The sequence below is a fragment of the Gymnodraco acuticeps genome, unplaced genomic scaffold (genome assembly GCF_902827175.1).
Source record: "Gymnodraco acuticeps unplaced genomic scaffold, fGymAcu1.1, whole genome shotgun sequence".
Taxonomy (NCBI): domain Eukaryota; kingdom Metazoa; phylum Chordata; class Actinopteri; order Perciformes; family Bathydraconidae; genus Gymnodraco; species Gymnodraco acuticeps.
In genome coordinates this window covers 1-140,804 of record NW_022990213.1, presented here as the reverse complement: position 1 = coordinate 140,804, position 140,804 = coordinate 1, and the positions used below count along the sequence as shown (strand labels likewise).

Below are 140,804 nucleotides of genomic sequence, written 5' to 3'. Positions count from 1 at the left end.
TAGAATGCAGACAGTGCAAAGCTGCAGAGCATCCTATTCTGGCTGGTCGCTCTTTGCAAAATATTAGAGACTTCGTCAGGAGCCAAGGCACGACTCAGAAGAAAAAAGCACTGCTACACAAATGATGATGAAATTTAATCGAACATGCAATGAGGACAGTTCACAGTTCAACTTTTCATTATTATGTTACATGTAGGAGCAATATTTTATTATAAGGATAATTACGAGATTAAAGCTGTTATGTTAGGAGAATAACGATGAAATCATTCCGGGGGCTGAGGTGTCGTTGCAGCAGATAGTTATATTGAAGGATTGGAACTTCACGGATCAAACACTCATAAACAAACGTTGCTAAAACAGAAACTAACTACCGTAATAAGGTAAACAACTATCCACAATCCAATTTAATCAAAACAACTTCACACCCGCTGCCCTCTGAGCTGGACACATCACACAGGTGTCCTCTGTCTGCAGCTGGAGGAGAGAGGAGGGGTTAGGGACCGTCTACAAAGTGCAACACTGAATAAAGATATACTCAATAACTCCTCTGTTATAAAGCTACAAACATCACATTTTAAATCACACAATAATATACTGTTGCTTAAACTACACATGCAACTTTGCGAAAATAGGTGGTTTTAGTAGTTTATTTGCAGTATTTTTTTCAGTATTGCACTTTGTAGATGGTCCATGACCCCTCCTCTCTCCTCCGGCTGCAGACAGACACCTGTGTGATGTGTCCAGCTCAGAGGGCGGCGGATGTGAGGTTGTTTTGATTAAATTGGATTGTGGATAGTTGTTTACCTTATTACGGTAGTTAGTTTGTGTTTTAGCAACGTTTGTTTATGAGTTATTGATCCGTTCCAGTTCCAATCTGTCAATATAACTTTCTTAAAGATCTGCTGCAACGACCCCTCAGCCCCCGGGATAATTTCACCCTTTATTCTCCTAACATAGCGACTTTAATCTCGTAATTATGACTTTATTCTCCTATCTGTTCTTTTTTGTGTGGCCCTAATCCTCTGTCGTACCAAGGTAATGCTGGAAGGAGAGTAGTATATGTTTAAAATAATAAAGATTTAGTCTTAGCTCAATTTTCATGTGAGAAAATGTTATGTGAAAATAACCATTCAAACTTGGCTCATTGCTCACTGTGCAAGGTGCAATGTGTCCTTTTGTATCAGCTTTTGAAAGGTAATGCTCCAGTAGATTAGCAGTCTTGTAGGGCAAATAGCATTTTGTATTAGTGATAAACCAGTTCGGTCACTTTGCTATAAATGGTTATCGGTTATTTTCATATCGATGAGTAATTGCAATTAGCAGTGCTGCAAATATAAGCATTTTACTTGCAAATGGATTGAATTCGTCTCGGAAGACCTGCTTGTAGTATACCCCTCTGGAGAGTATTAGAATGTGGTTCTACATTTGCATGAAAACAACAGATTGCAAACAGGAGGCAAGCAATAACCAAACACATTAACATACTTTTAAGCTATATATCTATGGTGCACTATATTGTCTATTAAAATATTACATCACAAATCAGGTATTCCTATGCTGTATACATTTTGTCCGTTTATAAAAGGTTTGTTCTTGTAATGCACAATCCAACACTTGTCTGTGTAAAGTTATGTTCCATTTAATCATGTTTGTCCCTTTAATACACTTCAGTGACATGTTTGTGTGTTGTATAGCTACTGTCCTCACAAATAACCATTGTGTCATGGGCGGGGCTTATGCAGCTCATTAGCTGCTGTCCTCATAATTAAGCATGGTGTCAGGTTGTTGTTGTATTTTGAGTTGTGCTATGTGTATTGACATTTGAAGTGGGATTTGTGTTGTATGGCTCAAACTAGATTTTTTGATATCAAAACATCTTTGTAAAGTGTTAGAGTTTATTGAAGGATAAATGTGTTTTCATAATGTATTCTCATAAATGTGTTACAAGAAGCATAATGGAGGAACATAGAACAGTCTGTTCAAATGGCACACATACACACACACACAGATTCACATGACTGAGAGTCACAAGATTCACACTAACAAATAAGGCGTTGGTCAACACCACATGATTGTCATGTTACTGTATTGTTGAAATAAAAAGAATGCACTGAGAGAGAAGGCGAGGTTAGAGTTGGTTAAGGAGTGGACAGTGCATGTCACTAGCCGATTCTCTTGCAGCAAGTAAACTTGAAACTCGAGTACTGTTATCTCTGTTCACTGGATTTTGGTTATTGAACCGAGCTGGGGTGTTTTACCCTTACAAAGTAATATAGATGCCCCACATTAATTGGTCCTTCGAGCGGATTTCCCAATACATCGTGACGGGAAGGAGGAGGGAAAAGACACGCCGCAGTCTGTCGACAGCCGGGATCATCAAGCCGACCCCGAGAAAGACCCGGGACGCAGAAATTCGTGGCCGGGGGCCGGTGCTATATGTCCAACCTCCCTCATCCGAGGCACGATTGACGGAATCCAAACCGGACCAGTGACCACAGATAACGGGTAAGATAAAACGTTGATATACACGGTTACTCCGCCATTAAGGAGGTTGATAAAACGTTGATATACACGGTTACTCCGCCATTAAGGAGGTTGATAAACGTTGATAGAGATAAAACGTTGATATACACGGTTACTCCGCCATTAAGGGAGGTGATAAAACGTTGATATACACGGTTACTCCGCCATTAAGGAGGGTGATAAAACGTTGATATACACGGTTACTCCGCCATTAAGGAGGTTGATAAAACGTTGATATACACGGTTACTCCACCATTAAGGAGGTTGATAAACGTTGATAGAGAAGGCTACTCCGCCCTAGAAGGAGGATCGACGTGCCTTTTGGGTACACTTATGAGTGATTGAGTGAAAGCGGTGTGTAAAAGTGTCACCAGTGGAATCAGCCACAGAGTGGAAACCTAACGGTGATAACACAACTCTGTGGTCTGTTGAAGTACACGCAGGGGCGTAGCTGGGGGGGGAGGTTAGGATGATTCCAAGGGGCCCAGCACTGGGGGGGGCCCAGAGAACACTATTATATCTTTTTATTAATATGGTTTATTATTATCCTAAAGTAAGTTAATGTAGATGACTCAAAGTATAATTGCCTGCATTAAAAAAAACGTCACAAAGAAACAAACAGGTGCTTGTTACTCTGTTTTGACAGAATGAGCACCCCTCCCTTCATTCATTGCATGGTATGGCGCCCTGAGCAATGGAGCAAGCAGAGGCAGGTGCATCCCCACAATTTGACCTTGGGGGAAGCAAACGTGTGCTTTTGCACCCCCACTTTTTGATCATATGAAAAATATGATATGTCCCCCCCAATATATCACTGTAAACATAAGTATGTAATTTCAATCGAATTAATAATACGCAATGAAAGAACTTGTGCTGATTATAGACACTTAATAGCGAGTTTTTTAAGTTTCAAAGATTGTGAACCCCCCCCCCCCCCCCCCCCCCCCCCGCATTTCGCTCACAATGGTTTGATCAACTGCCCTCCCCACCCACAGCATTCCATGCAGGTAGGCTGAGTGTAAATCACCGCGACCAGTCTGTCATTGGTGGCAGAGGCAGACCTTTTCAGTAAGTTGTTCAAACAAAGAATATGCTAGACATGTCTTTACTTCTACCACTCAATACAATAAAACACATTTATAATCATCATCTTCTCTTCATTTTCGCTGCATTGAATTACAGGTCACTCTTTATGTTAGCTAGCGGTTTAGCTGACGTTGCTAGCTAGCTAGTAACATCAACCAGTGTGTGTGTTTGACTAGCTAGCTACCTGGTAGACTCGAAGCCCATTAGAGTTCGAGTTTATTAGGGTCCCCATAGCTGTTGCATGACAACAACTAGTCTTCCTGGGGTCCACACAAAACATAAAACATTACATTCGACAAGACTTTTACAGAACAGTACATACAAAATAAAAACTGATTTCCGAAGTCCATTTTCCTTCAAGCATTGACTTTCATATTTTCCATCATATACCACTTATTTTCTGATTTCATTTAATTGGAAAGAAAATAATGATAATGATAATAAAATAAGAATAAAGTACTTATATCTATCTGCATTTTACAGATGCCAGCCTTCAATTCTCTTAAGGTACAAACTAGGGATGCACCGAATATTCGGCCACCGAAAATTATCGGCCCGAAAATGGTTTTAAAAGGCCCTTTCGGCTTTCGGCCGAAAGGGCACCGAAAAAATATCACCGAATGTCAGAACAGGCTTACGTTGGTAACCTAACGTGTGTTGTGATGACGTAATAAAGACCGGGACGGCGACCATGCTCGCGGCTGGCTCACAGGGGGGGGGGACATTGACCTTTGTCATCGAGATTGCCCCTGAGCCTTTAACCAAATCGTATTAAATAATCTGATGACAGACTGTAAACAGAATAGCTAAAATTTTAACAAACTAAATAACTCAGTTTCCTCTAATCATTAAACCCATGTTGTATCATGTAGTTAACTCCGTGTGTTGCTGCTAAGCATACATAACACCCTGACGTGGAAACGTTACTCGTGGATGGGGCTACAGAGCTGCTAGAAAGACGGTCGACCCGGTACATTCCCTCCGTCTGCATGCGGTGCACTTTTGCTAAATGTTTAGAACAAATTGCCTCGTTGCTTACATGCTAAACTCTTATTGCACTTATGGTAACAAGTATTCTCCACATCGAGACGGGTAAAGTTTAACCACACCTCGGAGCGCGTTCTCTCCGCCATCTCCGCAGTGTGCTCCGCTGCATGTAGCAGATGCGTGTGTGTAAACTGCCCAGCCCCCTCGCACACAGACGGGGGAGAGAGATCTCGTCTGATCGAAAATACATCATAGACGCATTTGTTGTCTTTGCATATTAGAAACGAGTTGGCGACACTAAGACTGCGACATAATGTTTTTAAGCAATAATGCATGACATATATAAATGTACTGTATGCATTCCAAAAGTGCTGAATAAATGTTTTATGGACCCATTAATAGTGATTATTATTTAAGTTAAGTTTTGCCATAATCATGTCTATTTCCATAATCAGGTAGCTGAACAACATTGGTAAAAATGTATACATTATATATATATATTTCGATTAATAATTTTCGCCTTTCGGCATTCGGTTTTTCGGCCAACTGTTTCCTATTTTCGGTATCGGTTTCGGCCAAGAATTTCCCATTCGGTGCACCCCTAGGTACAACTACCTGAAATGAAAATAAAAGAAGAATGAATTATAGAATGATAGAAGATAATATGATAGAAGCCCATCTCCTACTGTAACTAACCTGCACACTGTGTGTCGTGTAGCCAGCCAACCAGGTGATAGAACATGGCAGAAAAAAGAAAAAATCATGTATTCAACCCAGTTCAGTGTATTCATACGTGTATTATTGCTCTCCTGTGTATAATGATGTGGTGGTGACAGTGCAGACTCAGGGAGGAGGCAGAGAAGGAGAGAAAGAGACACAAGAGTTACAGGTAATGGAAATATCAGTCAGCTTAAAGTGTAGGATAACATAACAAAATTAAGACACAAATACTTGGATAATATATTCCCCCCCTCTCCCTTTCTTTACAGAGTAGCATAAAGATTGTGTATTCAAACCAGTTCAGTGTACTCATAAGTGTATTGCTCTCCTTAATGTAGAATGATGTGGTGACAGTGCAGACTCAGGGAGGAGGCAGAGGAAGTGAGAAAGAGACCCAAGAGTTACAGGTAATGGGATATCAGACAGCTTAAAGTGTAGGATAACATCCCTAGTCAAAAAATGCTATAGGAATCTCTATACGTTTTTGGAACCCTATAGGAATCCTTTAGGATCCCATAGGATTTTGAGACAGTTCTGTGCTCTATATTGCAGGAAATTGCACGTACAGGTGTTCATTAAATTATGCCATGGAGGTGGTCGTGCCTGACCCACTCTAAACCACCCCTTGCCTGCCAGTTACTAATCTTGCACCCCCACTTTCAACTATAACTAGGCGGCACAGCAGCGCACCAGCAGCTTGCAGCTTCAACAGACTGACAGGAAAATGTCCTCTACAGCTCATGAATCAGGAGCTCAGAAACTAAAGAAAAAACGTCAGCAAGAGGAAATAATAAAAGAGGTCGACACAGCTAGTCACCAAGTATTTTCACAAGAAAGGTATTTATTCACAGAATTTGTTTTGAAGCCCATAACAGCTTGGCCAACATTTTGTGGCTGACGTTAGCTACCTGTTGCTATCAAAAATTAGATGAGTGTAGATGAGCCCAGTGAATTTGTATCCAGCAGCTATGCCCTTTTTGCTATGGCTAGCTAACCTAACCTGTATAATGTTACATGCTAATCACATCTGCTCTAATGCACAGATGCGGCTTCAGGATCAGTACCCCTTCCCTCAGGCCAGCTCCCCGTTGAAGGAGAGGGAGGTAAAGCAGCAGGGCTTGGGGTTAACAAACAGATTTTAAATATGCTTACCATGCATTGAATACAACTTTAGGTAATATTCACATTTAGTTACTCTAGTTCTTCCAGTAATTGCAATACCATTGACCACTGGCACATTACATTGAGGTTGTTACAGTAGCTATAGCTAGATTTGAGCAATTGGAAAATATCTATACAATTATTATTATATTATTATTATTATTATTATTATAAACAATTAAGAGATAGCTCGAGCTGTACTGTGTTATTACTATTATAGGGCATTTTATAAATTATGTACACTATGGATACTCTAGAGCCAGGGCCCTCGAGCAAGGCAGCCAACGAGGAGAGCAGAGGTGAAGAGGCAGAAGTACCAGTACAAGAAGAGGTCGAGGACCATGAAAGCAGCACAGATGAGGAGGGAAGCAGCTATGACAGTCAATGTCAGGGACAAAGTGAGGCTCCGACACAGGATGCCACAGATACTGAGCCACCTGTAGTGGTGTCTGAGGTAGAAGATCTGCTATCACTTGACCCAGGGTTGTTCCCAGCTAGGATGAGTGACAAGGACAGGGCAACTATTGTAAAGAAATTAGCAATGCGAGAAACAGATCAAGAATTTCACATGATTCAAAGGGAAAGAGATTTCCAGATTACTTGAAATACACCAAAGCAGATAAGGGTAGGGGGAAAAAGTGAAAAGGGACTGGTTGATTCACAGTGAAGTGCAATGCACTGTTCTGCATACCATGTGTTCTTTTCTCCAAGGAGCAAAAAATACCCTCTCTTAGTGCTTTGAGTAGTGACCAGGGATACAAGATGTGTGACATCGGAGTGGCGTCGCATGTATGATAAATTCCCAAGCCATGAAACAAGTAGGAATCACAGGGACTGTTATTTGCGATGGAAACACCTACAGTGTTCGGTTATGACTGCATGTGGCGTGATCATCAGTTGCAGAGAGAGCTACAGTCTGAAATTGAGAAAAACAAAGCTATCTTGCAGAGACTCCTTGATGTCACTCTGCACTTGGCAACGAGGAATTTAGCTTTCCGAGGTAAAGCGCATGCTTTGGGCGATGTCCACAATGGCAATTTTGTAGGTACGCTAGAACTTTTTGTCACGATATGATCCACTCTTGAAAGACCACTTAGACAAAATCAGGACATCCAAAAAGGAAGCCAGCTAACTCATTATCTGAGCCCAGACATCCAGAACGAGTTTATTGAATTGTGTGGGGGAAAGGTTTTAAAAACCATTCTGACGGAAAGGGAGGATGCCATATACTATGGAATCATTTGTGATGCAACGCCTGACATTTCCCACACGGAGCAAAATGTTGTGCTCATAAGATATGTACATTATAATGAAGACACAGGCGAATGGGAGATCACTGAAAGATTTATTGAATTCAAAGATTTCAACGGAAAAACAGGATGTGAAATAGCAGGCATGATGGAGAGTGTGCTTCTGGATCTAGGGATATACATTAGTGATTGCAGGGGGCAAGGGTATGATAATGAGGCGAATATGTCAGGGAAAATCAAGGGAGTCCAAGCCCAATACTGAAAAAGAATAATCTTGCTACTTTCTCACCTTGTGCCTCCCACACGTTGAATCTGGTAGGCGTGCATGCTGCAGAATCGAGCCCTGAAGTGTCCAACTTTTTTGGTTACATTAACCGCCTCTACACATTTGTAAGTGCCAGTCCATCTCGTTGGTCTATATACAAAAATAAAACAGGTTGCTCTGTACATAGGCTATCGGACACTCGCTGGAGTGCGAGAATTGATTCTGTGAAACCTGTAGCAAAGCACCTACCTGGTGTCATTGAAGCCCTTGCTACCATACTGAGCTCATGCAGTCTCACAGGTGAGGCCAGATCTGAAGCTGTTGGTCTGAGGAACTACCTCATGTCATTTGATGCCATTGTCCTTCTCACCATTTGGGTGAAAGTATTGCAATCTATTGATGACAGAAATGTGATACTCCAGTCAGGGAAAATCTCAATAGAGGTGGAGGCAGGTAATGTTACTGCACTAAGAGATGAGATGCAGACTCTCAGAAATGGATGGGATGCTATTCTGTCTGAGGCATCAATGGTAGCTAAGGAAATGGAGGTTCCACCTCATTTAAATAAATAACTTTGCCGTGAGAGGAGGAGGAAGAGGTTTCATGATGAAACTGCTGAAGGAACAGGTCAGGAGGATAGGCCATAAACAACATTCCGTAACACTGTGTTTTTCACTGCCATGGACCAGATCATAAGTGACTTGGACACTCGGTTCCAAACAACAGCAAATATTGTTGAAGAATTTGCTGCCATACTTAAAATTGGGAAGTTGAGTGACAGTGTCATGGCTTCTGTGTGTCAGCCACTGAGGGAGAAATACTCACAGGATCTCACAGATCAGTTTGAGAGTGAGATAAGGCATCTCAATAAAATATTTTCTGCCACTTTCCCCCCTGATTGTAGCTCTCTTGATCTACTGAATGCAATATACAAGATGGAACTCCAGAGCATTTTTGGAGACGTTTGCATTGCCCTCAGAATTTTCTTGACGCTCCCAGTTATCGTAGCTGGTGGTGAAAGATCATTTAGTAAGTTGAAACTTATCAAGAGCTATTTAAGATCTACCATATCGCAAGAGAGGTTGAACAGCCTTGCAATGTTATCGATTGAAAGCAAGCTGGCTCTGTCACTTGATTTCAAAGAGCTCGTAAAAGATTTTGCCACCAAGAAGGTCCGGCGATTTCGGGATACAAATCCAGTCTATGACAGGATTGTGGGATGTTTCCCTATAGTAAGCTGACAGGTGTAGAGTTATATTTGTATTTATTCATGTTAGCAAACTATGGATAAGCTTAAAATGAGAATAATTTGGGTAAAACTGTGAGCTGCATTTGGGGCCTGTTGACATGTGTTTTTGAGGACAAAGGAAGATGGGTGAAGGTGAGAGCATGTCCTGATTTGCATTCAACTTAGAACGAGCTACAGTGGTTGTGATATTAAGGGAGGTCCCTTGGGTTTCTCTGGTGGTTATCAATAGTAGCAGTTAAGTGAATACTGTTCAACAATACCTGTGTTTGTGTTTTATATTGATTTCTCTGTTTTATCCTTTCATAAATGTAAGGACTACAAATGGCTATAAACATTCTGGGCTGGTTGGAGTAAACAGGGTTTTATTGCTCTGTGGGGGAGGTGTAGGTATGCAGGCCTTGAGACCTTTTGTTGGAAAGTGAGCCTGTTTGGTTTCCTGCTGGCCAGCGTTGCGTCTCCCAATGAGATGACCTGAAAAGATGACCAGCTGACCTAACACCAAACCCCTCCTTCTTACTCTGGTATATATCCGGTGGATCCCTGGCGTTCGGCCTCTTCTTCACATGCTGCCCTCGGGTGAAAGTAGCTCTGCAGTATGCGAACCAGGGCAGGAGTAAGCCGGTATTACTCCTTAAGCATTACAATATAACTGTAATATATCATGTTGTATTGTAATGATTGTATTGCATTGTCATATTGCCATTAAAGTAGATTATTGTTAACGGTTACTTTGTAGATATGGATTCCTTCCTGTATTATAACCAGCTTCATAGGAACGCGCGGAGATTTGAAAAGCGGACCAGTTATCCCTCCAAATCTCTAACAAAATGGTGACCCGACGTCTAGAGATAACGAAGCTGAGGAAGAATTCAGACGCTTTCAAACATCTCAGACAATCAGCAGGACTCTGCAACTTTGCAAATAAGGTAAGCAGACGATGAAAGTCGCCTGTCTGTAATTGGATACGCTAAAACTTTAGGATTGTCTGTAGGCGTTTCACAGTGTTTTTATAGTTTTAAATGGAATATACAATGCATATTTTACTATGTTAGGAAAGTTATATACAAAACGTAAACGTTGATCGACAGGTAGACGAAAGTCCTGCGTGACGTAAAATAGAGCAGTTTGGCGTGGATCTGCAGGTAGATTATTCCTGAGTGTTGTAGAGATGGTGCAGTTTGTTATGCGAGGTTTGATTCCTGCACGACAAAACCTGGAAACTCGATAAATCAGATCGAGTCGCCGTTTAAAACTGGGGTTTAAATAACAGACCAATGCTAAAAGCTTAAAGCCAGAGGTATGTTATATATTAAACCAAGGTAGAGCGTTTCCCTTTGTCTGGAAACTTCTGCTGCTGCCATCTAGTGGCTGAAAGGGGGTATCACACCCTTGAAACTTCTGCTGCTGCCATCTAGTGGCTGAAAGGGGGTATCACACCCTTGAAACTTATGCGAGCTTAGAGTTTAATCATTACATTGCTGGCCGGTATTGAAGACGGGAAGCACGTTCCCAGTATATTAATTATAACTGATTTTGGTAAACTGGTACAAAACAATAAGGGATTGAACATTTTTTACAACGACAGCACCAGGAGATGAGTAAACTCAAGAATCTGTAGAGTGTAAATACATTGTGCAAAACACATTTTACACTCGAACTGTTTTGCACAATGTAGACAATATAAATAAATGTTCAGAAAGAAGACATAGGCCTACACTTGATTCAAATTTCATTACTGTGATCCGATTGGTGTGCTCTGCAGGTTTACTATTGTTCGAAGTAACAGTGGGATTTAAAATGAGAGAAGATATGGAGATGTTCTTTCATAGTGTGTGGAATATGTGATGCTGGAAACATGTAAGTATTTCAGAGTTGTGTTGGGTAAATATGTAACAATGGATGAAACAATTTTTGGAGTGAGTTTTTGTAATATCATAAGTAGACATTAATTATGTTGTTTAGATGGCATTTAACAACTAAGACAGATAGTATGATTAGAAAGAGACAGAGTGGAAAGGGTTGGATTTATTTAACATCAGTGTGCTAGACTTCTTATAGGTAATGTGTACCGGGACCTGGACTCCCCCTCTGAGTTAGAAAGGCTTTGATCCCGACCCTCCAAGCAGACAACGAGACCTAACCCAACAGGAGACTCCTCCTTCTCCATCGTACAGACAGAGAACCAGAGCTGAACCAACAACAACAACAAGACTACATCAAGACTGCAGCCAGAACTGTCTCCACCTGTGGCATCCAGAACCAAACCAGCATGCTGACATACAGAGAGATACTCTCATCGGTCCCTCAAACAGGACATGAAGTTCCAAACTGTGCCGCGAGATTTGGCACAATAGACATGAGAGCAGAATCCGCCCTCCATAAAAACAGCAGAGAGACTGTAAAGGAGGAGTGCAACAACAGTGGCATGATGGGGCTGCAGATGTGACTGGGCCAATGGCTGCCTACAAAAGTTACAGCGGATGGATTCAACAGCTGATGGACTGAAGAGAAGACAGAATCAGAGGAGTTGGCATGGTCGATTAGAAGTGAGGAGGCCGGGGTCACGGCTTGAGAAAACCAGGGGAGGAGGAAAGGAGAACGGGAATGAGTGAGTTACACATAAACACACTTATTCACAAAACGCACATTTAAATAACTTGAATTAACTTCATAAATACGTAAAGACAGAAGGATTTGTTAATCAATTGGTCAATTGAAAATAGCAGTAAAGAGGAAACTATTAAAGTAAAATGATAATCATCCTAAAACACACTGACAGAGTAGAACCATATTCTTCAATATTTTCATTATGTTAACAAATCATTCTTTAAGACATTTTTATTCACGTGTGAATAAAGTAGTGATCTCATTGGTTACAATATTGATCACCATTAAAAGGATAGTTTTAGGAACCACTCTATAAGACAAATCTTTATTTGTATTAATAATGTTAAAAAGGGAGCTGGTGCCAAGCCACATATTAAATTCCAATCTAAAGTGTTGATTTCACCATTGTGGCATAGTTATTACCAGACTTCGGTTTTAAATCCTTGATAAAGGAGGGAGTAATTGTTGCATGTTCGGACACCCAAGGTTCCACACACTGCTAAAAGACTTTAACATTGTTTTTTAAGTAGACCAGAATTATAATGAGCTATGAAATGCAGAGCGACACAGATCCTAGTAATGTTTTGACTCAAGATAATAGTTATTGTACAAAAGTTTCTGAAATAGATCATTAGACATTTTAATACTAATTAGGTGTAATTGGATTGCAGTAATAGTGGTACTCGAAGGAAGTGAGTTTTGTACCAAGTTTCAGGAAAAGTGGGAGGCGGAAGTCCCAATGACAAGTGAGAATCATCTTGAAAATTATAGTTGAAATCGTGACATATTTTTGTAGACAAAGGATACTGGCCTATGCTGAAATGTCAAAGTCTCTGCAGAGCACGACACATGGCCAAAAAAGACGGAGACCAACTGACCTTTGACCCTGACCGACAGTGTAACTTGACAAGGCACTGTGGATGACTGACTCTGGGGTGAACCTGACCAAACTTGACATGACAACCAGACAGTGTGAGTGTGAATGAATGCCGGCATGTGATCAGTGTAACTGCATGATTCTAAAACAATAACTAACCAAGCATGTTTTTGGACTAACATATTATTTTGGAGCTCCAAGGGAAACGAGAGGTTTCCTAAAAATTCCACAAAAAGGGGAAACCGCACATGTGATATTTTACTCCCACATGAGTTGGCGGTTTGCAAATGTAAAACTAAAATCTGAAGATTCTGTTTCTTTTAGGCCTGAAGGACGGAGAGGAACACTTCTTTTCACTGAAGTGTTCACTGTGGAAATAATGATAATGGATGTCAAATTGAAAATAATGTTCGTTATGTCCCTAACCAATTACCTGACAGTTTTTGTTCCCCTCCCATTACAGGCTTTTGTTACACATGATTTCATGTGTAAAAGGGGGGAGTGAGTATAAGGTATAAATGTCAACATGGCTGTAAAATTCACAATTTAAATTTTTCTTTTAAGGATTGACAGAAACCTTCCGCCCCAACCCAGATGTTCAAACTGAGCATTGAATGTAATTAACCTGCTCCATATCTGGGGATAAGATACTGTTTGATGAATGTTGAGATGTTTCTAAATGTTGATTTGAATTATAGCAGGTAACAAAGAAGCAGTGGCCAAGGGGCTACTGTGAAACCGAAGAAGTTGACCTGTGATAATGAAACAATTTTGTAATATTTTAACAGACATTAGAGTAACTGAGGTTTGAAATGTAGAAAGAACATATTACAGTTAAAGCTAAAACATAGTAGTGTATTGAGACAGAATTTAATTTAGACAACATCATGTAACTAGCCTGGTAAAGGAGTAAAAGCCATATACTTTAATCCATAACATTAGTGTGTTTCTTTACCAGAAACATTAGCAGTTCATATTATATTTGGATTTTAAATAGGATTTCATTTAAAAATAAACACGGATGCTTGTCAGAAATTCAGAGCTATTGAAATATGTTATTTAGTTTACCTAAAGATGTTGGGGTTCTTATTTAGTTGGCACAATCCAAGTATTAAGATTCTGAAGCTGCACTGGCAGATAGGAGGTCTACAATTAATTTGGAAAACCTGTTCACAGACGGCTGTTGTTTCAAGACACCCCACCAACAGGCTCCAAGTGGGTCAAAACAGCTGAGCGTAGGCTTGAGGGAGTTGTATCAGATTTCTCCACACAGGTCGCTGGCGCCAAAAGGGGGACCCGAGAAGCACGAGGCCGACAGCAGAGTTCGTCTGGCTGAAAGTCATCAGGACAAAGTGGCTCAACCCCAGGCTCTCCGACCCCGACCGAGTGACCCAGCGGACCTCTTATGCCGTCTGCCTGGGAGAAAAGGGGGACAGCTCGTACCACGGGAGCCAGTGTGCGGCGGGGAAACCACCTACTAGGACCAGGGGACGACATCAGGACGGACGTGGCCCTGGCAGACGTGGACTACTCAGAAGCAGCAGACTGGAGAAGGAGGACCCTGGAGACATCTCTACAGCATCGACCCGGAAGCCGCCATCAGCGGGCCGGAGGACGAGGAGGAGGAAGACATCTCTCTAGCAGGCAGCCCAGAAGCTGCCGTCAGCGGATTGGGGGGCAAAGACACGACAAGCCAGGACGGCACAGGGGACTTTTCGAGGCAGCAGAGGAGTCTACTTCGCTCTGATCAGTTCTACCCGTGAAGGGAAAGCTGCATCTCCCCCTCCCTATTAGCTGTCCTTGTGGGCTATTCCTCCGAGGGGGGGGGGGGGGCTGATGATTCTAGCACTCAGCTACCCCCTCATGGTTCCTTCACTGCCATGGAAAGTGGTGTTCTGTCTCCATGAAGGTTTCAAGTACTCTAAATACCAGCTTCGGATGGATTTACGGACACAGTAGAAAAGAATGACAGTGGGTATATTTCAAAATGCCTTGTCTAAGTTTATCTCTGGAGAAGGAGATAAAAAGGGGGATTTGTAGAGTTATATTTGTATTTATTCATGTTAGCAAACTATGGATAAGCTTAAAATGAGAATAATTTGGGTAAAACTGTGAGCTGCATTTGGGGCCTGTTGACATGTGTTTTTGAGGACAAAGGAAGATGGGGGAAGGTGAGAGCATGTCCTGATTTGCATTCAACTTAGAACGAGCTACAGTGGTTGTGATATTAAGGGAGGTCCCTTGGGTTTCTCTGGTGGTTATCAATAGTAGCAGTTAAGTGAATACTGTTCAAACAATACCTGTGTTTGTGTTTTATATTGATTTCTCTGTTTTATCCTTTCATAAATGTAAGGACTACAAATGGCTATAAACATTCTGGGCTGGTTGGAGTAAACAGGGTTGTATTGGTCTGTGGGGGAGGTGTAGGTATGCAGGCCTTGAGACCTTTTGTTGGAAAGTGAGCCTGTTTGGTTTCCTGCTGGCCAGCGTTGCGTCTCCCAATGAGATGACCTGAAAAGATGACCAGCTGACCTAACACCAAACCCCTCCTTCTTACTCTGGTATATATCCGGTGGATCCCTGGCGTTCGGCCTCTTCTTCACATGCTGCCCTCGGGTGAAAGTAGCTCTGCAGTATGCGGACCAGGGCAGGAGTAAGCCGGCATTACTCCTTAAGCATTACAATATAACTGTAATATATCATGTTGTATTGTAATGATTGTATTGCATTGTCATATTGCCATTAAAGTAGATTATTGTTAACTGTTACTTTGTAGATATGGATTCCTTCCTGTATTATAACCAGCTTCATAGGAACGCGCGGAGATTTGAAAAGCGGACCAGTTATCCCTCCAAATCTCTAACACAGGCTACAGCCCACATTGTGAACAATTACTATCTGATGCATAGTCCTCTAGCACTACATTTTTCATTGTTTGCTGTAATTGTGTTCATGTCCTGAGAGTTTATTGTTTTATAATTGTGTTCAAATCTTCAGTTAATTTATACTTTTGTACTTGTGTTGTTCAAATCTTAATTTAATAAGTCAAAGAATGTTGAGATTTTTTGTTTGTTCATTCCCGTATTGGGTGTAATTTTCAATTAAATAGACAGAAGATAAAGTCGATAGTCAGTGCATGTTGATTTCTTGCAGTCCATTACAGTTCATTAACTTCAACAGGGTTTTCGAGGTTGGGTTTCATCGTGTCGTTTAGGGGGTGGACGCAAGGTCATGACCCCACCAGTATCCAAGAATCCTGAATTGTCCCCACCAATAGCTCAACACTTGTCACTCGCGCCTCCTCGAATTACTTGCGCGTGTAACAGGTAGGGCTTTAGCACTCTGCTGAGAAAGGCAGCAACCTGGCCGCTACAGCAAAAAAGCTAGTGCAATGCAATAAATAAATGGCCACATTTTTTTTAGCGTGCGCGCTAACGCGCACTCGCATGGATTGGGGGCCCACAAATAGATTATTTCATGGGGCCCAGAATTTCCAGCTACGCCCCTGAGTACACGTAGTGGTGAATTAGGAATTAGGTTCTGACCGGCACGTTGTCCAGTAGGAACACCAAGCTAGAATTAAGCGACAAATTGAGAGCAGCAACAGCTGGAACAACACAAGGCAAGAAAAGAAAGAAGTTAGAAGCTCAACTGCGGGTTGCAGCTTTATGGGCTGAACAAAACCATAAAAGGACAGGTGGAGCAGAAGAAGGTATGATAGCAGCGGATGTTTCAGTGAAAGCAGATGAGGAGACAGGGCGTTCAGGATCAGTTGACGCTGTACGCCGCGAGAAAGAGAGAGCGATAGTGGAAGAACACAAAGCGCAGGAACAAAGAATAAAAAGGAAGCAAGAGAAAGAGAGAAAAGATAGGGAAAGAGAGACACAAAAACGCATCGACAAAGAAATGGCAGATGCATTAAGCCCACTGCACACCAGAAAAAATAAGGGGGAAACCAAGTTATATCCTGTTGAAGAATTAAGAGAAGCAGAAAAAATCCTTCGACGGAACAGCATATCAGGGTGACGCTTATCCATTAGTACAAGTGGCCAACCCGCACTATGGAGTTGGCGGTGACCTAGAAAGAATGTTAAGAGTGTTCCGCCCATGGACAATGGATGAGTGTAAAAAGGCTTGTGAGGGACTGACTCCATACAAACAGGACCCGGCGCAGTTTGTCCTTGACCATACTGCATTAATAGCGTCATATGGTTTAAATGGACATGAAGTTTTAAGAACCCTTATGACAATCTTTGGCCACGAATGGGCCAGGGTAAAGGGAGATTTCACCGGGTCCTGGCCCAATGGAAACCCCCTGGAACCAGGTCAGCAGGACCTCATCAATGCACTCGCTCCCGTAAATATCTCAATCGAGAGGGTTTTTGCACTGAGACGAGACTTTACTAAAGTCTCAGGGTGTAGACAGGGAGAAAAAGAGTCAGTACAAGATTTCAGAATCAGAATGGAAGATTGTTTCCGTATCCATAGCGGAATTCCACCCAACAATGCTGTTGACTCCCCATATGTGCAGCAGCTGAAACAAAGCCTGATGAATGGGTTCCACCCAGGTATTGCTGACTTTATCCGCAAGCATAATGTTAACCATAGGACATGCGACTTACAAGAGTGCCTAAATTATGTAGAACATGCAGCAACCCAGATCAAAGAAAAAAGACATAAGAAAGCGTCAGCATCAGCTTTCTTCATAGGAGAAGATGGGGAAGAAAATCAGATTTTCTTTGTGGGACCAGGACAGGGGAGAGGCGGGTTTAACAGAGGACGAGGGAATGGTAGAGGAACAGGCAGAGGCAGAGGAGGAGGCAGAAACGCAGAAGGCAAATTCCTCTGCTACAGGTGCGGAAAGGAAGGGCACATGGCGAGAGACTGTGAGGAACAGAGACCACAGAACAAAGAAGGGGGACAAAAGGGACAGTACAAAGACGAAAGACATGGCCCCCCCCCTTCACATAACCTACATAGTTATGACAACTGACTAGACGTAGAAAAGGAAGAAGAGGACGTCCACACACATCACATTGACCTTTCTGAAGTATTACTGAATCTGTCAGACAACAGTATTAAACCTACCAGGACAATCGAAATCAATGGGGAAAAAATAGAATTATTATGTGACAGCGGTGCAGACTCATCAGTAGTGAACAAAGAGGTCCAAAGAATGTGGCCACCAACTGGCACTATGTTTGTAAAATCAGCAAATGGACACATAAATCAGAGGTCGATTTCAAAGCCACTTTTTATGGAAGATAGAAGGTCAGGCCTCCAGGCATCCCTCAAATTTGTGTTCATCTCAAACTGCCCTGTCAATTTGCTAGGGAGAGACGGCATGGAAATGTTAAAAATCAGTGTAGTACCAGTCAAAGGGGGAATGCGAGCAGTAGGGCCCGGAGAAAAGGTGGAAGACCAGGTCTTCCTTCAAAAATCCATAAACACCCCCAACTGGTCACTAGACATGCCACAACCTGACGTGACAAACACAGGTGAACACCTGTTAACACTATTCACCCCACAACATGGCCAAGAAGTAATGAAACCTGACGCATTGCACGTTACACTAAAGTACAAGAACACCCCTGGCCCAGACAAAGACTATGATGTGCTCGTGCATCGACTGACACCACAGAGGGTAGTGTTCCACTCGATGTATGCAAACCAACACGGGGATGTTGTAATTGACGCTAGGGTCCCATCAACCACTGCCTTGATAATGGAACCAGGTTCCACGCCACACATATCAGTAGCTAGGGGCCCAGGGACTTCATGGAGAGACTTAGGTTTATTAGTGGCTAGAGGTAACAGGATAACAAAATGGACAGATGACAAAAACGGTTGGCAAACTGGAGGCGGGTTAAAGCGCAAAACTCTAGGGTTTACCCTAGTGATGACACCACGCGCCCACCTAGACGACCCTGAACAACAATGATGTATGCTAAGTGAAGTGGCCTTAGAGATCCTGAAAACGGTGCCGCCATGCGTATGGTCACAAGGAAAATGTGATGTAGGTCGCATGGTGAACGCAAAACCTGTACACGTTAGACCAAAAACTAACCACAGACCCTGAGGGAACATTCAGAATATACAACAAGATAGTACTCCCTGTTAGTCTCTACAAAACAGCAGCTCATTTGAGTCATGGGCCGTGCCATGTCTCAACAGGAGGGATGGTGATAATAATAAATGAACACTTCCATACATACAACTACATTACATTTTCTAAAAACTTTTGTAGAGCCTGTGTAGTATGTTGCAGACACAATGCTCAAGGCAATGAGCGACCACAGAGAGGAAAGTTCCCTCCACCAACATACCCGTTTCAACACATGCATATGGACTTCATCGAACTAAACACCATGCCAAGGGTACAAATACTGTTTGGTAATGATATGTCCGTTTTCAAAGTGGGTTGAAATATTCCCAGCAAAACATGCAGATGCTATTACCGTAGCAAAAGCCATATGCAAGACAATAATACCAAACAGAGGTATTCCAGAGAAACTGTACAGTGATAATGGTTCCCATTTTGTAAATCAGGTTATTACCAAACTGTCCGAACATATGGGGATAACATTAAAAAACCATTGTGCATATCATCCACAGAGTGCAGGCTTAGTGGAAAGAACAAACGGAACAGTAAAGTTAAGACTAAGGAAAACAATGAAGGAAACAGGAAGACCATGGGTGGAATGTGTGTCTCTAGTAGAAACATGCATGAGAATCACACCCACGGCAAAAGGGTTGTCTCCCTTTGAGATCATAACAGGAAGGCAATTCAGATTACCAATCACAGACGAGGTGAGGGAGGAGGATGATGCTGAGGCAGACTACATTAACTGAATGGATGAGCAGACTCTTCAGAAGCAACGAGATAGCTCGAACAAATAACTTGCCAGACATTTCTACTCCCTTACAGGATACTCGAGTGCAGACTGGTGACCAGGTCCTCGTGAAGGTGATTAAGAGGAAGCATTGGCACTGTCCACGGTGGGACGGTCCCTACACGGTACTGCTGACAACACCGACTGCACTAAAAATCGCCGAAGGAACTACGTGGATACATCAGAGCCACTGCAAAAAGATAATATCTCTCCAACTTAACGACGGATAAGTGGTGGAAGTTCGGCTACAAAGGGCGGTGTTTCATTAGGAAATACTGGTCTCAACCCCGGTGAAGAAAACAACAGAACCACTATCACAAATAGACTATGTTGGGAAAGGTGTTGTTTGTAGTGACCCTGCTGGGTCTGACGCTAATGACTATAAGACAATTGAGTGAGGAATCCTCAACAAAAGAAGAAGTCCATCGAGAGAAAAAATGGTCACTACTCAACGATGTTGCAACAGACAGATAACGGTGACTATATGACACAGACCCCTCTCAGAAGGACGAATATACTCACCTAACCTCCAATGTGTAAGACTTAAAGCTAGGTTACTGTCTGTCATATGACGAATGGTTCGAAAATGTCAAAAACAAGTGAATTAATTCTGAAAGTAATAAAGACATTGTAACCAGCTAGTAATTATGAAAAACAGGAGGGAATGTTAGAGTTTATTGAAGGATAAATGTGTTTTCATAATGTATTCTCATAAATGTGTTAATGGAGGAACAGAGAACAGTCTGTTCAAATGGCACAGATACACACACACACAGATTCACATGACTGAGAGTCACAAGATTCACACTAACAAATAAGGCGTTGGTCAACACCACATGATTGTCATGTTACTGTATTGTTGAAATAAAAAGACTGCACTGAGAGAAGACGAGTAGAGTTGGTTAAGGAGTGGACATTGCATGTCACTCGCCGATTCTCCTTGCAGCAAGTAAACTTGAAACTCGAGTACTGTTATCTCTGTTCACTGGATTTTGGTTATTGAACCGAGCTGGGGTTTTACCCTTACAAAGTAATATAGATACCCCACATAAAGCTAGTGGAAAGGGGTGTCCTTCTAATGAAGGAAAAAACGTGTTTGGGTCAAAGTGTCCTTTTAGTTCACAAAAACCTGTATGTGTGTGTGTGTGTGTGTGTGTGTGTGTGTGTGTGTGTGTGTGTGTGTGTGTGTATGTGTGTGTGTGTGTGTGTGTGTGTGTGTGTGTGTGTGTGTGCAGCAGATACCATACTCTTACATTTTAACACAGAAAAGCTGCAATATATTGCAGGTTTTTTAGGTGGTATTAGATATTTTTGAAATATTGTTTTTAGTTTTGCTTCTTATGCAAAAGGTTTTACAACAGATAGAATGCCATAAACTCCCCTTAAGGGCAACAACAGCAAATATTTCACAAAAAACAATCAATACTGTTTGAATAACTATTGGGTTTATTTATGTTACTGTGGCAATATAAAGAAAATAACAATACATGCATTTGTTACTATTATTATATAAATAAAACTGATTTATTTACTAGGGCTGGTAGAACATTTATTTTGGTGCACATATTGACTAGCCATAAGAATGTGTGCAACCTGGCTAACCTGTAAAAGCAAAAGGAACATCTAATGCCAACTGCAGTAAGCACACACCTGTCATGAAACAACATTTTAATTGAAATGAAATGCTCTTATTTCCCCCTTGTCTACAAACACACACCATCTAAAACCACTTGTGGGGCCAAGGATGAGATCACTTCCAATTTGGATAGCTTCTTAAAATGTAAGATTTGAGATTACTTTTTGAAAATATCTAAAAATTATTTTTATCACATTGATAGCGTTGTAACTGCTCTATGTAAAGCTTGGTGTAACATTTACCAAGCTCTAAGTCTGAGAAGAGGCAATTTTAGAGTCACAGATATCCATCCATCCATCCATCTTCTCCCGCTTATCCGTGGTCGGGTCGCGGGGGTAGCAGTTCCAGCAGAGAGCCCCAAACTTTCTTTTCCCTGGCGATATCAACCAGCTCTGACTGGGGGATCCCAAGGCGCTCCCAGGCCAGCGAAGAGATATAATCCCTCCACCTGGTCCTAGGTCTACCCCTTGGTCTCTTCCCAGCTGGACGTGCCTGGAACACCTCCCTAGGGAGGCGCCCAGGTGGCATCCTAACTAGGTGCCCGAACCACCTCAACTGGCTCCTTTCGACGCGAAGGAGGAGCGGCTCAACTCCGAGTCCCTCCCTGATGACCGAACTTCTCACCTTATCCCTAAGGGAGACACCAGCCACCCTGCGGAGAAAACCCATCTCGGCCGCTTGTATCCGCGATCTCGTTCTTTCGGTCATGACCCATCCTTCATGACCATAGGTGAGGGTAGGAACGAAAATGGCCCGGTAGACAGAGAGCTTTGCCTTCTGGCTCAGCTCCCTTTTCGTCACAACGGTGCGGTAAAGCGACTGCAGTACCGCTCCCGCTGCTCCGATTCTCCGGCCCATCTCACGCTCCATTGTTCCCTCACTCGAGAACAAGACCCCGAGATACTTGAACTCCTTCACTTGGGGTAAGGACTCATTCCCTACTTGAAGTGGACAGTCCATCGGTTTCCTGCTGAGAACCATGGCCTCAGATTTGGAGGTGCTGATCCTCATCCCAGCCGCTTCACACTCGGTTGCGAACCGATCCAGTGAGTGCTGAAGGTCGCAGACCGATGAAGCCATTAGAACCACATCATCTGCAAAAAGCAGTGGTGCAATCCTTAGTCCACCGAACTGCAGACCCCCTCCCCCATGACTACGCCTCGAAATCCGATCCATGTATATTACAAACAGGATTGGTGACAAAGCGCAGCCCTGGCGGAGGCCAACCCTCACCGGAAATGGGTCCGACTTACTGCCGAGGACCCGGACACAGCTCTCGCTTTGGGAGTACAGAGATTGGATGGCCCTGAGTAGAGACCCCCTCACCCCATACTCCCGCAGCACCTCCCACAGTAACTCCCTGGGAACTCGGTCATACGCCTTCTCCAAGTCTACAAAACACATGTAGACCGGATAAGCGTATTCCCAGGCCCCCTCCAGGATCCTTGCGAGAGTAAAAAGCTGATCCGTCGTTCCACGACCAGGACGGAATCCGCATTGTTCCTCCTCAATCTGAGGTTCGACAATCGGCCTGACCCTCCTTTCGAGTACCTTAGAGTAAACTTTCCCGGGGAGGCTGAGTAGTGTGATGCCTCTGTAATTGGCACACACCCTCTGATCCCCCTTTTTAAAAAGGGGAACCACCACCCCGGTCTGCCACTCCTTCGGTACTGTTTCCGACTTCCACGCAACGTTGATGAGACGTGTCAACCATGACAGTCCCTCAACACCCAGAGCCTTCAGCATTTCCGGGCGGATCTCATCCACCCCCGGGGCCTTGCCACTGTGGAGTTGTTTGACGACCTCAGTGACCTCCCCCGGGAGATTGGTGTTGATCCCCCGTCATACTCCAGCTCTTTCTCTAACATAGAGGGCGGAGTTGTCGGGTTCAGGAGTTCCTCAAAGTGTTCCTTCCAACGCCCTAACACTCCATCAGTTGAGGTCAACAACGTCCCATCCTTACTGTACACAGCTTGGATGGTTCCCTGCTTCCCCCTCCTGAGGTGTCGGACAGTTTTCCAGAACAACTTTGGTGCCGCCCGAAAGTCCTTCTCCATGTCTTCTCCGAACTTCTCCCACACCCGCTGCTTTGCCTCGGCCACGGATGAGGCTGCTGCCCTTCGGGCCTGTCGGTACCTTGCAACTGCCTCGGGAGTCCCCCGGGATAACAAATCCCTGAAGGCCTCCTTCTTCAGTCGGACGGCTTCCCTGACCACCGGTGTCCACCAGGAGGTTCGAGGGTTACCGCCCCTTGAGGCACCTAGGACCTTGAGACCACAGCTCCCCGCCGCGGCTTCGGCAATAGAGGCTTTGAACACCGACCACTCTGGTTCAATGTCCCCAACCTCCACAGGAATGCCCGAAAAGCTCCACCGGAGGTGTGAGTTGAAGGCCTCCTGATATTGGGCCTCCTCCAGACGTTCCCAGTTCACCCGAACTACACGTTTGGGCTTACCAGGTCTATCCAGAGGCTTCCCCCGCCACTCGACCCAACTCACCACCAGATGGTGATCAGTTGACAACTCCGCCCCTCTCTTTACCCGAGTGTCCAAAACATACGGCCTCAGGTCCGATGATACGATAACGAAATCGATCATGGACCTTCTGCCTAGGGTGCTCTGGTACCACGTACACTTATGAGCATCCTTATGTTCGAACATGGTGTTTGTTATGGCCAATCCATGACTAGCACAGAAGTCCAGTAACAAACCACCACTCCGGTTCAGATCAGAGGGGCCGTTCCTCCCAATCACGCCCCTCCAAGTGTCTCCATCATTGCCCACATGTACGTTGAAGTCTCCCAGCACAGATATTCACACCGCTATTATTGCAGCACATGCACGGCAAAATAAAATAGCTAACACTGGTCACGCAACCCAGTCTCACGGTATTTCGTGTTATAGTCACGACATTTCATCTATTGATTCGTGTTCACCAACACGATTTTCCCCTTTTTTTCGTGTCACACAGAACGATTTTAAAAGCAATGTATTTCTATTGGTAGTGTGTTTCGTGCCTGCACCACTTATTTTTGTCCGTTCGGGTCGTGGAAGACCGGACGCTGTGTGGTTCATAAAAACATGTTTTTACTCAATATCAAGCCACGATTATTGTTTTTATTTTAAATCGTATAATGACTTTTTTTGCCGTCCGTGAGGAAAATAAATGGAGCTCAGAATATTGAAATATGTATTTTTTGTATCTTTTTTTCCTTCCAATTTGTTATTATTTTCTAAATAACACACTGTTATTTACTCGACAATAACACACTTCCTTGTTTTTATTTATTTGTTTAATTCTATAATCTCTGGCTTTTTTGCCGTCCGTCAGGAACTGAATTTCAAAATAAAGTCACCGGAAACAGACGTAGGCCTATATATATATTAGGGCTGTCAAGTTAACGCGTTAATAACGTGTTAACGCAAAAAATAAATAACGCCACTAATTATTTTAACGCGATTAACGCATGTGTATTTTTTTTCCTCGGCCGCCCCGTAGTTTCAGAGCGCATCGAGTTTAAAATACCATCTACAAGCTGATGCTGACAGCCCCGCTCCTGCAGCCCGCTTGTGGCAGACCACACTTCCACGCTCACCGGCAGGCACCGACTGGCTGTTGGGAGGACCGGGAGGGCGTAGACGTAGGCCTATATATATATTAGGGCTGTCAAGTTAACGCGTTAATAACGTGTTAACGCAAAAAATAAATAACGCCACTAATTATTTTAACGCGATTAACGCATGTGTATTTTTTTTCCTCGGCCGCCCCGTAGTTTCAGAGCGCATCGAGTTTAAAATACCATCTACAAGCTGATGCTGACAGCCCCGCTCCTGCAGCCCGCTTGTGGCAGACCACACTTCCACGCTCACCGGCAGGCACCGACTGGCTGTTGGGAGGACCGGGAGGGCATAGACGTAGGCCTATATATATATTAGGGCTGTCAAGTTAACGCGTTAATAACGTGTTAACGCAAAAAATAAATAACGCCACTAATTATTTTAACGCGATTAACGCATGTGTATTTTTTTTCCTCGGCCGCCCCGTAGTTTCAGAGCGCATCGAGTTTAAAATACCATCTACAAGCTGATGCTGACAGCCCCGCTCCTGCAGCCCGCTTGTGGCAGACCACACTTCCACGCTCACCGGCAGGCACCGACTGGCTGTTGGGAGGACCGGGAGGGTGTGTGTATGTGTGGCCCGACCGAGCGAGAGAGAGACCTTACGTGCATTGTTGTTGTTAGCATCTTTAATTTATATTAGTTGACGATTCAAAGATGAACATTTGGTTTGGTTTAGGTAAAGCCCCTAGTTTTGGTAGTGGTACTTGAAATCCTTCTTTCAACATTGAACGTATTTTTCCTTGGTTCAATTTTATTTCATTTACATTCGGAGAGAAGAAATTGAAATGTTCATGTAATAACGGCTCCCCAGTCCCTATTTGTTAGGGCTTGAGGTTCGGCAGAGATACAATCCTCACATGCATCTTTCCCTGGAACCTGGTTCTTGATTGTCCATTTCGTAACCCAAGTGTTGTTCCACAGCAGCACTTTCTGCTGACGTCCAGCTGCGTTTCACAAACGTTTGTTTCCCTAGGTGGACAAATAATAACATGTCATAGGTTTAAGAAGTTTAAGAGCCAGTTATTATCATACAGTTAAGAATCTTATAAAACATTTAAAAAGTACCCATATTGCAGATCTGAAAGAATGTTAATGGTGCGACACCTTCTGATCACTTTATTCCATCACAATCAGACACGCCATTTTGTTTGGTACTAAGAGTTTGATTATCAACAAAATGATTGGTCAATTTATCTGTAAGCTCCCATTCATTGTGCAGATACAAACTAGCGTCTGGCATAATTTATAGAATTTATCAAAGTTGCAAAATGCTATTCCAGAAGATGTCCGTGTGGCTCATTTACAGTCCTGCTCCAGTGTAGTTTGTGACATCCAAGGCAAATACTTGAAAATGTCTAATTAAATCTATTATGTCTCCTGCTATGTTGCAGAGTAAATTAATACACTTAATTTATTACAGACAGAATACTTACTTAAATGTACATAATAATACATGTAAACATTGTAAAATGTAAAAGGTCTTATCTTGGTACATAGTGAAAAGGAAAGAATAAACATATTGTGGAGACGGCTCCATATTACTGAATTACCTCGATAGTAGCACAGTCACTGTTTGATGCTTATGTAGACATAAAGTTCCAAGGAGAGCGTCTCGTCCTCAACTCCTTCCCTGGATTAGTCTGCCCGTTTGTCACCTGGAACTGAGATACAAAAAGAATACACTAAGAAGATAGTAACCATGCATATAATCATTAGTTGCTGAAGTTAGCTAAATGACAAACTATCTTAAACTGGATTTGGATCAAAACAAAGGCATGGCATTATTTAGTCCTGTGGTCTCAATACATTTTACAATATCAAAAAGGGGTTGCAATGGACTGCTTTCAAATTACCCTTTCAAACATGCACAGGCTCAGGAAGTGTAGAATTATACATACAATGACCTACTATTAGATGTGATAAAGGTACTTTAGAAATAATTGTATTCATTTTAGGTCCTAACCAAACGGGAGGGCCCCATAAGGACAAGACTAGAAACAGGCTAACGTAAATGATAACCGTTTTAACCATACTTATGCTCACAAAGTGTTAACTTATACCTACAACAACTAGAGTTTAGATTCTAAAAGGTGTTGCACAAATGTTTTTAAATGACTTTAAGTTATAACCAAACGGGAGGGCCCCATAAGGACAAGACTAGAAACCAGTATGTGTGACAGGTTTGAGTAACTACTCCCATCGAGGCTAAGGTAAATGATAACAGTTGTAACCATGCTTATGCTCACAAAGTGTTAACTTACACCTACAACAACTAGAGTTTAGATTCTAAAAGGTGTTTCACAAATGTTTTTAAATTACTTTAAGTTATAACCAAACGGGAGGGCCCCATAAGGACAAGACTAGAAACCAGTGTGTGTGACAGGTTTATGTAACTACTCCCATCGAGGCTAAGGTAAATGATAACCGTTTTAACCATGCTTATGCTCACAAAGTGTTAACTTACGCCTACAACAACTAGAGTATAGATTCTAAAAGGTGTTGCACAAATGTTTTAAAATTACTTTAAGTTATAACCAAACGGGAGGGCCCCATAAGGACAAGACTAGAAACCAGTGTGTGTGACAGGTTTAAGTAACAAATCCCATTATAGCTAGTCTAAAAATATGTTCAATTTAGTTTCCTCAGTCAGATCTACACAAATCACTCAATTAGTAACAGGATTAAAGCTGTATCAGAAAAGAGTTTTAAAAAAAAAGGTCCTCTCTTGAAAAGGACAACATTAACATATTGTGGAGACAGCTCCATATTACTGAATTACCTCGGTAGTAGCACAGTCACTTGTTGATGTTTCGGGGAAAGTCAAGTCTAAGGGGAGCCTCTCCTCCTCAACTCCCTCTGGATTAGTCTGCCCGTTTGTCACCTGGAACTGAGATACAACAAGAATGCACTAAGAAGATAGTAACCATGTATATAATTATTAGTTGCTGAAGTTAGTTACATGACAAACTATCTGAAACTGGATTTGGATCAAAACAAAGGCATGGCATTATTTAGTCCTGTGGTCTCAATACATTTTACAATATCAACAAGGGGTTGCAATGGACTGCTTTCAAATTACCCTTTCAAACATGCATAGGCTCAGGAAGAGTAGAATTATACATACAATGACCTACTATTAGATGTTAAAAAAGGTACTTTAGAAATCTTTTAATTCATTTGATGTTATAACCAAACGGGAGGGCCCCATAAGGACAAGACTAGAAACCAGTGTGTGTGACAGGGTTATGTAACTACTCCCATCGAGGCTAAGGTAAATGATAACCGTTTTAACCATGCTTATGCTCACAAAGTGTTAACTTACGCCTACAACAACTTGAGTTTAGATTCCAAAAGGTGTTGCACAAATGTTTTTAAATGACTTTAAGTTATAACCAAATGGGAAGGCCCCATAAGGACAAGACTAGAAACCAGTGTGTGTGACAGGTTTAAGTAACAAATCCCATTATAGCTAGTCTAAAAATATGTTCAATTTAGTTTCTTCAGTCAGATCTACACAAATTACTCAATTAGTAACAGGATTAAAGCTGTATCAGAAAATAGTTTTTTTAAAAAAGGTCCTCTCTTGAAAAGGACAACATTAACATATTGTGGGGACAGCTCCATATTACTGAATTACCTCAATATCAAAAAGGGGTTGCAATGGACTGCTTTCAAATTACCCTTTCAAACATGCACAGGCTTAGGAAGTGTAGAATTATACGTACAATGAACCTATAACACAAGAATGCACTAAGAGAAGATCTCAAAAGGTATAGCTATCCAATGATAAACAAATTAATCACGTACTATAATTATTTGGACGGAAACAATAAAATGTGTTGAATCACGTGTTATTGTTGAGTTATATGTGTAAATATACCTGTTTGCGCAAAGGCCAGTCAGCATCCCCGTAACTGCAGGTTATTTCTTCTTCTGGGGAGTTGTCTCTGCAAACAGGCAGAGATGTGGCATCCAATCAATGACAATAGTTTTCATCTTGCAGTTTGGTGTTTGCCCAGTAACTTGTCTTCAAGAGATGCATCAAGGGGTCAAGACTTAAATAAATAGAGATTGAATGTTAGTAGTATAATTTGCATACTTGGATTGGATACAGTGTTGAAAGTAACATTTAAAAATAAAAATAATTATTATTATTATAGACTTCAGAAAACACCGTCCAGAACCCGCCCCCCTTCACCTCAATGGAGAGAGAGTGGAGAGGGTCCCCACCTTTAAGTTCCTGAGGGTTCAAATTTCGGAGAGCCTCAGCTGCACACACCACTGCAGCAGTTAAAAAGGCCCAGCAGCGACTGCACTTCATGAGGGTGCTTCGGAGGAACAGACTGAACAAGAAGCTGCTGGTGTCCTTCTACCGGGCGACCATCGAGAGCGTGCTGTCATTCTCCATCTCTGTGTGGTATGCTGGATGTTCACTCAGCTGCGGACAAGAAAGCCCTGCAGAGAGTGATTAGGATGGCAGAGAAAACCGTCGGCGGCTTTTGCACACTGGGACAGAGTTGCACTCTGAATCTCGTTGTATTTTTTGTATAATGACAATAAAAGGCTTTAACTTTAACTAAAACCAAGTGTACACTAAAGTGCATTTCCAGTCACTAAAACAAAGATGTGCTCTGCTCCCACATAGTTTTCCTTGCAAAAGTATCCAAAAGACTAAGGGCAGCAATAGACAATGCTGGAGACAACAGTGTGAAATCTATTTGACTACACATTATTATAAATAAACTACGGTCATGTTGCCGGTTAGAATGCTATGTTTACATATTCACTCACCTGTGTCTGAGACACATTACATTCAAATGTTTATCAACAAAGTTTGATTAAAACATCCAAAGGGTTATGTTTAAATCATCACAACTGACGTCAACAAATAAGAAATAATAACTCAATTGGCCCCAGAGATGCTTATTTAATTATATATGATTTATTCTGAATAATAACTGTTTGACTAAAACAGTTATTGAGATAACTTTGTATTATTATATGGGAACATGCTCAACTTCCATGTGGCCCATTTATATGATGCCCAGAGTCTGTAACAGGCATATGGTGTTTCTTTTGTTTTAAACACTCACATTTGACTTTTGTAAGTGGCTTATTTATTGATGAATGAATATTTAGAAAATGTTACCAAATATTACAAAATTATCTTATCTTAAATAATTGCATATCTTTTTGCTTTTACCTAGCTTTAAATGTTAATACTGACAGTAAAAAGTAACTTTTTGGAGTTAAGATTCCCATGGGAAGCAATGTTGGGATTATAAATTAAGATATTGTGATTTAATTTGCACTATTTGCTTGTGTTTATTTAAAACATACAACATTGTAAGCACTTACCTTTAAACGGTGTGTTAAAAATGTGATCCTGGCATCCTGTTGAAGACCAAGCCGTCTCTTCCTCACTGAACTCTGTTTTCTTAATTGTCAGCCATCTCACCTGTTAGACAGAAGAATAGCCTTAATTATTAATTACACCCTGATCCTGTTCAGGATATTTCAATGTTAGCAGGTTCTCAGTCAGTTCAGTCATTCTGATTTAATGATGACCATTGTCACATAACTTATTGAAGCTAATGTTATCCCAACTTAATTGAATAAGAAAGTTAATAGCTAGCTTACGTTATCTGGCTAAGAAGGTATAATATTACGTATTATTTACACCACTTTTACAAAGAGAAGTGCCACATGAAAGCCATGTGCACTAAAAGACTTAATGGTGTGCTGTTCACTCTCTCAGTCTTCTAACCTCATCATGTTTAGCTGAAGCTGTGAATATTTTTCAGCCAAACTCAACTCTTCAGCTGTTTGCAGGCTGTTCTGTGCTTTGCTCTCTGTTGTATCCATATCATCACTGTTGCCAGTATTTTTCATTATTTGCTCAATGAGTTTTAGCAATTTCCTTAGATGATACATTGAAATATCCTCTTCTTCATCATTTATTACATTATCCACGGATTCTGTTATTAGTCTTATTAAAGCTCGCCTTGTAATGACATTTCCACTTGAGACTTTAGCTTCATCACACACCTCTTTGAGCTGATCCAGTTGCAACCTGCTGTGCGCGTCCGGTGCTCCAGCCCTGCTCGCTCCCGTCAGGGGAAAACTCAGTCCAAGTTGGTGTCACACACAGAAACGGCGAAACATTAATACCTCAGCAGTGCCTCCAATATTTGTTGCACACGTGGACACAAGAGGGATTTCCAGGCGTGCATACGTTTAAAAAACAAGACGATCTTTACTTCAGTTCTTCAATTTACGTAAAAGCAAGACTTTACATCACGTGTCTGCATGCACTCCTCTCATCCCCCGACCCCCGAGCTGCCCCCCCCCCCCCCCCCCCACGTGCCTGTGTAAACTTCACTAATTTAGGCATTGCACATGAATACAGTGCATACATATCCAAAATCCTATGGAGGAGAAATCACGTTGCTTACTTCCGGGTTTTAGGACGCGTCACTGCATCACTGCTCTGTCCTGTTTCTGAACTGACAGCACAGCTTAGTAAGAGTGGGGGAGGGGAGGGCAATCAGGTGCACGTGCACCATGCTCTGCAAATGCACGGGGAAACGAACCACAGGAATATTGCCATTGTTAACTCCCTGCATCCTGATGCTATCTTTACTTGTACTCAAGCACAATATCTGAATACTTCTACTTGTACTCAAGTACAAGATCTGAATACTTCTACTTTTGCTCAAGTACAAGATCTGAGTACTTCTACATTTACTCAAATATAATATCTGAGTACTTCTACTTTTACTACAATATCTGAGTACTTCTACATTTACTCAATTACAAGACCTGAGTACTTCTACTTTTACTAAAGTACCAGACCTGGGTACTTATACTTTTACTCAAGTACAAGATCTGAGTACTTATACTTTTACTCCAGTACAATATCTGAGTACTTTTACTTTTACTCAAGTACCAGATAGAGTACTTCTACTTTTACTACAAGATCTGAGTACTTCTATTTTACTTAAGTACAAGATCTGAGTACTTCTACTTTTAATCAAGTACAAGATCTGAGTACTTCTACTTTTACTAAAGTACCAGACCTGAGTACTTCTACTTTTACTTTACTACAAGATCTGAGTACTTATACTTTTACTCAAGTACAAGATCTGAGTACTTATACTCAAGTCCAAGATCTGTGTACTTTTACTCAAGTAGAATATCTGAGTACTTCTATATGTACTACAAGATCTGAGTACTTCTACTTTTACTCAAGTACAAGATCTGAGTACTTATACTCAAGTCCAATATCTGAGTACTTCTATATCTACTACAAGATCGGAGTACTTGTACTTTTACTAAAGTACAAGATGAATACACTGCATACATATCCAAAATCCTATGGAGGAGAAATCATGTTGCGAGGGAACCAGCATCTTATTTCCGGGTTTTAGGATGCGTCACTGCATCACTGCTCTGTCCTGTTTCTGAACAGACAGCACAGCTTAGTAAGAGTGGGGGAGGGGAGGGCAATCAGGTGCACGTGCACACCATGCTCTGCAAATGCACGGGGAAACGAACCACAGGAATATTGCCATTGTTAACTCCCTGCATCCTAATGCTATCTTTACTTGTACTCAAGTACACGATCTGAATAATTCTACTTTTACTAAAGTACCAGACCTGGGTACTTATACTTTTACTCAAGTACAATATCTGAATAATTCTACTTTTACTCAAGTACAAGATCTGAGTACTTCTACTTTTACTCAATTACAATATCTGAGTACTTTTACTCAAGTACCAGATAGAGTACTTCTACTTTTACTACAATATCTGAGTACTTCTACATTTACTCAAGTACAAGATCTGAGTACTTCTACTTTTACTACAAGATCTGAGTACTTCTACTTTAACTCAAGTACAATATCTGAGTACTTCTACTTTTACTCCAGTACAATATCTGAGTACTTTTACTTTTACTCAAGTACCAGATAGAGTACTTCTACTTTTACTACAAGATCTGAGTACTTCTACATTTACTCAAGTACAAGATCTGAGTACTTCTACTTTTACTACAAGAACTGAGTACTTCTACTTTAACTCAAGTACAATATCTGAGTACTTCTACATGTACTCAAGTACAATATCTGAGTACTTCTACTTTTACTCCAGTACAATATCTGAGTACTTTTACTTTTACTCAAGTACCAGATAGAGTACTTCTACTTTTACTACAAGATCTGAGTACTTCTACATTTACTCAAGTACAAGATCTGAGTACTTCTACTTTTACTACAAGATCTGAGTACTTCTACTTTTACTCAAGTACATATCTGAGTACTTTTACTCAAGTACCAGATCTGAGTACTTCTATTTTACTCAAGTACAAGATCTGAGTACTTCTACTTTTAATCAAGTACAAGATCTGAGTACTTCTACTTTTACTAAAGTACCAGACCTGAGTACTTCTACTTTTACTTTACTACAAGATCTGAGTACTTATACTTTTACTCAAGTACAATATCTGAGTACTTATACTCAAGTCCAATATCTGAGTACTTTTACTCAAGTACAAGATCTGAGTACTTCTATATTTACTACAAGATCTGAGTACTTATACTCAAGTACAAGATCTGAGTACTTATACTTTTACTAAAGTACAAGATGAATACACTGCATACTAGAGATGTTGAGATTCACCGATTCGCATCGGTGCACCGGCATAAACGTTCAAGATGCGAGTGCACCGGTTGAAAGAGTGCACATCGGCTACAGTTTGGGTTGAACCGGGTTGAACTCGCGATGCATCGATGGCGTAGCGTCTTTGCATCGGTAAAAAAACGATTCATTCATATAAAATCCCCTCATCTTGTCAACGCTCAGCAGAGACGATCTTTGATATTTGCTTCGCCACTACGGAGGCCGAGAGTCTCAGTTATCAACACACACGGAAGTTGAGGAGAAAGAGAAACACAGCGCACTGAAAAATACCTACATATCAAACGTTTGGCAACACTTCGGATTGTTCAAGAAAGACGGTGTAATAGTCCTTTATGCTATATAGTTGACCGCAGGTCATGGAGAGTAATAAGGTATCTGTAGACCTTTGTATGAGGTATCTTTATTACTTAACAGGTCTACAGCCATGATACATAGATCCGTCCTAGATGCGGGCTTGTATACAGACAGTATCACTCCGCAGCCGCACCCCATCAGTAACGTCCTGATGGTATATGTGCGCGGCACTATATACTACAGACGGTCAACTTGAAAAATCGCTCGCAAATTGTTAACGATGCCGAGCCGCTTTAAAGTACACAAGTAGTACGAGGAACTTAGCGACGCACATAAAGAGGCGACATGGGGTCTGCGGCTGAAAAGAGAAACCTGAAAGTTAGACATATGAGTTAAATCACTCAGTGAGGTGTTCTGTCAGAGAGAGTGGTGTTTAGTTTACAGCAGCCTGTGACGGCCAATAATAGTTTAAATGTCTTCCTTACTGTAAGCAGTTATGAAATACCTGTTTGTGAAAGGTTATTTTCTTTATTGTTCATATAGAAACCACTGCTTTCTGCTCACTGGTGAGTTAGCCTATGAATGAGTGTTAAGCACATCAGGCTGGCAGCTGTATGGGCATTGCTCTATGGTAGCTGTTATTTGCACATTGTTAATCATGAGCAATGCATCCTTACATTGTGTAACTGTGAGGTGTTATAGAATTGTACTCTGGAGAGCTTTTAAAGGCAAAAAAATAAACGGCATGATGGGATGTGCAGTACCAAATATATAAAGCACTTTTTTGTTAATGTATGATTTGCTGCATATAAGGAATAAAACAAAAATCCTCTGTCATACCATATTGAAGTATTATTTTTGCATCGTGTTGAATCGTATCGCACCGAATCGCATAATGTTGAATCAAATCGTATCGAACTGTATCGCAACAGGGGTGAATCGTATCGTATCGCATCGCCTGGTGTTTCAAATGTATCGTTAATGTATCGTATCGTGGCAACGTATCGAGATGCGCATCGCATCGGCCTCAGTGATGGAGATGCACATCCCTACTGCATACATATCCAAAATCATATGGAGGAGAAATCACGTTGCGAGGGAACCAGCATCTTATTTCCGGGTTTTAGGACGCGTCACTGCATCACTGCTCTGTCCTGTTTCTGAATTCACAGCACAGCTTAGTAAGAGTGGGGGAGGGGAGGGCAATCAGGTGCACGTGCACACCATGCTCTGCAAATGCACGGGGAAACGAACCACAGGAATATTGCCGTTGTTAACTCCCTGCATCCTGATGCTATCTTTACTTGTACTCAAGTACAAGATCTGAATAATTCTACTTTTACTCAAGTACAAGATCTGAGTACTTCTACTTTTACTCAATTACAAGACCTGAGTACTTCTACTTTTACTAAAGTACCAGACCTGGGTACTTATACTTTTACTCAAGTACAATATCTGAATAATTCTACTTTTACTCAAGTACAAGATCTGAGTACTTCTACTTTTACTCAATTACAAGACCTGAGTACTTCTACTTTTACTAAAGTACCAGACCTGGGTACTTATACTTTTACTCAAGTACAAGATCTGAGTACTTCTACTTTTACTCCAGTACAATATCTGAGTACTCAAGTACCAGATAGAGTACTTCTACTTTTACTACAAGATCTGAGTACTTCTACATTTATTCAAGTACAAGATCTGAGTACTTTTACTCAAGTACCAGATAGCGTACTTCTACTTTTACTACAAGATCTGAGTACTTCTACATTTACTCAAGTGCAAGATCTGAGTACTTCTACTTTTACTACAATATCTGAGTACTTCTACATTTACTCAAGTACAATATCTGAGTACTTATACTTTTACTCAAGTATAATATCTGAGTACTTATACTTTTACTCCAGTACAATATCTGAGTACTTTTACTCAAGTACCAGATAGAATACTTCTACTTTTACTACAAGATCTGAGTACTTCTACATTTACTCAAGTACAAGATCTGAGTACTTCTACTTTTACTACAAGATCTGAGTACTTCTACTTTTACTCAAGTACAATATCTGAGTACTTCTACATTTACTCAAGTACAATATCTGAGTACTTCTACTTTTACTCCAGTACAATATCTGAGTACTTTTACTCAAGTACCAGATTGAGTACTTCTACTTTTACTACAAGATCTGAGTACTTCTACATTTACTCAAGTACAAGATCTGAGTACTTCTACTTGTACTACAAGATCTGAGTGCTTCTACATTTACTCAAGTACATATCTGAGTACTTTTACTCAAGTACCAGATCTGAGTACTTCTATTTTACTCAAGTACAAGATCTGAGTACTTCTACTTTTAATCAAGTACAAGATCTGAGTACTTCTACTTTTACTAAAGTACCAGATCTGAGTACTTCTACTTTTACTTTACTACAAGATCTGAGTACTTATACTTTTACTCAAGTACAAGATCTGAGTACTTCTACTTTTACTAAAGTACCAGACCTGGGTACTTATACTTTTACTCAAGTACAATATCTGAATAATTCTACTTTTACTCAAGTACAAGATCTGAGTACTTCTACTTTTACTCAATTACAAGACCTGAGTACTTCTACTTTTACTAAAGTACCAGACCTGGGTACTTATACTTTTACTCAAGTACAAGATCTGAGTACTTCTACTTTTACTACAAGATCTGAGTACTTCTACATTTATTCAAGTACAAGATCTGAGTACTTTTACTCAAGTACCAGATAGCGTACTTCTACTTTTACTACAAGATCTGAGTACTTCTACATTTACTCAAGTGCAATATCTGAGTACTTCTACTTTTACTACAATATCTGAGTACTTCTACATTTACTCAAGTACAATATCTGAGTACTTATACTTTTACTCAAGTATAATATCTGAGTACTTATACTTTTACTCCAGTACAATATCTGAGTACTTTTACTCAAGTACCAGATAGAATACTTCTACTTTTACTACAAGATCTGAGTACTTCTACATTTACTCAAGTACAAGATCTGAGTACTTCTACTTTTACTACAAGATCTGAGTACTTCTACTTTTACTCAAGTACAATATCTGAGTACTTCTACATTTACTCAAGTACAATATCTGAGTACTTCTACTTTTACTCCAGTACAATATCTGAGTACTTTTACTCAAGTACCAGATTGAGTACTTCTACTTTTACTACAAGATTTGAGTACTTCTACATTTACTCAAGTACAAGATCTGAGTACTTCTACTTGTACTACAAGATCTGAGTGCTTCTACATTTACTCAAGTACATATCTGAGTACTTTTACTCAAGTACCAGATCTGAGTACTTCTATTTTACTCAAGTACAAGATCTGAGTACTTCTACTTTTAATCAAGTACAAGATCTGAGTACTTCTACTTTTACTAAAGTACCAGATCTGAGTACTTCTACTTTTACTTTACTACAAGATCTGAGTACTTATACTTTTACTCAAGTACAAGATCTGAGTACTTATACTCAAGTCCAATATCTGAGTACTTTTACTCAAGTACAAGATCTGAGTACTTCTATATTTACTACAAGATCTGAGTACTTATACTCAAGTACAATATCTGAGTACTTATACTTTTACTAAAGTACAAGATGAATACACTGCATACATATCCAAAATCATATGGAAGAGAAATCACGTTGCGAGGGAACCAGCATCTTATTTCCGGGTTTTAGGACGCGTCACTGCATCACTGCTCTGTCCTGTTTCTGAACTGACAGCACAGCTTAGTAAGAGTGGGGGAGGGGAGGGCAATCAGGTGCACGTGCACACCATGCTCTGCAAATGCACGGGGAAACGAACCGCAGGAATATTGCCGTTGTTAACTCCCTGCATCCTGATGCTATCTTTACTTGTACTCAAGTACAAGATCTGAATTATTCTACTTTTACTCAAGTACAAGATCTGAGTACTTCTACTCAATTACAAGACCTGAGTACTTCTACTTTTACTAAAGTACCAGACCTGGGTACTTATACTTTTACTCAAGTGCAAGATCTGAGTACTTCTACTTTTACTCAATTACAAGACCTGAGTAGTTCTACTTTTACTAAAGTACCAGAGCTGGGTACTTATACTTTTACTCAAGTACAATATCTGAGTACTTATACTTTTACTCCAGTACAAGATCTGAGTACTTATACTTTTACTACAAGATCTGAGTACTTCTACTTTTACTCAAGTACAATATCTGAGTACTTCTACATTTACTCAAGTACAATATCTGAGTACTTCTACTTTTACTCCAGTACAATATCTGAGTACTTTTACTCAAGTACCAGATAGAGTACTTCTACTTTTACTACAAGATCTGAGTACTTCTACATTTACTCAAGTACAAGATCTGAGTACTTCTACTTTTACTACAAGATCTGAGTACTTCTACTTTTACTCAAGTACAATATCTAAGTACTTCTACATTTACTCAAGTACAATATCTGAGTACATTTACTCAAGTACAAGATCTGAGTACTTCTACTTTTACTCATGTACAAGATCTCAGTACTTCTACTTTTACTCAAGTACAATATCTGAGTACTTCTACTTTTACTCAAGTACAAGTTCTGAGTACTTCTATATTTACTACAAGATCTGAATACTTCTATTTTTACTCAAGTACAAGATCTGAGTACTTTTACTCAAGTACAAGATCTGTGTACTTCTACATTTACTCAAGTACAAGATCTGAGTACTTCTACTTTTACTACAAGATCTGAGTATGTCTACATTTACTCAAGTACAAGATCGGAGTACTTCTACATTTACTACAAGATCTCAGTACTTCTATTTTTACTCAAGTCCAAGATCTGAGTACTTCTACTTTTACTCAAGTACAATATATGAGTACTTCTACATTTACTACAAGATCTCAGTACTTCTACTTTTACTCAAGTACAAGTTCTGAGTACTTCTATATTTACTACAATATCTGAATACTTCTACTTTTACTCAAGTACAAGATCTGAGTACTTTTACTCAAGTACAAGATCTGAGTACTTCTATATTTAATACAAGATCTCAGTACTTCTACTTTTACTCAAGTACAAGATCTGAGTACTTCTACTTTTACTCAATTACAAGACCTGAGTACTTCTACTTTTACTAAAGTACCAGACCTGGGTACTTATACTTTTACTCAAGTACAAGATCTGAGTACTTCTACTTTTACTCCAGTACAATATCTGAGTACTCAAGTACCAGATAGAGTACTTCTACTTTTACTACAAGATCTGAGTACTTCTACATTTATTCAAGTACAAGATCTGAGTACTTTTACTCAAGTACCAGATAGCGTACTTCTACTTTTACTACAAGATCTGAGTACTTCTACATTTACTCAAGTGCAAGATCTGAGTACTTCTACTTTTACTACAATATCTGAGTACTTCTACATTTACTCAAGTACAATATCTGAGTACTTATACTTTTACTCAAGTACAATATCTGAGTACTTATACTTTTACTCCAGTACAATATCTGAGTACTTTTACTCAAGTACCAGATAGAATACTTCTACTTTTACTACAAGATCTGAGTACTTCTACATTTACTCAAGTACAAGATCTGAGTACTTCTACTTTTACTACAAGATCTGAGTACTTCTACTTTTACTCAAGTACAATATCTGAGTACTTCTACATTTACTCAAGTACAATATCTGAGTACTTCTACTTTTACTCCAGTACAATATCTGAGTACTTTTACTCAAGTACCAGATTGAGTACTTCTACTTTTACTACAAGATCTGAGTACTTCTACATTTACTCAAGTACAAGATCTGAGTACTTCTACTTGTACTACAAGATCTGAGTGCTTCTACATTTACTCAAGTACATATCTGAGTACTTTTACTCAAGTACCAGATCTGAGTACTTCTATTTTACTCAAGTACAATATCTGAGTACTTCTACTTTTAATCAAGTACAAGATCTGAGTACTTCTACTTTTACTAAAGTACCAGATCTGAGTACTTCTACTTTTACTTTACTACAAGATCTGAGTACTTATACTTTTACTCAAGTACAAGATCTGAGTACTTATACTCAAGTCCAATATCTGAGTACTTTTACTCAAGTACAAGATCTGAGTACTTCTATATTTACTACAAGATCTGAGTACTTATACTCAAGTACAAGATCTGAGTACTTTTACTCAAGTACAAGATCTGAGTACTTCTATATTTAATACAAGATCTCAGTACTTCTACTTTTACTCAAGTACAATATCTGAGTACTTATACTCAAGTACAATATCTGAGTAGGCTACTTATACTTTTACTAAAGAACAAGATCTGTGTACTTCTACTTGTACTCATGTACAATATCTGAGTAATTCTACATTTACTACAAGATCTCAGTACTTATACTAAAGAACAATATCTGTGTACTTCTACTTGTACTCATGTACAATATCTGAGTACTTCTACATTTACTACAAGATCTCAGTACTTATACTCAAGTACAAGATCTGAGTACTTCTACATTTACTCAAGCACAAGATCTGAGTACTTCGACATTTACTATAGCCCTTTGCTGCTATGCTTAACACTTAGCTGCTTTGCTTAGCAATTGCTGCTAAGTAGCTGCTAATATTAGCACCTCTGACTTTACCCACCTCGGACCAAAGGCCTGAATATGGTAAATAATGTCTCTTAATTCACCACACTGTAGCACCCCGATTGTAAATTCTTAGCACTTAGCTGCTACACTTAGCACTGCTAAGTAGCTGATAATATTAGCAGCTACGTAGGTAGCTAAAGCCTACTGAGCAGTTACAAATATTACTTACTTAATCACAATTAGAAACATATCAAGAAACAACTGCAATAAATGTGGAGGGAAACTTTGTTATAAACCAAATAATTACAATATTAAACCAAAACATATTAAATAACTTACCTGTTGCTCAAAGCAAAGTCCATGTGTTGTCATTCATGTAAGTAATTCAATGCATGGGAAATGGCTGCATGAGATCTCGCAATATCTCGCGGGATTACGCACATCACACGTGATTTGGTTGCCGGCATCTGATTGGCTTAAATGTTACACACTTTCAGGAAGGCTGTATAACTGTAGTTACACCAAATGGCCTCCGGGGAAAAAAATAGTTTACACACGTTTCTAAATTTTGTGACATTGTGGGCCAAGTGAAAAAAAAGCAAGAGGCATATAAGGGGAAGCTCTAGAGCTCATTTATAGCTTTAATATTTGTGGGGCCCACCATTTTGGTCCCCACAACGCACCTGGGCCCCACAACGTGAGTGTTCTCCCTGTTTACTGGCCTCACAAAGTAATAAGAACAAGTACACACACACACACACCATTTGTATTGTATTATTGTATGAGAGAGGTTCCAGGTTGAATTGAGGCGAATATTTGTAATGTTCAGAGGTTGTTGTGTTTAATATTCATGAGAATATTTGTCATTGTTCAAATGATAATAAACATTAGCATAAAGCATATTTGTCCACTCATATGTTGATAAGAGTATTCAAAACTTGAAAAATATTCCTCTAAGGTACATTTAGAACAGATCAAAAATGTGCGATTAATTAACTATGGACAATCATGCGATTAATCGCGATTACATATTTTAATCGACTGACAGCCCTAATATATATATATATATATATATGGGACATTTCGAGCATCATTGCGATACACACCCACTGAACTGATTACCCAAGATCCTCAGTGATTGGATGTTTTAGCCGCAATGCACGATGGGATATGGTGTTAATGAGATATGAAATCCGAAAAACATTTTTAAAAAATGAAAATAATACTTTATTCTGAGTGTGCTTGCTTTTCTCTTTGAAAGTCATCACATAACGGCATTGTAATACACGGTTTGGCTGCATTAAATAGTACACATCTGCCGTAGTTCTTTATTTATAGAGCCCTGATGAGAAGACCTTTGGAAAAACTGGAAGAACTGCCGCCTAAACTGAATACGCGACATGGATCATAAATATATCAGCAATTAAACTAAATCTTCCATTTCTCTTCACACAATAAGTATCCTTGTTGTATCAATATTAATTCGGCTGACTTTTATATTTGATCCAATTGGTAGATAGGCTATATTTACACCATAACGGTGCACAGCTGATAGAAAATGACTTGTAGTTTTTAAAGATATTACTGATTCTTTGAATTAAAGAATGTAAATACTGAGTCGTGGAGGAGGTATAGCGACTGTCTTTAGGAGCAGTTTATACTGCAAACCCACACCGTCTATCTCATTCTCCTCCTTTGAACTGAGCCTGTTTGAGCTGGGACGGATTAATCCTGTACTGTGTGCGGTGGTCTACCGACCGCCCAAGTACAACAAATACTTTATAAAGGAGTTCTCTGAACTATTGGCCGGTATCGTGACAAACTATGACAGCGTTTTAATTGTCTGGGATTTTAATGTGCATGTCTGTTGTATCTCGAAACCACTAGCTAAAGACTTTCTTGATGTTTTATATGCTTTTGACTTCATACAACATGTCTCTGGCCCCACGCAAGAGCATGGGCACACATTAGACCTTGTCTTATCCCATGGTCTGCCCATTTCAAATGTCAATGTGTGTGAGGCAGCTTTATCGGATCACCTGCCTGTGCTATTTCATTTTATTCTGCCCTGTCATAGTCTTAAATCATGCGCTCCTGTCCGTCACGGTCGTATGATGAAACCTTTCACTGCTGCTAGTTTCTCCCCTGCCTTTGTTAAATTAACACAGTCTGATAATATGTCCGCTGACTCCATGGACACTGAGCTATTAACCTCAGCCTTTCTCTCTTCCTGCACTGGAGCTCTTGACATTGTTGCTCCCCTGAAACTCATGCGCCCCAAAGTTAAATCTGAACCCTGGCTCAATGACGTCACTCGTGCTGCCAGGTGTGAGTCCCGGCAGGCTGAACGCAGGTGGAAGAAGGACAAGCTTCATGTAACTCGTGACATTTTGAAAGAGAGTTGGAGAAAGTATCAGAGCACTGTAAAAGCTGAAAAGATGAGTTACTTTTCTGATATTATTTCTAGTAATTTAAACAAACCTCGTGTTCTCTTCTCTAAAATAATCGATGCTATGTTAAACTCTCCTTTATCCACTTGTATTGATGCTTCAACTGAGATGTGTGAAAAATTCCTCTGCTATTTTATAGACAAGATCTCCACTATTAGAGCCAGTATCTCACCACCCTCTTTTGACCCCTCCATTGACTTCACATGCACTGCTGTCTTCCAGCAGTTTGGACGTGTGTCGTTGTCATCTCTCAGTGACATTGTTGCTAAATTAAAACCCTCATCTTGTCCCACAGACCCAGTCCCTCCTCGACTTTTTAAAGAGATATGGGACACTATTGGACCTAATGTCCATAACATTATAAATAGCAGCCTAGAGTCCGGTTCTGTGCCAGTTTATTTCAAACAAGCGGTTGTGGCACCCTTGATAAAGAAAACTAATCTGGACACTTCTGTCTTCTCAAATTACAGACCCATCTCGAAGCTTCCTTTTATTTCAAAGATATTGGAGAAAACCGTACTCTTACAGCTGCAGTCTTTTATACATGCACACAATATTTTCGATATTTTTCAATCCGGTTTTAAAGCGCTTCACAGTACTGAGTCTGCCCTTCTAAGAGTATTTAATGACTTCCTGGTCACTACAGACACTGGTGACTCTGCCATCCTTTTGCTCTTAGACCTCACAGCTGCTTTTGATACGATTGACCACTCCATCCTTATCCCTCGTCTAGAGCACTGTGTGGGTATTAGAGATCTTTCTCTGTTACGCTTGGTGACTTTACATCCTCTTCTGCCCCCTTATCCTGTGGAGTTCGCCAAGGTTCTATTTTGGGGCCTATTTTATTTTCCTTATACCTTCTCCCCCTTGGACTGATTTTTAGAAAATATGGCGTCTCCTACCACCTTTATGCGGACGACTCCCAATTATATCTACCCCTAAGAAAAACCACTAGCTCTCTGATGCCCCTGGTTGACTGTCTTAATGACATAAAGGCCTGGATGGCGCTAAACTTTTTAAATATAAATGAGAGCAAAACGGAGGTAATTGTGTTTGGACCAAATGGTGATGTTTCCATTGACCTGGGTTCCCTGCAACAGTTTGCAAAACCCATGGTCACAAATCTGGGTGTCAACATCGACAGTGCTTTTAAATTAGATAAACAGATAAACTCTGTGGTGAAATCCAGTTTTTATCACTTGAGGCTCCTGTCCAAAATTAAACCGGTTTTATCCTTTTTAAACTTTGAGCGTGTAATTCATGCCTTTGTTTCAACTCGTTCAGATTATTGTAATGCACTTTATGCCGGCCTAAATAAGATTTCGCTGGCCCGCCTGCAGCTTGTACAAAACGCTGCGGCGCGGCTGCTTACAGGAACCCGCAAGTTTGACCACATCACACCAGTTCTGGCTTCGCTCCACTGGCTTCCTGTCCATTTTAGAGTCCATTTTAAGATTTTATTGTTTGTTTTTAAATCTCTTAATGGGCTGGCCCCAGAGTACATCTGCGACCTCTTACAGGTGTACACCCCCTCAAGGGCTTTGAGGTCGGCTGATCAGCTGCTGCTTGTAGTCCCAAAAACAAAACAAAAGACCAGGGGAGACCGAGCGTTCTCATCGGTAGCCCCCAGGCTCTGGAACGACCTGCCCCCTCAGGTTAAATTGTCGCCCACTCTTGAAGTTTTTAAGTCCCGCCTAAAAACCCACCTCTTTTCCCTCGCTTACCAGTCAGTCTGAGCTATGTCTTACCTATTTGTATGCTTTTACTGTCTGTCCATAGCCTTTATGTGCCTTGTATTTATTCTTATGTGTGCTTTTTTATCTTTTCTTATGTGTGCTTTTTATCTATTCGTGTAATATTATATTTTATTATAATGTTATGTTCATTGTGAAGCACTTTGGCAAACCCTCTGTTTTTAAACTGTGCTATATAAATAAAGTGGATTGGATTGGATTGAGAGAATAGTCAGGGGTTTTGAGTGATGGGAGACACATCTATGGAATCAGAATTGCAATAGCTTACCATTAAATGATGGATATAACTTTCTGTCGATGATGTTTTACAAATCAGATATTAATGTGTAGAAGTACAATTTGTGAAACAATATAGCAATATCCTGTAAAATTATGTGACAACATGAATAAAACTACACATCTTCAGATGTTATACATACATAAGTGTCCTACACTAATAATACAAAGTTATTATGTTATTGTATGCTGTGTGTACCTTATTTGTAACATCTTCAGAAACTACCTTTTCAACTCCTCAACAGTTTCCTGTCTTTGACTGTTGCAGGTGTAGGTTCAAATATAAAAAAAATACATGTGTGGATAACAAAATACATCCGTCATGAACTAAGCTGGAAACTTATACTGGAATGTATACAATTTATTGTGTTAACACTTTAAACTTGACTGTTTTTTAACCAGCACCGCCTAGTGGTTAACCTTTTTTAGTCGACCGTCACGCCGGCATGATCAGATCACATAATAATACATTTAATTTATATAGCGCTTCTCATCTGCCAAGAAAAATCTCGAAGCGCTTCACAACAAAGGACACTGATACAATTTGAGAGATTAAACAAATAATAATAATAATTAAAACTGCGGTCGCACTTGTGCGCGCAGTGATGAGCGGGCATTCGCGTCCGTGCACCTGTCGGGGAGGGCAGCCGGTCGTCCCGGCGTCAAGCAGACGCGCGCAAGTCTACCGAAATGAGCCGTTTGTGATTTCTATCATTTTCGCGTCCCAGACTCCCAGGTCCTCCGACAGCGACCTGGAAACGGATGTCGGCGCGCCGTCTCGAAGGAAAACAAATTTCTCTAAAGGGTCATCGAAGATCGATTATCGAGGAGGCTGTCTGGAGGAGCCGTAACCGAGGATACACTGATTTAGAGGAGAGAGGATTCTCTCTGGAGGACCTATAACCGATGGTACACTGATGTATTCTCCGGAGTCGATTTCAGCCAACAGTGTTGTTTCCGTTGTGATTATAAGTTATTTAAGATGATCAAATGTGCATCAGACTTTCTGCCCTTTACCGTTTGTTTACTCACTAATCACATCTCCTCTGGATGTTAGGCTATCTATCATACAACTGCTTTCATTGTGAGGCGATGTTTACAGTGAGAACAGCTGCTGAGGTCAGTGCATAAAGCAGAACAGTGTGTATAATATATATCGCTCAATAATATATGTACAGTACCAGGCCTACATTTCACACTATTTGTAGGCTTTAGGAGATATCTACAAATAGACAGTAGGGTTAGGGTTAGGGAGTGTATAGGTGTCTGTTGTAATGAATATGCCGCCAGCAAAGGGCGTTGTTGGACTAACAGTAGGTGAGTGTGTGTGTGTGTCTCTTTGCAGCGGCGCCGGATTCATTTCAGAAGTGGGGGGGGCCAAAAAGTGCGTGTGTATCTGACATAGCCTACTTGCCAACCCTCCCGATTTTTGCAGGAGACTCCCGTTTTCCTCCCGGGGTCATATTTCTCACGCATTTCTCCCGATTTCTGACTAAATCTGATTTGTTTCATTCTAACATAACGCACCAAATGTTACTGTTTCCACTCGGACTCCAATACAGCTACACCATTGTTTGGTTTCCATGGTAACGTGTCTCTTTAATAGCGCAAGCAAATGAAAGTCTGAGAGGGTCTTCAGGAGGAAGATAGTCAGAGAAAACAGAACAAGAATGGACAACTCAACCCTCTGCTTACTCCTTTCCTGTAAATTAAACTATACAGACCAGCCATAGACTGTATATATAAATGGACGTAGGGTCCGTGACGTCACCCATAGGATTCTGCAGAGTTGCCGTGAAGCCCTTAGTAGGCGGAGTCGGCCACTAACGGCTCGACAGTGACGTCAGAGTTCAACTCCCGCCTGCTCCAAATAAGGGCAAAGAGGCGGAGCCGAGGCGGGACCTGCTGCCACCGAGCTGGAAGTTCCAGAGCTAGCTGAAGCTACCAAGCTAAGCTAACATGCTCCCCATCTGCACACTGCCGTCACATTTTACGTTTCTAAGGTAAGCGGACATGAAACTATTCAGCAAAACTATAAATAATAATCTAAGTTATTGAGTTTTTAGCATAATACTTCAGAATCTTAAAACCCCTTAACGTTTGTATGCAATTGTGCTAAATTCAACACTGGAATCAAGCAAATATTAATATGTTTGCAAGACATTAGTTATTTCTATTTTGATATCACTTAACTATACGTTTAATACATTTAAGTCAAGCTAAGGTACATGTGATGGTAGCTAGTTAGTGCTCTTACCTGTGAGGCCTCCTCCAAACAGCATAATAACCAGACTGTATCATTAAAACTAAGTACCAGTTCTAGATCCTTGACTTTAGACAAACAATTCAAAAGACAAAATGTATTGAAAGACCAATCTTTATTTGAATGTGCCTCTTAACCTGAGATATTAGTTATACAGTAATAGTATTGACAATCTAAAAAAACTGAGCAACTCAACTTTATGTTTCTTATTGTCTAAAGCATTTATTATTTTCATTTTCCCCTCTCATATTCAGTGTGGACGGATTGAGACAGCATGGTGTCCAGAGAGCAGCAGAGACTTCAGGGAGAAACCTCCGTGTGATGGATGTCCAGTCTGTTGGTTTGGAGAGGACTGAGGGTCTTTCCTCTGCGAAGAAGACCAGGCCTGATGGAGGAGCCCATGCTGGGCATAGCTGATACCAACTGCACAGGCCTAGGTCACTTTATTTGACTAAATGTGTTTACTTATACATTTAATAGGTTTACACCTTCTGTCCATATGTGCTTTTTATTTAAAACATGTTTGATTAACTTTTGGTTCACATTTCAATAAATTGTATTTGCACTCCTTTTGTCCATTATTCTTACTGAAAATGTTAGATTACACATTCACATCTGACTGAAGATTGGCCCCATTTATTTGTGACGTTGCAAACTCTGCGGTACAAGGCACAAGTGATGTGAAGCTCATCAAGTGAGGCAAATATAAATAATCAGCGGATGGAGTGTAGATGTGGAAATAGCTGCATTCGATCAGCTGACTGTTTTTACAATAAAAGTAGTTTCTTAGTGAATGTCCTGTACTGGTCTTAAAATCTCATAATATCAGCTTTTAATGTTCCTCTTGGATGTTCTTCTTGACCCTCAGAGAAGGAGAAAATGCCGTGTCTTTCAGGCATGTCCTTTCCTAACAAAAATGACAGGAAACATACAAAATATTATTGCAGAACAAGTGTGTTATTTATGAAAGCAGTGTGTTTGTGTGTTTAGGCAACACACTCTCACTCCCTAAGCGTCCAATAACGACGTTTGGTCAGTGTCCGTGGCGTCCAGTTGTGACGCTCCTAGGCTCCTTCAGCGTCATAAAGGGACGCAAATAGCGTTCAACTGATTGCAATGTATTCCCATCTGCGGCGGTATTTGACGCTCAGGGAAGCACGGCATTCGTTTGTGTCGGCTGCCCTTAAAGGCAATGTGAGCGTCCATTCCCATTGGATAACGGAGAATTGTACACCCGGAAGTAAGTATTCCTCTTACTGTCGATTGATTTTACAGTGATATCTGCACTACTCATCGACTAAAAAACACCAGATTATCCTTGTTAATTACACAACATTGATTGGTTTAAATTGTGTGCAATGCTTTTGTATTTTTCCCCTTCGATTCGGAGAAACAAATATTTTTTCTGAGTAAAGGATGGCAGAAGACACTACACTACCCAGAATCCCCAGCTATCGTTTGGACTACACCATGTGCTCTGTTTGACAAACCCGTTTTTTTTCACCATTCATTCCGATGGCTGGCGTCTATGTCACGTGATCTTCAAATTTCTCCCTGCAGAAAAACAAAACATGGCCGAACTTCGTTTTATTCTCGGTGGAAAATGCCTATTTTAAAGTTAGTTTGGCCATTAAAATGCGTTTTGATGTCATTTGATGCGAGAAATATGAGTTGTTATTTCAGATTATGTGTGCAGTGGATGTACATGATCTTTAGTTTGCCAATTATTACGAAGATTACTTCAGAAAATCGCGACGTTTTCATTGTTACCAAGGTGGTTGCTAGGGACGCTGCTATCGATATTATTTCTGTTATGTTGTGTAACTGTTTAATGGTGTTATCTTTATTGCTACCCCCTTCCCCGTCAATGTATAGTGTTGGTCCACAGCGCAAACATACTAGTTTAACAAAATCCGCATCTAAAGATAGCCTACGTTATTTTCCGCTGTGCAATTCCAGTCTCACATCTCACAGCACATCGTCATTAACAAATACGGGAAACAGACCGAAAACATTTAAAAAAAAATAATAATACTTTATTCCGAGTGTGCTTGATTTTCTCTTTGAAAGTCATCACATAACGGCATTGTAATACACGGTTCGGCTGCATTAAATATTACATATCTGCCGTAGTTCTCTATTTATAGAGCCCTGATGAGAAGACTTCTAGACAAACATGAGGAACTGAAAACGTGACGTGGGTCATAAATATATCAGCAATTAAACAACATCTTACATTTCTTTTCACACAATACGTCTCCTTGCAGTATCAACACTAATTCGGCTGACTTTTATATTTGATCCAATTGGTAGATAGGCTGTATTTACACCATAAAGGTGCACAGCTGATATAAAGGGACACCTAGTGGTTAAAGCATGTTATTGAATTTCATTATTTTTATTATTAGATATTAATAGGATCCCTATAAAGTATATTCATTACTCGTTATTCTCTACTAATAGTTCACTAAAGACTGTATATAATTACTATTTTGCACATCCCTTTCAAGATTTCAAGATTTTCTAAAGTTTATTGACATATCATATAGGCCTACACAACTATGGTGTAGTTCTGCATTTAATGAAAAACTTGGGTCGCAGGTTCCTCAATAGCGCATTACAAGACATCTATCAATATTTGTGCATACCTCCAGCAATGTTAACTATGTTGAAGCACTTATTTTAACTGATATTATACATCATGTATTATACTCTTATAAGATGTATGTAGATATTTCATCTCCGGCCTTGTCAGGTATTGAACAATCAATACATAAAGAACACAGAATTGTTAAATATAAAACACAGAATTTGTGTGATTATACTAAATGATTTACAAATAAACACCACTGCATAATGTACAACTGTAACACATGCTGATGTAACGCAAATGTTTCCAACCTGGGATCAATAAATTATATCTTATCTTAAGCTGATCGATGGCTACAGCCATATTTGCAAAATTTGCCTCTGAACCTTGACAAGTGCATGTTTCAGGCTTATCAATTAATGTAATGTAATGTAATGTTATCTATTAACAACAGGAGGGGTCAAAAACATAAGACCAGCTGTTAAATAAAGCTCTTCTGACCTTAGCTGGCATGTGTGTATATATATATTAATGCTGCCCATTATGGGCACAAGCAATTTTCACCCATTTATTAATTATATGTTTTACATTTGAGTGTTTCCTATCCCCTAAACCTCCAGGGATGTACACAGTTTAATACTGGCAACTTCTTATTATGGGAAATACGAAAACGTCTTTTAAAACTACAACTCCCAGTAGAGACGTGCCATAGATAGAGAGCATGTTGCGAAACAGAATAGCCAGCATGTGTAGTTCTGGGGACGGGGTGGGGGAGGGGGGGACGCGGTGGACCCGTTCAAATCCAGTTTTGGACAGTCTGACGTGGTTCCATCCCATTTCAAGTGCTGTTCGAGAATCGGCGTAACCCTCGGAGCACACTCACCAATCACAGAGCTTGAGGACTATCACGGGGTTTGTCAAACAGAGCACATGGTGTAGTCCAAACGATAGCTGGGAATTCTGGGTAGTGTAGTGTTTTCTGCCATCCTTTACTCAGAAAAAATATTTGTTTCTCCGAATCGAAGGGGAAAAATACAAAAGCATTGCACACAATTTAAACCAATCAATGTTGTGTAATTAACAAGGATAATCTGGTGTTTTTTAGTCGATGATTAGTGCAGATATCACTGTAAAATCAATCGACAGTAAGAGGAATACTTACTTCCGGGTGTACAATTCTCCATTATCCAATGGGAATGGACGCTCACATTGCCTTTAAGGGCAGCCGACACAAACGAATGCCGTGCTTCCCTGAGCGTCAAATACCGCCGCAGATGGGAATACATTGCAATCAGTTGAACGCTATTTGTGTCCCTTTATGACGCTGAAGGAGCCTAGGAGCGTCACAACTGGACGCCACGGACACTGACCAAACGTCGTTATTGGACGCTTAGGGAGTGAGAGTGTGTTGGAGTGTGACGTACGGCCACATTTACAGCAACGGGTTTCCCTTTGTATCCACTCCTGTATTTTCTCCTTCAAATCAAGTTTTATTTATATAGCACATTTATAAACGATTTTTGGTCGAGCCAAAGTGCTGTACATATAATAAAAATACCCAACAGTAGAGACACTTTACAGCTAATACAACAGCACAGATTGTTCAGAATATCAGTATGAGAAAAACGACACCCTCTATCCTTAGACCCTCACATCGTACAAGGAAAAACCTCCAGAGAAAACCCCACAGTTTAAAGGGAAAAAATGGGAGAAACCTCGGGGAGAGCAACAGAGGAGGGATCCCTCTCCCAGGACGGACAGACGTGCAATAGATGCCGTGTGTAAATCAAAGAGATAATATATTTTACAGCATAGGTAGGTAGACCGAATGTTAGTTTGGGCTTTGATATTTGAGCACTTCGTAAGATAATGATCATGGCTATGGCAGAAGAGACAGTAGACATTGGATTGGTTACGTGTAGTTGTAGAAGGTTTTGCTTGCCGAGTCAACTCGGTGACCTTGGCATAAGAAGGGTCAGCAGGATCCGCATCATAGTAGACAGCTGTCTGGCAGTGACGTGCGGTGAGGTTCATGGCTGGTGAGGCACTGACTCTTTCAGAGTCAGATTTACAAATGTTATGTTTGACCTTAATCGAAATATTCTGTTATTTTCAAAAGCTTTTTTAGTCTGATGCTTTGATTCATTTTAACACTAGAACCGCCAACGGGTAAATTTTACCCGCAGCTGTTTTTAGATTGTATGTAACTTTTTTTCAATAACATATTAAAGTCTCCCAGTCCGTGACTTTTCCTGAAAGTGCGTTATGTAGCACCCTCAGTTGTTAACAATTGTCAATATGAAGTCAGATTGAAAAAATCGCCAAAAAAAATGCCATTATACCTATATCCGCCAGCGGGTACATTTACCTCATAGAAAATGCAGCGTAAACATAACGTGTTGCTATAGCAACACCTTTTATCTACTGCGGTTCCTTATAGATAGAGAGATAGATTGAGAGAGATAGATAGATAGATATATATATTGATAGATGAATAGAGAGAGAAATAGACAGATAGATAGTTATAGATAGTGTAACATCTTGGAGAATACAAGATCTTGGATGACTGAGCTCACGTTGAGGACGTAATGCATGTGTGCAGGTTACGTGCCAGTTGAATAAAGATGGACACTCGGAATGAGAGAAGTAGTCCATGTCGTCTGTTTATGTAAACAATTATATGTCCATAGAACAGAACATTACAGATGGATCGATAGATAGTTATAGATAGAGAGATAGAGAGATTTGTACCTAAACAAAACACAAGTCTAACACCAAGCGTTTAAATCAGCACTCTTAGCGATATGTTATACTTCATGCTATCTGCACAAACGATATCAAATGAAGAGCTGAGAGTCCACAGATTATATTGGTATACATTTCATCCCTGTGCGATCAAAACTCACTGTTCTGTATGATAAATAAAAGAACATTGTACCTTGAAAATCAATAGCGGGTACATTTTACCCGTTGGCGGTTTTAGGTATACAGTGACCTCTGGTGGTTCTAGTGTTAAACAGACTGTTCAACAAAAGGATACCCGAAATGTAAATATTGGATTGTTCTTTCTTAGTAAGATCCCATTTTCATTACAATTGGGGTCTTACCTTGACTTGAAGATGAAGTCCATGCTATCCTTCTGGACAACAATCTCTATTACTTTTTTGAAAAAGTCCTCCTTATCTTCCTCTAGTTTCAAAAGTCTAGTTTGTTGTTTGCGTCTACCGTCTCTGCGTAGAATAACAGTGCACTCTAAAAACGAATTCAGGCGACCTTTCACCTCCACTTAATTAAATGCATGGTTGCAAGATAAAAATGTGAGTTAATTGATTTAGATAAACATTTGAAGTTGCAAACATCAATTTATAAGTTGTGTTGACGTAATAATGTTGGTAATTACATCAACTTAATATTGTGTGTAATTTGAACTCTGATTTCTGCGTTAATTGACTTAAAACTAAATTCAAGTTGTAGTAAGTAATGCAATTGGCTTGATAACTTAATTGTTCTACACCTTGAGTTAAGGATTTCAAGTCCACTCCCACTTAACATGCCTGGACAAGTTCCAACAGTTAAGACATATAGAAATATACAAAGGACATTTTAAGGTGAGTGTCATCTCTTGTCATTCAAATACAGTAGATAGCCTTGTAGTTGCACTGTATAGGCAAATTGCTGTTTGACCAAAACTAGCAGCCTTTGAACTGTGAATAGTTCTGTGAGAGGATACAAAGTAGTAGAGGCTACTGTGAGAGTAAAAATACTTTGGTTACTATTGTGATATCGCTTTTGATTCAAAATGAATCTCGTGAAGCAGATCAAGGACATGCTTCTTGAGGGAGGATCGTTATTTAGAGTTGTCATTGAAATGCAAGTTGTTGGCAGTCTCCCATTCAGAATATATTCATTTAGGTCATTTCTCTTTTTTTCCTTTTTCAAAAATAGCACAATACAATTGAAGTACGCAGATAACTATAGCCATCCGCTGCCTTGTCGTGTACCTTGGAGAAAAGGAAGAGGACCTTTTCAAGGAGTTTAGCGACGTAATTTAAAATCTTGAAATCAAATAAAGGACAAAAGCATTGCTCTCTGTCAGTTACATTTTGAAGCATATTGCACTTTTGGCCACACCCCAATCAATAATATCTTAGCAACGTTTAGCATGGATAGGTGTTGACAGCAATGGCATGGGAAAAGGATTGTGTACAATTTGAAAAGTGGCTTCTGCTCTTCACTTAACCAGTTCAAATATTGTATGGAACCTGCTAAAAAGATGAGAAGATACTAAAGCTTGCACGGTTGTGATTGACAAAATCTGTCCACATGCATTTAAACACTAGGCAAAGTACTCAAAAGCACCTCTGTGTGTCTTCAGGACCACATTGCCATGACGACACACACATGCAGACTCAATAGGTGAAAACAATACCAGCGTTGCTTTAGCAGCTGGTAATAATGGCTCTGAATTCGCTAAGAGTGACAGTTTAAAAAGTATGCAATTACCTAATTCATTATCTCTTATGCGCTAACCTATTATTTAATGTGCTTCAAAAGGACATGAATATCACCTTCATCAGTGACCAGTCCACCCCAGGATCTGACCATACGATGGTAACCATCGTGGTCCAGGGAAACAAATGAATGAGCAAGCATTCTGCGTTAAATGTGTTCACACTGTTTGAAATAATGACTGTCGGCAGTGTAAACATCTTTGTTACATCTTTGTTACATCTTTTGTGAAATGGATGTGTGTGATCTGCAGACTGGTGGCCATTGAGAGTTTGTTTCTGTAGTTTTACAAAACGTTACAGATTTGAGATATTAGGCACTGGTTTTAAATATGTAAAGGCCTCTAACTTCGTTGTGATGGCAGCATGTATTTGCTGTGTCCCCATGTCCCATGGTAATATGGCTAATGTGTTTATTTATTATTTGGGGGGCAATTTAAATTTGTGTTATTTATCTTTTTTTTCAAGATTGAAATGAAGCTCAGCACAAGTTCTTTCAGGAAGACTGGGTGTATATACATTCACTCCGCAGCTGCATATAATCATCTCATCACAGGCGTTCTCTTTAACCTATTACATTTCACCTCATTCTCCAGCAGCCAATCACCGTGCTGCAGACAAACTATAAAATGGTTCTCCTCTCTCCTGCAGTCAGCTGTGATTTCAGGTGTTCATGCACCTTATCATATGGCATGTGTCAATAAATGTTCAAACAAAATGAATGATCTCCTGATTGAAACATCATGTGTTGAAATAAACAACTGCAGTTCAAAATAAAAAGTGAATTCCCTAATATTTTTGTTGTGGAATCATTTAATTTATTTCTTTAAAGGCAAAAACATGAAAAAGCTAAGAAAATCAACTATTGAATACAATATATTTAGAGCAACTTAATTTATAAATGGTTGTCATTCAACTTAAAAACGTGTGTTCACAATGAGAGTAATTAAGTACATACAACTTAAAATTCCTTTTAAATCATGCGGTAAAACTAGTAGGAATAACTTAATCTTTTGAATAATCAACTTCAAAACTTGTGTTAATGCTACCAATTATTAAGTAAGTGGTAATTAAAAACACCTCTGATTGTAGAGGAAAAGCCTTCTCTCCTAACTCAAATAACTTTGTTGCTTTAAGACAATTTCATTAGAAGTTGTCTTAACTCAATAAACATTGATGCAAACTGTTGCGTTGATTTTCTTTGTGAGTCGATTTGAGAGACTTTGTTGCTGAGCCTTTGATTGTAGCCAGCCAGCCAGGTCCTTCAAGTTATAGGGGTTTAGAGATGCTTTAGTACGTTTTCCTTGAAGCTGTAGGAACTCTATGAAGCTATCTCTCAAATATTTAGGCAATTTACTGAGTAGCCGGTCAACATGAGAGCAGCAGTTCAACTCATAACCTGTTGGTCCCTCCAGTGACATTAGCATGCTCACCAGCAGGTGGACTCTCAAGGAAAAGCTCTGGAATCCTTGTGAGTCTCCAACCTTCACATCAGGTGCTGTCAGGATTGCAGCTATCTCACTTTGTGCAAGTTGGTGAGGCTGACCATACTGTAGCTGAAGAGCCTGCATTGTTGCTGTGGGAGTATGGGGTGAGGGGGTCTCTACTCAGGGCCATCCAATCTTTGTACTCCCAAAGCGAGAGCTGTGTCCGGGTCCTCGGCAGTAAGTCGGACCCATTTCCGGTGAGGGTTGGCCTCCGCCAGGGCTGCGCTTTGTCACCAATCCTGTTTGTAATATACATGAATCGGATTTCGAGGCGTAGTCATGGGGGAGGGGGTCTGCAGTTCGGTGGACTAAGGATTGCACCACTGCTTTTTGCAGATGATGTGGTTCTAATGGCTTCATCGGTCTGCGACCTTCAGCACTCACTGGATCGGTTCGCAACCGAGTGTGAAGCGGCTGGGATGAGGATCAGCACCTCCAAATCTGAGGCCATGGTTCTCAGCAGGAAACCGATGGACTGTCCACTCCAAGTAGGGAATGAGTCCTTACCCCAAGTGAAGGAGTTCAAGTATCTCGGGGTCTTGTTCTCGAGTGAGGGAACAATGGAGCGTGAGATGGGCCGGAGAATCGGAGCAGCGGGAGCGGTACTGCAGTCGCTTTACCGCACCGTTGTGACGAAAAGGGAGCTGAGCCAGAAGGCAAAGCTCTCTGTCTTCCGGGACATTTTCGTTCCTACCCTCACCTATGGTCATGAAGGATGGGTCATGACCGAAAGAACGAGATCGCGGATACAAGCGGCCGAGATGGGTTTTCTCCGCAGGGTGGCTGGTGTCTCCCTTAGGGATAAGGTGAGAAGTTCGGTCATCAGGGAGGGACTCGGAGTTGAGCCGCTCCTCCTTCGCGTCGAAAGGAGCCAGTTGAGGTGGTTCGGGCACCTAGTTAGGATGCCACCTGGGCGCCTCCCTAGGGAGGTGTTCCAGGCACGTCCAGCTGGGAAGAGACCAAGGGGTAGACCTAGGACCAGGTGGAGGGATTATATCTCTTCGCTGGCCTGGGAGCGCCTTGGGATCCCCCAGTCAGAGCTGGTTGATGTCGCCAGGGAAAAGAAAGTTTGGGGCTCTCTGCTGGAACTGCTACCCCCGCGACCCGACCACGGATAAGCGGGAGAAGATGGATGGATGGATGGACAACCTCTGAACATTACAAATATTCGCCTCAATTCAACCTGGAACCTCTCATACAATACAGTGTTTGTGTGTGTGTGTGTGTGTGTGTGTGTGTGTGTGTGTGTGTGTGTGTGGTGTGTGTGTGTGTGTGTGTGTGTGTGTGTGTGTGTGTGTGTGTGTGTGTGTGTGTGTGTGTGTGTGTGTGTGTGTGTGTGTGTGTGTGTGTGATCGTTGGAGATATGTGCAACTCAAGGCATATGCTCGAACGGGAGCTGCCTGGACGCTGCAATCATGTTGCGCACTATCCGTGCTGAGTGTGCTGACTTTTCGTACAATGTCCCACTGTCTGGCTTCCTGCATAAAGTCAAGTGCTCAATTCAATTCAATTCCATTCAATACCTTTATTTGTCCAGGTAAAATCCCATTGAGATCAATGATCTCTTTTTCAAAGGAGACCTGCAGCAGTAGGTTCCACAAGAAGACATACAAACTAGGGCCGGGACTTTAACGCGCTAATTAAGATTAATTAATTACACAAAAATTAAAGCGTTAAAAAAATTAACGCATTTTAATCGCACTTATTTTTGCACCGCGGAACGTTTCTCACTGGATGAGTTTCAGGCGTACCGATTATACTGGAGCACCAACTAACGTTCATGACTTCAGACAACAACAAACCACAGTGAACAACAGTGGGAAATGTTATTTTAAAAAACGGACGGATGGAAGCGTCGATAAGAGCACGGTTGTGTGCAAATTATGCAAAAAGGAATTCACATACCACCGCAGCACATCAAGCCTCAAGTATCACCTCAATGCAAAACATATAGCAGCTAGCGTGGACGTTAGCCTCTTTTATCGCGTTCACACCAAAAAGAGCCGGTACTAAAATTAGTTCATGAGAACCTTTTTACCCCCACGAAAGTCCCTGCTAGAGAGCAGAGAGCTGCTAGAGAGCAGGGACTTTCGTAAGGCTCTCTTGTGAGAAAAGAGCTATATTTCTGATTGGCTGGGCGGATTGCAAACCACGCCCCGTAAAACTCCCAAAAAGTTTTGTGAAGCCGCCATTTTATTATCCTCGCATTAGCATTATTAGCATTAGCCCAGCGCAGAAACGCAGAGAGACTAACTTATGGCAACACAAAATAAAACATGGGAGCGGTGGAGATGAGGAGGTGTCGGCGTTCTGGCGATTTACTCGGAAGGCTGCTGGGACTCCCAGCAGCTTCTACTGAAGCCAGTCCCCAACTCCGGGGACTTTGGGCGGCAGTATACGCCGTGAAGTGGTTTGCGGCCTGCCAGTAAACCCAAAGCAGAAGAAGAAGAAGTGACGTCAGCGGCTTCATTTGCCTAATCCACCCCCAGGTTCAAAGAGTTCTCATGAACTAAGTTCTCATGAACCTTTGTGGGAAAAGTACTGCGGTGTGAATGCGCCTAATGGTATACTAAAATCCATGTGAAAAAAATTGCTTCTCACTGTTCTTAGGTCAAATATTTATATGTGATTAAAAATGCGATTAATTTCGATTAATTAATTACAAAGCATCTAATTAATTAGATTAATTGTTTTAATCGAGTCCCGGCCCTAATAAAAACATAAACAACAAAAGGACATCATACAGCAAAATGTACAGGGATTACAATTTACATATTTAACCACATGTACAGGTATCAACAGCATCTGATTTTGTAGCATCCAACCGAGCTTTAAAAACATGTAGTGGTACTAGCTTGGTAATTTTCCATTCTTTTTGCAGACTGTTCCATGTTAGTGGAGCTGCACATCTAAAAGCTTTCTTCCCTAAGACAGTCCTAGCACTTGGCACATTTAATAAAACCACAGCATGCGATCTCAGGCAATAAGTACTTTCAATTCGCAGAGAGATCAGGGAGCAGATATAAGATGGTAGTTTATCCAACATGGCTTTGTAAATGAAAAAGTACCAGTGACTGAGCCTCCGTACAGTAAGTGATGGCATAACCGCCTTGGTATACAGGGTACAGTGATGCGTAAGTGCTTTACGATTGGTCAAAAATCTCAGTGCACTGTGATACGCAGCATCTAACTTGCTCAGGTAATTGGCAGGTGCATTCATATATAACAAATCACCATAATCCAGCACAGGTAAAAAGGTCACAGTGACTAGCCTTTTCCTGGCCTCAAGCGAGAAACAGGACTTATTTCTGTAAAAGAAACCTAGCCTAACCCTCAGCTTTTTAAGCAGGTTATTGACATGAAGTTTAAAAGTGAGACAGTCATCAAGCCAGATACCCAAGTATTTGTAACAGGTAACCACTTCAAGTTGTATTCCTTGCGTAGTTACAATATCCAAAGCAGTCTCTGGTGTATTTTTAGCTTTAGCTTTCGAAAAGTGCATTACCTTGGTTTTATCCACATTTAAAAGAAGCTTAAGCTCAGAGAGCTGAGCCTGAATAATGTTAAAAACAGCCTGTAATTTAACAACAGCCTCGTTAATCGAGGGACCTGCACAGTACATAACGGTATCGTCCGCATAAAAATGTAAGGTTGCTCCTTCGACATTTTCACCTAAACTATTAATATAGATAGAGAATAATAGCGGACCTAAAACTGAACCTTGTGGTACACCATTAGTGATGTTTAACCACTCAGAAGACAGCCTGAGGTCAAGTTGTGGCGAAATGTCGCTCCTCTGTTTTCATTTAAACAGCTCCTTATATCCGTTAGCGCAGCTAGCTAGCACCAGATGCTAACAACAACAATGCACGTAAGGTCTCTCTCTCGCTCGCTCGGGCCACACATACACACACCCTCCCGGTCCTCCCAATAGCCAGTCGGTGCCTGCCGGTGAGCGTGGAAGTGTGGTCTGCCACAAGCGGGCGGCAGGAGCGGGGCTGTCAGCATCAGCTTGTAGATGGTATTTTAAACTCGATGCACTCTGAAACTATGGGGCGGCCGAGGAAAAAAAATACACATGCGTTAATCGCGTTCAAATAATTAGTGGCGTTAATTTTTTTTTTTGTTAACGCGTTATTAACGCGTTAACTTGACAGCCCTGGTTCTAATATTACACTAGATAGTAAACTAGAATGCTTTTCAGCCATAAACCTTGAACAATTAAATTCAATGATTCTCTCTTCTAAATCATCAACGTGTATGTTAGACCCAATTCCAACTAAGCTGTTGAAGGAAGTTTTTCCATTAATTAGCACTTATTTATTAAATATTATGAATATGTCTTTATTATCAGGCTATGTTCCACAATCATTCAAAGTAGCAGTGATAAAACCGCTTCTTAAAAAGCACAACCTCGATCCAGAGGTTTTAGCCAATTAAGAACTTTGATGCATGAGAAGTCAGTCAGAATGTCCACATTAGGGTCTTTGGCTAAGAATGATAATAGGGAAGACCGTCAAAAAACATGTCAAACCAATTCTGCAGTATGCATAATTTTAAATGCAACATTACTTTTTGCATAAACCTTTTGGAGAAATACGCAACTATGCAATGAAAATACTTTTGTGTAGTGATGGTGGTATAGTGGTGAGCGTAGCTGCCTTCCAAGCAGTTGACCTGGGTTCGATTCCCAGCCATCGCAGTTGTTTCTTCTATACTGAACTGTGATGCATGAGAAGCCAGAATGATGGTTCAAAATAGGGTCTTTGGCTAAAAATTGTAAAAGGGAACACCGTCAAAATACACATTCCCAGCAATTCAGCAGTATGCATACTTTTAAATCCATGTTTACTTTTGGCATAAACCTTTGAAATTGGCAACAATGCAATGAAGAAGCTTGTGATGGTGGTATAGTGGTGAGCATAAATGCCTTCCAAGCAGTTGACCTGGGTTCGATTCCCAGCCGTCAAAGTTGTTACTTCTATACTGAAATTTGAAGCATGAGAAGTCAGTCAGAATGTCCACATTAGGGTCTTTGGCTAAGCATGATAATAGGGAAGACCGTCAAAAAACATGTCAAACCAATTCAGCAGTATGCATCATTTTAAATACAACATTATTTTTTGCATAAACCTTTCGGAGAAATACGCAACTATGCAATGAAAAAGCTTTTGTCTTGTGATAGTGGTATAGTGGTGAGCATAGCTGCCTTCCAAGCGGTTGACCTGGGTTCGATTCCCAGCCATCACGGTTGTTTCTTCTATACTGAACTTTGATGCATGAGAAGCCAGAATGATGGTTCAAATTAGGGTCTTAGGCTAAAAATTGTAAAAGGGAACACCGTCAAAATATTTTTCCCAACAATTCAGCAGTATGCCTCATTTTAAATGCAGGATTACTTTTGTCATAAACCTTTCGGAAAAATTGGAAGCTATGCAATGAAGAAGCTTTTGTCTTGTGATGGTGGTATAGTGGTGAGCATAGCTGCCTTCCAAGCAGTTGACCTGGGTTCGATTCCCAGCCATCGCAGTTGTTACTTCTATACTGAACTTTGATGCATGAGAAGTCAGTCAGAATGTCCACATTAGGGTCTTTCGCTAAACATTGTAATAAGGAAGACCGGCAAATACACATTCCCAGCAATTCAGCAGTATGCATAATTTTAAATCCATGTTTACTTTTGGCATAAACCTTTGAAATTGGCAACAATGCAATGCAGTAGCTTGTGATGGTGGTATAGTGGTGAGCATAGCTGCCTTCCAAGCAGTTGACCTAGGTTCGATTTCCAGCAATCGCAGTTGTTTCTTCTATACTGAACTTTGATGCATGAGAAGCCAGAATGATGGTTCAAATTAGTGTCGTTGGCTAACAATTGTAAAAGGGAACACCGTCAAAATCTTTTTCCCAACAATTCAGCAGTATGCTTCATTTTAAATAGAGGATTACTTTTGTTATAAACATTTCGGAAAAATTGGAAGCTATGCAATGAAAAAGCTTTTGTCTTGTGATGGTGGTATAGTGATGAGCAAAGCTGCCTTCCAAGCAGTTGACCTGGGTTCAATTCCCAGCCATCGCAGTTGTTACTTATTTACTGAACTTTGATGCATGAGAATCCAGTCTGATGAAACCGGCAAAAAACCTCTTAACCGAAGCAATGGTGGTATAGTGGTGACATTTAGTAAATTTAGTATCAACGGTCGGAGAAATAGGCATATATGCTATGAAAATACTTTTTGTGTAGCGATGGTGGTATAGTGGTGAGCATAGCTGCCTTCCAAGCAGTTGACCTTGGTTCGATTCCCAGCCATCGCAGTTGTTTCTTCTATACTAAACTTTGATGCTTGAGAAGCCAGAATGATGGTTCAAAATAGGGTCTTTGGCTAAACATTGTAATAGGGAAGACCGGCAAATACACATTTCCAGCAATTCAGCAGTATGCATAATTTTAAATCCATGTTTACTTTTGGCATAAACCTTTGAAATTGGCAACAATGCAATATAGAAGCTTGTGATGGTGGTCTAGTGGTGAGCATAGCTGCCTTCCAAGCAGTTGACCTGGGTTCGATTCCCAGCCATCGCAGTTGTTTCTTCTATACTGAACTTTGATGCTTGAGAAGCCAGAATGATGGTTCAAATTAGGGTCGTTGGCTAAAAATTGTAAAAGGGAACACAGTCAAAATCTTTTTCCCAACAATTCAGCAGTATGCTTCATTTTAAATGCAGGATTACTTTTGTCATAAAACTTTCGGAAAAATTGGAAGCTATGCAATGAAAAAGCTTTTGTCTAGTGATAGTGGTATAGTGGTGAGCATAGCTGCCTTCCATGCAGTTGACCTGGGTTCGATTCCCAGCCATCGCAGTTGTTACTTCTGTAATGCATGAGAATCCAGTCTGATGAAACCGGACAAAAACCTCTTAACCAAAGCAATGGTGGTATCGTGGTGACTTTTAGTACATTTAGTATCAACGGTCGGAGAAATAGGCAACTATGCAATGAAAATACTTTTGTGTAGTGTAGTGGAATTTTTTATTATATCCTTATATGTTTCCTGAGATGTGCTGTTTTCTTCTTTTACTCTACTGTGGGTTTATTCCCAAGCGCTTCAAGGCCACACAGCTGTTTTGGCTACTGGGTTGAGACTCACACAAAGTCACACGAGAACTTCTACAGCTCAAGGCCAGGTGTCTAATAACAATATTACCGTGTGAAGACAGATTTCTGCACTTCCCACTCTTTGCTGTATATAAGCTTTGATTTCCTATTATATCTGCGCACACTCCTGCAGACTATCATATACTCTGTGGAACCTGTGTCTTTATTTTTATTGTATCTATGTATTTGAAGCTTCAAATAAATAACCAGAAAGACAACTCTGTCTGATTCACCATTTATTTGTTTTTGATCACTCTGACTTGTACTCTCCAGTGTGTTGGGTCTTAGATTTCCATAACAATTGGCGTTGTCGGCAGGATCTCTGCAAGTTCGATTGGGAACACCTACGGACGCTGGTGGTGGCCGGCTCCAGGATCCTCGGATCCTCCTCTACCTCGACAGAAACTGTACGGGACGAGAGGACCAGCGCCGGGGGTGGAAACGATTGACTTCACAAGATCCAACGAGCTCAAAAGGCTTTCAATACTCGGTAAGATGTACAGTGTCTAAATTGTTTAAAGTTAAACGTAATTAAACTCAATGACATTTATGAGAGGGACTGCTCGAAAGTAGGATATTTGGGATATCCAATATATCGTAGCCTGGGTTTACGATCAGTGTTTGTGTGATTTGTACTGAGAAACAAATATCACATCATCGACGGAGACTTTGTTTTGGGAGCAAAGCAGGTAGGGGAGTTGTACACTCTCCTGAGAGTCCGATTGTGGATGTCATGCGAGCAGAAATGGTGAAAACAGTCTGTCTAAATTAAATATCTGGACGGAAATGTTCGGATTTCCAAAGGGAGGTTTTTTGAGTAAATTAAAAATCAAGAACCTAAAGAATAAATTACAAGAACATGAAGATGGAATGAAGGGTAACAATAAAGTTAAAGTAAAAGACTTATAGAAAACTGGACACTCACAGAAAGTGTTTATAATACTGGGAGGATTAAGCAGAATGCCGTGAAAGAAGGCAGTTGGCCTTGGGGCATTAAAGAAAATATTAAGGTTGAAGATGAATGTGAAGAAAAGAAGGAAAATAAATTATTTCCAAAACCATGTAAACCCCAGACATCTCTGTGTCCTTCCATTGCAGGCCTGAATGACCTCTCCTCGACTGGGTATCCTTTCCCTCCCCCGGGGTACAACCCTGGCAATCCGGCTGGCCCACCTCAACCACCTCCACCGCCACTATAAGTGAGCTCGTCCACCCCCATCAGCCCCAAGTAGATGGGGACAACAGCGGGATAAACAAACCCGATGGGGGACACACCTCAGATAATGCCTTTCTCAACGGACTCACAGACACAGCGCAAGCTACGCAGAATGCTGGCCGCTCACAATACCGAGGGATAGGTAGAAGAGGTTTTCCGAGGCAGAAGACGAGAAGCAAGACCTTCATTTGACGAAAGATGTTTCAAGTGTGGCAGTGTTGAACATTGGATTATGGGACTGCTCACAGAACACTGGAAGTGGAGGCAGAGGGGGACAGCAAGGACGGGGCTATTCACAATCAGACTGACCTACACCAGATGGGGAGGAAGGGGCCCGATCGAGCGAGACGGAAATTCAGCCAGCAGCATCTAACCAGGGAAGTGACACACACACACACACATCATGCTATTGAGTAATTGGAAAATGTAGAAGACATGTCTGTGGTTAAAGAGGGTATATATATTTGAAATATGACAGTGAAACAGCATTTGAGAAATGTCCCACACTGACTTTGGCTGTCATGGGTGTTGATGTTCCATTTTTTTGGTTGATTCTGGGGTTACACATTCTGTGGTAAAAAGGGCAGATTTGCCTGATTGCAAATTTAGTGGTAGATTTAAGCACTCAATAGGAGCGGCTGGGGTGACTGTAAAGGAGAAGTTTGTGTATCACTTCACAGTAGAGATAACGGTGATGATAGTCATCCATTTCCCACATCAGTAAAAAACTGTTTTCTTTTATCATCTGTCTGTCCAATACATTTTCTGGGCAGAGATCTGATTCTCCGGTTCGGCTTAGACCTCATTTTTCCACAAATGAGGGTCTTAAAAGTCCGGCAGCCATCTCCTACGATTGTTCAAAAAACTGGCATTTGATGATAAAGAACTGGTGAATGTTTATCAAATGGCTGCTGACATATCCTGATTCTCAGGCGTTGTTGCGTTTGACTGATCAACGTGTTTTTCCACCTGCTGTGTTCATGGAGGCTTCTCATTTGCATTATACGTGTTAATGTTGTTGATGATCCGTGTAAATGCTATGATGAGAGTTTTCCTGTTAGAATGTGTGAATGATGAGCTCATACTTAAAACTATGTATTGGAGTTTGCTGCGCAGCTGGTTCCTGTTGCACTCACCCACACAACACAAACTGTGTCAAATCCCAGGGGCGGTCCACACATTTCACTAGCCAGGGGCCCCACTGATAGATAGAGTGATTTGGGTCCAATCGTTAAAGATTGGGAGTCAGTCACTGATTGGGCACCTACACACACAGAATATGTCATGTACTCTATGTCACCGACGTGGATAAAATGAAAATGTGCACGAACGTAGCCGTTCTGCTCACATTGCTGTTGGTTGATGATGATGAGGTAATTCTCATATCTCTGAGCTTCCTGCCGCGCTTTCAGATGTGCCATACTCACTCTGGGCAGCTCACAGATAGGGCAGCTCACAGATATGACGTAGGGTTAATGTCCACGTTCCGTTCAAATCAACCCCCGTACACATTAAAACGTGAAGCTGTTGATGGCATTCGGCCAGTGTTTACCTCTCTGCTTAAACAAGGGGTCATTATTCCGTGTGAATCTCCTACTGTGTACAACCAGGCATTGTGTGAAAGGTTGGCCTCTCTCCAGAACAGTGTGGAGCTGATACCATTTCCTTGTTAAAATACCTCGCAGCCGAAGGCCAGTTTGTCAAAACTCCAATATGTACAAAGAACAGTTACATTTTTGAGTCATGTCATTTCAGGAGAGGAGAAAAGCGCTTTCAGATAAGCGTATTGCATCATTGGCTGCTCTGCCAAAACCTGTCACTAAGCGACAGATGATGTCATTCTTGCGTATGTGTTCATAACACACGGCTGTTGTTATGCTTGCTGTGATGTTACATTAGTCCGTTCTCTGCTTGTGATTATGCCGTTACAAGTTTAATATTCTGAAAGCCAATACTTTGTTTATTCGAAAACAGATGAAAACAAACTGTCTTTTATACAAAATGGCAGTATTATACAAGTAAAACTACATGTTGCTTTAATCCCATGTAATTGTAGAATGAACACAGTCTTCCTTTGTATAAGTCAGGTGTCTTGAGTAGTCAAAATTACCTACAAATCATTGTACACATTGGTAAATATTATTTTCCACTTGTGAGTTGTGAGTCTATTTTTATGCAGCTCTGCGTGATTTTGTAGCTACAATTCAGACTAATACCCTACCAGAGGTGGAATAAGTACTCAGATCTTTTAGTGAAATTATAGGTGCTCAGATACTTGAGTCAAAGTAGAAGTACTCAGGTCTTGTACTTGAGTAAAAGTAGAAGTACCAGAGTGTAGGAATACTCTGTTACAGTAAAAGTCCTGCATTCAAAATGTTCCTCAAGAAGAAGTAGAAAAGTATTATCAAAATATAATACAGTAAAAGTATTCGTTGTGCAGATTGGTCCATTTCAGAATAATATATATGATATGTTTTATAATGATTGATCATGAAAGTGTTCTCAAAGCTGGTGAAGGTGCAGCTAGTTTGAATGACTTTGTATACTGCAGGGTAGCTTGAGGATTTACTCCAGGTGGAACTAAAGTCTGATTTAACACTTGATTAGATTTCACATCATTCATCCACATCTGTGAAGTAACTAAAGGTATTAAATACATGTAGTGGAGGAAAAGTACACCATGTACCTCTGACTTATGTTCACTGCCAACCTAAAAGTACCTAAAAGAATAGTAATCAATAATGTATTGAAAAGTTATTTGGCTGATTGTTTTTATATCGGCTCAGCCAGGTTATATGGGAGGCCCAGTCTACGTACACTCTAAAAACAAATGCTTGGCTTAACAAAGAAAATCAAGGCAATAGGTTGCATCGATGGTTATTGAGTTAAGACAACTTCTAATGAAATTTTGTTAAAGCAACAAAGTTATTTGAGAAAGGGGAGAAGGCGTTTCCTCTACAATCAGGTGTTTTCAATTACCACTTACTTAATAATTGGTAGCATAAACACAAGTTTTTAAGTTGATTACTCCAAACGTTCCAACTTGTTTTACCGTATGATTTAAATGTAATCTGAAGTTGTGTATACTTAATTACCACATGTTGAACATGGACAGATGTTTTTAAGTTGACAGCCATTTGTAAATTAAGTTGCTCCAAATAATATTGTATTCAATAGGGGTTTTTTTTCCTTAGCTTTTCCATGTTTTGCCTTTAAAGAAAGAAATTAATTGATTCCACAACAAAAATATTAGGCAATTCACTTTTTATTTTTGAATTGCAGTTGTTTATTTCAACACATGATGTTTCAATCAGGAGAGTTTGAATTTCAAGTTGTATTTGAATGACAAAAGATGACACTCACCTTAAAATGTCCTTTGTATATTTCTATTTGTCTTAACTGTGGGAAATTGTCCAGGCATCTTAAGTGGGAGTGGACTTGAAATCCTTAACTCAAGGTGTAGAACAATTAAGTTATCAAGCCAATTGCATTACTTACTTCAACTTGAATTTAGTTTGAAGTCAATTAATGCAGAAATCAGAGTTCAAATGACACACAATATTAAGTTGATGTAATTACCAACATTATTACGTCAACACAACTTATAAATTAATGTTGCAACTTAAACTGTTTATCTAAATCAATTAACTCACATTTTTATCTTGCAACCAGTGCATTTAATTAAGTGGAGGTGAAAGGTCGCCTGAATTCGTTTTTAGACGTACAGATCACTCATTTTGAAATATTAAACTTTTCTTTTCTTTAATTTTTCATCCTCGTGTAGAATGCTATCACGAAACACACATTTGGTTGTTTATAGCATAAAGAACATCTGAGTTAATGTGAGGTAGGGAAATAATCATTTGAGTATGTGCATATAAATATGTAATTTACAACAGCTGTAGGATACTTGAAAAGCTTGAAAATGCACCTTGAAAATGCTTGAAAAGTGCTTGAATTTGACTTTGGAAAAGGTGTAAGAACCCTCTTATTGACCTTTGCCTGAAGGTGACGAACACGACTGTGTTGCCGAACTTCTCATGGTGTGCACACCTAGACCGGACTTAAAAGACGTTCCTCTGACCAACGCTGACCTCATTTTGTATGTTGATGGGTCTGCCTCTCGCGACCAAGGGGGCACTAATCGGGTGGGTTTTTCTGTTGTTTCAGATTCTGCTGTACTCCGTTCTGGACCACTTCCATGTCACCTCTCAGCACAAGCAGCAGAGCTGATCGCACTAACTGCACGTTTGCAGAAGGCAAAACCGTGACTATTTACACTGACTCACGCTATGCTTTTGGGGTAGTAGGCTACACGATTTTGGGGCTATTTGGAAGTGTAGACACATTTCTGAAATCTGATGGCAAACCAGTACTTAACCATGTACTGGTTGCAGGCTTACTAGACGCCATTCTGCTCCCATCTGAAGTTGCAGTCTGTAAATGTGCCGCACACGCAGCACAGACCCAGTTTCCCTAAGAAATTGGGTCCGCTAATTTAGCTGCTGACTCAGCCGCAAAGGCAGCTGCTCTGATTCCTCTCGCACCTCACGCACAATCATTTGTTAAAATCCCTGTCTCCTCCTTCACTGACAAAATGTCGTCACTGACTTCCATGCAGCAGCTAGCTACACCAGTTGAGAAGGCTCAGTGGAAGGCTGCTGGGGCTGCTTTTGACCCAACCTCCAGCATCTGGGTTGGTCCAAATTCCAATCCATGTCTCCCAAGACATTTCTTCCCTCATCTTGCTAAGTTGACACATGGGTTAGACCATGTGTCAAAAGGGGGGATGTTAGAGTCTATCAATCAGGAGTGGTTCACAAGGGGGTTCACAGTAACAGCTCAAAAACACTGTGAAGCATGCCTAATTTGCATTATGCAAAATTATGGTAGACCAGTAAAGGTTACAGGACCCGGAGCACATCCACCTCCCACCAGGCCGTTTGAGCACCTAATGCTGGATTTCATTGAGCTTAGCCCATCAGAGGGTAAGAAGCACTGTCTGGTGGTGGTTGGCATGTGGTCCAAATGGGTTGAAGCTTTCCCAGTAAAAGCACAGACAGCAAATACTGTGGCAAAGGCACTACTGAGGGAAATCATTACTAGATGGGGACTACCAGACAACATTTCTAGCGACAACCTTTGAATTAGAACAACGGTTCACATTTTGCTAATGAGGCCATTACGCAGATAGGAGAATACATGGGCATGGACATCAGAAAGCATTGTGCTTATCATCCACAGAGTGGGGGTGGGGTGGAAAGAGAGAACGGCACAATCAAAAACAAACTAGCAAAATGCTGTACAGACACAGGTCTGTCATGGACACAAGCTCTGCCCATTGTGCTGATGTACATGCGGATGCGGAAAAGAACACGGAGTCAACTCAGCCCATTTGAAATCCTTTTTGGGGCTCCTCCACAGATTGGACTCAAGGCTCCAGCATGTCCTCTTCCCTCCACAACTTTGTGTGAGGATGCTATGTTGTCCTATTGTGTTAACCTGTCATCCACTTTAGCGACTGCCACTGGTCCACTTCACCATCTCCAACCCGGCGACTTCGTGCTGGTCAAGGATTTCCGGAGAAAGAGCTGGAAATCCAATCGTTGGCAAGGTCCCTACCAGGTGCTTCTCGTCACCCAGACAGCGGTCAAGGTCGCCGAGAGAGCTACGTGGGTCCACGCCAGCCACTGCAAGGTCGTAGTCACAGGAAAGGAGAAACGGTAGAAGTAGACGACAACAAGTGACGTGTCCTAGTCACCAACGGAAGCAGACGACAACAAGTGACGTGTCCTAGTCACCAACGGAAGACGACAACAAGTGACGTGTCCTAGTCACCAACAGCACCACACTTGCACTACATACACCAAAACACACTACACACAAGGTGTCACGAGCGAGTGCCAGCTGAGCGGTTCCATATGCTCTCTGGTTCCTCGTTTGTGTTACCGGTGTGCGGAGTCTGACTGTCCGTGTCACAAAATCGACCAAGGGAATACACACACACACCCCATGGAGCATTTCCCCCTCGTGATGAGGGCTCGCCTGGAAAGGCAACAACGCAACCGTGAGCAATGTGGATACTACTGGAGAGCCTGGACAATCATAAAATGGTTCCTCTGCATACTTGCCATGATAGTTGTGTTAGGACTAGTCCTATATTTTATGTATCCATGGTCAGCATACAGCATGTCAGCCATGTGCACCCCAGCCATTTGAGAGGGATGAAACACAGCCTCTGCATCCAGAGAGTGTACCACAAAACGTCTCTTACACCACCTTATTTTTTCCTAGGCACTACTACTGGTTGTACTCGTATCCTATGGAACACGTGCAGTTACGGTGCTTACAATATGTCGTATTGTCGCATATTCGGTGCCCCTGTAAGAATCCTTTCTAACGTAGCATTCCCTGATGTTAACCATATTTCCCTCCAACTGGCCTGGCCCAGTGATGCTGGGTTTAGCGCGCCACGAGATTACGTTTGGTTGTGCGGCGACAAGCTCTATCAAGTTCTGGCTCCCCTCTGGATAGGTACATGCACTCTAGTGGATTTGAATCCAGCAGTCACTGTCCTCACGTCCTTAATGTACACGACACATCATTACCCAGAGTTCCAACACCACGACCACCACAAGGTAAAAAGAGATCTGACGTCCGCTGGAGCTAAATTCATTGGCGGCCTGTTCCCATGGTGGGGTACAGTAAACACTGCCCATACCTTACACGTTCGGCTAGAGAACCTCACTTACGAGACGACGCAAGGCTTCCAGGCATTTCCCCCATTCATAATAGCCTCGAGGAACATGCTCATGCAGCACCAATTTGCTCTTGACCTGTGTCATATGATCGGTGACTCCTGTTGCACTTACATTCCCGATGCCACCAAGAACATCACTGACACCGTGCTGCATCTTAACAACCTGTTAGCCGACATGAAAGCGGATGACATATCCAACGCAGGTGGCTGGGACTGGTGGTCCTGACTTACATCGGGCGGGTGGGAAGCATAGCTGGCTAGGATAGTTACAACCCTGACGATCATTTTCGGCCTATTAATCAGTTGTACCTGTTTGATTATCCCAATACTGAAGAAGTGCGTTTCCAGCATGGTATCCTCAGCTTTCGTTCAGTATACTGCTATTCCATTACACGACAATCCTTTGCGCCACAGTGAGATAGACCAGCTAGAATCAGAAGAGTCTGATTCCGACACTACAATATAATCAATATAATCATGTGAATCGAGTGTACTCTCCTCTTATGCTTACATTATATTGGAGTCTGTCCTCCACAAAAACAGCCAGTTTTCTATGATATATTTGTGATGTGTTTACTTAAACCAGCGATGAAGTGTATTCATTGATGTGTTCAGTCTATCCTGTCATTAGGGTTTTTTTTAATGATCAAGTATGATCAAAAGGGGAGAATGTAGTGGACATTTTTATTATATCCTTATATGTTTCCTGAGATGTGCTGTTTTCTTATTTTACTCTACTGTGGGTTTATTCCCAAGCGCTTCAAGGCCTCACAGCTGTTTTGGCTAATGGGTTGAGACTCACACAAAGTCACACGAGAACTTCTACAGCTCAAGGACAGGTGTCTAATAACAATATGACCGTGTGAAGACAGATTTCTGCACTTCCCACTCTTTGCTGTATATAAGCTTTGCTTTCCTATTATATCTGCGCACACTCCTGCAGACTATCATATACTCTGTGGAACCTGTGTCTTTATTTTATTGTATCTATGTATTTGAAGCTTCAAATAAATAACCAGAAAGACAACTCTGTCTGATTCACTATTTATTTGTTTTTGATCACTCTGACTTGTACTCTCCAGTGTGTTGGGTCTTAGATTTCCATAACAATAGCGATGGTGATAAAGTGGTGAGCATAGCTGCCTTCCAAGCAGTTGACCTGGGTTCGTCGTTGGCTAAAAATTGTAAAAGGGAACACCGTTAAAATCTTTTTCCTAACAATTCAGCAGTATGCTTCATTTTAAATCCATGTTTACTTTTGGCATAAACCTTTGAAATTGGCAACAATGCAATGCAGTAGCTTGTGATACTGAACTTTGATGCATGAGAAGCCAGAATGATGGTTCAAAATAGGGTCTTTGGCTAAACATTGTAATAAGGAAGACCGGCAAATACACATTCCCAGCAATTCAGCAGTATTCATAATTTTAAATCCATGTTTACTTTTGGCATAAACCTTTGAAATTGGCAACAATGCAATGCAGAAGCTTGTGATGGTGGTATAGTGGTGAGCATAGCTGCCTTCCAAGCAGTTGACCTGGGTTCGATTCCCAGACATCGCAGTTGTTACTTCTATACTGAACTTTGATGCATGAGAATCCAGTCTGATGAAACCGGACAAAAACCTCTTAACCAAATCAATGGTGGTATAGTGGTGAATTTTAGTACATTTAGTATCAACGGTCGGAGAAATAGGCATATATGCAATGAAAATACTTTTTGTGTAGCGATGGTGGTATAGTGGTGAGCATAGCTGCCTTCCAAGCAGTTGACCTGGGTTTGATTCCCAGCCATCGCAGTTGTTTATTCTATACTGAACTTTGATGCATGAGAAGCCAGAATGATGAAACTAGACAAAAACCTCTTAACCAAAGCAATGGTGGTATAGTGGTGACTTTTATTACATTTAGTATCAATGGTCGGAGAAATAGGCAACTATGCAATGAAAATAGTTTTTGTGTAGCGATGGTGGTATAGTGGTGAGCATAGCTGCCTTCCAAGCAGTTGACCTAGGTTCGATTCCCTGCCATCGCAGTTGTTTCTTCTATACTAAACTTTGATGCATGAGAAGCCAGAATGATGGTTCAAAATAGGGTCTTTGGCTAAAAATTGTAAAAGGGAACACCGTCAAAATCTTTTTTCCAACAATTCAGCAGTATGCTTCATTTTAAATGCAGGATTGCTTTTGGCATAAACCCTTTCGGAGAAATTGGAAACTGTGCAATGAAAAAGCTTTTGTCTTGCGATGGTGGTAAAGTGGTGAGCATAAATGCCTTCCAAGCAGTTGACCTGGGTTCGATTCCCAGCCTTAGCAGTTGTTACTTCTATACTGAACTTTGATGCATGAGAATCCAGTCTGATGAAACCGGCAAAAAACCTCTTAACCGAAGCAATGGTGGTATAGTGGTGACCTTTAGTAAATGTAGTATCAACGGTCGGAGAAATAGGCATATATGCAATGAAAACATGAAGATACTTTTTGTGTAGCGATGGTGGTATAGTGGTGAGCATAGCTGCCTTCCAAGCAGTTGACCTGGGTTCGAGTCCCAGCCATCGCAGTTGTTACTTATACTGAACTTTGATGCATGATAATCCAGTCTGATGAAACCGGCAAAAAACCTCTTAACCCAAGCAATGGTGGTATAGTGGTGACTTTTAGTAAATGTAGTATCAACGGTCGGAGAAATAGGCATATATGCAATGAAAATACTTTTTGTATAGCGATGGTGGTATAGTGGTGAGCATAGCTGCCTTCCAAGCAGTTGACCTGGGTTTGATTCCCAGCCATCGCAGTTGTTACTTCTATACTGAGCTTTGATGCATGATAATCCAGTCTGATGAAACCGGACAAAAACCTCTTAACCAGTTAAGCCCTGAGCCTGTTTTTCAGGATTCAGGCTCGAAAATGCCACTAACACAACAAATGATATATATTCACTTCTAAAAGGGGTAAATTAATAATTATTTTTCTCAAAGCAAGGTTACATCTGTGAGTTGGATGTAGAAGTGTCAGAATCAATATAGATGTTTTTATTTTACAGTAAATTCAGATGGAACATAGTAAAAACATGTAAATTATAATGTCCACCTAAAACAAAAACTTTACTTACAGTCAAAACTACCCTTGCATGATGGGTTAGTAGACTAAAAGTTTTAGGAATCCAAACTATAACATATAATAAGTACCCTGTATCAAGATTGATGCAAAACAAGTGACATTTGACCTTTTTAGAGAGATTTAGAAAAATAAAGTCACCTCTGGGTAATTGGGGAACCATCGGTTCCATTTGAACTTTTTCCCTGTAAAAATAATTGTATTACTTTGAATTATCACTATAGGTATTGATTCCATCCAAATACAACTGTTGTGAAAAAAATAATAAAATAAAAATAAAATAAAACATATGCCTACTCTGTTATCCTCTGAATTAGCCCCGAGCTAAAAATGCTAACCTATTACTGCACCGAAAATCACTCCTCGCTTACGCAGGACCATATTACTTATCCTAGCTGCACATCCAACACATCGTTTATGATCGCAAGGAGACACAGAATCTAACGGTGCCCACCTCAACACTGAAATATACAAACTCGCGACGTTATCAACAAAAACGTACATCAAAACAAGTGGTACTAACATGCGCTAGGCTAACAATGACTTACCTTCCTCTTTGTCTGGTCTAAACTGGTCTTCAATGGCATTAAAACGATAAAAACGATGATGTAGTTAATCCATAGATTAATATCCAATGTGGCTGTGTCCCCTTTGAAATGTTCTGATAATCTATAAGCAATACAACTGCAATTCCGGTATCTGCTGTCCGCTCTGTGCTCCGTGCGCTCTGGGTCCTGCTGCATTTCCTGCTTCGTTAAATTGTAAACAATAAATGAAGTCGGCTTCGTAATGTTGTTACGCTGGCTGGCATTCTTTATACTTTACGCAGGACCATATCTCTGGAACCCATTGGTCGATTCGTGTGATTTACACCTTTTTCTTAACCATCAGAACCAATAGAATCGATGGGCAGTTCCCAAATCTACGTAAATATTACCATAGCGGACGTAATAGAGAAGCAAACGAAGCATATCTGAAAGTGCAAGCCTGGACGGCAATACTTTATACCGAGTATATTGCCATAAATATGATGATTGATTATCAGTAAAAAATTCTACTTGACACAAAGCCATTGGATTAACCTTGAGATGCGTTTTTATTCCGTTGAACACAACTTTTGATCACAAATCAAAAAAGGCAAGACGTAATTATTGTAATATTTTTGGAACCGGATGTTGTTTACTTTCTCTTTTCTGGCTGATAGCTCCAGGAATTCGAGGTCTTACAGATGACATTACATTTGTGGAATCTGTGGAGTCTCAGCTTTAAATCGTATATCTTGTTTGTGCAGTTAAGATAGTAATAAGGGCATTTCTACCGTGTGTTGTGTGTAAAAAAGCGTTAGCATTAGTTAGCATTTTTTCGCTCAATGCTAATTCAAAGGCTTGGTATTACTCTTGTGTTTTTTTTAGCTAACAATTGTTCTTATTGTCAGTTAGCGGAGTTTCTTACCTTTAAAAGGGTATGAAACATTAATAGTTTCATAAATGTTAAGAAGCCCTGAGACATGTGAGAGAAAAAAAACTGTGGGAGGGGTCCACTGGGGGGACCTTCGGGCTTAACTGGTTTTAACCAAAGCAATGGTGGTATAGTGGTGACTTTTAGTACATTTAGTATCAACGGTCGGAGATATAGGCAACTATGCAATGAAAATACTTTTTGTGTAGCGATGGTGGTATAGGGGTGAGCATAGCTGCCTTCCAAGCAGTTGACCTGGGTTCGATTCCCTGCCATTGCAGTTGTTTCTTCTATACTAAACTTTGATGCTTGAGAAGCCAGAATGATGGTTCAAAATAGGGTGTTTGGCTAAACATTGTAATAGGGAAGACCGGCAAATACACATTCACAGCAATTCAGCAGTATGCATAATTTTAAATCCATGTTTACTTTTGGCATAAACCTTTGAAATTGGCAACAATGCAATATAGAAGCTTGTGATGGTGGTATAGTGGTGAGCATAGCTGCCTTCCAAGCAGTTGACCAGGGTTCGATTCCCAGCCATCGCAGTGTTTCTTCTACTTCTATACTGAACTTTGATGCATGAGAATCCAGTCTGATGAAACCGGCAAAAAACCTCTTAACCAAAGCAATGGTGGTAAAGTGGTGACTTTTAGTACATTTAGTATCAACGGTCGGAGAAATAGGCAACTATGCAATGAAAATACTTTTGTGTAGCGATGGTGGTATAGTGGTGAGCATAGCTGCCTTCCACACTGCAAAAACTGCAGATCTAACCAAGTGTAATAATCTTACATTTAGATTCTAAATCTAGTTTGGCTTGATTTGAGTTTAAATAGCTTATCTAGTGCTTTCTATGGAATATTTTTGACTTAATTCAAGTAAATGTTACTTGCCTTGTCTTGATAAGCAACTTTGTCTTTATTTTAGTTATGTTTAACTAGAAACAAGGGACCTGTCTATAAAACATCCAATTCAAGGCTAAAAAGCCTTATTTTAAGCACTAGTATGGCAAGAAGAAAACAAATTAATTTCAAGCATCAGCTCTGTGGTTAACATAAGTTATTTTCCCAGCTGGTAAAGACAGTAAAAGACACAATTCAAACAAGAATTAACATCTATTTTAATGATAATCAAAAAATGAACTGATAATCATCATAACACACTCTCCTAAAGGATATGGACCAGAATAACTGATAATATGCATGACATTGACTCTTGAGGTAGGTGTGCAATCTCTACTCTGTTACTGCCCTGGAACTGGTAACATGGTGGGGGTCCCTGAGCAGTGAGGACACTGTTGGGAGGGGCTGCCAGCTACTCAGTACCCCCTCCCTCTTCCTTCAAGCAACGTCTCTTTCCCCTGTTATCTGGTCTCTTATTATCTATGGCAGTGGTTCTCAAATGGGGGTACGCGGACCCCTAGGGGTACGTTGGAGTACTGCAGGGGGTACGTGAGATTTATTTTTATGTTAATTGAAAAAATAAATAAATACCAATTTTAGGAAAAGTAAGGAAGTTTGAGCATTTATATTAACAGAGTTACACATATTTTAAAACGCGAAGTGTAATAACTGCAGTGGCCTCCCTGTCAGCATGACAAAGATCCTCAGTGAAGCACAAGCCCATGTTTCACTACATTGTAAGTACAACTTATTAAAAAGATCAGTTCAATGCAACTAATGTCGTCTTAGTGTTATTGCATGATGTTAAAATTGGTTTGCCATGCATTTAGTGATGGATTGTAAACATTTGAAATGTAGCATTTAAGTGTTTCTCAGTTACAAGGTTGTTGTTTTAATAAATCAGACACCGATGGTGCAGCACCGTACCTCTTTATATAGGCATTTCTTCCCTAACAAATTGTTTTTGCGCTGATCAGGGGGTAAATGGCTGCATTTTTTTTCAAAGGGGGTACATTATTGAAAAAAGTTTGAGAATCACTGATCTATGGCATAAGCAATACTGGACAAAGAACAATATCTTAATTTCTGAGATTATGGTGCATTTATCACACCACACATGTTCAAACAATCCATGCCACATTACACATTTAAACATGAACAGCTTAACACACCAAGTATGGCTGAGCGATATGGATAACAAAAAAAAATATCACAATATCTTTGACTTGAATTTTCACACACTTCATCAGATGTGGACGACTATAACGATTGCTCTCAGAGGTGTGTGCGAATTTGGCGCTTGCTGCATTATTTAATGATGCGAAGACCCGCCCCTACTCTGCTTCTCATTGGCACTGAAAGAAGAAAAACCTGGAATGTGCATCCATGTGGTGTTTGTCATCTCTCATAAAGTCATGAAATATGTGACTTTACTTACCATGTGTTTGTCAGAAGCTGGATCAATGACAATATCCACTAAAAGATGTAAACAACGAATGCCAGTACTATATTATTTACATCGAGAGATCCTCCTCAGTCCTCATTGTTTACAAGTGGATGGCTGTTTGTGTCCAAATGATGGCAAACGGGGAATTTCCTATTTCACGAGGATCACCTGAACGCACCACAAGCCAAGTGCCAGCGGAATGTAACACGTTGTTCAGTTCACCTTCACCAGAGAGGCAGGACAGCGACCAAGAAGTGCAGTTAAGGTAACGTTAGTAACTGAACGTAGGAATACAAGTCAATAGGCATATGTAACATATTAGTGCTTTCAATTTATTAAGTATTAGTACATTCATTGGTTAATTGTTAGCTGAATTAGCTAAGATAGCTAGCTAACTACGAAGTACGTGTTGCTAGCTAACCTTAACCTCACTAATGGGGTATGTAAAAATTAAGCTAGCTAACGTTAACTACTCTCAGATAAATACACTGTCTGTAAGGAACACAAAATTAGCCGACGTTAATATCATACGTTTTATTTTGGTATTCAGTAATTGTATCTGTTAAAAGCTAGCAGTTAGTTAAAAACGCAAAGGGTGGTGGTAGACTAGCTAACGTCGACCTAGCTAGTTCATAGTGAATCACAGCAATTTTACAATTTAGTGTCTGATGCCTTTTTAATGTGATTTTTTTGGGGTTGACTTTTAAAATGACAGTGGCCGTCTTTTCCTGTAAATTACAGAATGCTTCTTCATGGTGAGATGGATAGATTTGATGACACAACTGTCACTCTTAAAAGGTAAATCTCTTGTTAATTATTTAGACATCTAACATCTGTTTGCTGTTTTCTCTGTATCAAAGTTCTATTGATTTTTACACTCAGGTTTTGGTAGAGATGGGCCGAATTCTAGAGGCAGGCAACAAGAACTTCACTGACCAGATCAAAGCCAGATGGGAAAGCTTTTGCGGAAATGCGCTGTTCTTTGGAGTGTGGAACAAGTCTTTGAAGCCACCAATGGGTCTGGATAAATGTAAGCATAATGTATAGATAACACTGATGTTTTATAGGTTGGGGGTGACCATTTCATGGCCGCATGGGATGTGATTGTATTAGCTTATTTTCATTATTTTGATAGGACAGGATCTCCTTTTTGATGACTGAATTATGGCAAAATGGTAGTTATAAGGTAGTAGTGGTCACTAGAGGGTTTAAACACTACTACCTTATGTCATGCATACAGGTGACCCTTATTGTTTTGCTTTCCCTTGTGCAACTGACAAGTGCTTTTTATATCCCCTGCAGTGAAAGTGTCAGGGATATTATAAATTCACCCCGACCGCTGCCCCCCCACTATCCAGCCAAACTTTCAGTTTGCTGATCCAATAACTGCAATCGTTTTTATTTCACTCTTTCATTTCGCTGTGCACATTCAATATCCCTAGGAGAACCGTTTGATTTTGGTGATCCCACGCTCTCTGTGTTAGCGCAACATTCAGGCCAATTTTGAAAAAAAAGTAGCACCAGTTTATGTACAATTTCCCAAGGTGACATTAAGATTCATGTCGCTTCAGGGATACTGTCGTTCACCAACAGCATAGTTTTTCCATGATTAGCTTATACTCCCTTGGGCTCTGCACAGAACAATTGTTTTGCTTTTGTGCTTACTTTTCAGTTACACAACACTTAATGTCAAAGTCAAATTGCCTAACAAAAACAAGCACAATGCATTTGATCATTTAACATAAGTTATTTTCCCAGCTGGTAAAGACAGTAAAAGACACAATTCAAACAAGAATTAACATCTATTTTAATGATAATCAAAAAATGAACTGATAATCATCATAACACACTCTCCTAAAGGATATGGACCAGAATAACTGATAATATGCATGACATTGACTCTTGAGGTAGGTGTGCAATCTCTACTCTGTTACTGCCCTGGAACTGGTAACACGGTGGGGGTCCCTGAGCAGTGAGGACACTGTTGGGAGGGGCTGCCAGCTACTCAGTACCCCCTCCCTCTTCCTTCAAGCAACGTCTCTTTCCCCTGTTATCTGGTCTCTTATTATCTATGGCAGTGGTTCTCAAATGGGGGTACGCGGACCCCTAGGGGTACGTTGGAGTACTGCAGGGGGTACGTGAGATTTATTTTTATGTTAATTGAAAAAATAAATAAATACCAATTTTAGGAAAAGTAAGGAAGTTTGAGCATTTATATTAACAGAGTTACACATATTTCAAAACGCGAAGTGTAATAACTGCAGTGGCCTCCCTGTCAGCATGACAAAGATCCTCAGTGAAGCACAAGCCCATGTTTCACTACATTGTAAGTACAACTTATTAAAAAGATCAGTTCAATGCAACTAATGTCGTCTTAGTGTTATTGCATGATGTTAAAATTGGTTTGCCATGAATTTAGTGATGGATTGTAAACATTTGAAATGTAGCATTTAAGTGTTTCTCAGTTACAAGGTTGTTGTTTTAATAAATCAGACACCGATGGTGCAGCACCGTACCTCTTTATATAGGCATTTCTTCCCTAACAAATTGTTTTTGCGCTGATCAGGGGGTACATGGCTGCATTTTTTTTTCAAAGGGGGTACATTATTGAAAAAAGTTTGAGAATCACTGATCTATGGCATAAGCAATACTGGACAAAGAACAATATCTTAATTTCTGAGATTATGGTGCCTTTATCACACCACACATGTTCAAACAATCCATGCCACATTACACATTTAAACATGAACAGCTTAACACACCAAGTATGGCTGAGCGATATGGATAACAAAAAAAAATATCACAATATCTTTGACTTGAATTTTCACACACTTCATCAGATGTGGACGACTATAACGATTGCTCTCAGAGGTGTGTGCGAATTTGGCGCTTGCTGCATTATTTAATAATGCGAAGACCCGCTCCTACTCTGCTTCTCATTGGCCCTGAAAGAAGAAAAACCTGGAATGTGCATCCATGTGGTGTTTGTCATCTCTCATAAAGTGGGAAAATGTGTGACTTTACTTACCATGTGTTTGTCAGAAGCTGGATCAATCACAATATCCACTAAAAGATGTAAACAACGAATGCCAGTACTATATTATTTACATCGAGAGATCCTCCTCAGTCCTCATTGTTTACAAGTGGATGGCTGTTTGTGTCCAAATGATGGCAAACGGGGAATTTCCTATTTCACGAGGATCACCTGAACGCACCACAAGCCAAGCGCCAGCGGAATGTAACACGTTGTTCAGTTCACCTTCACCAGAGAGGCAGGACAGCGACCAAGAAGTGCAGTTAAGGTAACGTTAGTAACTGAACGTAGGAATAAAAGTCAATAGGCATATGTAACATATTAGTGCTTTCAATTTATTAAGTATTAGTACATTCATTGGTTAATTGTTAGCTAAGATAGCTAGCTAACTACGAAGCACGTGTTGCTAGCTAACCTTAACCTCACTAATGGGGTATGTAAAAATTAAGCTAGCTAACGTTAACTACTCTCAGATAAATACACTGTCTGTAAGGAACACAAAATTAGCCGACGTTAATATCATACGTTTTATTTTGGTATTCAGTAATTGTATCTGTTAAAAGCTAGCAGTTAGTTAAAAACGCAAAGGGTGGTGGTAGACTAGCTAACGTCGACCTAGCTAGTTCATAGTGAATCACAGCAATTTTACAATTTAGTGTCTGATGCCTTTTTAATGTGATTTTTTGGGGTTGACTTTTAAAATGACAGTGGCCGTCTTTTCCTGTAAATTACAGAATGCTTCTTCATGGTGAGATGGATAGATTTGATGACACAACTGTGTCACTCTTAAAAGGTAAATCTCTTGTTAATTATTTAGACATCTAACATCTGTTTGCTGTTTTCTCTGTATCAAAGTTCTATTGATTTTTACACTCAGGTTTTGGTAGAGATGGGCCGAATTCTAGAGGCAGGCAACAAGAACTTCACTGACCAGATCAAAGCCAGATGGGAAAGCTTTTGCGGAAATGCGCTGTTCTTTGGAGTGTGGAACAAGTCGTTGAAGCCACCAATGGGTCTGGATAAATGTAAGCATAATGTATAGATAACACTGATGTTTTATAGGTTGGGGGTGACCATTTCATGGCCGCATGGGATGTAATTGTATTAGCTTATTTTCATTATTTTGATAGGACAGGATCTCCTTTTTGATGACTGAATTATGGCAAAATGGTAGTTATAAGGTAGTAGTGGTCACTAGAGGGTTTAAACACTACTACCTTATGTCATGCATACAGGTGACCCTTATTGTTTTGCATTCCCTTGTGCAACTGACAAGTGCTTTTTATATCCCCTGCAGTGAAAGTGTCAGGGATATTATAAATTCACCCCGACCGCTGCCCCCCCACTATCCAGCCAAACTTTCAGTTTGCTGATCCAATAACTGCAATCGTTTTTATTTCACTCTTTCATTTCGCTGTGCACATTCAATATCCCTAGGAGAACCGTTTGATTTTGGTGATCCCACGCTCTCTGTGTTAGCGCAACATTCAGGCCAATTTTGAAAAAAAAGTAGCACCAGTTTATGTACAATTTCCCAAGGTGACATTAAGATTCATGTCGCTTCAGGGATACTGTCGTTCACCAACAGCATAGTTTTTCCATGATTAGCTTATACTCCCTTGGGCTCTGCACAGAACAATTGTTTTGCTTTTGTGCTTACTTTTCAGTTACACAACACTTAATGTCAAAGTCAAATTGCCTAACAAAAACAAGCACAATGCATTTGATCATGTATCCATGTTGTTTTTCAGCTGGACAAGCGATTGCTTTGATGAAGGCACTTCCCTCAATGTTTCCTTCGCCAACTGCCCCATCCAAAAAGCTTGGGTCAGCAAGTGAGGCACTATTCCATGTTCTTGAGGTGAGTCTGAGTCAGTATCAGTTAAACTGAAATAAAACTTGATATTCCTTGAGGTTTAATTTTTTTCTACTTTGTTGCTCTCAGCCATCCGAGGACCCCAATACGTTTCTCCAGAAACGGCCCATCACCAGTCCAGTCATCCTAGACTCTACTAACCTCCTCCTGGCTGTTGGCAAAATCCCACTGATGACCCTACCTAGGGAAATGATGCACGAGGCTCCACTCATCCTGATGGGGTGTTTTAACACCTTCCACCTCACCTACCCCAAATGTGTTGCTACTCTCCTATCCGTCATCCAGACTGAGGTACTGAAGGACAGTATTCACGAGCGTGACCTTACTCATTCATACAAAAAAGCAATAGCTGAATGGGCAGAATTCACAAAAAAGTAGAGAACTTGAATTCTGTGTCCAATGTTTGTAAGTTCTATGAGGATGTATATATGTTGAAGAGCTTTGTTCATTTAATAAATGATCCTGTTTGTTATGGACTGACTTAATAAAAACGTGTTTTTTGAAAGAATTGTCATGTTTACTTATTTTAAGAGCATGTGTTCTAATTTAGCTCCCTAAAAACAAGAATTTCATTACATGTAACTTGTTATCGCTTTTATCCAAAGCGACTTACATACTCAATACTCTGGTGTCTTCAGGGACACAACGACATGCTGACTGCAGTGGGGTTTGAACCTATGCTCCCCTGATCCCAACGCACTACCCACTGCGCCACACGTCTCCCTAAATCTCATTTTAAGTCATTTGATGCTAAAAGTACCCTAGTTTTGAGTGATAATAGGCTTCTTTTGCATTAAATAGGCTTAACTAGATTGCTTGAAATTAGTCTTTTTAATCTTATTTTAAGATTGTATGTGCTATAATGATAGTCGGACAGCCTGACTTGTTTTAAGACATCTTATCAAGTGAAATTTGCTTACTGCACTGGAAGCCAAATGTGCTTGTTTTAAGTGCAAGCATGCTTATATCTAGAACGTTTGGCCTTACATTTGACAGGGCGTTTTTGCAGCAGTTGACCTGTGTTAGATTCCCAGCCATCGCAGTTGTTTCTTCTATACTGAACTTTGATGCATGAGATGGTTCAAATTAGGGTCTTTGGCTAAACATTGTAATAGGGAAGACCGGCAAATACACATTCCCAACAATTCAGCAGTATGCGTCATTTTAAATGCAGTATAACTTTTGTCATAAACCTTTCGGAGAAATTGGAAACTATGCAATGAAAAAGCTTTTGTGTAGCGATGGTGGTATAGTGGTGGGCATAGCTGCCCTCCAAGCAGCTGACCTGGGTTCGATTCCCAGCCATCACAGGTATTTCTTCTATACTGAACTTTGATGCATGAGAAGTCAGTCAGAATGTCCACATTAGGGTGTTTGGCTAAGAATGATAATAGGGAAGACCGTCAAAAAACATGTCAAACCAATTCAGCAGTATGCATAATTTTAAATGCAGGATTACTTTTGGCATAAACCTTTCAGAGAAATTGGAAACTATGCAATGAAAAAGCCAGTGAAGTGCATGAGAATCCAGTCTGATGAAACCGGACAAAAACCTCTTAACCAGAGCAATGGTGGTATAGTGGTGACTTTAAGTACATTTAGCATCAACGGTCGGAGAAATATGCAACTATGCAATGAAAAGCTTTGTGTAGCGATGGTGGTATAGTGGTGAGCATAGCTGCCTTCCAAGCAGTTAACCTGGGTTCAATTCCCAGCCATCGCAGTTGTTTCTTCTTTACTGAACTTTGATGCATGAGAAGCCAGAATGATGGTTCAAATTAGGGTCTTTGGCCAAAAATTGTAAAAGGGAACACCGTCAAAATCTTTTTCCCAACAATTCAGCAGTATGCTTCATTTTAAATGCAGGATTGCTTTTGGCATAAACCTTTCGGAGAAATTGGAAACTATTCAATGAAAAGTCTTTTTGTGTAGCGATGGTGGTATAGTGGTGAGCATAGCTGCCTTCCAAACAGTTGACCTGGGTTCGATTCCCAGCCATCGCAGTTGTTTCTTCTATACTAAACTTTGATGCATGAGAAGCCAGAATGATGGTTCAAAATAGGGTCTTTGGCTAAACATTGTAATAGGGAAGACCGGCAAATACACATTCCCAGCAATTCAGCAGTATGCATAATTTTAAATCCATGTTTACTTTTGGCATAAACCTTTGAAATTGGCAACAATGCAATGCAGTAGCTTGTGATGGTGGTATAGTGATGAACATAGCTGCCTTCCAAGCAGTTGACCTGGGTTCGATTCCCAGCCATCGCAGTGTTACTTCTATACTGAACTTTGATGCATGAGAATCCAGTCTGATGAAACCGGCAAAAAACCTCTTAACCAAAGCAATGGTGGTATAGTGGTGACTTTAAGTACATTTAGCATCAACGGTCGGAGAAATATGCAACTATGCAATGAAAAGCTTTGTGTAGCGATGATGGTATAGTGGTGAGCATAGCTGCCTTCCAAGCAGTTAACCTGGTTTCAATTCCCAGCCATCGCAGTTGTTTCTTCTTTACTGAACTTTGATACATGAGAAGCCAGAATGATGGTTCAAATTAGGGTCTTTGGCTACAAATTGTAAAAGGGAACACCGTCAAAATCTTTTTTCCAACAATTCAGCAGTATGCTTCATTTTAAATGCAGGATTGCTTTTGGCATAAACCTTTCGGAGAAATTGGAAACTATGCAATGAAAATACTTTTTGTCTAGTGATGGTGGTATAGTGGTGAGCATAGCTGCCTTCCAAACAGTTGACCTGGGTTCGATTCCCAGCCATCGCAGTTGTTACTTCTATACTAAACTTTGATGCATGAGAAGCCAGAATGATGGTTCAAAATAGGGTCTTTGGCTAAACATTGTAATAGGGAAGACCGGCAAATACACATTCCCAGCAATTCAGCAGTATGCATAATTTTAAATCCATGTTTACTTTTGGCATAAACCTTTGAAATTGGCAACAATGCAATGCAGTAGCTTGTGATGGTGGTATAGTGAGGAGCATAGCTGCCTTCCAAGCAGTTGACCTGGGTTCGATTCCCAGCCATCGCAGTGTTACTTCTATACTGAACTTTGATGCATGAGAATCCAGTCTGATGAAACCGGCAAAAAACCTCTAAACCGAAGCAATGGTGGTACAGTGGTGACTTTTAGTACATTTAGTATCAACGGTCGGAGAAATAGGCAACTATGCAATGAAAATGCTTTTTGTGTAGCGATGGTGGTATAGTGGTGAGCATAGCTGCCTTCCAAGCAGTTGACCTGGGTTCGATTCCCAGCCATCGCAGTGTTACTTCTATACTGAACTTTGATGCATGAGAATCCAGTCTGATGAAACCGGCAAAAAACCTCTTAACCGAAGCAATGGTGGTATAGTGGTGACCTTTAGTAAATGTAGTATCAACGGTCGGAGAAATAGGCATATATGCAATGAAAACATGAAGTTACTTTTTGTGTAGCGATGGTGGTATAGTGGTGAGCATAGCTGCCTTCCAAACAGTTGACCTGGGTTCGAGTCCCAGCCATCGCAGTTGTTTCTTCTATACTGAGCTTTGATGCATGATAAGCCAGAATGAAGGTTCAAAATAGGGTCTTTGGCTAAACATTTTAATAGGGAAGACCGGCAAATACACATTCCCAGCAATTCAGCAGTATGCATAATTTTAAATCCATGTTTACTTTTGGCATAAACCTTTGAAATTGGCAACAATGCAATGCAGAAGTTTGTGATGGTGGTATAGTGGTGAGCATAGCTGCCTTCCAAGCAGTTGACCTGGGTTCGATTCCCAGCCATCGCAGTTGTTTCTTCTATACTGAACGTTGATGCATGAGAAGCCAGAATGATGGGTCTTTGGCTAAAAATTGTAAAAGAGAACACCGTCAAAATCTTTTTCCTAACAATTCAGCAGTATGCTTCATTTTAAATGCAGGATTGCTTTTGGCATAAACCTTTCAGAGAAATTGGAAACTATGCAATGAAAAGTCTTTTTGTGTAGCGATGGTGGTATAGTGGTGAACATAGCTGCCTTCCAAGCAGTTGACCTGGGTTCGATTCCCAGCCATCGCAGTTGTTTCTTCTATACTAAACTTTGATGCATGAGAAGCCAGAATGATGGTTCAAATTAGGGTCTTTGGCTAAACATTGTAATAAGGAAGACCGGCAAATACACATTCCCAGCAATTCAGCAGTATGCATAATTTTAAATCCATGTTTACTTTTGGCATAAACCTTTGAAATTGGCAACAATGCAATGCAGTAGCTTGTGATGGTGGTATAGTGATGAGCATAGCTGCCTTCCAAGCAGTTGACCTGGGTTCGATTCCCAGCCATCGCAGTTGTTACTTCTATACTGAACTTTGATGCATGAGAATCCAGTCTGATGAAACCGGCAAAAAACCTCTTAACCAAAGCAATGGTGGTATAGTGGTGACTTTAAGTACATTTAGTATCAACGGTCGGGGAAATAGGCAACTATGCAATGAAAATTCTTTTTGTGTAGCGATTGTGGTATAGTGGTGAGCATAGCTGCCTTCCAAGCAGTTGACCTGGGTTCGATTCCCAGCCATCGCAGTTGTTTCTTCTATACTGAGCTTTGATGCATGATAAGCCAGAATGAAGGTTCAAAATAGGTTCTTTGGCTAAACATTGTAATAGGGAAGACCGGCAAATACACATTCCCAGCAATTCAGCGGTATGCATAATTTTAAATCCATGTTTACTTTTGGCATAAACCTTTGAAATTGGCAACAATGCAATGCAGAAGCTTGTGATGGTGGTATAGTGGTGAGCATAGCTGCCTTCAAAGCAGTTGACCTGGGTTCGATTCCCAGCCATCGCAGTTGTTACTTCTATACTGAACTGTAATGCATTATAATCCAGTCTGATGAAACCAGACAAAAACCTCTTAACCAAAGCAATGGTGGTATAGTGGTGACTTTTAGTACATTTAGTATCAATGGTCGGAGAAATAGGCAACTATGCAATGAAAATACTTTTGTGTAGCGATGGCGGTATAGTGGTGAGCATAGCTGCCTTCAAAGCAGTTGACCTGGGTTCGATTCCCAGCCATCGCAGTTGTTTCTTCTATACTGAACTTTGATGCATGAGAAGCCAGAATGATGGTTCAAATTAGGGTCTTTGGCTAAAAATTGTAAAAGGGAACACCGTCAAAATCTTTTTTCCAACAATTCAGCAGTATGCTTCATTTTAAATGCAGGATTGCTTTTGGCATAAACCTTTCGGAGAAATTGGAAACTATGCAATGAAAAAGCTTTTGTCTTGCGATGGTGGTAAAGTGGTGAGCATAAATGCCTTCCAAGCAGTTGACCTGGGTTCGATTCCCAGCCTTCGCAGTTGTTACTTCTATACTGAACTTTGATGCATGAGAATCCAGTCTGATGAAACCAGCAAAAAACCTCTTAACCGAAGCAATGGTGGTATAGTGGTGACGTTTAGTACATTTAGTATCAACGGTCGGAGAAATAGGCAACTATGCAATGAAAATACTTTTGTGTAGCGATGGTGGTATAGTGGGGAGCATAGCTGCCTTCCAAGCAGTTGACCTGGGTTCGATTCCCAGCCATCGCAGTTGTTTCTTCTATACTAAACTTTGATGCATGAGAAGCCAGAATGATGGTTCAAAATAGGGTGTTTGGCTAAACATTGTAATAAGGAAGACCGGCAAATACACATTCCCAGCAATTCAGCAGTATTCATAATTTTAAATCCATGTTTACTTTTGGCATAAACCTTTGAAATTGGCAACAATGCAATGCAGAAGCTTGTGATGGTGGTATAGTGGTGAGCATAGCTGCCTTCCAAGCAGTTGACCTGGGTTCGATTCCCAGCCATCGCAGTTGTTACTTCTATACTGAACTTTGATGCATGAGAATCCAGTCTGATGAAACCGGACAAAAACCTCTTAACCAAAGCAATGGTGGTATTGTGGTGACTTTTAGTAAATGTAGTAACAGCGGTCGGAGAAAAAGGCAACTATGCAATGAAAATGCTTTTTGTGTAGTGATGGTGGTATAATGGTGAGCATAGCTGCCTTCCAAGCAGTTGACCTGTGTTCGATTCCCAGCCATCGCAGTTGTTTCTTCTATACTGAACTTTGATGCATGAGAAGCCAGAATGATGGTTCAAATTAGGGTCTTTGGCTAAAAATTGTAAAATGGAACACCGTTAAAATCTTTTTCCCAACAATTCAGCAGTATGCTTCATTTTAAATGCAGGATTGCTTTTGGCATAAACCTTTCGGAGAAATTGGAAACTATGCAATGAAAAAGCTTTTGTCTTGCGATGGTGGTAAAGTGGTGAGCATAAATGCCTTCCAAGCAGTTGACCTGGGTTTGATTCCCAGCCATCGCAGTTGTTACTTCTATACTGAACTTTGATGCATGAGAATCCAGTCTGATGAAACCGGTAAAAAACCTCTTAAGCAAAGCAATGGTGGTATAGTGGTGACTTTTAGTAAATTTAGTATCAACGGTCGGAGAAATAGGCAACTATGCAATGAAAATGCTTTTTGTGTAGGGATGGTGGTATAGTGGTGAGCATAGCTGCCTTCCAAGCAGTTGACCTGGGTTCGATTCCCAGCCATCGCAGTTGTTTCTTCTATACTGAACTTTGATGCATGAGAAGCCAGAATGATGGTTCAAATTAGGGTCGTTGGCTAAAAATTGTAAAAGGGAACACCGTTAAAATCTTTTTCCCAACAATTCGGCAGTATGCTTCATTTTAAATGCAGGATTACTTTTGTCATAAACCTTTCCGAAAAATTGGAAGCTATGCAATGAAAAAGCTTTTGTCTAGTGATAGTGCTATAGTGGTGAGCATAGCTGCCTTCCATTCAGTTGACCTGGGTTCGATTCCCAGCCATCGCAGTTGTTTCTTCTATACTGAACGTTGATGCATGAGAAGCCAGAATGATGGTTCAAATTAGGGTCTTTGGCTAAAAATTGTAAAAGAGAACACCGTCAAAATCTTTTTCCTAACAATTCAGCAGTATGCTTCATTTTAAATGCAGGATTGCTTTTGGCATAAACCTTTCAGAGAAATTGGAAACTATGCAATGAAAAGTCTTTTTGTGTAGCGATGGTGGTATAGTGGTGAACATAGCTGCCTTCCAAGCAGTTGACCTGGGTTCGATTCCCAGCCATCGCAGTTGTTTCTTCTATACTAAACTTTGATGCATGAGAAGCCAGAATGATGGTTCAAATTAGGGTCTTTGGCTAAACATTGTAATAAGGAAGACCGCCAAATACACATTCCCAGCAATTCAGCAGTATGCATAATTTTAAATCCATGTTTACTTTTGGCATAAACCTTTGAAATTGGCAACAATGCAATGCAGTAGCTTGTGATGGTGGTATAGTGATGAGCATAGCTGCCTTCCAAACAGTTGACCTGGGTTCGATTCCCAGCCATCGCAGTTGTTACTTCTATACTGAACTTTGATGCATGAGAATCCAGTCTGATGAAACCGGCAAAAAACCTCTTAACCAAAGCAATGGTGGTATAGTGGTGACTTTAAGTAAATTTAGTATCATTGGTCCGAGAAATAGGCAACTATGCAATGAAAATACTTTTGTGTAGCTATGGCGGTATAGTGATGAGCATAGCTGCCTTCAAAGCAGTTGACCTGGGTTCGATTACCAGCCATCGCAGTTGTTTCTTCTATACTAAACTTTGATGCATGAGAAGCCAGAATGATGGTTCAAAATAGGGTGTTTGGCTAAACATTGTAATAAGGAAGACCGGCAAATACACATTCCCAGCAATTCAGCAGTATTCATAATTTTAAATCCATGTTTACTTTTGGCATAAACCTTTGAAATTGGCAACAATGCAATGCAGAAGCTTGTGATGGTGGTATAGTGGTGAGCATAGCTGCCTTCCAAGCAGTTGACCTGGGTTCGATTCCCAGACATCGCATTTGTTACTTCTATACTGAACTTTGATGCATGAGAATCCAGTCTGATGAAACCGGACAAAAACCTCTTAACCAAAGCAATGGTGGTATTGTGGTGACTTTTAGTAAATAGTAACAGCGGTCGGAGAAAAAGGCAACTATGCAATGAAAATGCTTTTTGTGTAACGATGGTGGTATAATGGTGATTATAGCTGCCTTCCAAGCAGTTGACCTGGGTTCGATTCCCAGCCATCGCAGTTGTTTCTTCTATACTGAACTTTGATGCATGAGAAGCCAGAATGATGGTTCAAATTAGGGTCTTTGGCTAAACATTTTAAAAGGGAACACCGTTAAAATCTTTTTCCCAACAATTCAGCAGTATGCTTCATTTTAAATGCAGGATTGCTTTTGGCATAAACCTTTCGGAGAAATTGGAAACTATGCAATGAAAAAGCTTTTGTCTTGCGATGGTGGTAAAGTGGTGAGCATAAATGCCTTCCAAGCAGTTGACCTGGGTTTGATTCCCAGCCATCGCAGTTGTTACTTCTATACTGAACTTTGATGCATGAGAATCCAGTCTGATGAAACCGGCAAAAAACCTCTTAACCGAAGCAATGGTGGTACAGTGGTGACTTTTAGTACATTTAGTATCAACGGTCGGAGAAATAGGCAACTATGCAATGGAAATACTTTTTGTGTAGCGATGGTGGTATAGTGGTGAGCATAGCTGCCTTCCAAGCAGTTGACCTGGGTTCGATTCCCAGCCATCGCAGTTGTTTCTTCTATACTGAGCTTTGATGCATGATAAGCCAGAATGAAGGTTCAAAATAGGGTCTTTGGCTAAACATTGTAATAGGGAAGACCGGCAAATACACATTCCCAGCAATTCAGCAGTATGCATAATTTTAAATCCATGTTTACTTTTGGCATAAACCTTTGAAATTGGCAACAATGCAATGCAGAAGCTTGTGATGGTGGTATAGTGGTGAGCATAGCTGCCTTCCAAGCAGATGACCTGGGTTCGATTCCCAGCCATCGCAGTGTTACTTCTATACTGAACTTTGATGCATGAGAATCCAGTCTGATGAAACCGGCAAAACACCTCTTAACCGAAGCAATGGTGGTATAGTGGTGACCTTTAGTAAATGTAGTATCAACGGTCGGAGAAATAGGCATATATGCAATGAAAACATGAAGTTACTTTTTGTGTAGCGATGGTGGTATAGTGGTGAGCATAGCTGCCTTCCAAACAGTTGACCTGGGTTTGAGTCCCAGCCATCGCAGTTGTTTCTTCTATACTGAGCTTTGATGCATGAGAAGCCAGAATGATGGTTCAAATTAGGGTCGTTGGCTAAAAATTGTAAAAGGGAACACCGTTAAAATCTTTTTCCCAACAATTCAGCAGTATGCTTCATTTTAAATGCAGGATTACTTTTGTCATAAACCTTTCCGAAAAATTGGAAGCTATGCAATGAAAAAGCTTTTGTCTAGTGATAGTGGTATAGTGGTATAGTGGTGAGCATAGCTGCCTTCCATTCAGTTGACCTGGGTTCGATTCCCAGCCATCGCAGTGTTACTTCTATACTGAACTTTGATGCATGAGAATCCAGTCTGATGAAACCGGCAAAAAACCTCTTAACCAAAGCAATGGTGGTATAGTGGTGAGCATAGCTGCCTTCCAAACAGTTGACCTGGGTTCGAGTCCCAGCCATCGCAGTTGTTTCTTCTATACTGAGCTTTGATGCATGATAAGCCAGAATGAAGGTTCAAAATAGGGTCTTTGGCTAAACATTTTAATAGGGAAGACCGGCAAATACACATTCCCAGCAATTCAGCAGTATGCATAATTTTAAATCCATGTTTACTTTTGGCATAAACCTTTGAAATTGGCAACAATGCAATGCAGAAGTTTGTGATGGTGGTATAGTGGTGAGCATAGCTGCCTTCCAAGCAGTTGACCTGGGTTCGATTCCCAGCCATCGCAGTTGTTTCTTCTATACTGAACGTTGATGCATGAGAAGCCAGAATGATGGTTCAAATTAGGGTCTTTGGCTAAAAATTGTAAAAGAGAACACCGTCAAAATCTTTTTCCTAACAATTCAGCAGTATGCTTCATTTTAAATGCAGGATTGATTTTGGCATAAACCTTTCAGAGAAATTGGAAACTATGCAATGAAAAGTATTTTTGTGTAGCGATGGTGGTATAGTGGTGAACATAGCTGCCTTCCAAACAGTTGACCTGGGTTCGATTCCCAGCCATCGCAGTTGTTACTTCTATACTGAACTTTGATGCATGAGAATCCAGTCTGATGAAACCGGCAAAAAACCTCTTAACCAAAGCAATGGTGGTATAGTGGTGACTTTAAGTACATTTAGTATCAACGGTCCGAGAAATAGGCAACTATGCAATGAAAATACTTTTGTGTAGCTATGGCGGTATAGTGGTGAGCATAGCTGCCTTCAAAGCAGTTGACCTGGGTTCGATTCCCAGCCATCGCAGTTGTTTCTTCTATACTAAACTTTGATGCATGAGAAGCCAGAATGATGGTTCAAAATAGGGTGTTTGGCTAAACATTGTAATAAGGAAGACCGGCAAATACACATTCCCAGCAATTCAGCAGTATTCATAATTTTAAATCCATGTTTACTTTTGGCATAAACCTTTGAAATTGGCAACAATGCAATGCAGTAGCTTGTGATGGTGGTATAGTGATGAGCATAGCTGCCTTCCAAACAGTTGACCTGGGTTCGATTCCCAGCCATCGCAGTTGTTACTTCTATACTGAACTTTGATGCATGAGAATCCAGTCTGATGAAACCGGCAAAAAACCTCTTAACCAAAGCAATGGTGGTATAGTGGTGACTTTAAGTACATTTAGTATCAACGGTCCGAGAAATAGGCAACTATGCAATGAAAATACTTTTGTGTAGCTATGGCGGTATAGTGGTGAGCATAGCTGCCTTCAAAGCAGTTGACCTGGGTTCGATTCCCAGCCATCGCAGTTGTTTCTTCTATACTAAACTTTGATGCATGAGAAGCCAGAATGATGGTTCAAAATAGGGTGTTTGGCTAAACATTGTAATAAGGAAGACCGGCAAATACACATTCCCAGCAATTCAGCAGTATTCATAATTTTAAATCCATGTTTACTTTTGGCATAAACCTTTGAAATTGGCAACAATGCAATGCAGAAGCTTGTGATGGTGGTATAGTGGTGAGCATAGCTGCCTTCCAAGCAGTTGACCTGGGTTCGATTCCCAGACATCGCATTTGTTACTTCTATACTGAACTTTGATGCATGAGAATCCAGTCTGATGAAACCGGACAAAAACCTCTTAACCAAAGCAATGGTGGTATTGTGGTGACTTTTAGTAAATAGTAACAGCGGTCGGAGAAAAAGGCAACTATGGAATGAAAATGCTTTTTGTGTAGCGATGGTGGTATAATGGTGATTATAGCTGCCTTCCAAGCAGTTGACCTGGGTTCGATTCCCAGCCATCGCAGTTGTTTCTTCTATACTGAACTTTGATGCATGAGAAGCCAGAATGATGGTTCAAATTAGGGTCTTTGGCTAAACATTTTAAAAGGGAACACCGTTAAAATCTTTTTCCCAACAATTCAGCAGTATGCTTCATTTTAAATGCAGGATTGCTTTTGGCATAAACCTTTCGGAGAAATTGGAAACTATGCAATGAAAAAGCTTTTGTCTTGCGATGGTGGTAAAGTGGTGAGCATAAATGCCTTCCAAGCAGTTGACCTGGGTTTGATTCCCAGCCATCGCAGTTGTTACTTCTATACTGAACTTTGATGCATGAGAATCCAGTCTGATGAAACCGGCAAAAAACCTCTTAAGCAAAGCAATGGTGGTATAGTGGTGACTTTTAGTAAATTTAGTATCAACGGTCGGAGAAATAGGCAACTATGCAATGAAAATGCTTTTTGTGTAGCGATGGTGGTATAGTGGTGAGCATAGCTGCCTTCCAAGCAGTTGACCTGGGTTCGATTCCCAGCCATCGCAGTTGTTTCTTCTATACTGAACTTTGATGCATGAGAAGCCAGAATGATGGTTCAAATTAGGGTCGTTGGCTAAAAATTGTAAAAGGGAACACCGTTAAAATCTTTTTCCCAACAATTCAGCAGTATGCTTCATTTTAAATGCAGGATTACTTTTGTCATAAACCTTTCCGAAAAATTGGAAGCTATGCAATGAAAAAGCTTTTGTCTAGTGATAGTGGTATAGTGGTATAGTGGTGAGCATAGCTGCCTTCCATTCAGTTGACCTGGGTTCGATTCCCAGCCATCGCAGTGTTACTTCTATACTGAACTTTGATGCATGAAAATCCAGTCTGATGAAACCGGCAAAAAACCTCTTAACCAAAGCAATGGTGGTATAGTGGTGAGCATAGCTGCCTTCCAAACAGTTGACCTGGGTTCGAGTCCCAGCCATCGCAGTTGTTTCTTCTATACTGAGCTTTGATGCATGATAAGCCAGAATGAAGGTTCAAAATAGGGTCTTTGGCTAAACATTTTAATAGGGAAGACCGGCAAATACACATTCCCAGCAATTCAGCAGTATGCATAATTTTAAATCCATGTTTACTTTTGGCATAAACCTTTGAAATTGGCAACAATGCAATGCAGAAGTTTGTGATGGTGGTATAGTGGTGAGCATAGCTGCCTTCCAAGCAGTTGACCTGGGTTCGATTCCCATCCATCGCAGTTGTTTCTTCTATACTGAACGTTGATGCATGAGAAGCCAGAATGATGGTTCAAATTAGGGTCTTTGGCTAAAAATTGTAAAAGAGAACACCGTCAAAATCTTTTTCCTAACAATTCAGCAGTATGCTTCATTTTAAATGCAGGATTGCTTTTGGCATAAACCTTTCAGAGAAATTGGAAACTATGCAATGAAAAGTCTTTTTGTGTAGCGATGGTGGTATAGTGGTGAACATAGCTGCCTTCCAAGCAGTTGACCTGGGTTCGATTCCCAGCCATCGCAGTTGTTTCTTCTATACTAAACTTTGATGCATGAGAAGCCAGAATGATGGTTCAAATTAGGGTCTTTGGCTAAACATTGTAATAAGGAAGACCGGCAAATACACATTCCCAGCAATTCAGCAGTATGCATAATTTTAAATCCATGTTTACTTTTATCATAAACCTTTGAAATTGGCAACAATGCAATGCAGTAGCTTGTGATGGTGGTATAGTGATGAGAATAGCTGCCTTCCAAGCAGTTGACCTGGGTTCGATTCCCAGCCATCGCAGTTGTTACTTCTATACTGAACTTTGATGCATGAGAATCCAGTCTGATGAAACCGGCAAAAAACCTCTTAACCAAAGCAATGGTGGTATAGTGGTGACTTTAAGTACATTTAGTATCAACGGTCGGAGAAATAGGCAACTATGCAATGAAAATTATTTTTGTGTAGCGATGGTGGTATAGTGGTGAGCATAGCTGCCTTCCAAGCAGTTGACCTGGGTTCGATTCCCAGCCATCGCAGTTGTTTCTTCTATACTGAGCTTTGATGCATGATAAGCCAGAATGAAGGTTCAAAATAGGTTCTTTGGCTAAACATTGTAATAGGGAAGACCGGCAAATACACATTCCCAGCAATTCAGCGGTATGCATAATTTTAAATCCATGTTTACTTTTGGCATAAACCTTTGAAATTGGCAACAATGCAATGCAGAAGCTTGTGATGGTGGTATAGTGGTGAGCATAGCTGCCTTCCATTCAGTTGACCTGGGTTCGATTCCCAGCCATCGCAGTTGTTACTTCTATACTGAACTGTAATGCATTATAATCCAGTCTGATGAAACCAGACAAAAACCTCTTAACCAAAGCAATGGTGGTATAGTAGTACATTTAGTATCAATGGTCCGAGAAATAGGCAACTATGCAATGAAAATACTTTTGTGTAGCTATGGCGGTATAGTGGTGAGAATAGCTGCCTTCAAAGCAGTTGACCTGGGTTCGATTCCCAGCCATCGCAGTTGTTTCTTCTATACTAAACTTTGATGCATGAGAAGCCAGAATGATGGTTCAAAATAGGGTGTTTGGCTAAACATTGTAATAAGGAAGACCGGCAAATACACATTCCCAGCAATTCAGCAGTATTCATAATTTTAAATCCATGTTTACTTTTGGCATAAACCTTTGAAATTGAAACAATTTTGAAACAATGCAATGCAGAAGCTTGTGATGGTGGTATAGTGGTGAGCATAGCTGCCTTCCAAGCAGTTGACCTGGGTTTGATTCCCAGCCATCGCAGTTGTTACTTCTATACTGAACTTTGATGCATGAGAATCCAGTCTGATGAAACCGGCAAAAAACCTCTAAAGCAATGGTGGTATAGTGGTGACTTTTAGTAAATTTAGTATCAACGGTCGGAGAAATAGGCAACTATGCAATGAAAATGCTTTTTGTGTAGCGATGGTGGTATAGTGGTGAGCATAGCTGCCTTCCAAGCAGTTGACCTGGGTTCGATTCCCAGCCATCGCAGTTGTTTCTTCTATACTGAACTTTGATGCATGAGAAGCCAGAATGATGGTTCAAATTAGGGTCGTTGGCTAAAAATTGTAAAAGGGAACACCGTTAAAATCTTTTTCCCAACAATTCAGCAGTATGCTTCATTTTAAATGCAGGATTACTTTTGTCATAAACCTTTCCGAAAAATTGGAAGCTATGCAATGAAAAAGCTTGTGTCTAGTGATAGTGGTATAGTGGTATAGTGGTGAGCATAGCTGCCTTCCATTCAGTTGACCTGGGTTCGATTCCCAGCCATCGCAGTGTTACTTCTATACTGAACTTTGATGCATGAGAATCCAGTCTGATGAAACCGGCAAAAAACCTCTTAACCAAAGCAATGGTGGTATAGTGGTGAGCATAGCTGCCTTCCAAGCAGTTGACCTGGGTTCGATTCCCAGCCATCGCAGTTGTTACTTCTATACTGAGCTTTGATGCATGATAAGGCAGAATGATGGTTCAAAATAGGTTCTTTGGCTAAACATTGTAATAGGGAAGACCGGCAAATACACATTTCCATCAATTCAGCAGTATGCATAATTTTAAATCTATGTTTACTTTTGGCATAAACCTTTGAAATTGGCAACAATGCAATGTAGAAGCTTGTGATGGTGGTATAGTGGTGAGCATAGCTGCCTTCCAAGCAGTTGACCTGGGTTCGATTCCCAGCCATCGCAGTTGTTACTTCTATACTGAACTTTGATGCATGAGAATCCAGTCTGATGAAACCGGACAAAAACCTCTTAACCAAAGCAATGGTGGTATAGTGGTGACTTTAAGTACATTTAGCATCAACGGTCGGAGAAATATGCAACTATGCAATGAAAAGCCTTGTGTAGCGATGGTGGTATAGTGGTGAGCATAGCAGCCTTCCAAGCAGTTGACCTGGGTTCGATTCCCAGCCATCGCAGTTGTTTCTTCTATACTGAACTTTGATGCATGAGAAGCCAGAATGATGGTTCAAATTAGGGTCGTTGGGTAAAAATTGTAAAAGGGAACACCGTTAAAATCTTTTTCCCAAAAATTCAGCAGTATGTTTCATTTTAAATGCAGGATTACTTTTGTCATAAACCTTTCCGAAAAATTGGAAGCTATGCAATGAAAAAGCTTTTGTCTAGTGATAGTGGTATAGTGGTGAGCATAGCTGCCTTCCATTCAGTTGACCTGGGTTCGATTCCCAGCCATCGCAGTGTTACTTCTATACTGAACTTTGATGCATGAGAATCCAGTCTGATGAAACCGGCAAAAAACCTCTTAACCAAAGCAATGGTGGTATAGTGGTGAGCATAGCTGCCTTCCAAGCAGTTGACCTGTGTTCGATTCCCAGCCATCGCAGTTGTTTCTTCTATACTGAACTTTGATGCATGAGATGGTTCAAATTAGGGTCTTTGGCTAAACATTGTAATAGGGAAGACCGGCAAATACACATTCCCAACAATTCAGCAGTATGCATCATTTTAAATGCAGGATAACTTTTGTCATAAACCTTTCGGAGAAATTGGAAACTATGCAATGAAAAAGCTTTTGTGTGGCGATGGTGGTATAGTGGTGGGCATAGCTGCCCTCCAAGCAGCTGTTCTGGGTTCGATTCCCAGCCATCACAGGTATTTCTGCTATACTGAACTTTGATGCATGAGAAGTCAGTCAGAATGTCCACATTAGGGTCTTTGGCTAAGAATGATAATAGGGAAGACCGTCAAAAAACATGTCAAACCAATTCAGCAGTATGCATCATTTTAAATGCAGGATTACTTTTGGCATAAACCTTTCGGAGAAATTGGAAACTATGCAATGAAAAAGCCAGTGAAGTGCATGAGAATCCAGTCTGATGAAACCGGACAAAAACCTCTTAACCAAAGGAATGGTGGTATTGTGGTGACTTTTAGTAAATTTAGTAGCAGCGGTCGGAAAAAAGGCAACTATGCAATGGAAATACTTTTTGTGTAGCGATGGTGGTATAGTGGTGAGCATAGCTGCCTTCCAAGCAGTTGACCTGGGTTCGATTCCCAGCCATCGCAGTTGTTTCTTCTATACTGAGCTTTGATGCATGATAAGGCAGAATGATGGTTCAAAATAGGTTCTTTGGCTAAACATTGTAATAGGGAAGACCGGCAAATACACATTTCCATCAATTCAGCAGTATGCATAATTTTAAATCTATGTTTACTTTTGGCATAAACCTTTGAAATTGGCAACAATGCAATGTAGAAGCTTGTGATGGTGGTATAGTGGTGAGCATAGCTGCCTTCCAAGCAGTTGACCTGGGTTCGATTCCCAGCCATCGCAGTTGTTACTTCTATACTGAACTTTGATGCATGAGAATCCAGTCTGATGAAACCGGAGAAAAACCTCTTAACCAAAGCAATGGTGGTATAGTGGTGACTTTAAGTACATTTAGCATCAACGGTCGGAGAAAATATGCAACTATGCAATGAAAAGCCTTGTGTAGCGATGGTGGTATAGTGGTGAGCATAGCTGCCTTCCAAGCAGTTGACCTGGGTTCGATTCCCAGCCATCGCAGTTGTTTCTTCTATATTGAACTTTGATGCATGAGAAGCCAGAATGATGGTTCAAATTAGGGTCTTTGGCTAAAAATTGTAAAAGGGAACACCGTCAAAATCTTTTTCCCAACAACTCAGCAGTATGCTTCATTTTAAATGCAGGATTGCTTTTGGCATAAACCTTTCGGAGAAATTGGAAACTATGCAATGAAAAGTATTTTTGTGTAGCGATGGTGGTATAGTGGTGAGCATAGCTGCCTTCCAAACAGTTGATCTGGGTTCGATTCCCATCCATCGCAGTTGTTTCTTCTATACTAAACTTTGATGCATGAGAAGCCAGAATGATGTTTCAAAATAGGGTCTTTGGCTAAACATTGTAATAGGGAAGACCGGCAAATACACATTCCCAGCAATTCAGCAGTATGCATAATTTTAAATCCATGTTTACTTATGGCATAAACCTTTGAAATTGGCAACAATGCAATGCAGTAGCTTGTGATGGTGGTATAGTGATGAGCATAGCTGCCTTCCAAGCAGTTGACCTGGGTTCGATTCCCAGCCATCGCAGTGTTACTTCTATACTGAACTTTGATGCATGAGAATCCAGTCTGATGAAACCGGCAAAAAACCTCTTAACCAAAGCAATGGTGGTATAGTGGTGAGCATAGCTGCCTTCCAAGCAGTTGACCTGGGTTCGATTCCCAGCCATTGCAGTTGTTACTTCTATACTGAACTTTGATGCATGAGAATCCAGTCTGATGAAACCGGCAAAAAACCTCTTAACCAAAGCAATGGTGGTAAAGTGGTGACTTTTAGTAAATTTAGTATCAACGGTCGGAGAAATAGGCAACTATGCAATGGAAATACTATTGTGTAGCGATGGTGGTGTAGTGGTGAGCATAGCTGCCTTCCAAACAGTTGATCTGGGTTTGATTCCCATCCATCGCAGTTGTTTCTTCTATACTAAACTTTGATGCATGAGAAGCCAGAATGATGGTTCAAAATAGGGTCTTTGGCTAAACATTGTAATAGGGAAGACCGGCAAATACACATTTCCATCAATTCAGCAGTATGCATAATTTTAAATCTATGTTTACTTTTGGCATAAACCTTTGAAATTGGCAACAATGCAATGTAGAAGCTTGTGATGGTGGTATAGTGGTGAGCATAGCTGCCTTCCAAGCAGTTGACCTGGGTTCGATTCCCAGCCATCGCAGTTGTTACTTCTATACTGAACTTTGATGCATGAGAATCCAGTCTGATGAAACCGGAGAAAAACCTCTTAACCAAAGCAATGGTGGTATAGTGGTGACTTTAAGTACATTTAGCATCAACGGTCGGAGAAATATGCAACTATGCAATGAAAAGCCTTGTGTAGCGATGGTGGTATAGTGGTGAGCATAGCTGCCTTCCAAGCAGTTGACCTGGGTTCGATTCCCAGCCATCGCAGTTGTTTCTTCTATACTGAACTTTGATGCATGAGAAGCCAGAATGATGGTTCAAATTAGGGTCTTTGGCTAAAAATTGTAAAAGGGAACACCGTCAAAATCTTTTTCCCAACAACTCAGCAGTATGCTTCATTTTAAATGCAGGATTGCTTTTGGCATAAACCTTTCGGAGAAATTGGAAACTATGCAATGAAAAGTATTTTTGTGTAGCGATGGTGGTATAGTGGTGAGCATAGCTGCCTTCCAAACAGTTGATCTGGGTTCGATTCCCATCCATCGCAGTTGTTTCTTCTATACTAAACTTTGATGCATGAGAAGCCAGAATGATGGTTCAAAATAGGGTCTTTGGCTAAACATTGTAATAGGGAAGACCGGCAAATACACATTCCCAGCAATTCAGCAGTATGCATAATTTTAAATCCATGTTTACTTATGGCATAAACCTTTGAAATTGGCAACAATGCAATGCAGTAGCTTGTGATGGTGGTATAGTGATGAGCATAGCTGCCTTCCAAGCAGTTGACCTGGGTTCGATTCCCAGCCATCGCAGTGTTACTTCTATACTGAACTTTGATGCATGAGAATCCAGTCTGATGAAACCGGCAAAAAACCTCTTAACCAAAGCAATGGTGGTATAGTGGTGAGCATAGCTGCCTTCCAAGCAGTTGACCTGGGTTCGATTCCCAGCCATTGCAGTTGTTACTTCTATACTGAACTTTGATGCATGAGAATCCAGTCTGATGAAACCGGCAAAAAACCTCTTAACCAAAGCAATGGTGGTAAAGTGGTGACTTTTAGTAAATTTAGTATCAACGGTCGGAGAAATAGGCAACTATGCAATGGAAATACTATTGTGTAGCGATGGTGGTGTAGTGGTGAGCATAGCTGCCTTCCATTCAGTTGACCTGTGTTCGATTCCCAGCCATCGCAGTTGTTTCTTCTATACTGAGCTTTGATGCATGATAAGGCAGAATGATGGTTCAAAATAGGTTCTTTGGCTAAACATTGTAATAGGGAAGACCGGCAAATACACATTTCCATCAATTCAGCAGTATGCATAATTTTAAATCTATGTTTACTTTTGGCATAAACCTTTGAAATTGGCAAGAATGCAATGTAGAAGCTTGTGATGGTGGTATAGTGGTGAGCATAGCTGCCTTCCAAGCAGTTGACCTGGGTTCGATTCCCAGCCATCGCAGTTGTTACTTCTATACTGAACTTTGATGCATGAGAATCCAGTCTGATGAAACCGGACAAAAACCTCTTAACCAAAGCAATGGTGGTATAGTGGTGACTTTAAGTACATTTAGCATCAACGGTCGGAGAAATATGCAACTATGCAATGAAAAGCCTTGTGTAGCGATGGTGGTATAGTGGTGAGCATAGCAGCCTTCCAAGCAGTTGACCTGGGTTCGATTCCCAGCCATCGCAGTTGTTTCTTCTATACTGAACTTTGATGCATGAGAAGCCAGAATGATGGTTCAAATTAGGGTCGTTGGGTAAAAATTGTAAAAGGGAACACCGTTAAAATCTTTTTCCCAAAAATTCAGCAGTATGTTTCATTTTAAATGCAGGATTACTTTTGTCATAAACCTTTCCGAAAAATTGGAAGCTATGCAATGAAGAAGCTTTTGTCTAGTGATAGTGGTATAGTGGTGAGCATAGCTGCCTTCCATTCAGTTGACCTGGGTTCGATTCCCAGCCATCGCAGTGTTACTTCTATACTGAACTTTGATGCATGAGAATCCAGTCTGATGAAACCGGCAAAAAACCTCTTAACCAAAGCAATGGTGGTATAGTGGTGAGCATAGCTGCCTTCCAAGCAGTTGACCTGTGTTCGATTCCCAGCCATCGCAGTTGTTTCTTCTATACTGAACTTTGATGCATGAGATGGTTCAAATTAGGGTCTTTGGCTAAACATTGTAATAGGGAAGACCGGCAAATACACATTCCCAACAATTCAGCAGTATGCATCATTTTAAATGCAGGATAACTTTTGTCATAAACCTTTCGGAGAAATTGGAAACTATGCAATGAAAAAGCTTTTGTGTGGCGATGGTGGTATAGTGGTGGGCATAGCTGCCCTCCAAGCAGCTGTTCTGGGTTCGATTCCCAGCCATCACAGGTATTTCTGCTATACTGAACTTTGATGCATGAGAAGTCAGTCAGAATGTCCACATTAGGGTCTTTGGCTAAGAATGATAATAGGGAAGACCGTCAAAAAACATGTCAAACCAATTCAGCAGTATGCATCATTTTAAATGCAGGATTACTTTTGGCATAAACCTTTCGGAGAAATTGGAAACTATGCAATGAAAAAGCCAGTGAAGTGCATGAGAATCCAGTCTGATGAAACCGGACAAAAACCTCTTAACCAAAGGAATGGTGGTATTGTGGTGACTTTTAGTAAATTTAGTAGCAGCGGTCGGAAAAAAGGCAACTATGCAATGGAAATACTTTTTGTGTAGCGATGGTGGTATAGTGGTGAGCATAGCTGCCTTCCAAGCAGTTGACCTGGGTTCGATTCCCAGCCATCGCAGTTGTTTCTTCTATACTGAGCTTTGATGCATGATAAGGCAGAATGATGGTTCAAAATAGGTTCTTTGGCTAAACATTGTAATAGGGAAGACCGGCAAATACACATTTCCATCAATTCAGCAGTATGCATAATTTTAAATCTATGTTTACTTTTGGCATAAACCTTTGAAATTGGCAACAATGCAATGTAGAAGCTTGTGATGGTGGTATAGTGGTGAGCATAGCTGCCTTCCAAGCAGTTGACCTGGGTTCGATTCCCAGCCATCGCAGTTGTTACTTCTATACTGAACTTTGATGCATGAGAATCCAGTCTGATGAAACCGGAGAAAAACCTCTTAACCAAAGCAATGGTGGTATAGTGGTGACTTTAAGTACATTTAGCATCAACGGTCGGAGAAATATGCAACTATGCAATGAAAAGCCTTGTGTAGCGATGGTGGTATAGTGGTGAGCATAGCTGCCTTCCAAGCAGTTGACCTGGGTTCGATTCCCAGCCATCGCAGTTGTTTCTTCTATACTGAACTTTGATGCATGATAAGCCAGAATGATGGTTCAAATTAGGGTCTTTGGCTAAACATTGTAATAGGGAAGACCGGCAAATACACATTCCCAGCAATTCAGCAGTATGCATAATTTTAAATCCATGTTTACTTTTGGCATAAACCTTTGAAATTGGCAACAATGCAATGCAGAAGCTTGTGATGGTGGTATAGTGGTGAGCATAGCTGCCTTCCAAGCAGTTGACCTGAGTTCGATTCCCAGCCATCGCAGTTGTTACTTCTATACTGAACTTTGATGCATGAGAATCCAGTCTGATGAAACCGGCAAAAAACCTCTTAACCGAAGCAATGGTGGTATAGTGGTGACCTTTAGTAAATGTAGTATCAACGGTCGGAGAAATAGGCATATATGCAATGAAAAAATGAAAATACTTTTTGTGTAGTGGTGGTGGTATAGTGGTGAGCATAGTTGCCTTCCAAGCAGTTGACCTGGCTTCGAGTCCCAGCCATCGCAGTTGTTTCTTCTATACTGAGCTTTGATGCATGATAAGCCAGAATGAAGGTTCAAAATAGGGTCTTTGGCTAAACATTTTAATAGGGAAGACCGGCAAATACACATTCCCAGCAATTCAGCAGTATGCATAATTTTAAATCCATGTTTACTTTTGGCATAAACCTTTGAAATTGGCAACAATGCAATGCAGAAGTTTGTGATGGTGGTATAGTGGTCAGCATAGCTGCCTTCCAAGCAGTTGACCTGGGTTCGATTCCCAGCCATCGCAGTTGTTTCTTCTATACTGAACGTTGATGCATGAGAAGCCAGAATGATGGTTCAAATTAGGGTCTTTGGCTAAAAATTGTAAAAGGGAACACCGTCAAAATCTTTTTCCTAACAATTCAGCAGTATGCTTCATTTTAAATGCAGGATTGCTTTTGGCATAAACCTTTCGGAGAAATTGGAAACTATGCAATGAAAAGTATTTTTGTGTAGCGATGGTGGTTTAGTGGTGAGCATAGCTGCCTTCCAAGCAGTTGACCTGGGTTCGATTCCCAGCCATCGCAGTTGTTTCTTCTATACTAAACTTTGATGCATGAGAAGCCAGAATGATGGTTCAAATTAGGGTCTTTGGCTAAACATTGTAATAAGGAAGACCGGCAAATACACATTCCCAGCAATTCAGCAGTATGCATAATTTTAAATCCATGTTTACTTTTGGCATAAACCTTTGAAATTGGCAACAATGCAATGCAGTAGCTTGTGATGGTGGTATAGTGATGAGCATAGCTGCCTTCCAAGCAGTTGACCTGGGTTTGATTCCCAGCCATCGCAGTTGTTACTTCTATACTGAACTTTGATGCATGATAATCCAGTCTGATGAAACCGGCAAAAAACCTCTTAACCAAAGCAATGGTGGTATAGTGGTGACTTTTAGTACATTTAGTATCAACGGTCGGAGAAATAGGCAACTATGCAATGAAAATTATTTTTGTGTAGCGATGGTGGTATAGTGGTGAGCATAGCTGCCTTCCAAGCAGTTGACCTGGGTTCGATTCCCAGCCATCGCAGTTGTTTCTTCTATACTGAGCTTTGATGCATGATAAGCCAGAATGAAGGTTCAAAATAGGTTATTTGGCTAAACATTGTAATAGGGAAGACCGGCAAATACACATTCCCAGCAATTCAGCGGTATGCATAATTTTAAATCCATGTTTACTTTTGGCATAAACCTTTGAAATTGGCAACAATGCAATGCAGAAGCTTGTGATGGTGGTATAGTGGTGAGCATAGCTGCCTTCCATTCAGTTGACCTGGGTTCGATTCCCAGCCATCGCAGTTGTTACTTCTATACTGAACTGTAATGCATTATAATCCAGTCTGATGAAACCAGACAAAAACCTCTTAACCAAAGCAATGGTGGTATAGTAGTACATTTAGTATCAATGGTCCGAGAAATAGGCAACTATGCAATGAAAATACTTTTGTGTAGCTATGGCGGTATAATGGTGAGCATAGCTGCCTTCCAAGCAGTTGACCTGGGTTCGATTCGTGGTATAGTGGTGACTTTTAGTAAATTTAGTATCAACGGTCGGAGAAATAGGCAACTATGCAATGAAAATGCTTTTTGTGTAGCGATGGTGGTATAGTGGTGAGCATAGCTGCCTTCCAAGCAGTTGACCTGGGTTCGATTCCCAGCCATCGCAGTTGTTTCTTCTATACTGAACTTTGATGCATGAGAAGCCAGAATGATGGTTCAAATTAGGGTCGTTGGCTAAAAATTGTAAAAGGGAACACCGTTAAAATCTTTTTCCCAACAATTCAGCAGTATGCTTCATTTTAAATGCAGGATTACTTTTGTCATAAACTTTTCCGAAAAATTGGAAGCTATGCAATGAAAAAGCTTTTGTCTAGTGATAGTGGTATAGTGGTGAGCATAGCTGCCTTCCAAGCAGCTGATCTGGGTTCGATTCCCAGCCATCACAGGTATTTCTGCTATACTGAACTTTGATGCATGAGAATCCAGTCTGATGAAACCGGCAAAAAACCTCTTAACCAAAGCAATGGTGGTATAGTGGTGAGCATAGCTGCCTTCCAAACAGTTGACCTGTGTTCGATTCCCAGCCATCGCAGTTGTTTCTTCTATACTGAACTTTGATGCATGAGATGGTTCAAATTTGGGTCTTTGGCTAAACATTGTAATAGGGAAGACCGGCAAATACACATTCCCAACAATTCAGCAGTATGCATCATTTTAAATGCAGGATAACTTTTGTCATAAACATTTCGGAGAAATTGGAAACTATGCAATGAAAAAGCTTTTGTGTAGCGATGGTGGTATAGTGGTGGGCATAGCTGCCCTCCAAGCAGCTGATCTGGGTTCGATTCCCAGCCATCACAGGTATTTCTGCTATACTGAACTTTGATGCATGAGAAGTCAGTCAGAATGTCCACATTAGGGTCTTTGGCTAAGAATGATAATAGGGAAGACCGTCAAAAAACATGTCAAACCAATTCAGCAGTATGCATCATTTTAAATGCAGGATTACTTTTGGCATAAACCTTTCGGAGAAATTGGAAACTATGCAATGAAAAAGCCAGTGAAGTGCATGAGAATCCAGTCTGATGAAACCGGACAAAAACCTCTTAACCAAAGGAATGGTGGTATTGTGGTGACTTTTAGTAAATTTAGTAGCAGCGGTCGGAAAAAAGGCAACTATGCAATGGAAATACTTTTTGTGTAGCGATGGTGGTATAGTGGTGAGCATAGCTGCCTTCCAAGCAGTTGACCTGGGTTCGATTCCCAGCCATCGCAGTTGTTTCTTCTATACTGAGCTTTGATGCATGATAAGGCAGAATGATGGTTCAAAATAGGTTCTTTGGCTAAACATTGTAATAGGGAAGACCGGCAAATACACATTTCCATCAATTCAGCAGTATGCATAATTTTAAATCTATGTTTACTTTTGGCATAAACCTTTGAAATTGGCAACAATGCAATGTAGAAGCTTGTGATGGTGGTATAGTGGTGAGCATAGCTGCCTTCCAAGCAGTTGACCTGGGTTCGATTCCCAGCCATCGCAGTTGTTACTTCTATACTGAACTTTGATGCATGAGAATCCAGTCTGATGAAACCGGAGAAAAACCTCTTAACCAAAGCAATGGTGGTATAGTGGTGACTTTAAGTACATTTAGCATCAACGGTCGGAGAAATATGCAACTATGCAATGAAAAGCCTTGTGTAGCGATGGTGGTATAGTGGTGAGCATAGCTGCCTTCCAAGCAGTTGACCTGGGTTCGATTCCCAGCCATCGCAGTTGTTTCTTCTATACTGAACTTTGATGCATGAGAAGCCAGAATGATGGTTCAAATTAGGGTCTTTGGCTAAAAATTGTAAAAGGGAACACCGTCAAAATCTTTTTCCCAACAACTCAGCATTATGCTTCATTTTAAATGCAGGATTGCTTTTGGCATAAACCTTTCGGAGAAATTGGAAACTATGCAATGAAAAGTATTTTTGTGTAGCGATGGTGGTATAGTGGTGAGCATAGCTGCCTTCCAAACAGTTGACCTGGGTTCGATTCCCATCCATCGCAGTTGTTTCTTCTATACTAAACTTTGATGCATGAGAAGCCAGAATGATGGTTCAAAATAGGGTCTTTGGCTAAACATTGTAATAGGGAAGACCGGCAAATACACATTCCCAGCAATTCAGCAGTATGCATAATTTTAAATCCATGTTTACTTATGGCATAAACCTTTGAAATTGGCAACAATGCAATGCAGTAGCTTGTGATGGTGGTATAGTGATGAGCATAGCTGCCTTCCAAGCAGTTGACCTGGGTTCGATTCCCAGCCATCGCAGTGTTACTTCTATACTGAACTTTGATGCATGAGAATCCAGTCTGATGAAACCGGCAAAAAACCTCTTAACCAAAGCAATGGTGGTACAGTGGTGACTTTTAGTACATTTAGTATCAACGGTCGGAGAAATAGGCAACTATGCAATGAAAATACTTTTTGTGTAGCGATGGTGGTATAGTGGTGAGCATAGCTGCCTTCCAAGCAGTTGACCTGGGTTCGATTCCCAGCCATCGCAGTTGTTTCTTCTATACTGAACGTTGATGCATGAGAAGCCAGAATGATGGTTCAAATTAGGGTCTTTGGCTAAAAATTGTAAAAGGGTACACCATCAAAATCTTTTTCCCAACAATTCAGCAGTATGCTTCATTTTAAATGCAGGATTGCTTTTGGCATAAACCTTTCGGAGAAATTGGAAACTATGCAATGAAAAAGCTTTTGTCTTGCGATGGTGGTAAAGTGGTGAGCATAAATATCTTCCAAGCAGTTGACCTGGGTTCGATTCCCAGCCATCGCAGTTGTTTCTTCTATACTGAACTTTGATGCATGATAAGCCAGAATGAAGGTTCAAAATAGGGTCTTTGGCTAAACATTGTAATAGGGAAGACCGGCAAATACACATTCCCAGCAATTCAGCAGTATGCAAAATTTTAAATCCATGTTTACTTTTGGCATACACCTTTGAAATTGGCAACAATGCAATGCAGAAGCTTGTGATGGTGGTATAGTGGTGAGCATAGCTGCCTTCCAAGCAGTTGACCTGAGTTTGATTCCCAGCCATCGCAGTTGTTACTTCTATACTGAACTTTGATGCATGAGAATCCAGTCTGATGCAACCGGCAAAAAACCTCTTAACCGAAGCAATGGTGGTATAATGGTGACTTTTAGTAAATTTAGTATCAACGGTCGGAGAAATAGGCATATATGCAATGAAAAAATGAAAATACTTTTTGTGTAGAGATGGTGGTATAGTGGTGAGCATAGCTGCCTTCCAAGCAGTTGACGTGGGTTCGATTCCCAGCCATCTCAGTTGTTTCTTCTATACTGAACGTTGATGCATGAGAAGCCAGAATGATGGTTCAAATTAGGGTCTTTGGCTACAAATTGTAAAAGGGAACACCGTCAAAATCTTTTTCCCAACAATTCAGCAGTATGCTTCATTTTAAATGCAGGATTGCTTTTGGCATAAACCTTTCGGAGAAATTGGAAACTATGCAATGAAAAAGCTTTTGTCTTGCGATGGTGGTAAAGTGGTGAGCATAAATGCCTTCCAAGCAGTTGACCTGGGTTCGATTCCCAGCCATCGCAGTTGTTACTTCTATACTAAACTTTGATGCATGAGAAGCCAGAATGATGGTTCAAAATAGGGTGTTTGGCTAAACATTGTAATAAGGACGACCGGCAAATACACATTCCCAGCAATTCAGCAGTATGCATAATTTTAAATTCATGTTTACTTTTGGCATAAACCTTTGAAATTGGCAACAATGAAATGCACTAGCTTGTGATGGTGGTATAGTAGTGCGCATAAATGCCTTCCAAGCAGTTGACCTGGGTTCGATTCCCAGTCATCGCAGTTGTTACTTCTATACTGAACTTTGATGCATGAGAATCCAGTCTGATGAAACCGGCAAAAAACCTCTTAACCGAAGCAATGGTGGTATAGTGGTGACTTTTAGTAAATTTAGTATCAACGTTCGGAGAAATAGGCATATATGCAATGAAAATACTTTTTGTGTAGTGATGGTGGTATAGTGGTCAGCATAGCTGCCTTCCAAGCAGTTGACCTGGGTTCGATTCCCAGCCATCGCAGTTGTTTCTTCTATACTGAACTTTGATGCATGAGAAGCCAGAATGATGGTTCAAATTAGGGTCTTTGGCTAAAAATTGTAAAAGGGAACACCGTCAAAATCTTTTTCCCAACAACTCAGCATTATGCTTCATTTTAAATGCAGGATTGCTTTTGGCATAAACCTTTCGGAGAAATTGGAAACTATGCAATGAAAAGTATTTTTGTGTAGCGATGGTGGTATAGTGGTGAGCATAGCTGCCTTCCAAACAGTTGACCTGGGTTCGATTCCCATCCATCGCAGTTGTTTCTTCTATACTAAACTTTGATGCATGAGAAGCCAGAATGATGGTTCAAAATAGGGTCTTTGGCTAAACATTGTAATAGGGAAGACCGGCAAATACACATTCCCAGCAATTCAGCAGTATGCATAATTTTAAATCCATGTTTACTTATGGCATAAACCTTTGAAATTGGCAACAATGCAATGCAGTAGCTTGTGATGGTGGTATAGTGATGAGCATAGCTGCCTTCCAAGCAGTTGACCTGGGTTCGATTCCCAGCCATCGCAGTGTTACTTCTATACTGAACTTTGATGCATGAGAATCCAGTCTGATGAAACCGGCAAAAAACCTCTTAACCAAAGCAATGGTGGTACAGTGGTGACTTTTAGTACATTTAGTATCAACGGTCGGAGAAATAGGCAACTATGCAATGAAAATACTTTTTGTGTAGCGATGGTGGTATAGTGGTGAGCATAGCTGCCTTCCAAGCAGTTGACCTGGGTTCGATTCCCAGCCATCGCAGTTGTTTCTTCTATACTGAACGTTGATGCATGAGAAGCCAGAATGATGGTTCAAATTAGGGTCTTTGGCTAAAAATTGTAAAAGGGTACACCATCAAAATCTTTTTCCCAACAATTCAGCAGTATGCTTCATTTTAAATGCAGGATTGCTTTTGGCATAAACCTTTCGGAGAAATTGGAAACTATGCAATGAAAAAGCTTTTGTCTTGCGATGGTGGTAAAGTGGTGAGCATAAATATCTTCCAAGCAGTTGACCTGGGTTCGATTCCCAGCCATCGCAGTTGTTTCTTCTATACTGAACTTTGATGCATGATAAGCCAGAATGAAGGTTCAAAATAGGGTCTTTGGCTAAACATTGTAATAGGGAAGACCGGCAAATACACATTCCCAGCAATTCAGCAGTATGCAAAATTTTAAATCCATGTTTACTTTTGGCATACACCTTTGAAATTGGCAACAATGCAATGCAGAAGCTTGTGATGGTGGTATAGTGGTGAGCATAGCTGCCTTCCAAGCAGTTGACCTGAGTTTGATTCCCAGCCATCGCAGTTGTTACTTCTATACTGAACTTTGATGCATGAGAATCCAGTCTGATGCAACCGGCAAAAAACCTCTTAACCGAAGCAATGGTGGTATAATGGTGACTTTTAGTAAATTTAGTATCAACGGTCGGAGAAATAGGCATATATGCAATGAAAAAATGAAAATACTTTTTGTGTAGAGATGGTGGTATAGTGGTGAGCATAGCTGCCTTCCAAGCAGTTGACGTGGGTTCGATTCCCAGCCATCTCAGTTGTTTCTTCTATACTGAACGTTGATGCATGAGAAGCCAGAATGATGGTTCAAATTAGGGTCTTTGGCTACAAATTGTAAAAGGGAACACCGTCAAAATCTTTTTCCCAACAATTCAGCAGTATGCTTCATTTTAAATGCAGGATTGCTTTTGGCATAAACCTTTCGGAGAAATTGGAAACTATGCAATGAAAAAGCTTTTGTCTTGCGATGGTGGTAAAGTGGTGAGCATAAATGCCTTCCAAGCAGTTGACCTGGGTTCGATTCCCAGCCATCGCAGTTGTTACTTCTATACTAAACTTTGATGCATGAGAAGCCAGAATGATGGTTCAAAATAGGGTGTTTGGCTAAACATTGTAATAAGGACGACCGGCAAATACACATTCCCAGCAATTCAGCAGTATGCATAATTTTAAATTCATGTTTACTTTTGGCATAAACCTTTGAAATTGGCAACAATGAAATGCACTAGCTTGTGATGGTGGTATAGTAGTGCGCATAAATGCCTTCCAAGCAGTTGACCTGGGTTCGATTCCCAGTCATCGCAGTTGTTACTTCTATACTGAACTTTGATGCATGAGAATCCAGTCTGATGAAACCGGCAAAAAACCTCTTAACCGAAGCAATGGTGGTATAGTGGTGACTTTTAGTAAATTTAGTATCAACGTTCGGAGAAATAGGCATATATGCAATGAAAATACTTTTTGTGTAGTGATGGTGGTATAGTGGTCAGCATAGCTGCCTTCCAAGCAGTTGACCTGGGTTCGATTCCCAGCCATCGCAGTTGTTTCTTCTATACTGAACTTTGATGCTTGAGAAGCCAGAATGATGGTTCAAATTAGGGTCGTTGGCTAAAAATTGTAAAAGGGAACACCGTCAAAATCTTTTTCCCAACAATTCAGCAGTATGCTTCATTTTAAATGCAGGATTGCTTTTGGCATAAACCTTTCGGAGAAATTGGAAACTATGCAATGAAAAATCTTTTGTCTTGCGATGGTGGTAAAGTGGTGAGCATAAATGCCTTCCAAGCAGTTGACCTGGGTTCGATTCCCAGCCATCGCAGTTGTTACTTCTATACTAAACTTTGATGCATGAGAAGCCAGAATGATGGTTCAAAATAGGGTGTTTGGCTAAACATTGTAATAAGGACGACCGGCAAATACACATTCCCAGCAATTCAGCAGTATGCATAATTTTAAATCCATGTTTACTTTTGGCATAAACCTTTGAAATTGGCAACAATGCAATGCAGTAGCTTTTGATGGTGGTATAGTGGTGAGCCTAGCTGCCTTCCAAGCAGTTAACCTGGGTTCGATTCCCAGCCATTGCAGTTGTTACTTCTATACTGAACTGTAATGCATGAGAATCCAGTCTGATGAAACCGGACAAAAACCTCTTAACCAAAGCAATGGTGGTATTGTGGTGACTTTTAGTAAATTTAGTATCAACGGTTGGAGAAATAGGCAACTATGCAATGAAAATACTTTTTGTGTAGCGATGGTGGTATAGTGGTGAGCATAGCTGCCTTCCAAGCAGTTGAACTGAGTTCGATTCCCAGCCATCGCAGTTGTTTCTTATATACTAAACTTTGATGCATGAGAAGCCAGAATGATGGTTCAAAATAGGGTCTTTGGCTACAAATTGTAATAAGGAAGACCGGCAAATACACATTCCCAGCAATTCAGCAGTATGCATAATTTTAAATCCATGTTTACTTTTGGCATAAACCTTTGAAATTGGCAACAATGCAATGCAGTAGCTTTTGATGGTGGTATAGTGGTGAGCCTAGCTGCCTTCCAAGCAGTTGACCTGGGTTCGATTCCCAGCCATCGCAGTTGTTACTTCTATACTGAACTTTGATGCATGAGAATCCAGTCTGATGAAACCGGACAAAAACCTCTTAACCAAAGCAATGGTGGTATTGTGGTGACTTTTAGTAAATGTAGTAGCAGCGGTCGGAGAAAAAGGCAACTATGCAATGAAAATACTTTTTGTGTAGCGATGCTGGTATAATAGTGAGCATAGCTGCCTTCCAAGCAGTTGACCTGGGTTTGATTCCCAGCCATCGCAGTTGTTTCTTCTATACTGAACTTTGATGCATGAGAAGCCAGAATGATGGTTCAAATTAGGGTCTTTGGCTAAAAATTGTAAAAGGGAACACCGTTAAAATCTTTTTCCCAACAATTCAGCAGTATGCTTCATTTTAAATGCAGGATTGCTTTTGGCATAAACCTTTCGGAGAAATTGGAAACTATGCAATGAAAAAGCTTTTGTCTTGCGATGGTGGTAAAGTGGTGAGCATAAATGCCTTCCAAGCAGTTGACCTGGGTTTGATTCCCAGCCATCGCAGTTGTTACTTCTATACTGAACTTTGATGCATAAGAATCCAGTCTGATGAAACCGGCAAAAAACCTCTTAACCAAAGCAATGGTGGTATAGTGGTGACTTTTAGTAAATGTAGTATCAACGGTCGGAGAAATAGGCAACTATGCAATGAAAAAGCTTTTGTCTTGCGATGGTGGTAAAGTGGTGAGCATAAATTTCTTCCAAGCAGTTGACCTGGGTTCGATTCCCAGCCATCGCAGTTGTTACTTCTATACTAAACTTTGATGCATGAGAAGCCAGAATGATGGTTCAAAATAGGGTGTTTGGCTAAACATTGTAATAAGGACGACCGGCAAATACACATTCCCAGCAATTCAGCAGTATGCATAATTTTAAATTCATGTTTACTTTTGGCATAAACCTTTGAAATTGGCAACAATGAAATGCACTAGCTTGTGATGGTGGTATAGTAGTGAGCATAAATGCCTTCCAAGCAGTTGACCTGGGTTCGATTCCCAGTCATCGCAGTTGTTACTTCTATACTGAACTTTGATGCATGAGAATCCAGTCTGATGAAACCGGCAAAAAAACCTCTTAACCGAAGCAATGGTGGTATAGTGGTGACTTTTAGTAAATTTAGTATCAACGTTCGGAGAAATAGGCATATATGCAATGAAAATACTTTTTGTGTAGTGATGGTGGTATAGTGGTCAGCATAGCTGCCTTCCAAGCAGTTGACCTGGGTTCGATTCCCAGCCATCGCAGTTGTTTCTTCTATACTGAGCTTTGATGCATGAGAAGCCAGAATGATGGTTCAAATTAGGGTCTTTGGCTAAAAATTGTAAAAGGGAACACCGTCAAAATCTTTTTCCTAACAATTCAGCAGTATGCTTCATTTTAAATGCAGGATTGCTTTTGGCATAAACCTTTCGGAGAAATTGGAAACTATGCAATGAAAAGTATTTTTGTGTAGCGATGGTGGTTTAGTGGTGAGCATAGCTGCCTTCCAAGCAGTTGACCTGGGTTCGATTCCCAGCCATCGCAGTTGTTTCTTCTATACTAAACTTTGATGCATGAGAAGCCAGAATGATGGTTCAAATTAGGGTCTTTGGCTAAACATTGTAATAAGGAAGACCGGCAAATACACATTCCCAGCAATTCAGCAGTATGCATAATTTTAAATCCATGTTTACTTTTGGCATAAACCTTTGAAATTGGCAACAATGCAATGCAGTAGCTTGTGATGGTGGTATAGTGATGAGCATAGCTGCCTTCCAAGCAGTTGACCTGGGTTTGATTCCCAGCCATCGCAGTTGTTACTTCTATACTGAACTTTGATGCATGATAATCCAGTCTGATGAAACCGGCAAAAAACCTCTTAACCAAAGCAATGGTGGTATAGTGGTGACTTTTAGTACATTTAGTATCAACGGTCGGAGAAATAGGCAACTATGCAATGAAAATTATTTTTGTGTAGCGATGGTGGTATAGTGGTGAGCATAGCTGCCTTCCAAGCAGTTGACCTGGGTTCGATTCCCAGCCATCGCAGTTGTTTCTTCTATACTGAGCTTTGATGCATGATAAGCCAGAATGAAGGTTCAAAATAGGTTATTTGGCTAAACATTGTAATAGGGAAGACCGGCAAATACACATTCCCAGCAATTCAGCGGTATGCATAATTTTAAATCCATGTTTACTTTTGGCATAAACCTTTGAAATTGGCAACAATGCAATGCAGAAGCTTGTGATGGTGGTATAGTGGTGAGCATAGCTGCCTTCCATTCAGTTGACCTGGGTTCGATTCCCAGCCATCGCAGTTGTTACTTCTATACTGAACTGTAATGCATTATAATCCAGTCTGATGAAACCAGACAAAAACCTCTTAACCAAAGCAATGGTGGTATAGTAGTACATTTAGTATCAATGGTCCGAGAAATAGGCAACTATGCAATGAAAATACTTTTGTGTAGCTATGGCGGTATAATGGTGAGCATAGCTGCCTTCAAAGCAGTTGACCTGGGTTCGATTCGTGGTATAGTGGTGACTTTTAGTAAATTTAGTATCAACGGTCGGAGAAATAGGCAACTATGCAATGAAAATGCTTTTTGTGTAGCGATGGTGGTATAGTGGTGAGCATAGCTGCCTTCCAAGCAGTTGACCTGGGTTCGATTCCCAGCCATCGCAGTTGTTTCTTCTATACTGAACTTTGATGCATGAGAAGCCAGAATGATGGTTCAAATTAGGGTCGTTGGCTAAAAATTGTAAAAGGGAACACCGTTAAAATCTTTTTCCCAACAATTCAGCAGTATGCTTCATTTTAAATGCAGGATTACTTTTGTCATAAACTTTTCCGAAAAATTGGAAGCTATGCAATGAAAAAGCTTTTGTCTAGTGATAGTGGTATAGTGGTGAGCATAGCTGCCTTCCAAGCAGCTGATCTGGGTTCGATTCCCAGCCATCACAGGTATTTCTGCTATACTGAACTTTGATGCATGAGAATCCAGTCTGATGAAACCGGCAAAAAACCTCTTAACCAAAGCAATGGTGGTATAGTGGTGAGCATAGCTGCCTTCCAAACAGTTGACCTGTGTTCGATTCCCAGCCATCGCAGTTGTTTCTTCTATACTGAACTTTGATGCATGAGATGGTTCAAATTTGGGTCTTTGGCTAAACATTGTAATAGGGAAGACCGGCAAATACACATTCCCAACAATTCAGCAGTATGCATCATTTTAAATGCAGGATAACTTTTGTCATAAACATTTCGGAGAAATTGGAAACTATGCAATGAAAAAGCTTTTGTGTAGCGATGGTGGTATAGTGGTGGGCATAGCTGCCCTCCAAGCAGCTGATCTGGGTTCGATTCCCAGCCATCACAGGTATTTCTGCTATACTGAACTTTGATGCATGAGAAGTCAGTCAGAATGTCCACATTAGGGTCTTTGGCTAAGAATGATAATAGGGAAGACCGTCAAAAAACATGTCAAACCAATTCAGCAGTATGCATCATTTTAAATGCAGGATTACTTTTGGCATAAACCTTTCGGAGAAATTGGAAACTATGCAATGAAAAAGCCAGTGAAGTGCATGAGAATCCAGTCTGATGAAACCGGACAAAAACCTCTTAACCAAAGGAATGGTGGTATTGTGGTGACTTTTAGTAAATTTAGTAGCAGCGGTCGGAAAAAAGGCAACTATGCAATGGAAATACTTTTTGTGTAGCGATGGTGGTATAGTGGTGAGCATAGCTGCCTTCCAAGCAGTTGACCTGGGTTCGATTCCCAGCCATCGCAGTTGTTTCTTCTATACTGAGCTTCGATGCATGATAAGGCAGAATGATGGTTCAAAATAGGTTCTTTGGCTAAACATTGTAATAGGGAAGACCGGCAAATACACATTTCCATCAATTCAGCAGTATGCATAATTTTAAATCTATGTTTACTTTTGGCATAAACCTTTGAAATTGGCAACAATGCAATGTAGAAGCTTGTGATGGTGGTATAGTGGTGAGCATAGCTGCCTTCCAAGCAGTTGACCTGGGTTCGATTCCCAGCCATCGCAGTTGTTACTTCTATACTGAACTTTGATGCATGAGAATCCAGTCTGATGAAACCGGAGAAAAACCTCTTAACCAAAGCAATGGTGGTATAGTGGTGACTTTAAGTACATTTAGCATCAACGGTCGGAGAAATATGCAACTATGCAATGAAAAGCCTTGTGTAGCGATGGTGGTATAGTGGTGAGCATAGCTGCCTTCCAAGCAGTTGACCTGGGTTCGATTCCCAGCCATCGCAGTTGTTTCTTCTATACTGAACTTTGATGCATGAGAAGCCAGAATGATGGTTCAAATTAGGGTCTTTGGCTAAAAATTGTAAAAGGGAACACCGTCAAAATCTTTTTCCCAACAACTCAGCATTATGCTTCATTTTAAATGCAGGATTGCTTTTGGCATAAACCTTTCGGAGAAATTGGAAACTATGCAATGAAAAGTATTTTTGTGTAGCGATGGTGGTATAGTGGTGAGCATAGCTGCCTTCCAAACAGTTGACCTGGGTTCGATTCCCATCCATCGCAGTTGTTTCTTCTATACTAAACTTTGATGCATGAGAAGCCAGAATGATGGTTCAAAATAGGGTCTTTGGCTAAACATTGTAATAGGGAAGACCGGCAAATACACATTCCCAGCAATTCAGCAGTATGCATAATTTTAAATCCATGTTTACTTATGGCATAAACCTTTGAAATTGGCAACAATGCAATGCAGTAGCTTGTGATGGTGGTATAGTGATGAGCATAGCTGCCTTCCAAGCAGTTGACCTGGGTTCGATTCCCAGCCATCGCAGTGTTACTTCTATACTGAACTTTGATGCATGAGAATCCAGTCTGATGAAACCGGCAAAAAACCTCTTAACCAAAGCAATGGTGGTACAGTGGTGACTTTTAGTACATTTAGTATCAACGGTCGGAGAAATAGGCAACTATGCAATGAAAATACTTTTTGTGTAGCGATGGTGGTATAGTGGTGAGCATAGCTGCCTTCCAAGCAGTTGACCTGGGTTCGATTCCCAGCCATCGCAGTTGTTTCTTCTATACTGAACGTTGATGCATGAGAAGCCAGAATGATGGTTCAAATTAGGGTCTTTGGCTACAAATTGTAAAAGGGTACACCATCAAAATCTTTTTCCCAACAATTCAGCAGTATGCTTCATTTTAAATGCAGGATTGCTTTTGGCATAAACCTTTCGGAGAAATTGGAAACTATGCAATGAAAAAGCTTTTGTCTTGCGATGGTGGTAAAGTGGTGAGCATAAATATCTTCCAAGCAGTTGACCTGGGTTCGATTCCCAGCCATCGCAGTTGTTTCTTCTATACTGAACTTTGATGCATGATAAGCCAGAATGAAGGTTCAAAATAGGGTCTTTGGCTAAACATTGTAATAGGGAAGACCGGCAAATACACATTCCCAGCAATTCAGCAGTATGCAACATTTTAAATCCATGTTTACTTTTGGCATACACCTTTGAAATTGGCAACAATGCAATGCAGAAGCTTGTGATGGTGGTATAGTGGTGAGCATAGCTGCCTTCCAAGCAGTTGACCTGAGTTTGATTCCCAGCCATCGCAGTTGTTACTTCTATACTGAACTTTGATGCATGAGAATCCAGTCTGATGCAACCGGCAAAAAACCTCTTAACCGAAGCAATGGTGGTATAATGGTGACTTTTAGTAAATTTAGTATCAACGGTCGGAGAAATAGGCATATATGCAATGAAAAAATGAAAATACTTTTTGTGTAGAGATGGTGGTATAGTGGTGAGCATAGCTGCCTTCCAAGCAGTTGACGTGGGTTCGATTCCCAGCCATCTCAGTTGTTTCTTCTATACTGAACGTTGATGCATGAGAAGCCAGAATGATGGTTCAAATTAGGGTCTTTGGCTACAAATTGTAAAAGGGAACACCGTCAAAATCTTTTTCCCAACAATTCAGCAGTATGCTTCATTTTAAATGCAGGATTGCTTTTGGCATAAACCTTTCGGAGAAATTGGAAACTATGCAATGAAAAAGCTTTTGTCTTGCGATGGTGGTAAAGTGGTGAGCATAAATGCCTTCCAAGCAGTTGACCTGGGTTCGATTCCCAGCCATCGCAGTTGTTACTTCTATACTAAACTTTGATGCATGAGAAGCCAGAATGATGGTTCAAAATAGGGTGTTTGGCTAAACATTGTAATAAGGACGACCGGCAAATACACATTCCCAGCAATTCAGCAGTATGCATAATTTTAAATTCATGTTTACTTTTGGCATAAACCTTTGAAATTGGCAACAATGAAATGCACTAGCTTGTGATGGTGGTATAGTAGTGAGCATAAATGCCTTCCAAGCAGTTGACCTGGGTTCGATTCCCAGTCATCGCAGTTGTTACTTCTATACTGAACTTTGATGCATGAGAATCCAGTCTGATGAAACCGGCAAAAAACCTCTTAACCGAAGCAATGGTGGTATAGTGGTGACTTTTAGTAAATTTAGTATCAACGTTCGGAGAAATAGGCATATATGCAATGAAAATACTTTTTGTGTAGTGATGGTGGTATAGTGGTCAGCATAGCTGCCTTCCAAGCAGTTGACCTGGGTTCGATTCCCAGCCATCGCAGTTGTTTCTTCTATACTGAACTTTGATGCTTGAGAAGCCAGAATGATGGTTCAAATTAGGGTCGTTGGCTAAAAATTGTAAAAGGGAACACCGTCAAAATCTTTTTCCCAACAATTCAGCAGTATGCTTCATTTTAAATGCAGGATTGCTTTTGGCATAAACCTTTCGGAGAAATTGGAAACTATGCAATGAAAAATCTTTTGTCTTGCGATGGTGGTAAAGTGGTGAGCATAAATGCCTTCCAAGCAGTTGACCTGGGTTCGATTCCCAGCCATCGCAGTTGTTACTTCTATACTAAACTTTGATGCATGAGAAGCCAGAATGATGGTTCAAAATAGGGTGTTTGGCTAAACATTGTAATAAGGACGACCGGCAAATACACATTCCCAGCAATTCAGCAGTATGCATAATTTTAAATCCATGTTTACTTTTGGCATAAACCTTTGAAATTGGCAACAATGCAATGCAGTAGCTTTTGATGGTGGTATAGTGGTGAGCCTAGCTGCCTTCCAAGCAGTTAACCTGGGTTCGATTCCCAGCCATTGCAGTTGTTACTTCTATACTGAACTGTAATGCATGAGAATCCAGTCTGATGAAACCGGACAAAAACCTCTTAACCAAAGCAATGGTGGTATTGTGGTGACTTTTAGTAAATTTAGTATCAACGGTTGGAGAAATAGGCAACTATGCAATGAAAATACTTTTTGTGTAGCGATGGTGGTATAGTGGTGAGCATAGCTGCCTTCCAAGCAGTTGAACTGAGTTCGATTCCCAGCCATCGCAGTTGTTTCTTATATACTAAACTTTGATGCATGAGAAGCCAGAATGATGGTTCAAAATAGGGTCTTTGGCTACAAATTGTAATAAGGAAGACCGGCAAATACACATTCCCAGCAATTCAGCAGTATGCATAATTTTAAATCCATGTTTACTTTTGGCATAAACCTTTGAAATTGGCAACAATGCAATGCAGTAGCTTTTGATGGTGGTATAGTGGTGAGCCTAGCTGCCTTCCAAGCAGTTGACCTGGGTTCGATTCCCAGCCATCGCAGTTGTTACTTCTATACTGAACTTTGATGCATGAGAATCCAGTCTGATGAAACCGGACAAAAACCTCTTAACCAAAGCAATGGTGGTATTGTGGTGACTTTTAGTAAATGTAGTAGCAGCGGTCGGAGAAAAAGGCAACTATGCAATGAAAATACTTTTTGTGTAGCGATGCTGGTATAATAGTGAGCATAGCTGCCTTCCAAGCAGTTGACCTGGGTTTGATTCCCAGCCATCGCAGTTGTTTCTTCTATACTGAACTTTGATGCATGAGAAGCCAGAATGATGGTTCAAATTAGGGTCTTTGGCTAAAAATTGTAAAAGGGAACACCGTTAAAATCTTTTTCCCAACAATTCAGCAGTATGCTTCATTTTAAATGCAGGATTGCTTTTGGCATAAACCTTTCGGAGAAATTGGAAACTATGCAATGAAAAAGCTTTTGTCTTGCGATGGTGGTAAAGTGGTGAGCATAAATGCCTTCCAAGCAGTTGACCTGGGTTTGATTCCCAGCCATCGCAGTTGTTACTTCTATACTGAACTTTGATGCATAAGAATCCAGTCTGATGAAACCGGCAAAAAACCTCTTAACCAAAGCAATGGTGGTATAGTGGTGACTTTTAGTAAATGTAGTATCAACGGTCGGAGAAATAGGCAACTATGCAATGAAAAAGCTTTTGTCTTGCGATGGTGGTAAAGTGGTGAGCATAAATTTCTTCCAAGCAGTTGACCTGGGTTCGATTCCCAGCCATCGCAGTTGTTACTTCTATACTAAACTTTGATGCATGAGAAGCCAGAATGATGGTTCAAAATAGGGTGTTTGGCTAAACATTGTAATAAGGACGACCGGCAAATACACATTCCCAGCAATTCAGCAGTATGCATAATTTTAAATTCATGTTTACTTTTGGCATAAACCTTTGAAATTGGCAACAATGAAATGCACTAGCTTGTGATGGTGGTATAGTAGTGAGCATAAATGCCTTCCAAGCAGTTGACCTGGGTTCGATTCCCAGTCATCGCAGTTGTTACTTCTATACTGAACTTTGATGCATGAGAATCCAGTCTGATGAAACCGGCAAAAAACCTCTTAACCGAAGCAATGGTGGTATAGTGGTGACTTTTAGTAAATTTAGTATCAACGTTCGGAGAAATAGGCATATATGCAATGAAAATACTTTTTGTGTAGTGATGGTGGTATAGTGGTCAGCATAGCTGCCTTCCAAGCAGTTGACCTGGGTTCGATTCCCAGCCATCGCAGTTGTTTCTTCTATACTGAACTTTGATGCTTGAGAAGCCAGAATGATGGTTCAAATTAGGGTCGTTGGCTAAAAATTGTAAAAGGGAACACCGTCAAAATCTTTTTCCCAACAATTCAGCAGTATGCTTCATTTTAAATGCAGGATTGCTTTTGGCATAAACCTTTCGGAGAAATTGGAAACTATGCAATGAAAAATCTTTTGTCTTGCGATGGTGGTAAAGTGGTGAGCATAAATGCCTTCCAAGCAGTTGACCTGGGTTCGATTCCCAGCCATCGCAGTTGTTACTTCTATACTAAACTTTGATGCATGAGAAGCCAGAATGATGGTTCAAAATAGGGTGTTTGGCTAAACATTGTAATAAGGACGACCGGCAAATACACATTCCCAGCAATTCAGCAGTATGCATAATTTTAAATCCATGTTTACTTTTGGCATAAACCTTTGAAATTGGCAACAATGCAATGCAGTAGCTTTTGATGGTGGTATAGTGGTGAGCCTAGCTGCCTTCCAAGCAGTTAACCTGGGTTCGATTCCCAGCCATTGCAGTTGTTACTTCTATACTGAACTGTAATGCATGAGAATCCAGTCTGATGAAACCGGACAAAAACCTCTTAACCAAAGCAATGGTGGTATTGTGGTGACTTTTAGTAAATTTAGTATCAACGGTCGGAGAAATAGGCAACTATGCAATGAAAATACTTTTTGTGAAGCGATGGTGGTATAGTGGTGAGCATAGCTGCCTTCCAAGCAGTTGAACTGAGTTCGATTCCCAGCCATCGCAGTTGTTTCTTATATACTAAACTTTGATGCATGAGAAGCCAGAATGATGGTTCAAAATAGGGTCTTTGGCTACAAATTGTAATAAGGAAGACCGGCAAATACACATTCCCAGCAATTCAGCAGTATGCATAATTTTAAATCCATGTTTACTTTTGGCATAAACCTTTGAAATTGGCAACAATGCAATGCAGTAGCTTTTGATGGTGGTATAGTGGTGAGCATAGCTGCCTTCCAAGCAGTTGACCTGGGTTCGATTCCCAGCCATCGCAGTTGTTACTTCTATACTGAACTTTGATGCATGAGAATCCAGTCTGATGAAACCGGACAAAAACCTCTTAACCAAAGCAATGGTGGTATTGTGGTGACTTTTAGTAAATGTAGTAGCAGCGGTCGGAGAAAAAGGCAACTATGCAATGAAAATACTTTTTGTGTAGCGATGCTGGTATAATAGTGAGCATAGCTGCCTTCCAAGCAGTTGACCTGGGTTTGATTCCCAGCCATCGCAGTTGTTTCTTCTATACTGAACTTTGATGCATGAGAAGCCAGAATGATGGTTCAAATTAGGGTCTTTGGCTAAAAATTGTAAAAGGGAACACCGTTAAAATCTTTTTCCCAACAATTCAGCAGTATGCTTCATTTTAAATGCAGGATTGCTTTTGGCATAAACCTTTCGGAGAAATTGGAAACTATGCAATGAAAAAGCTTTTGTCTTGCGATGGTGGTAAAGTGGTGAGCATAAATGCCTTCCAAGCAGTTGACCTGGGTTTGATTCCCAGCCATCGCAGTTGTTACTTCTATACTGAACTTTGATGCATAAGAATCCAGTCTGATGAAACCGGCAAAAAACCTCTTAACCAAAGCAATGGTGGTATAGTGGTGACTTTTAGTAAATGTAGTATCAACGGTCGGAGAAATAGGCAACTATGCAATGAAAATACTTTTTGTGTAGCGATGGTGGTATAGTGGTGAGCATAGCTGCCTTCCAAGCAGTTGACCTGGGTTCGATTCCCAGCCATCGCAGTTGTTTCTTCCATACTGAACTTTGATGCATGAGAAGCCAGAATGATGGTTCAAATTAGGGTCGTTGGCTAAAAATTGTAAAAGGGAAGACCGTCAAAATCTTTTTCCCAACAATTCAGCAGTATGCTTCATTTTAAATGCAGGATTACTTTTGTCATAAACCTTTCTGAAACATTGGAAACTATGCAATGAAAAAGCTTTTGTCTAGTGATAGTGGTATAGTGGTGAGCATAGCTGCCTTCCATTCAGTTGACCTGGGTTCGATTCCCAGCCATCGCAGTTGTTTCTTCTATACTGAACTTTGATGCATGAGAAGCCAGAATGATGGTTCAAAATAGGGTCTTTGGCTAAACATTGTAATAAGGAAGACCGGCAAATACACATTCCCAGCAATTCAGCAGTATGCATAATTTTAAATTCATGTTTACTTTTGGCATAAACCTTTGAAATTGGCAACAATGCAATGCAGAAGCTTGTGATGGTGGTATAGTGGTGAGCATAGCTGCCTTCCATTCAGTTGACCTGGGTTCGATTCCCAGCCATCGCAGTTGTTACTTCTATACTGAACTGTAATGCATTATAATCCAGTCTGATGAAACCAGACAAAAACCTCTTAACCAAAGCAATGGTGGTATAGTAGTACATTTAGTATCAATGGTCCGAGAAATAGGCAACTATGCAATGAAAATACTTTTGTGTAGCGATGGCGGTATAGTGGTGAGCATAGCTGCCTTCAAAGCAGTTGACCTGGGTTCGATTCCCAGCCATCGCAGTTGTTTCTTCTATACTGAACTTTGATGCATGAGAAGCCAGAATGATGGTTCAAAATAGGGTCTTTGGCTAAACATTGTAATAAGGAAGACCGGCAAATACACATTCCCAGCAATTCAGCAGTATGCATAATTTTAAATTCATGTTTACTTTTGGCATAAACCTTTGAAATTGGCAACAATGCAATGCAGTAGCTTGTGATGGTGGTATAGTGGTGAGCATAGCTGCCTTCCAACCAGTTGACCTGGGTTCGATTCCCAGCCATCGCAGTTGTTTCTTCTATACAAGAACGTTGATGCATGAGAAGCCAGAATGATGGTTCAAATTAGGGTCTTTGGCTAAAAATTGTAAAAGGGAACACCGTCAAAATCTTTTTCCCAACAATTCAGGAGTATGCTTCATTTTAAATGCAGGATTGCTTTTGGCATAAACCTTTCGGAGAAATTGGAAACTATGCAATGAAAAAGCTTTTGTCTTGCGATGGTGGTAAAGTGGTGAGCATAAATGCCTTCCAAGCAGTTGAACTGGGTTCGATTCCCAGCCATCGCAGTTGTTACTTCTATACTGAACTTTGATGCATGATAATCCAGTCTGATGAAACCGGCAAAAAACCTCTTAACCGAAGCAATGGTGGTATAGTGGTGACTTTTAGTAAATGTAGTATCAACGGTCGGAGAAATAGTCATATATGCAATGAAAATACTTTTTGTGGTGCGATGGTGGTATAGTGGTGAGCATAGCTGCCTTCCAAGCAGTTGACCTGGGTTCGATTCCCAGCCATCGCAGTTGTTTCTTCTATACTAAACTTTGATGCATGAGAAGCCAGAATGATGGTTCAAAATAGGGTCTTTGGCTAAACACAGAGCCGTATAATAGAAGAGTTACGACAACGGAAGTCCAAAAACGGTTATCGTCACGTGGTTCATGTAGACGAGGATCGTTCCCCGGAAGTTCATGGCGGGCAATGTGAATGCACTGATAACAGGAGATCGAACTACGATTTTTGGTAATTATTAGTGAATAAAGGTTTTGATTTGCAATATTTATACAACAAATCGATATGTGTATGTATTTACATCAATATGTTTTAAAAAATAAAATAGAATTTGCTAATATTAAGTGATAATATTAGGATTAGTGTGAACAACTAGTTTACATGGTAGGCTAACAGTGCCTTGGTTAAAGAGCCTGTTGCTGTTTATGTATAGCTTTGAATTCTTTAAAACCAATATTATCTTCTTAAACTTGTATGGTAGTCAGGAGCATCACTTTCTAATGTTTATTGATATATTTAGAGGGAGGGGATCTAAAGTAATGCTTTAAAATTCAGATTAGATTAATGTCTACCATTTTCTTAAATTCATGGTAGTTTCAGTAATCCCATGGTAATTGAGGACACAAGTTATCTAAATGACTAATGTCATCTTTATGGCTTTCAGAAAGGACAGGAGACCGACAGGTGACTATCAAAGGACTAGCAGCAGCAGCATGATGATGATGATGATGTTAAATGTGTTGTTTTAGGAACATCCATTGCAAATACATGGAATTCAATAAACATTGAATAGCATATCATGCAGTTTGTCTGTGCCTTTTCCTCCGTGTTGTCCTGGTTTGCTGTGCTGCCTCCCTGTCGCCACCATGGTTTGCTGTGCTGCCTGGGGATGCTCAAATCGCTCCGAGAAAGGAGTACGAATGTACGGCTTCCCCACTGACACAGAGCGGAGGAAAAAATGGCTGGCTCAAGTCAGCAGGAGCAATTTCACGACCAACAGCAAAAAAATATGTGAGGTAATTATATACAAACACTGCATTTGCACTTTTTCACAAAACGAAAACCACACCATTGGGAAATCTTAATGTTTTGTTTAATACAAAAAAACAGGGAAAGGCTTGAAAAACACAGAGTTGAGACTCAGGGTGCAGGGTGAGGGTCTCAGTGCAGGTATTCAGGCTCCATTGAATCCCCCTCTGGTTCTTGTGCTGAAAGAGGGATAAACAGACAGGAGAAAGGGTTATACACACCTATATAGCACACCTATTGGATGGGAAATTGCCTTGGGGAGATAAGGTGTGGTCTTTGTTCCCAACTGAAGTTATGGAACTTTATTATTTGTGAATTTAATAAAGTATGACAAATGGCATCAGTAACAGATGTGATATGAATTTCTATAAAGTTGTCTCACATTCTTGGTTATATTTTATATACAGTATGTAATGAGTATAACATGTCCAGTAAGTATAAATAATTTCCTAATACTGTGTATTCAACCACTATGGAATATGTATGTGGGCAGACAAGATTCAGACACAGTTGTTCTGTGTGTGAAGTAACCTCAAGTCACTCCGCAGGCACATTTTGATGCAGACCAGTTTGTCAAGACAAAAAAGGGCAAGACTAGGCTGAGAGCAGAGGCTATACCCACCATCTTCGTGCATCGCCCTGTGGTCAAAAAGAGAAGGGCCCCTGCACCACGATTCACCCCGGGACCTGTATCTACAAAGCCCATAGCTCATGATCACAGCTATAGTGTGAAAGGTGACACAGGTATAATAAGTATTAACTCTTAGTAACAAAAGTAATATTTCTTATTTTTAAGTGGTATAATATTTTAAATGTTCGAACATTTACAGTGCCATGTCTTCTACTTACATTAGTCTCAAAGATTGAGGGAAGAAGGGATGAGGAGACTGAGATAAAGGAAAGTGAGGGTGAAGAAAGAGAGGACATGGCTAGTGAGGAGAGACAGGGAGGGCGGACACCACCCACTCAGCCAGGAGCCAGTCAGCATACGAGGGAACCAGCAGCCAGTCAGCATATGAGGGAACCAGCAGCCAGTCAGCATACGAGGGAACCAGCAGCCAGTCAGCATACGAGGGAACCAGCAGCCATTCAAACAGATATATTACAACAATTAAAGAGAAAATTAAAGAGCCAAGAAGGAATCACCAAAAAAGCAAAGGCTGCACTAAGAAAAATCAGGAAGGAAAGTGCAGCTCTCAAGAAAACAATGAAAATTAGGGACAAGAAATATAAGAAAACGTTTTCAAAAGACCAACTGAAGGCATTAGGCAGACTCACCACAAAGGGGATGAAATGGAGCAATGAGACAATTAAGAAGGCTTTAAAAATGTGCTTTGCGAGCGGACCAACGGGTTACAAAACTCTGCAGGAATTGAAGATTCCCCTTCCAGGAATAAGGACACTGCAAAGAAGGATGCAATGTGTTAAGTTTGAGCCTGGTGTGTTGACAGAGGTCTTTGATTTCCTAAAATTGAAGGCAGATAAATTGACAGACCTTGAAAGGGAGTGTGTGTTGACCTTGGATGAAATGGCAATCACACCAAGTGTGGAGTTAGACATGATTACAGGCAAACTGTACGGTGATGTGACTTTACCAGGTCACACAGGGGTGGCAACACATGCTTGTGTGTTTATGTTGGCTGGAAACACAACACGGTGGAAGCAAGTAGTGGCATATCATTACACTGGCAATTCTACCAATGGAGCAGAGTACAGGCCAATCATTATTGAGATAATACAGAGGGCAGCATCCATAGGGCTACATGTGCTTGATGTCACCACCGACATGGGTAGCCCTAACCGAGCCATGTGGAAATCCTTTGGGGTGGACCAAAATAAAACATCGGTGCCACATCCAGCAAAACCAGACAGGCAGCTCTATTTCATGCCCGATGTCCCACATCTGGTAAAAAATTTAAAAAGTGCCCTTGTCCGTGGGCAGGTCTTCATAATTCCTGAGGATGTTGTTAACAGAGAGAACCTCCCCTCTAACGAGGTTTCTGTGGTCCCCATTAAGGACTTATTGACCTTTCAGGAAGGGATGGCCTTAAAAATAGCTCCCCATCTTTCAGCTACAGCCATCGAGCCAAGTCACTTTGATAAGATGAAGGTTGGTCTTGCTCTAAATGTGTTCAGTAAGGCTACAAGTGCTGGGCTGAAATACATGGTGCAGCAAGAAAACCGCCCTCTGTCATACCTGACGACAGCGTGGTTCCTGGAGCAGGTTGATCGTTGGTTTGATCTGATGTCATCTCGCCATCCAATTACAGCCCTGAGCAGGCTCAAGATGGAGGAGTACCAAAAGGCCATCACCTTCCTCCAGAACATCGTCCATCTGTTTCGTGGGATAAAGATAGGTCAAAAGGGAGGTTGGAAGCCTGTTCAAACAGGGGTGATAATGGCAACAACATCAATTTTGGCCATACAAGAGGAGATGCTTACACAAGGACACAGGTTTGTGTTAACGTCAAGGTTCACACAAGACTGCCTTGAAAATACATTCAGCTGTGTGAGGTCTAAAAATCCTGTCCCAACTCCAGTGGAATTCCATCATGCACTGAGAATCATATCTGTGGGGCAGTTCCTCACCACCATCAGCTCTGGGAGCTACCAGGAAGACCACAGTAGCTTTTTGGCAGACTTCCTGGACACAGGGGAGCCAAATATCACTCCATCAGTCAGAGTGGAACAGCTGATGGCGGTGAACAGAGCAGCAGCACCTGACCTCACAAAAACTGAGAAATGTATTCTCTTCCATCTTGCAGGCTACATCGTCCACAAAATCATCAAGTTTGCCAGCATCTGTGAAAAATGCAAAATTGCAACAGAGCACCATGATGAGAGTCCTTCTGGTGACAACAGCTTGTTAGTGGACTTGAAAGACTTCAAGGCAGGTGCTCTTTGTCGTCCCTCCCAAGAAGCCTTTGACTTCATTCACCAAATTGAGGAACTATTTAGGACCAAGACTGGTTCCTCCCTCATGCAGCTCCCCAACGCAGTGGCTGTCTTGGAGAAAGAAGCTCAGGCCCTCTCCAGTAGGCTTCCGTCATGCTGTGGAGTACAACAAAAACTTGTAAAAAGATTTATACGGCTGAGGCTGAGAATTGAGGCAAAACAAATCAGAAATGACAGAAAAATAATTAAATTAAAAGATGGCCATTTTGGAAGCAAGAGCCAATCCAAAAAGGTGAAAAGGAACAACAGCAGCCAAGCTACCACATCCAGCAACCCCCAAACAGATCCACAGCTGCAATCATTTCCATTAGCCGTTGCAATGGAAATATTTGGACTAAACATTGCTCTTCCACCTGCCAGCACCCAGCTAACATCACTGCCCCTCCACCCGTAACATCACTGCCCCTCCACCCGTAACATCACTGCCCCTCCACCTGCCAGCACCCAGCCAGAAGAGAGCAAACAACAAAAACAAGCAAGGTGTCCCGTCATGTACCTGGAAGGTTGGGTTGGCAAAATGGAGTAAGAGAGGGACTTGAAAAACCTTGGTGGCTCTCTACTCCTGTTGTTACAGTTGTCTTGGTTACAGCTCTCACGTTTTTTTTGTTGCCATTTCCACATCTTTAGAAAATATGAAATAAAAAATTGAAGTGAAATCAACCTCTTCTCTGGAGAACAAACTTTGATTTCTCTGTCTTGTGAGTTTGCAGTCTTGCTCCTCCACCTGTAACATCACTGCCCCTCCACCTGCCATACAGTAGGTTACTAACAAGATTACTTATATAATACAGTGATAGAATACATGTTTAGTATGCTTACTTATATAAAACAGTAGTATTAAACTTACCTTGTGTTTTCACACTCACTTAAGTCCCTCTCCCTTTGCCATCAATCCAAAATCAGCTGAGCTGCAACATTATACAGGCAGGTAATAATCAACATAATCACAAGGACACAATATGGCTCTTCTAAAAAACACTCACTCTTACACGCACCAAAGTTATATTTATCTAATATTTAACTCCCTCCACCCCCGCATACAATCCCGTTTAGAAGCCCCTCTTCTCTAATTCAACAACGTTGGACCAAATGACATTAAGAGAACGGAATTTACAATTAAAAGGTTGTTCAACGTCTGTTGCTAACTTGCTTCGGTATCCTAGCTTGATCTGTTATCTGTAAACGTTCCCTAAATCTACTGATTTAGGAATAATCCACTGACATCCTTTAATACACATGTTAATTTGAATCAGATGTACTGATAATATCCGCAATATAAATCTTTAAACTTCTTCTTACCTTTAAAAGTCCGTCACGAACGGTTATTATGCTGCAACTCTACCGCTCTGCTAGCCTTGGCGCTAACTTCCGGGGAACGAATGAGAAGCTCCACGATCCGCCATTGCTGTAAAAAAGTGGTCCATTGGAATGAACGGAGATGTCATAACTCTTCTATTATACGGCTCTGGCTAAACATTGTAATAAGGAAGACCGGCAAATACACATTTCCAGCAATTCAGCAGTATGCATAATTTTAAATCCATGTTTACTTTTGGCATAAACCTTTGAAATTGGCAACAATGCAATGCAGTAGCTTGTGATGGTGGTATAGTGATGAGCATAGCTGCTTTCCAAGCAGTTGACCTGGGTTCGATTACTTGCCATCACAGGTATTTCTTCTATACTGAACTTTGATGCATGAGAAGTAAGTCAGAATGTCCACATTAGGGTCTTTGGCTAAGAATGATAATAGGGAAGACCGTCAAAAAACATGTCAAACCAATTCAGCAATATGCATAATTTTAAATGCAGGATTACTTTTGGCATAAACCCTTCGGAGAAATTGGAAACTATGCAATGGAAAAGCCAGTGAAGTGCATTAGAATCCAGTCTGATGAAACCGGACAAAAACCTCTTAACCAAAGCAATGGTGGTATTATGGTGACTTTTAGTAAATTTAGTAGCAGCGGTCTGAGAAAAAGGCAACTATGCAATGAAAATACTTTTTGTGTAGTGATGGTGGTATGGTGGTGAGCATAGCTGCCTTCCAAGCAGATGACCTGGGTTTGATTCCCAGCCATCGCAGTTATTTCTTCTATACTGAGCTTTGATGCATGATAAGGCAGAATGATGGTTCAAAATAGGGTCTTTGGCTAAACATTGTAATAGGGAAGACCGGCAAATACACATACCCATCAATTCAGCAGTATGCATAATTTTAAATCTATGTTTACTTTTGGCATAAACCTTTGAAATTGGCAACAATGCAATGTAGAAGCTTGTGATGGTGGTATAGTGGTGAGCATAGCTGCCTTCCAAGCAGTTGACCTGGGTTCGATTCCCAGCCATTGCAGTTGTTTCTTCTATACTGAACTTTGATGCATGAGAAGCCAGAATGATGGTTCAAATTAGGGTCTTTGGCTAAAAATTGTAAAAGGGAACACCGTCAAAATATTTTTCCCAACAATTCAGCAGTATGCTTCATTTTAAATGCAGGATTGCTTTTGGCATAAACCTTTCGGAGAAATTGGAAACAATGCAATGAAAAAGCTTTTGTCTTGCGATGGTGGTAAAGTGGTGAGCATAAATGCCTTCCAAGCAGTTGACCTGGGTTCGATTCCCAGCCATCGCAGTTGTTACTTCTATACTGAACTTTGATGCATGAGAATCCAGTCTGATGAAACCGGCAAAAAACCTCTTAACCGAAGCAATGGTGGTATAGTGGTGACTTTTAGTAAATGTAGTATCAACGGTCGGAGAAATAGGCATATATGCAATGAAAATACTTGTTGTGTAACGATGGTGGTATAGTGGTGGGAATAGCTGCCCTCCAAGCAGCTGACCAGGGTTCGATTCCCAGCCATCACAGGTATTTCTTCTATACTGAACTTTGATGCATGAGAAGTCAGTCAGAATGTCCACATTAGGGTCTTTGGCTAAGAATGTTAATAGGGAAGACCGTCAAAAAAACATGTCAAACCAATTCAGCAGTATGCATCATTTTAAATGCAGGATTACTTTTGGCATAAACCTTTCGGAGAAATTGGAAACTATGCAATTAAAAAAATTCAGTGAAGTGCATTAGAATCCAGTCTGATGAAACCGGACAAAAACCTCTTAACCAAAGCAATGGTGGTGTTGTGGTGATTTTTAGTAAATTTAGTAGCAGCGGTCAGAGAAAAAGGCAACTGTGCAATGAAAATACTTTTTGTGTAGCGATGGTGGTATAATGGTGAGCATAGCTGCCTTCCAAGCAGTTGACCTGGGTTCGATTCACAGACATCGCAGTTGTTACTTCTATACTGAACTGTAATGCATGAGAATCCAGTCTGATGAAACCAGACAAAAACCTCTTAACCAAAGCAATGGTGGTATAGTGGTGAACTTTGATGCATGAGAAGCCAGAATGATGGTTCAAATTAGGTTCTTTGGCTAAAAATTTTAAAAGGGAACACCGTTAAAATCTTTTTCCGAACAATTCAGCAGTATGCTTCATTTTAAATGCAGGATTGCTTTTGGCATAAACCTTTCGGAGAAATTGGAAACTATGCAATGAAAAAGCTTTTGTCTTGCGATGGTGGTAAAGTGGTGAGCATAAATGCCTTCTAAACAGTTAACCTGGGTTTGATTCCCAGCCATCGCAGTTGTTACTTATATACTGAACTTTGATGCATGAGAATCCAGTCTGATGAAACCGGCATAAAACCTCTTAACCAAAGCAATGGTGGTATAGTGGTGACTTTTGGTAAATTTAGTATCAACGGTCGGAGAAATAGGCAACTATGCAATGAAAATACTTATTGTGTAGCGATGGTGGTATAGTGGTGAGAATAGCTGCCTTCCAAGCAGTTGACCTGGGTTCGATTCCCAGCCATCGCAGTTGTTTCTTCTATACTGAACTTTGATGCATGAGAAGCCAGAATGATGGTTCAAATTAGGGTCGTTGGCTAAAAATTGTAAAAGGGAACACCGTTAAAATCTTTTTCCCAACAATTCAGCAGTATGCTTAATTTTAAATGCAGGATTACTTTTGTCATAAACCTTTCCGAAAAATTGGAAGCTATGCAATGAAAAAGCTTTTGTCTAGTGATAGTGGTATAGTGGTGAGCATAGCTGCATTCCATTCAGTTGACCTGGGTTCGATTCACAGCCATCGCAGTTGTTACTTCTATACTGAACTGTAATGCATGAGAATCCAGTCTGATGAAACCAGACAAAAACCTCTTAACCAAAGCAATGGTGGTATAGTGGTGATTTTTATTACATTTAGTATCAATGGTCGGAGAAATAGGCAACTATGCAATGAAAATACTTCTGTGTAGCGATGGTGGTATAGTGGTGAGCATAGCTGCCTTCCAAGCAGTTGACCTGGGTTCGATTCCCAGCCATCGCAGTTGTTACTTCTATACTGAACTTTGATGCATGAGAATCCAGTCTGATGAAACCGGACAAAAACCTCTTAACCGAAGCAATGATTGTATAGTGGTGACTTTTAGTACATTTAGTATCAACGGTCGGAGAAATAGGCAACTATGCAATGAAAATACTTTTGTGTAGCGATGGTGGTATAGTGGTGAGCATAGCTGCCTTCCAAGCAGTTGACCTGGGTTCGATTCCCAGCCATGGCAGTTGTTTCTTCTATACTGAACTTTGATGCATGAGAAGCCAGAATGATGGTTCAAATTAGGGTCTTTGGCTAAAAATTGTAAAAGGGAACACCGTCAAAATCTTTTTTCCAACAATTCAGCAGTATGCTTCATTTTAAATGCAGGATTGCTTTTGGCATAAACCTTTCGGAGAAATTGGAAACTATGCAATGAGAAAGCTTTTGTCTTGCGATGGTGGTAAAGTGGTGAGCATAAATGCCTTCCAAGCAGTTGACCTGGATTCGATTCCCAGCCATCGCAGTTGTTTCTTCTATACTGAACTTTGATGCATGAGAAGTCAGTCAGAATGTCCACAATAGGGTCTTTGGCTAAGAATGATAATAGGGAAGACCGTCAAAAAACATGTCAAACCAATTCAGCAGTATGCATAATTTTAAATGCAGGATTACTTTTGGCATAAACCTTTCGGATAAATTGGAAACTATGCAATGAAAAAGCCAGTGAAGTGCATGAGAATCCAGTCTGATGAAAACCGGACAAAAACCTCTTAACCAAAGCAATGGTGGTATCGTTGTGACTGTTAGTACATTTAGTATCAACGGTCGGAGAAATAGGCAACTATGCAATGAAAATACTTTTGTGTAGAGATGGTGGTATAGTGGTGAGCATAGCTGCCTTCCAAGCAGTTGACCTGGGTTCGATTCCCTGCCATCGCAGTTGTTTCTTCTATACTGAACTTTGATGCATGAGAAGCCAGAATGATGGTTCAAATTAGGGTCTTTGGCTAAACATTGTAATAAGGAAGACCGGCAAATACACATTCCCAGCAATTCAGCAGTATGCATAATTTTAAATCCATGTTTACTTTTGGCATAAACCTTGGAAATTGGCAACAATGCAATGCAGTAGCTTGTGATGGTGGTATAGTGGTGAGGCATAGCTGCCTTCCAAGCAGTTGACCTGGGTATGATTCCCAGCCATCGCAGTTGTTACTTCTATACTGAACTTTGATGCATGAGAATCCAGTCTGATGAAACCGGCAAAAAACCTCTTAACCAAAGCAATGGTGGTATAGTGGTGACTTTTAGTACATTTAGTATCAACGGTCTGAGAAATAGGCAACTATGCAATGAAAATACTTTTTGTGTAGCGATGGTGGTATAGTGGTGAGCATAGCTGCCTTCCAAGCAGTTGACCTGGGTTCGATTCCCAGCCATCGCAGTTGTTTCTTCTATACTAAACTTTGATGCTTGAGAAGCCAGAATGATGGTTCAAAAATAGGGTCTTTGGCTACAAATTGTAATAAGGAAGACCGTCAAATACACATTCCCAGCAATTCAGCAGTATGCATAATTTTAAATCCATGTTTTACTTTTGGCATAAACCTTTGAAATTGGCAAACAATGCAATGCAGTAGCTTGTGATGGTGGTATAGTGGTGAGCATAGCTGCCTTCCAAGCAGTTGACCTGGGTATGATTCCCAGCCATCGCAGTTGTTACTTCTATACTGAACTTTGATGCATGAGAATCCAGTCTGATGAACCGGCAAAAAAAACCTCTTAACCAGAAGCAATGGTGGTATAGTGGTGACTTTTAGTACATTTAGTATCAACGGTCTGAGAAATAGGCAACTATGGCAATGAAAATACTTTTTGTGTAGCGATGGTGGTATAGTGGTGAGCATAGCTGCCTTCCAAGCAGTTGACCTGGGTTCGATTTCCAGCCATCGCAGTTGTTTCTTCTATACTAAACTTTGATGCTTGAGAAGCCAGAATGATGGTTCAAAATAGGGTCTTTGGCTACAAATTGTAATAAGGGAAGACCGTCAAATACACATTCCCAGCAATTCAAGCAGTATGCATAATTTTAAATCCATGTTTACTTTGCATAAACCTTTGAAATTGGCAACAATGCAATGCAGTAGCTTGTGATGGTGGTATAGTGGTGAGCATAGCTGCCTTCCAAGCAGTTTGACCTGGGTTTGATTCCCACCATCGCATTTGTTACTTCTATACTGAAACTTTGATGCATGAGAAGCCAGTCCTGATGAAACCGGCAAAAAACCCTCTTAACAGAAGCAATGGTGGTATAGTGGTGACTTTTAGTACATTTAGTATCAACGGTCTGAGAAATAGGCAACTATGCAATGAAAAATACTTTTTGTGTAGCGATGGTGGTTATAGTGGTGAGCATAGCTGCCTTCCAAGCAGTTGACCTGGGTTCGATTCCCAGCCATCGCAGTTGTTTCTTCTACTACTAAACTTTTGATGCTTGAGAAGCCAGAATGATGGTTCAAAATAGGGTCTTTGGCTACAAATTGTAATAAGGAAAGATCCGGTCCAAATACACATTCCCAGCAATTCAGCAGTATGCATAATTTTAAATCATGTTTACTTTTGGCATAAACCTTTGAAATTGGCAACAATGCAATGCAGTAGCTTGTGATGGTGGTATAGTGGTGAGCATAGCTGCCTTCCAAGCAGTTGACCTGGGTTTTGATTCCCTAGCCATCGCAGTTGTTACTTCTATACTGAACTTGATGCATGAGAAGCCAGTCTGATGAAAACCGCAAAAAACCTCTTAACAGAAGCAATGGTGGTATAGTGGTGACTTTTAGTACAATTTAGTATCACGGTCGGAGAAATAGGCAATATATGCAATGAAAATACTTTTGTGTAGCGATGGTGGTTTTAGTGGTGAGCATAGCTGCCTTCCAAGCAGTTGACCTGGGTTCCGTTCTCAGCCATCGCAGTTGTTTCTTCTATACTAAACTTTGATGCTTTAGAAGCCAGAATGATGGTTCAAAATAGGGTCTTTGGCTAAAAATTGTAATAAGGAGAACCGCAATACACATTCCAGCAATTCAGCAGTATGCATTACATTTTAAATCCATGTTTACTTTTGGCATAAACCTTTGAAATTGGCAAACAATGCAATGCAGTAGCTTGTGATGGTGGTATAGTGATGGGAGCATAGCTGCCTTCCAAGCAGTTGACCTGGGTTTGATTCCCAGCCATCGCAGTTGTTACTTCTATACTGAACTTTGATGCATGAGAATCCAGTCTGATGAAACCGGCAAAAAACCTCTTAACCGAAGCAATGGTGGTACAGTGGTGACTTTTAGTACATTTAGTATCAACGGTCTGAGAAATAGGCAACTATGCAATGAAAATACTTTTTGTGTAGCGATGGTGGTATAGTGGTGAGCATAGCTGCCTTCCAAGCAGTTGACCTGGGTTCGATTCCCAGCCGTCGCAGTTGTTTCTTCTATACTGAGCTTTGATGCATGAGAAGCCAGAATGAAGGTTCAAAATAGGGTCTTTGGCTAAACATTGTAATAGGGAAGACCGGCAAATACACATTCCCAGCAATTCAGCAGTATGCATAATTTTAAATCCATGTTTACTTTTGGCATAAACCTTTGAAATTGGCAACAATGCAATGCAGAAGCTTGTGATGGTGGTATAGTGGTGAGCATAGCTCCCTTCCAAGCAGTTGACCTGAGTTTGATTCCCAGCCATCGCAGTTGTTACTTCTATACTGAACTTTGATGCATGAGAATCCAGTCTGATGAAACCGGCAAAAAACCTCTTAACCGAAGCAATGATGGTATAGTGGTGACTTTTAGTAAATTTAGTATCAACGGTCGGAGAAATAGGCAACTATGCAATGAAAATACTTTTGTGTAGCGATGGTGGTATAGTGGTGAGCATAGCTGCCTTCAAAGCAGTTGACCTGGGTTCGATTCCCAGCCATCGCAGTTGTTTCTTCTATACTGAACTTTGATGCATGAGAAGCCAGAATGATGGTTCAAATTAGGGTCGTTGGCTCAAATTTTTAAAAGGGAACACCGTCAAAATATTTTTCCCAACAATTCAGCAGTATGCTTCATTTTAAATGCAGGATTACTTTTGTCATAAACCTTTCGGAAAAATTGGAAGCTATGCAATGAAAATTAGGGTCTTTGGCTAACTAACGTTGTAGCCTCTATGGTTGTAGCCTAGCAGAGTGGACAAGTTGCTGTTAGCTGACAGTGAGGCATGTACGTGTCCATCAACGTGACCAAGCCCTAATTTATGCAAAAACTTTAAGACCTAATATAAATAAAAGGGTCGTGTTAGAAAACAATTCACTCACAGATTCATAATCATGAAGGTGGAATCTAACTATATCGATAATAATATTTATTGCATCCATGGGTAGAAACATGTTTTTTTCTGCTGTAAAGTTGGGCATTTTAACATGGGGGTCTATGGAAATTGCTCCTTTCTGCAGCCAGTCCCTAGCGGCCCATGTATGAACTGCAGTGTGTGGCACTTCCGTATTGGCTTCCCGGCTGTTCCCCAGAGTTTGCCGCTTGGATAAAACAGGTTTGAAATAATTCCAATGTATCATATAGGACAGTAAACCAGACATATCGTTTTAAACTGGAGAGATAAAAACATATGCATAAATAAAATAGTAAGATATGAATGAACAACAAAAATAAAATACGTTACATTTATTTGTTATTGGCTATAGGTTACTGATTATGTTCACATACTTATTTAATTATTAAAATGTAAACCGATCTTTTTCATATGGGTGTTTAGAGTTGTACCCCCTAGATTGAAGTATTTTACTTTAAAATGTTCAAACATTTCTTCCCGGTATGCCTGAGAAGGCAGATATGCTTGTTTTTCTCAACAAGAACTGTTTTTAAATGGGGGGGGGGGGGGGGGGGGGGGGGGTTCCTTTAAAAGTTAGATTGTTGTAGCTTCAGTGGTTCTCAGGTTACAGTTACATAGCAGTGAATATAAACAGACTGATTCATGTGATTATTACTGTAAACTAACCTGTGTAAAAGTTTCTCGAATACATTTAATTTTTTTGGTGGAAGAAGCATGTATCATTTTTTTACCCTGCCCCTCAAAGAATCGGAATTGAGATTCGTTAAGAACCGGAATCGAACAGTAGAATCGGAATCGGAATCAGAATCAGAATCGTGGAAATTCAAACGATACCCAACCCTAATTATAACACAGCAGGACCTCGGTTGGTAAGGAACCTCAAAGTGTATATAAATAACAAAAATAATACAAGATAATTATATGAATAGAGTAAAAAATGTATTTAAATAAAACAAGATTTATTCAACATAATTAATAATAAAGGTTCTCGATAAGGAATTTAAAACCTGGGATTGGCTCCATACAGGTCTGAACAAGAAGACCACTAAACAAAGTAGCTAACAATGCTAATGAAACAGTGCTTAGAATATTAGCCTTAGTTTTCATAACATCATTTTCTTTAGATCTTTCTTTGATTATAAATGCTATTATTTTAAAGCATTATTTATGAATAGTCCCTTTTTTATTTCATAATTATATTTTACCCAAAAACACCTTGACTTATAACTGTGTTCTCAACAGCTTGGCACTTGAAAATACAGAGCTCCTACTTTAAAAAGCCAGTTGGAGTAAATGCTTTTACCAATAAGGAAGCAGTTGTCCTGTCCTGACCTCACATATCAGTGAAAGTACACATGTTAAATTATAAAGCACCAACTAAAAGGCAACATCAAGTATATTGCCCTGTGTTTGATTACAATAATATGTTACTATATTAATACCAGCATGTACATTGATGTCAAACTATATAGCTATTGTTATCAGCTGGGTAGTGAGCAAATATATCTTCTAAAGAAATCAACTTAAATGTCAAAAATAATGATTTATATTTCCTTGATTCAAAAAAGTATTTAATCTGTATATTTTCCACAATACATTGTTCTAATTTGTTATTTATTTAATATTGAACACTTTGGGGCCCTATTCATTCAGATTTTGTTATTGTTTATTTTGTTATTAATACAATATTTTCTCTATAAATGTAGTCCATTTGGCTGTGACTGTCTAATGTCATGGAGCTACCTGCAGTACATGAGCTGCTCTCCATTTAGTTATTTATGTTTTCATACATAATATTTCCCTTGCCACCTCTATTATTTCCTGTTGTTTAAATTATTCAATGCTTAAATTGAAACTACAGTCTCCCCTCATGGTTGGTTGTTCCTTTATGAAAGGGAGACTGCTGGCTAAATCATAAATCCAGTGTAAAGCACCATGTCAGTGTCCGCTCCAAACGTCCTTTTTCTCACACCCACAGGATAA

General features: G+C 40.6%; 1 long non-coding RNA gene and 71 other non-coding genes across 75 annotated transcripts; 71 read left to right on the top strand and 1 right to left on the bottom strand.

Moving 5' to 3' along the window:
• Positions 1-25,504: 25,504 nt before the first annotated feature.
• On the bottom strand, positions 25,505-31,005 carry LOC117547593. Of its 4 annotated transcripts, none has more exons than XR_004569212.1 (7): positions 30,923-31,005; positions 30,233-30,332; positions 29,105-29,329; positions 28,755-28,821; positions 27,654-27,761; positions 26,425-26,535; positions 25,505-25,843 (listed from the first exon to the last, which is right to left on the bottom strand). It is a non-coding gene; the product is annotated as an uncharacterized LOC117547593 (long non-coding RNA). The 4 variants fall into 4 exon arrangements; XR_004569215.1 differs by having other exon boundaries at positions 29,154-29,329; XR_004569214.1 differs by having other exon boundaries at positions 28,755-28,929; positions 29,105-29,312.
• Positions 31,006-61,252: 30,247 nt separating this feature from the next.
• Positions 61,253-61,324, top strand: trnag-ucc. The gene has a single exon. It is a non-coding gene; the product is annotated as a tRNA-Gly (tRNA).
• A 12,086-nt stretch (positions 61,325-73,410) lies between these two features.
• trnag-ucc lies at positions 73,411-73,482 on the top strand. Its single transcript has one exon. It is a non-coding gene; the product is annotated as a tRNA-Gly (tRNA).
• Positions 73,483-84,410: 10,928 nt separating this feature from the next.
• Positions 84,411-84,482, top strand: trnag-ucc. Its single transcript has one exon. It is a non-coding gene; the product is annotated as a tRNA-Gly (tRNA).
• A 208-nt stretch (positions 84,483-84,690) lies between these two features.
• Positions 84,691-84,762, top strand: trnag-ucc. Its single transcript has one exon. It is a non-coding gene; the product is annotated as a tRNA-Gly (tRNA).
• Positions 84,763-85,973: 1,211 nt separating this feature from the next.
• trnag-ucc lies at positions 85,974-86,045 on the top strand. Its single transcript has one exon. It is a non-coding gene; the product is annotated as a tRNA-Gly (tRNA).
• A 439-nt stretch (positions 86,046-86,484) lies between these two features.
• On the top strand, positions 86,485-86,556 carry trnag-ucc. Its single transcript has one exon. It is a non-coding gene; the product is annotated as a tRNA-Gly (tRNA).
• Positions 86,557-86,753: 197 nt separating this feature from the next.
• Positions 86,754-86,825, top strand: trnag-ucc. The gene has a single exon. It is a non-coding gene; the product is annotated as a tRNA-Gly (tRNA).
• A 432-nt stretch (positions 86,826-87,257) lies between these two features.
• trnag-ucc lies at positions 87,258-87,329 on the top strand. Its single transcript has one exon. It is a non-coding gene; the product is annotated as a tRNA-Gly (tRNA).
• A 196-nt stretch (positions 87,330-87,525) lies between these two features.
• Positions 87,526-87,597, top strand: trnastop-uca. Its single transcript has one exon. It is a non-coding gene; the product is annotated as a tRNA-Sec (tRNA).
• Positions 87,598-87,760: 163 nt separating this feature from the next.
• trnastop-uca lies at positions 87,761-87,832 on the top strand. The gene has a single exon. It is a non-coding gene; the product is annotated as a tRNA-Sec (tRNA).
• A 442-nt stretch (positions 87,833-88,274) lies between these two features.
• On the top strand, positions 88,275-88,346 carry trnag-ucc. Its single transcript has one exon. It is a non-coding gene; the product is annotated as a tRNA-Gly (tRNA).
• A 196-nt stretch (positions 88,347-88,542) lies between these two features.
• Positions 88,543-88,614, top strand: trnag-ucc. Its single transcript has one exon. It is a non-coding gene; the product is annotated as a tRNA-Gly (tRNA).
• A 679-nt stretch (positions 88,615-89,293) lies between these two features.
• On the top strand, positions 89,294-89,365 carry trnag-ucc. Its single transcript has one exon. It is a non-coding gene; the product is annotated as a tRNA-Gly (tRNA).
• A 487-nt stretch (positions 89,366-89,852) lies between these two features.
• trnag-ucc lies at positions 89,853-89,924 on the top strand. The gene has a single exon. It is a non-coding gene; the product is annotated as a tRNA-Gly (tRNA).
• Positions 89,925-91,372: 1,448 nt separating this feature from the next.
• trnag-ucc lies at positions 91,373-91,444 on the top strand. The gene has a single exon. It is a non-coding gene; the product is annotated as a tRNA-Gly (tRNA).
• A 1,140-nt stretch (positions 91,445-92,584) lies between these two features.
• On the top strand, positions 92,585-92,656 carry trnag-ucc. The gene has a single exon. It is a non-coding gene; the product is annotated as a tRNA-Gly (tRNA).
• A 443-nt stretch (positions 92,657-93,099) lies between these two features.
• Positions 93,100-93,171, top strand: trnastop-uca. The gene has a single exon. It is a non-coding gene; the product is annotated as a tRNA-Sec (tRNA).
• Positions 93,172-93,602: 431 nt separating this feature from the next.
• trnastop-uca lies at positions 93,603-93,674 on the top strand. The gene has a single exon. It is a non-coding gene; the product is annotated as a tRNA-Sec (tRNA).
• A 430-nt stretch (positions 93,675-94,104) lies between these two features.
• On the top strand, positions 94,105-94,176 carry trnag-ucc. Its single transcript has one exon. It is a non-coding gene; the product is annotated as a tRNA-Gly (tRNA).
• A 443-nt stretch (positions 94,177-94,619) lies between these two features.
• Positions 94,620-94,691, top strand: trnag-ucc. The gene has a single exon. It is a non-coding gene; the product is annotated as a tRNA-Gly (tRNA).
• A 909-nt stretch (positions 94,692-95,600) lies between these two features.
• trnag-ucc lies at positions 95,601-95,672 on the top strand. The gene has a single exon. It is a non-coding gene; the product is annotated as a tRNA-Gly (tRNA).
• Positions 95,673-96,104: 432 nt separating this feature from the next.
• Positions 96,105-96,176, top strand: trnag-ucc. Its single transcript has one exon. It is a non-coding gene; the product is annotated as a tRNA-Gly (tRNA).
• A 421-nt stretch (positions 96,177-96,597) lies between these two features.
• Positions 96,598-96,669, top strand: trnastop-uca. Its single transcript has one exon. It is a non-coding gene; the product is annotated as a tRNA-Sec (tRNA).
• Positions 96,670-97,106: 437 nt separating this feature from the next.
• trnag-ucc lies at positions 97,107-97,178 on the top strand. Its single transcript has one exon. It is a non-coding gene; the product is annotated as a tRNA-Gly (tRNA).
• Positions 97,179-97,539: 361 nt separating this feature from the next.
• trnag-ucc lies at positions 97,540-97,611 on the top strand. The gene has a single exon. It is a non-coding gene; the product is annotated as a tRNA-Gly (tRNA).
• Positions 97,612-97,807: 196 nt separating this feature from the next.
• trnag-ucc lies at positions 97,808-97,879 on the top strand. Its single transcript has one exon. It is a non-coding gene; the product is annotated as a tRNA-Gly (tRNA).
• A 161-nt stretch (positions 97,880-98,040) lies between these two features.
• trnag-ucc lies at positions 98,041-98,112 on the top strand. Its single transcript has one exon. It is a non-coding gene; the product is annotated as a tRNA-Gly (tRNA).
• A 1,036-nt stretch (positions 98,113-99,148) lies between these two features.
• On the top strand, positions 99,149-99,220 carry trnag-ucc. The gene has a single exon. It is a non-coding gene; the product is annotated as a tRNA-Gly (tRNA).
• Positions 99,221-99,416: 196 nt separating this feature from the next.
• Positions 99,417-99,488, top strand: trnag-ucc. Its single transcript has one exon. It is a non-coding gene; the product is annotated as a tRNA-Gly (tRNA).
• A 162-nt stretch (positions 99,489-99,650) lies between these two features.
• On the top strand, positions 99,651-99,722 carry trnag-ucc. Its single transcript has one exon. It is a non-coding gene; the product is annotated as a tRNA-Gly (tRNA).
• A 622-nt stretch (positions 99,723-100,344) lies between these two features.
• trnag-ucc lies at positions 100,345-100,416 on the top strand. Its single transcript has one exon. It is a non-coding gene; the product is annotated as a tRNA-Gly (tRNA).
• Positions 100,417-100,847: 431 nt separating this feature from the next.
• trnag-ucc lies at positions 100,848-100,919 on the top strand. Its single transcript has one exon. It is a non-coding gene; the product is annotated as a tRNA-Gly (tRNA).
• A 161-nt stretch (positions 100,920-101,080) lies between these two features.
• Positions 101,081-101,152, top strand: trnag-ucc. Its single transcript has one exon. It is a non-coding gene; the product is annotated as a tRNA-Gly (tRNA).
• Positions 101,153-101,774: 622 nt separating this feature from the next.
• trnag-ucc lies at positions 101,775-101,846 on the top strand. The gene has a single exon. It is a non-coding gene; the product is annotated as a tRNA-Gly (tRNA).
• A 431-nt stretch (positions 101,847-102,277) lies between these two features.
• Positions 102,278-102,349, top strand: trnag-ucc. Its single transcript has one exon. It is a non-coding gene; the product is annotated as a tRNA-Gly (tRNA).
• A 161-nt stretch (positions 102,350-102,510) lies between these two features.
• Positions 102,511-102,582, top strand: trnag-ucc. The gene has a single exon. It is a non-coding gene; the product is annotated as a tRNA-Gly (tRNA).
• A 1,036-nt stretch (positions 102,583-103,618) lies between these two features.
• On the top strand, positions 103,619-103,690 carry trnag-ucc. The gene has a single exon. It is a non-coding gene; the product is annotated as a tRNA-Gly (tRNA).
• Positions 103,691-103,886: 196 nt separating this feature from the next.
• On the top strand, positions 103,887-103,958 carry trnag-ucc. Its single transcript has one exon. It is a non-coding gene; the product is annotated as a tRNA-Gly (tRNA).
• Positions 103,959-104,119: 161 nt separating this feature from the next.
• On the top strand, positions 104,120-104,191 carry trnag-ucc. The gene has a single exon. It is a non-coding gene; the product is annotated as a tRNA-Gly (tRNA).
• Positions 104,192-104,899: 708 nt separating this feature from the next.
• On the top strand, positions 104,900-104,971 carry trnag-ucc. The gene has a single exon. It is a non-coding gene; the product is annotated as a tRNA-Gly (tRNA).
• Positions 104,972-105,179: 208 nt separating this feature from the next.
• On the top strand, positions 105,180-105,251 carry trnag-ucc. Its single transcript has one exon. It is a non-coding gene; the product is annotated as a tRNA-Gly (tRNA).
• Positions 105,252-105,683: 432 nt separating this feature from the next.
• Positions 105,684-105,755, top strand: trnag-ucc. The gene has a single exon. It is a non-coding gene; the product is annotated as a tRNA-Gly (tRNA).
• A 564-nt stretch (positions 105,756-106,319) lies between these two features.
• trnag-ucc lies at positions 106,320-106,391 on the top strand. Its single transcript has one exon. It is a non-coding gene; the product is annotated as a tRNA-Gly (tRNA).
• A 1,037-nt stretch (positions 106,392-107,428) lies between these two features.
• trnag-ucc lies at positions 107,429-107,500 on the top strand. The gene has a single exon. It is a non-coding gene; the product is annotated as a tRNA-Gly (tRNA).
• Positions 107,501-107,696: 196 nt separating this feature from the next.
• On the top strand, positions 107,697-107,768 carry trnag-ucc. The gene has a single exon. It is a non-coding gene; the product is annotated as a tRNA-Gly (tRNA).
• A 161-nt stretch (positions 107,769-107,929) lies between these two features.
• On the top strand, positions 107,930-108,001 carry trnag-ucc. Its single transcript has one exon. It is a non-coding gene; the product is annotated as a tRNA-Gly (tRNA).
• A 711-nt stretch (positions 108,002-108,712) lies between these two features.
• trnag-ucc lies at positions 108,713-108,784 on the top strand. The gene has a single exon. It is a non-coding gene; the product is annotated as a tRNA-Gly (tRNA).
• Positions 108,785-110,286: 1,502 nt separating this feature from the next.
• trnag-ucc lies at positions 110,287-110,358 on the top strand. The gene has a single exon. It is a non-coding gene; the product is annotated as a tRNA-Gly (tRNA).
• A 711-nt stretch (positions 110,359-111,069) lies between these two features.
• Positions 111,070-111,141, top strand: trnag-ucc. Its single transcript has one exon. It is a non-coding gene; the product is annotated as a tRNA-Gly (tRNA).
• Positions 111,142-112,643: 1,502 nt separating this feature from the next.
• Positions 112,644-112,715, top strand: trnag-ucc. Its single transcript has one exon. It is a non-coding gene; the product is annotated as a tRNA-Gly (tRNA).
• A 2,234-nt stretch (positions 112,716-114,949) lies between these two features.
• On the top strand, positions 114,950-115,021 carry trnag-ucc. The gene has a single exon. It is a non-coding gene; the product is annotated as a tRNA-Gly (tRNA).
• A 208-nt stretch (positions 115,022-115,229) lies between these two features.
• trnag-ucc lies at positions 115,230-115,301 on the top strand. The gene has a single exon. It is a non-coding gene; the product is annotated as a tRNA-Gly (tRNA).
• Positions 115,302-115,733: 432 nt separating this feature from the next.
• Positions 115,734-115,805, top strand: trnag-ucc. The gene has a single exon. It is a non-coding gene; the product is annotated as a tRNA-Gly (tRNA).
• A 564-nt stretch (positions 115,806-116,369) lies between these two features.
• trnag-ucc lies at positions 116,370-116,441 on the top strand. Its single transcript has one exon. It is a non-coding gene; the product is annotated as a tRNA-Gly (tRNA).
• A 1,037-nt stretch (positions 116,442-117,478) lies between these two features.
• Positions 117,479-117,550, top strand: trnag-ucc. The gene has a single exon. It is a non-coding gene; the product is annotated as a tRNA-Gly (tRNA).
• Positions 117,551-117,746: 196 nt separating this feature from the next.
• Positions 117,747-117,818, top strand: trnag-ucc. The gene has a single exon. It is a non-coding gene; the product is annotated as a tRNA-Gly (tRNA).
• Positions 117,819-117,979: 161 nt separating this feature from the next.
• trnag-ucc lies at positions 117,980-118,051 on the top strand. The gene has a single exon. It is a non-coding gene; the product is annotated as a tRNA-Gly (tRNA).
• Positions 118,052-118,762: 711 nt separating this feature from the next.
• On the top strand, positions 118,763-118,834 carry trnag-ucc. The gene has a single exon. It is a non-coding gene; the product is annotated as a tRNA-Gly (tRNA).
• Positions 118,835-120,336: 1,502 nt separating this feature from the next.
• trnag-ucc lies at positions 120,337-120,408 on the top strand. Its single transcript has one exon. It is a non-coding gene; the product is annotated as a tRNA-Gly (tRNA).
• A 2,233-nt stretch (positions 120,409-122,641) lies between these two features.
• On the top strand, positions 122,642-122,713 carry trnag-ucc. Its single transcript has one exon. It is a non-coding gene; the product is annotated as a tRNA-Gly (tRNA).
• Positions 122,714-124,443: 1,730 nt separating this feature from the next.
• Positions 124,444-124,515, top strand: trnag-ucc. Its single transcript has one exon. It is a non-coding gene; the product is annotated as a tRNA-Gly (tRNA).
• Positions 124,516-125,215: 700 nt separating this feature from the next.
• Positions 125,216-125,287, top strand: trnastop-uca. Its single transcript has one exon. It is a non-coding gene; the product is annotated as a tRNA-Sec (tRNA).
• A 712-nt stretch (positions 125,288-125,999) lies between these two features.
• Positions 126,000-126,071, top strand: trnag-ucc. The gene has a single exon. It is a non-coding gene; the product is annotated as a tRNA-Gly (tRNA).
• Positions 126,072-132,326: 6,255 nt separating this feature from the next.
• Positions 132,327-132,398, top strand: trnag-ucc. Its single transcript has one exon. It is a non-coding gene; the product is annotated as a tRNA-Gly (tRNA).
• A 1,454-nt stretch (positions 132,399-133,852) lies between these two features.
• Positions 133,853-133,924, top strand: trnag-ucc. The gene has a single exon. It is a non-coding gene; the product is annotated as a tRNA-Gly (tRNA).
• A 442-nt stretch (positions 133,925-134,366) lies between these two features.
• On the top strand, positions 134,367-134,438 carry trnag-ucc. The gene has a single exon. It is a non-coding gene; the product is annotated as a tRNA-Gly (tRNA).
• Positions 134,439-134,601: 163 nt separating this feature from the next.
• Positions 134,602-134,673, top strand: trnag-ucc. The gene has a single exon. It is a non-coding gene; the product is annotated as a tRNA-Gly (tRNA).
• Positions 134,674-135,801: 1,128 nt separating this feature from the next.
• On the top strand, positions 135,802-135,873 carry trnag-ucc. The gene has a single exon. It is a non-coding gene; the product is annotated as a tRNA-Gly (tRNA).
• A 438-nt stretch (positions 135,874-136,311) lies between these two features.
• Positions 136,312-136,383, top strand: trnag-ucc. The gene has a single exon. It is a non-coding gene; the product is annotated as a tRNA-Gly (tRNA).
• A 1,454-nt stretch (positions 136,384-137,837) lies between these two features.
• trnag-ucc lies at positions 137,838-137,909 on the top strand. The gene has a single exon. It is a non-coding gene; the product is annotated as a tRNA-Gly (tRNA).
• Positions 137,910-138,340: 431 nt separating this feature from the next.
• Positions 138,341-138,412, top strand: trnastop-uca. Its single transcript has one exon. It is a non-coding gene; the product is annotated as a tRNA-Sec (tRNA).
• The last annotated feature ends 2,392 nt before the right edge of the window (positions 138,413-140,804 follow it).